Here is a 120,077-nt window from a genome sequence, read left to right as displayed (position 1 = left end):
ATACCCCACAATGACACAATACCCCACAATGACTCAATACCCCAATACCCCATAATGACACAAAACCCCAATACACCATAATGACTCAATACCCCATAATGACACAATACCCCACAATGACACAATACCCCACAATGACACAACACCCCATAATGACACAACACCCCATAATGACACAACACCCCATAATGACACAACACCCCATAATGACTCAACACCCCATAATGACTCAATACCCCACAATGACTCAATACCCCACAATGACTCAATACCCCACAATGACTCAATACCCCACAATGACTCAATACCCCATAATGACTCAATACCCTATAATGACAATGACTCAATACCCCATAATGACACAATACCCCATAATGACACAATACCCCAATACCCCATAATGACTCATTGCCGCATAATGACTCATTGCCGCATACCCCATAATGACACAATACCCCATAATGACACAATACCCCACTAACATAATTACTCAATTTTTATTTTTTATTTTTATTTTTTTACATTTATTTTACTAGGCAAGTCAGTTAAGAACAAATTCTTATATTCAATGACTGCCTAGGAACAGTGGGTTAATTGCCTGTTCAGGGGCAGAACGACAGATTTGTACCTTGTCAGCTCGGGGATTCGAACTTGCAACCTTTCGGTTACTAGTCCAACACTCTAACCACTAGGTTACCCTGCCGCCCCAATACCCCATAATGACACAATACCCTATAATGACACAGTACCCCATAATGACACAGAGTCTTCTTGTGTTTGACACTACAAGCTTGTCTCTGCAGATCCTCTCAAGCCCTGTCAGGTTGGATGGGGGGCTTCTCTGCACAGCTAATTTCAGGTCTCTCCAGAGGTGTTCGATCGGATTCAAGTCTGGGCTCTGGCTGGGCTGCTCAAGGACATTCAGAGACTTGTCCTGAAGCCAATCCTACGTTTGTCTTGGCTTTGTGCTTAAGGTTGTTGAGCTGTTGGAAGGTGAACCTACGCCCCAATCAGAGAACCTGCTCCAGAGCGCTCAGGACTTTCATCAAGGATCTCTCTGTACTTTGCTCTGTTCATCTTTCCCTTGATCCTGACTAGTCTCCCCATCCCTGTTGCTGAAAAACATCCCCACAGCATGATGCTGCCACCAGTCCCTGGGATTGGTTCTCCAGATGTGATCATTCAGGCCAAAGAGTTCAATCTTGGTTTCAGACCAGAGAACTGTTTCTGGTCTGAGCTCTGTCATGTATATTACTGAGGAGTGTCTTCCGTCTGGCCACCACCATAAAGACCTGGTAGGTGGAGTGCTGCATAGATGGTCCTTCTGTTACTCCTATCTCTACAGAGGAACTCTGGAGCTCTGTTAGGCCATCTTCTCACCTCCCCGATTTCTCAGTTTGGCCAGGTGGCTATTCATTTCTAGCCAGATGTAAAACATTCCTCTTTTGACTAATTTCATATAGTGGGTTAGGTCTGCTCTATACCAAATTAGCATACCCCCTGAGTCGCTTCCCTGTTTCCACACCACACAACTACCACACCTGTTAGTTTGGTGGATGGGACTACCAGCTCTCTGTAACCTACAGGGCAACCAGTGGGTCCGTCTCCTCTATACCAGGTTTCTTGTAGGATGACAATGTCTGTATTTTTGATTTCTTTGAAGTCCAGGTTCCTGCTCTTTAGGCCAAAGGCAGATGACCTCAGGCCTTGTATATTCCAGGATGCGAGAGTATGTTTTTTTTGTGTTCCATAGTGTCTAGTGCTTTCGTGTGGTGTAGTCTTGGACCATTTCAGTAGATGTGAGCAGAGCATGTTCAGCATCAGATACATACCTCTTAGGTTGCAAGATGGTGCTTGGATGGGTGTATTAGTGGCGGTTGGGACTGTCTCAGGGTGGGGCATGGACGGGTGTAATAGTGGGGGTTGGGACTGTCTCAGGATGGGGCTTGGACGGGTGTAATAGTGGGGATTGGGACTGTTGCTCTGCTCACAGCCTGGGCATATGTGCGGGCTTCATTTTCAAATCAAATTGTATTTTTCACATGCGCCTAATACAACAACCTTACCGTAAAATGCTTATTTACAAGGTCCTTGCTGCTCGCTCTCTCTCTCTCTGTCTGTCTGTCCCTCTCTCTGTCTGTGTGTGTCTCTCTCTCTGGCTAACGCTGGCTAATTCCAGACACAAATGAGAGAACAGCTCACTTCTACTATTTTACTCACCCTAGCAGAGATGTTTAGGCTGTTTTTATGTTATCCAGAATAGAGGTCGACCGATTATGATTTTTTTCAACGCCGATACCGATACCGATTTATTGGAGGGCCAAAAAAGCCGACACCGATTTACTGGAGGATCAAAAAGGCCGATACCGATTAATCGGCCGTTTCTTATTTTTATTTTTATTTTTTATTTTTTATATATTTTTTCAAATATTTTTTTATTTGTAATAATGAAAATTACAACAATACTGAATGAACACTTATTTTAACTTAATATAATACATCAATAAAATCAATTTAGCCTCAAATAAATAATGAAACATGTTCAATTTGGTTTAAATAATGCAAAAACAAAGTGTTGGAGAAGAAAGTAAAAGTGCAATATGTGCCATGTAAGAAAGCTAACATTTCAGTTCCTTGCTCAGAACATGAGAACATATGAAGGCTGGTGGTTCCTTTAACATGAGTCTTCAATATTCCCAGGTATGAAGTTTTAGGTTGTAGTTATAGGAATTATAGGACCTTTTCTCTCAAAACCATTTGTATTTCATTAACCTTTGACTATTGGATGTTCTTATAGGCACTTTAGTATTGCCAGTGTAACAGTATAGCTTCCGTCCCTCTCCTCGCTCCTCCCTGGGCTCGAGCCAGCAACACAATGACAACAGCCACCATCAGCGTTACCCATGCAGAGCAAGGGAAACAACTACAAGAAGGCTCAGAGCGAGTGACGTTTGAAACGCTATTAGCGCGCGCTAACTAGCTAGCCATTTCACTTCGGTTACACCAGCCTCATCTCGGGAGTTGATAGGCTTGAAGTCATAAACAGCGCAATCGTTGACGCACAATAAAGAGCTGCTGGCAAAATGCACGAAAGTGCTGTTTGAATGAATGTTTACCCGCCTGCTTCTGCCTACCAGTCAGATACTTAGATACTTGTATGCTCAGTCAGATTATATGCAACGCAGGACACGCTAGATAATATCTAGTAATATCATCAACCAGGTGTAGTTAACTAGTGATTATGATAGATTTTTACAAGAAGTTTAATGCTAGCTAGCAACTTAACTTGGTTTACTGCATTCGCATAACAGGCAGTCTCCTTGTGGAGTACAATGAGAGAGAGGCAGGTCGTTAATGCCGTTGGACTAGTTAACTGTAAAAGTTGCAAGATTGGATCCCCCGAGCTGACAAGGTGAAAATCTGTCGTTCTGCCCCTGAACGAGGCAGTTAACCCACCGTTCCTAGGCCGTCATTGAAAATAAGAATGTTTTCTTAACTGACTTGCCGAGTTAAATAAATATTACATAAAGGTGTAAAAAACGTTTATTTTTATTTTTTTATAATCGACAAAATTGGTGTCCAAAAATACAGATTACCGATTGTTATGAAAACTTGAAATCGGGCCCAATTAATCGGCCATTGAGATTAATCGGTTGACCTCTAATCCAGAACATTGGTGACTGCAGCTGCTGGCAACGATTTAATTACGCCTTTTTGCCAACCAGTTATTCTGTGCTCTGGTACACTCAGACGAGAGTGCTCTGAAATCAGAGTAGAGTAGATAGCTGGTTCGATTCCAGGCTGTATGACAACCGGTCGTGATTGGGAGTCTTATAGGCCGACGCACAATAGGCCCAGCGTTGTCCGGGTTTGGCCTGGGTAGGCCGTCATTGTAAATAAGAATTTGTTCTTAACTGACTTGCCTAGTTAAATAAATAAACAATTATATTTTGAGTGCCAAATAGCAGTTTAGTTTATTCTGTGATTCTGTTTAATTTTCCCAATTTGTCAAATAGGAGGTTTTCATTTATGTAACAATTCTCTCCTTCTTCTCTCTCTTCTCCCTTCTCTCCAGATGTCTGTGAGTTAGCCAGCTGAATAGAGGTTCTCTCTGTAGCCGTTGGTGCTCCCGCTATGAACAATACTTTGTGTGTCTGTGTCTTGTTTCACTAAGATTTTGTGACCAAGATTGAAGGATGGATGGATGGAGGAATAAATGAGATGGAGGGAGATGGAGAGATGAAGAAAGTCAATACAGAGTGCTCTGTTGAGTCAGCGCTTTCTGTCTTGGCTCGCTCGCTCTCTCTCTTCATTCAACTCTCTCTCTCTCTCTCTTCATTCAACTCTCTCTCTCTCCCTTCATTCAACTCTCTCTCTCTTAATTCAGCTCTCTCTCTCCCTTCATTCAACTCTCTCTCTCTCTCTTAATTCAGCTCTCTCTCTCCCTTCATTCAGCTCTCTCTCTCTTCATTCAGCTCTCTCTGTGTCTCAATTCAATTTGCTTTATTGGCATGATGTAACAATGCACATATTGCTAAAGCTTATCTTGGAGATTTACAATATTAACGTAATTAAATTTATAATCAAAATTGTCAAGGAGACAACAGTAAGAACAATAACCAAGGGTCAAAATAACCATACCTTGGACAAAAACAATAAGCATACAGTAGAGGACATGTGCAGGTTGATTGGTCTGTCAGAAACTGTCCCTCATCTTATGGCAGGCAGCAATGCTGTACGCTGCCAAACCACAGCTCTCTGCGTCCTCCCTCAACAGGACGGGTACCCTGTCCTCATCAGAGAGGTCTCTCTGTGTCCTCCCTCAACAGGACGGGTACCCTGTCCTCATCAGAGAGGTCTTCAATGCTGTACGCTGCCAAACCACAGCTCTCTGCGTCCTCCCCCAACAGGACGGGTAGCCTGTCCTCATCAGAGAGGTCTCTCTGCGTCCTTCCCAACAGGACGGGTAGCCTGTCCTCATCAGAGAGGTCTCTCTGCGTCCTCCCCCAACAGGACGGGTAGCCTGTCCCTCCCCCAACAGGACGGGTAGCCTGTCCTCATCAGAGAGGTCTCTGTGTCCTCCCTCAACAGGACGGGTAGCCTGCCCTCATCAGAGAGGTCTCTCTGTGTCCTCCCCCAACAGGACGGGTAGCCTGTCCTCATCAGAGAGGTCTCTCTGCGTCCTCCCCCAACAGGACGGGTAGCCTGTCCTCATCAGAGAGGTCTCTCTGCGTCCTCCCCAACAGGACAGGTAGCCTATCCTCATCAGAGAGGTCTCTCTGCGTCCTCTCCCAACAGGACGGGTAGCCTGTCCCTCCCCCAACAGGACGGGTAGCCTGTCCCTCCCCCAACAGGACGAGTAGCCTGTCCCTCCCCCAACAGGACGGGTTGCCTGTCCCTCCCCCAACAGGACGGGTAGCCTGTCCCTCCCCCAACAGGATGGGTAGCCTGTCCCTCCCCCAACAGGATGGGTAGCCTATCCTCATCAGAGAGGTCTCTCTGCATCCTCCCCCAACAGGACGGGTAGCCTGTCCTCATCAGAGAGGTCTCTCTGCATCCTCCTCAACAGGACGGGTACCCTACTCTCATAAGAGAGGTCTCTCTGCGTCCTCCCCCAACAGGATGGGTAGACTTTCCTCATCAGAGAGGTCTCTCTGCGTCCTCCCCATCAGGACGGGTAGCCTGTCCTCATCAGAGAGGTCTCTCTGCGTCCTCCCCCAACAGGACGGGAGCCTGTCCCTCCCCCAACAGGACGGGTAGCCTGTCTCTCCCCCAACAGGACGGGTAGCCTGTCTCTCCCCAACAGGACGGGTAGCCTGTCTCTCCCCCAACAGGACGGGTAGCCTGTCTCTCCCTCAACAGGACGGGTAGCCTGTCCTCATCAGAGAGGTCTCTCTGCGTCCTCCCTCAACAGGACGGGTAGCCTGTCCCTCCCTCAACAGGACGGGTAGCCTGTCCCTCCCCCAACAGGACGGGTAGCCTGTCCCTCCCCCAACAGGACGGGTAGCCTGTCCCTCTCCCAACAGGACGGGTACAGGACGGGTAGCCTGTCCCCCTCCCCCCCTCAACAGGACGGGTAGCCTGTCCCTCCCTCAACAGGACGGGTAGCCTGTCCCTCCCTCAACAGGACGGGTAGCCTGCCCTCCTCAACAGGACGGGTAGCCTGTCCTCATCAGAGAGGTCTCTCAACAGGACGGGTAGCCTGTCCTCATCCTCTCAACAGGACAGGTAGCCTGTCCCTCCCTCAACAGGACGGGTAGCCTGCCCTCATCAGAGAGGTCTCTCTGTGTCCTCCCCCAACAGGACGGGTAGCCTGTCCTCATCAGAGGGTAGCCTGTCCCTCCCCCAACAGGATGGGTCCTCCCCCCCCAACAGGACGGGTAGCCTGTCCTCATCAGAGAGGTCTCTCTGCATCCTCCCCCAACAGGACAGGTAGCCTATCCTCATCAGAGAGGTCTCTCTGCGTCCTCTCCCAACAGGACAGGTACCCTACTCTCATAAGAGAGGTCTCTCTGCGTCCTCCCCCAACAGGATGGGTAGACTTTCCTCATCAGAGAGGTCTCTCTGCGTCCTCCCCCATCAGGACGGGTAGCCTGTCCTCATCAGAGAGGTCTCTCTGCGTCCTCCCCAACAGGACGGGAGCCTGTCCCTCCCCCAACAGGACGGGTAGCCTGTCTCTCCCCCAACAGGACGGGTAGCCTGTCTCTCCCCCAACAGGACGGGTAGCCTGTCTCTCCCCCAACAGGACGGGTAGCCTGTCTCTCCCTCAACAGGACGGGTAGCCTGTCCTCATCAGAGAGGTCTCTCTGCGTCCTCCCTCAACAGGACGGGTAGCCTGTCCCTCCCTCAACAGGACGGGTAGCCTGTCCCTCCCTCAACAGGACGGGTAGCCTGTCCCTCCCCCAACAGGACGGGTAGCCTGTCCCTCCCCCAACAGGACGGGTAGCCTGTCCCTCCCCCAACAGGACGGGTAGCCTGTCCCTCCCTCAACAGGACGGGTAGCCTGTCCCTCCCTCAACAGGACGGGTAGCCTGTCCCTCCCTCAACAGGACGGGTAGCCTGTCCCTCCCTCAACAGGACGGGTAGCCTGTCCCTCCCTCAACAGGACGGGTAGCCTGTCCCTCCCTCAACAGGACGGGTAGCCTGTCCCTCCCTCAACAGGACGGGTAGCCTGTCCCTCCCTCAACAGGACGGGTAGCCTGTCCCTCCCCCAACAGGACGGGTAGCCTGTCCCTCCCCCAACAGGACGGGTAGCCTGTCCCTCCCCCAACAGGACGGGTAGCCTGTCCCTCCCCCAACAGGACGGGTAGCCTGTCCCTCCCCCAACAGGACGGGTAGCCTGTCCCTCCCCCAACAGGACGGGTAGCCTGTCCCTCCCCCAACAGGACGGGTAGCCTGTCCCTCCCCCAACAGGACGGGTAGCCTGTCCCTCCCCCAACAGGACGGGTAGCCTGTCCCTCCCCCAACAGGACGGGTAGCCTGTCCCTCCCCGTGTTTTATCTGCTGTGATGCAGCCCTTTTCCCTATAGGTTTTCCTGTTGTGCAGTGGTGTAGTGGTTGCACAGCCTTTCCTCTACAGGGAGCCAGGTTTTCCTGTTGTGAAGTGGTGTAGTGGTTGCACAGCCTTTCCTCTACAGGGAGCCAGGTTTTCATGTTGTGCAGTGGTGCAGTGGTTGCACAGCATTTCCTCTACAGGGAGCCAGGTTTTCCTGTTGTGAAGTGGTGTAGTGGTTGCACAGCCTTTCCTCTACAGGGAGCCAGGTTTTCATGTTGTGAAGTGGTGCAGTGGTTCCACAGCCTTTCCTCTACAGGGAGCCAGGTTTTCCTGTTGTGCAGTGGTGCAGTGGTTGCACAGCCTTTCCTCTACATGGAGCCAGGTTTTCCTGTTGCCCAGTGGTTACACAGCCTTTCATCTACAGGGAGCCAGGTTTTCCTGTTGTGAAGTGGTGTAGTGGTTGCACAGCCTTTCCTCTACAGGGAGCCAGGTTTTCCTGTTGTGAAGTGGTTGCACAGCCTTTCCTCTACAGGGAGCCAGGTTTTCCTGTTGCCCAGTGGTTACACAGCCTTTCATCTACAGGGAGCCAGGTTTTCCTGTTGTGAAGTGGTGTAGTGGTTGCACAGCCTTTCCTCTACAGGGAGCCAGGTTTTCCTGTTGTGAAGTGGTTGCACAGCCTTTCCTCTACAGGGAGCCAGGTTTTCCTGTTGTGCAGTGGTTGCACAGCCTTTCCTCTACAGGGAGCCAGGTTTTCCTGTGGTGCAGTGGTTGCACAGCCTTTCCTCTACAGGGAGCCAGGTTTTCCTGTTGTGCCGTGGTGCAGTGGTTGCACAGCCTTTCCTCTACAGGGAGCCAGGTTTTCCAGTTGTGAAGTGGTGTAGTGGTTGCACAGCCTTTCCTCTACAGGGAGCCAGGTTTTCCTGTGGTGCAGTGGTTGCACAGCCTTTCCTCTACAGGGAGCCAGGTTTTCCTGTTGTGCCGTGGTGCAGTGGTTGCACAGCCTTTCCTCTACAGGGAGCCAGGTTTTCCTGTTGTGAAGTGGTGTAGTGGTTGCACAGCCTTTCCTCTACAGGGAGCCAGGTTTTCCTGTGGTGCAGTGGTTGCACAGCCTTTCCTCTACAGGGAGCCAGGTTTTCCTGTTGTGCCGTGGTGCAGTGGTTGCACAGCCTTTCCTCTACAGGGAGCCAGGTTTTCCTGTTGTGAAGTGGTGTAGTGGTTGCACAGCCTTTCCTCTACAGGGAGCCAGGTTTTCCTGTTGTGCAGTGGTTGCACAGCCTTTCCTCTACAGGGAGCCAGGTTTTCCTGTGTCTACCCTTCTCAATAGCAAGGCTGTTCTCACTGAGCCTGTACATTGTCAAGGTTTTTCTAAGGTTTTGATCAGTAACCAGGTCAAATAGTTTGCCACGGTGTTCTGTCGATTTAGGGCCAGATGGCACTGCATTTTGCTTTGTGCTTGTGTTTGTGTTTCCCAATAAGCAATATGGTTTTGTTTTTGTAATTTGTTTTATTCTGATTGATTGGATATTCTGGTCCTGAGACTTCAGTGTGTTAGTAGAACAGGTTAGTGAACTCAGCCCCAGGACCAGCTGGATGAGTGTGTTCAGTGTGTTAGTAGAACAGGTTAGTGAACTCAGGACCAGCTAGATGAGGGGACTGAGGCTTCAGTGTGCTAGTAGAACAGGTTTGTGAACTCAGCCCCAGGACCAGCTGGATGAGGGGACTGAGGCTTCAGTGTGTTAGCAGAACATGTTTGTGAACTGAGTCCCAGGACCAGTTGGATGAGGGGACTCTTTTCTTTGCTCAGCTCTTGGCATTGCAGGTCTTGGTAATGATATGAGAGGGGGTTACTGTATTTTAGATATTTCCAAAACTTAATTGCTCTTTTTGAGTTTTTATTATTAGTGGATATTGGGCTAATTCTGCCCTGCATGCATTGTTTGTAGTTTTCCTCTGGACATGTAGGATAATCTTACAGAACTCTGCATGCAGGGTTTCAATGGGGTGTGTTTCCTATTTGGTGAAATCTTGTTTTGGAAGTGGACTCCACACCTCGCTGCCATAAAGTACAATTGGTTCAATGACACATTGAATTAGTTTTAGCCAAATTTGCATTTTAATTTGAATTGGTTTTTTTAATGGCATAGAATGCCCTGTGTGCTTTCTCTCTCAGTTTGCCTTGATGACAGCTTTGCACACTCTTGGCATTCTCTCAACCAGCTTCATGAGGTAGTCATCTGGAATGCATTTCAGTTAACAGGTGTGCTTTCCTAAAACCTTTATGGCGCAGGGGTCCCGCTAGCGACCCACCTCGACAACATCCGGTGAAAATGCAGAGCACCAAATTCAAAATATAGAAAACATAATATTAAACCTTCATGATAATACAGGTGTCATACATGAATCTTTAGCTTAGAATCTTGGCAATCGAACCGCATCGTCGGATTTCAAAAAGTCTTTACGGCGAAAGCACAGCGTTCGATCATCTGAGGTCAGTGCCCACAACAGCATATTATCCAAACAAGCACAGGCGTCACAAAATCCCAAATAGCAATAAAATAAGTCACTTACCTTTTGAAGATCTTCCTCTGATCACAAGAGTCCCAGGAACACAATGAATGGTCGTTTTGTTAGATAAATTCCTTTCTTTATATCCCAAATAGTGCGTTTAGTAGGCGTCATTGAGTTCAGTAATCCACCCGTTCAGAATACAGACATAGGAGTTACAAAAGTTACCAGTAAAGTTTATCCAAACAAATCAAGCAATGTTTCTAATTTATTATTCTAATATCTAAATAATCGATAATATTTCATACGGAGCAAACTATTTTCAATAGGAAAGGAAAAGAACGCAGCGCAATGGGACTTCCTGAGGATAAACAACTCTTCCTCGTTAGTTTTTCTGAATACAAGCCTGAAAACATGTATAAAGACTGTTGACATCTAGTGGAAGCCATAGGAACTGCAATTTGGGAGGTGGAAGTCTTTGGTTTCAATAGCTTAAGCTTGGAATTGGCTGGCAGGTCAACAGAAATGTGTCCTCAGGTTTTCGCCTGCCAAATCAGTTCTGTTATACTCACATAATTTTAATAGTTTTAGAAACTTTAGAGTGTTTTCTATCCAATACTGCAACGCATATGCATATCCTAGCTTCTGGGCCTGAGTAACAGGCAGTTTACTTTGGACACCTCAGTCATCCAAAATTCTGAATATTGCCCCCTATCCCTAACAAGTTCATTTGTGGAATTTATTTTCTTCTTAATGCGTTTGACACTAAGTTTTGTTGTGACAAGGTAGGGGTGGTATACAGAAGATAGCCCTATTTGGTAAAAGACCAAGTCCATATTATTACAAGAACAACTCAAATAAGCAAAGAGAAACGACAGTCCATCATTACTTTAAGACATGAAGGTCAGTCAATAGGGAAAATGTCAAGAACTTTGAACGTTTCTTGAAGTGCAGTCGCAAAAACCATCAAGCGCTATGATGAAACTGGCTTTCATGTGGACCACCACAGGAAAGGAAGACCCAGAGTTACCTCTGCTGCAGAGGATAAGTTCATTAGAGTTACCAGCCTCAGAAATTTCATCCCAAATAAATGCTTCACAGAGTTCAAGTAACAGACACATCTCAACATCAACTGTTCAGAAGAGACTGTGTGAATCAGGTCTTCAATGGTTGAATTGCTGCAAAGAAACCACTACTAAAGAATACCAATAATAAGAAGAGACTTGCTTTGGCCAAGAAACACAAGCAATGGACAATCCCCGTTGGAAATTTGTCCTTAGGTCTGTAGTCCAAATTGGAGAGGAGGAGGTGTGGGGGTGCTTTGCTGGTGACACTGTTTTTCAACAGCACAATCACCCAAAACACACCTCCAGACTGTGTAAGGGCTATTTGACCAAGAAGGAGAGTGATGGAGTGCTGCATCGGATGACCTAGCCTCCACAATCACCCGACCTCAACCCAAATTGATATGGTTTGTGATGAATCAGACCACAGAGTGAAGGAAAAGCAACCAAACAAGTCCCATAGGGAGATGAATGATTGGGAATCCCGCAGGGAGCTGAGTGATTTGGAATCCTGCAGGGAGCTGAGTGATTGGGAATCCTGCAGGGAGTTGAGTGATTGGGAGTCCCACAGGTAGCTGAGTGATTGGGAGTCCCGCAGGGAGCTGAGTGATTGGGAGTCCCGCAGGGAGCTGAGTGATTGGGAGTCCCGCAGGGAGCTGAGTGATTGGGAGTCCCGCAGGGAGCTGAGTGATTGGGAGTCCCGCAGGGAGCTGTGTGATTGGGAGTCCCGCAGGGAGCTGTGTGATTGGGAGTCCCGCAGGGAGCTGTGTGATTGGGAGTCCCGCAGGGAGCTGAGTGATTGGGAGTCCCGCAGGGAGATGAGTGATGGGGCCCATTGGTGCCCAGCCCTGATGTCAAATCAAATCAAATCAAATCAAATTTTATTTGTCACATACACATGGTTAGCAGATGTTAATGCGAGTGCAACGAAATGCTTGTGCTTCTAGTTCCGACAATGCAGTAATAACGAGCAAGTAATCTAACAATTCCAAAAAATAAATAAATAAATAAATAAATAAATAAAATAAAATACTGTCTTATACACAGTGTAAGGGGATAAAGAATATGTACATAAGGATATATGAATGAGTGATGGTACAGAGCATCATAGGCAAGATACGGTAGATGATATCGAGTACAGTATATACATATGAGATGAGTATGTAAACCAAGTGGCATAGTTAAAGTGGCTAGTGATACATGTATTACATAAGGATGCAGTCGGTGATATAGAGTACAGTATCTACGTATGCATATGAGATGAATAATGTAGGGTAAGTAACATTATATAAGGTAGCATTGTTTAAAGTGGCTAGTGATATATTTACATTTCCCATCAATTCCCATTATTAAAGTGGCTGGAGTAGAGTCAGTGTCATTGACAGTGTGTTGGCAGTAGCCACTCAATGTTAGTGGTGGCTGTTTAACAGTCTGATGGCCTTGAGATAGAAGCTGTTTTTCAGTCTCTCGGTCCCAGCTTTGATGCACCTGTACTGACCTCGCCTTCTGGATGACAGCGGGGTGAACAGGCAGTGGCTCGGGTGGTTGATGTCCTTGATGATCTTTATGGCCTTCCTGTAGCATCGGGTGGTGTAGGTGTCCTGGAGGGCAGGTAGTTTGCCCCCGGTGATGCGTTGTGCAGACCTCACTACCCTCTGGAGAGCCTTACGGTTGAGGGCGGTGCAGTTGCCATACCAGGCGGTGATACAGCCCGCCAGGATGCTCTCGATTGTGCATCTGTAGAAGTTTGTGAGTGCTTTTGGTGACAAGCCGAATTTCTTCAGCCTCCTGAGGTTGAAGAGGCGCTGCTGCGCCTTCCTCACGATGCTGTCTGTGTGAGTGGACCAATTCAGTTTGTCTGTGATGTGTATGCCGAGGAACTTAAAACTTGCTACCCTCTCCACTACTGTTCCATCGATGTGGATGGGGGTGTTCCCTCTGCTGTTTCCTGAAGTCCACAATCATCTCCTTAGTTTTGTTGACGTTGAGCGTGAGGTTATTTTCCTGACACCACACTCCGAGGGCCCTCACCTCCTCCCTGTAGGCCGTCTCGTCGTTGTTGGTAATCAAGCCTACCACTGTTGTGTCGTCCGCAAACTTGATGATTGAGTTGGAGGCGTGCATGGCCACGCAGTCGTGGGTGAACAGGGAGTACAGGAGAGGGCTCAGAACGCACCCTTGTGGGGCCCCAGTGTTGAGGATCAGCGGGGAGGAGATGTTGTTGCCTACCCTCACCACCTGGGGCGGCCCGTCAGGAAGTCCAGAACCCAGTTGCACAGGGCGGGGTCGAGACCCAGGGTCTCGAGCTTGATGACGAGCTTGGAGGGTACTATGGTGTTGAATGCCGAGCTGTAGTCGATGAACAGCATTCTCACATAGGTATTCCTCTTGTCCAGATGGGTTAGGGCAGTGTGCAGTGTGGTTGAGATTGCATCGTCTGTGGACCTATTTGGGCGGTAAGCAAATTGGAGTGGGTCTAGGGTGTCAGGTAGGGTGGAGGTGATATGGTCCTTGACTAGTCTCTCAAAGCACTTCATGATGACGGATGTGAGTGCTACGGGCGGTAGTCGTTTAGCTCAGTTACCTTAGCTTTCTTGGGAACAGGAACAATGGTGGCCCTCTTGAAGCATGTGGGAACAGCAGACTGGTATAGGGATTGATTGAATATGTCCGTAAACACACCGGCCAGCTGGTCTGCGCATGCTCTGAGGGCGCGGCTGGGGACGCCGTCTGGGCCTGCAGCCTTGCGAGGGTTAACACGTTTAAATGTCTTACTCACTTCGGCTGCAGTGAAGGAGAGACCGCATGTTTTCGTTGCAGGCCGTGTCAGTGGCACTGTATTGTCCTCAAAGCGGGCAAAAAGTTATTTAGTCTGCCTGGGAGCAAGACATCCTGGTCCGTGACTGGGCTGGGTTTCTTCCTGTAGTCCGTGATTGACTGTAGACCCTGCCACATGCCTCTTGTGTCTGAGCCGTTGAATTGAGATTCTACTTTGTCTCTGTACTGGCGCTTAGCTTGTTTGATAGCCTTGCGGAGGGAATAGCTGCACTGTTTGTATTCAGCCATGTTACCAGACACCTTGCCCTGATTAAAAGCAGTGGTTCGTGCCTTCAGTTTCACACGAATGCTGCCATCAATCCACGGTTTCTGGTTAGGGAATGTTTTAATCGTTGCTATGGGAACGACATCTTCAACGCACGTTCTAATGAACTCGCACACCGAATCAGCGTATTCGTCAATGTTGTTGTCTGACGCAATACGAAACATCTCCCAGTCCACGTGATGGAAGCAGTCTTGGAGTGTGGAGTCAGCTTGGTCGGACCAGCGTTGGACAGACCTCAGCGTGGGAGCTTCTTGTTTTAGTTTCTGTCTGTAGGCAGGGATCAACAAAATGGAGTCGTGGTCAGCTTTTCCGAAAGGGGGGCGGGGCAGGGCCTTATATGCGTCGCGGAAGTTAGAGTAACAATGATCCAAGGTCTTTCCACCCCTGGTTGTGCAATCGATATGCTGATAAAATTTAGGGAGTCTTGTTTTCAGATTAGCCTTGTTAAAATTGGGAGTCCCGCAGGGAGCTGTGTGATTGGGAGTCCCGCAGGGAGCTGTGTGATTGGGAGTCCCGCAGGGAGCTGAGTGATTGGGAGTCCCGCAGGGAGATGAGTGATGGGGCCCATTGGTGCCCAGCCCTGATGTCTCCACTGCACCGCGTGCGTTACAACCCACCAGCGGCCGTGTCCTCAAAAATGCAGTTCTGCAAATGCAAAGAGCAAACCAGTCACCTTTCGGCAAAATTCGCCATTTTGAATCTAAAATAGGTGACCTAAGTGATTGTGTAGATCCGATTACAAAAGTTTGGAGGGGTGGGTGGATCACTGCTGGTTCAGCCAGTCATTTGCATAACAGCAGAATGCAGCATGTGACTGAAGAAAGAAGAGATTTACCAGTTTACTAGTTACAGCATCACTGCGCACTCTGGTAAGGCAGCTTGTCAGTTACAGCAGCGCGTCCCCTGAACGATAACATAGAGGTAACAGGTGAGAAGCCTGACCACGGAGACGGGGTGAGAAGGTGATGAAGCGTACTTATTGAGCTATAACCGAAAAACTGGCATTTGGAAAGTTTGAGGTGAGGGAGACAGTGTGGTGGAGCAATTATTAGCCCTGTTAAGTATCTTGCTAGCTGGATCGAATTCTCTGTTAGCTAGCCAGAGAAATGTTGAGCAACATTAGCAAACTCATCTGATCAAATAATTGAGTTTATTAACAAGCTAATTTTCACACCATAAAGTCAGACAGCTAACGTTAGCTAGCTAACGTTCCTTGCCGGTGTTGTGCTGAAAAGCTTCCCCCTGCCTGAATCCCCCCCCCCTTTCGCGTGAATGCACACGCACTCAATTCTTCATTGCTGCGACTTGCTTGCTAGTTGGGATTTCTGATCACGTTAGGCTGCGTTTCATTTTTTTTTTATGTCGGTTTGATCGCGGGGAGGCACTAGTAATGTCTGCAGTTTTTGGGTTGGCCATTTGTTTCAAGTGAATTAGTCTATAAATAAACCTCTGACAAAATTCTTCATCTCTCCCATGTCTTATTCAACTAGTAGTAGTTCTGAAATGTTTATTGCTTGCCTACATTTTACTCCCTCCTCTATGTTTAATATAACACACATACATCAATTATTCATTTTGGTTGCCTATCCTGACGTGACGTCTGTTCTATAGAAAATATTTGACTCTAGTCACAAAATTAAGGAAATTAGGTTTGGGGAGGATTTTGGCGAAACCCTTGTATCTTGGGACTGCAAGGCCTGGCATACTTCTGAATTGTTTTGGTAGATCATGTTAACATTTTACTGCTTATACAAATTCATACTCGTAAAAATGTGCCTTTTAGAAGTGAACAAGCAATTACCCAGTTAGTGTCTTGCTCATTATTGTCCACCTCACCACAGAAATGGCACAGTTGGCTCAGGTCATCTAGCAAAACATCATGTCAAGTAGTCTATACATCGTTACATGTATTTTTCAGAGCGAACAGGGAACAAGGGAAAAGTATAGGTTTCTTGTAGCAGAATTATTTCAATACATGTGTTTTAGTGGCCATCTAGTCAGAAGTTGGATCAAAGATAACCTTGAAAGATCCATAAAAAATATTGTTTTTATCCACAAATATATAAATTTAGAAATTGAACATACCAATGTTTTGGAGGAGAGTGACTGCTATTTCTTCTCTCATGATGTTAACATCTTTGTCCGTATTTGGAAAGACAATCGACTCCCCAGCAAACTGGGGAAAAAGATTTGATGGGCATTTCAGTTTTCCCCAACAGAATGTTACCCTTAAGATTCTAATTCACAAGGACACAACGACACAGCTATAATGTAATTTGACAGTTCTGTTTTGCCTTTCAGTCAGTATACTTTCAGTAGGTTAATTGTACATGACTTATACTCTCATACTTACTTTCAAGGCAAAGACCCCTCAAGAAGTAACATCTTGTCCACATGGGTGAGGAAGGGTACCACACGCCCATCTGGAGATATTGCACCCCTTCTCTCTCAGGAATGATCTGAACATCTATGTTAATATAAGTACAGAATTTGGAATTACTTTATTGATTACAATATAGAGATTAATAACAGTATAGCATTTCAAAGACTTTATTGATTCCATTGTATTTAAAAATAAATGAAAAGCAGTTTACCTTGTTTACCCTGGCATCTTTTTACCTTTCTGGAACTTTTCCCCGTTGGGTTGAGGAACAGAGCCTTACTGCCTCATTGGGTCGAGGGACAGAGCCTTTACTGCCCCATTGGGTCGAGGAACAGAGCCTTACTCCCCCATTGGGTCGAGGAACAAAGCCTTACTCCCCCATTGGGTCGAGGAGCAGAGCCTTACTCCCCCATTGGGTCGAGGAGCAGAGTCTTACTGACCCATTGGGTCGAGGAACAGGGCCTTACTGCCCCATTGGGTCGAGGAACAGAGCCTTACTGCCCATTGGGTTGAGGAACAGGGCCTTACTGCCCCATTGGGTCAAGGAACAGGGCCTTACTGCCACTTTGGGTTGAGGAACAGGGCCTTACTGCCCCTTCGGGTTGAGGAACAGGGCCTTACTGCCCCTTTGGGTTGAGGAACAGGGCCTTACTGCCCCATTGGGTCAAGGAACAGAGCCTTACTGCCTCATTGGGTCGAGGACAGAGCCTTTACTGCCCCATTGGGTCGAGGAACAGAGCCTTACTCCCCCATTGGGTCGAGGAACAAAGCCTTACTCCCCCATTGGGTCGAGGAGCAGAGCCTTACTCCCCCATTGGGTCGAGGAGCAGAGTCTTACTGACCCATTGGGTCGAGGAACAGGGCCTTACTGCCCCATTGGGTCGAGGAACAGAGCCTTACTGCCCATTGGGTTGAGGAACAGGGCCTTACTGCCCCATTGGGTCGAGGAACAAATCAAATCAAATCAAATTTATTTATATAGCCCTTCGTACATCAGCTGATATCTCAAAGTGCTGTACAGAAACCCAGCCTAAAACCCCAAACAGCAAGCAATGCAGGTGTAGAAGCACGGTGGCTTGGAAAAACTCCCTAGAAAGGCCAAAACCTAGGAAGAAACCTAGAGAGGAACCAGGCTATGTGGGGTGGCCAGTCCTCTTCTGGCTGTGCCGGGTGGAGATTATAACAGAACATGGCCAAGATGTTCAAATGTTCATAAATGACCAGCATGGTCGAATAATAATAAGGCAGAACAGTCAGGTGGAAGTTGAAACTGGAGCAGCAGCATGGCCAGGTGGACTGGGGACAGCAAGGAGTCATCATGTCAGGTAGTCCTGGGGCATGGTCCTAGGGCTCAGGTCAGTTGAAACTGGAACAGCAGCATGGCCAGGTGGACTGGGGACAGCAAGGAGTCATCATGTCAGGTAGACCTGGAGCTCAGGTCCTAGGGCTCAGGTCCTCCGAGAGAGAGAAAGAAAGAGAGAAGGAGAGAATTAGAGAACGCACACTTAGATTCACACAGGACACCGAATAGGACAGGAGAAGTACTCCAGATATAACAAACTGACCCCAGCCCCCGACACATAAACTACTGCAGCATAAATACTGGAGGCTGAGACAGGAGGGGTCAGGAGACACTGTGGCCCCATCCGAGGTCACCCCGGACAGGGCCAAACAGGAAGGATATAACCCCACCCACTTTGCCAAAGCACAGCCCCCACACCACTAGAGGGATATCTTCAACCACCAACTTACCATCCTGAGACAAGGCTGAGTATAGCCCACAAAGATCTCCGCCACGGCACAACCCAAGGGGGGCGCCAACCCAGACAGGATGACCACAACAGTGAATCAACCCACTCAGGTGACGCACCCCCTCCAGGGACGGCATGAGAGAGCCCCAGTAAGCCAGTGACCCAGCCCCTGTAATAGGGTTAGAGGCAGAGAATCCCAGTGGAAAGAGGGGAACCGGCCAGGCAGAGACAGCAAGGGCGGTTCGTTGCTCCAGAGCCTTTCCGTTCACCTTCCCACTCCTGGGCCAGACTACACTCAATCATATGACCCACTGAAGAGATGAGTCTTCAGTAAAGACTTAAAGGTTGAGACCGAGTTTGCGTCTCTGACATGGGTAGGCAGACCGTTCCATAAAAATGGAGCTCTATAGGAGAAAGCCCTGCCTCCAGCTGTTTGCTTAGAAATTCTAGGGACAATTAGGAGGCCTGCGTCTTGTGACCGTAGCGTACGTGTAGGTATGTACGGCAGGACCAAATCAGAGAGATAGGTAGGAGCAAGCCCATGTAATGCTTTGTAGGTTAGCAGTAAAACCTTGAAATCAGCCCTTGCTTTGACAGTGTAGAGAGGCTAGCACTGGAGTAATATGATCAAATTTTTTGGTTCTAGTCAGGATTCTAGCAGCCGTATTTAGCACTAACTGAAGTTTATTTAGTGCTTTATCCGGGTAGCCGGAAAATAGAGCATTGCAGTAGTCTAACCTAGAAGTGACAAAAGCATGGATTAATTTTTCTGCATCATTTTTGGACAGAAAGTTTCTGATTTTTGCAATGTTACGTAGATGGAAAAAAGATGTCCTTGAAATGGTCTTGATATGTTCTTCAAAAGAGAGATCAGGGTCCAGAGTAACGCCGAGGTCCTTCACAGTTTTATTTGAGACGACTGTACAACCATTAAGATTAATTGTCAGATTCAACAGAATATCTCTTTGTTTCTTGGGACCTAGAACAAGCATCTCTGTTTTGTCCGAGTTTAATAGTAGAAAGTTTGCAGCCATCCACTTCCTTATGTCTGAAACACATGCTTCTAGCGAGGGCAATTTTGGGGCTTCACCATGTTTCATTGAAATGTACAGCTGTGTGTCATCCGCATAGCAGTGAAAGTTTACATTATGTTTTCGAATAACATCCCCAAGAGGTAAAATATATAGTGAGAACAATAGTGGTCCTAAAACGGAACCTTGAGGAACACCGAAATTTACAGTTGATTTGTCAGAGGACAAACCATTCACAGAGACAAACTGATATCTTTCCGACAGATAAGATCTAAACCAGGCCAGAACTTGTCCGTGTAGACCAATTTGGGTTTCCAATCTCTCCAAAAGAATGTGGTGATCGATGGTATCAAAAGCGGCACTAAGGTCTAGGAGCACGAGGACAGATGCAGAGCCTCGGTCCGATGCCATTAAAATGTCATTTACCACCTTCACAAGTGCCGTCTCAGTGCTATGATGGGGTCTAAAACCAGACTGAAGCATTTCGTATACATTGTTTGTCTTCAGGAAGGCAGTGAGTTGCTGAGCAACAGCCTTCTCTAAAATCTTTGAGAGGAATGGAAGATTCGATATAGGCCGATAGTTTTTTATATTTTCTGGGTCAAGGTTTGGCTTTTTCAAGAGAGGCTTTATTACTGCCACTTTTAGTGAGTTTGGTACACATCCAGTGGATAGAGAGCCGTTTATTATGTTCAACATAGGAGGGCCAAGCACAGGAAGCAGCTCTTTCAGTAGTTTAGTTGGAATAGGGTCCAGTATGCAGCTTGAAGGTTTAGAGGCCATGATTATTTTCATCATTGTGTCAAGAGATATAGTACTAAAACACTTGAGCGTCTCTCTTGATCCTAGGTCCTGGCAGAGTTGTGCAGACTCAGGACAACTGAGGTTTGGAGGAATACGCAGGTTTAAAGAAGAGTCCGTAATTTGCTTTCTAATAATCATAATCTTTTCCTCAAAGAAGTTCATGAATTTATCACTGCTAAAGTGAAAGTCATCCTCTCTTGGGGAATGCTGCTTTTTAGTTAGCTTTGCGACAGTATCAAAAAGGAATTTCGGATTGATTGGAACAGAGCCTTACTGCCCCATTGGGTCGAGGAACAGGGCCTTACTCCCCCATTGGGTCGAGGAACAGAGCCTTACTCCCTCATTGGGTCAAGGAGCAGAGCCTTACTGCCCCATTGGGTCAAGGAGCAGAGCCTTACTGCCCCATTGGGTCGAGGAACAGAGCCTTACTGCCCCATTGGGTCGAGGAACAGAGCCTTACTGCCCCGATTGGGTCGAGGAACAGAGCCTTACTGCCCATTGGGTTGAGGAACAGGGCCTTACTGCCCCATTGGGTCGAGGAACAGAGCCTTACTGCCCATTGGGTTGAGGAACAGGGCCTTACTGCCCCATTGGGTCGAAGAACAGAGCCTTGCTGGCCCGTTGGGTCCAGGAACAGGGCCTTACTGCCACATTACATACAACAAAAACATGGAGGACCACACATTCTCCCGTCAAGTTCGCTTTTTATGAATCCAAAAGTTTGCTTAGAAAGTGGTCTTCTTTGTATAAATGTTTATAAATGAGGCCCCTGGTCAGTAATTGGGGAGTCCAGTGGATTTGATGGTCCTTTATAGCTTTTTCTAATCCATTAAACGTCTCGTGAATTTGGCGTTGTTCTACATTTGTGTCAATTTGAACGGTGTTGTAGAGTATTTTAAAATGGGTTGTCCATATGTCACCATTTTGTATCGCTAATTCCTCGTTTAGATTTGAGTTTTTTCTCCCAATTTTGCCAAAGTTGTTTGTGTTTATGGACTCCTCAATTAGTGTCAGCTGCTTACTGTATTACTGTGCTTTTCTTGGTTCTCAGTGTTTATAGAGTTTTTTAAAGTTTTCACAATAATTAGTCTCTCTCTCTCAGCTCTTTCTGTCTCTGTCTCAGCTCTCTCTCGCTCTCTCTCAGCTCTCTCTCCCTCTCTCTCTTAGCTCTTTCTCACTCTCTCTGAGCTCTCTCCCGCTTTCTCTCAGCTCTCTTTTCTCTCTCGCTCTCTCTCGGTTTCAGCTCTCTCTCTCTCTGCCTCTGTCTCCGAGTAGAGTAAAGGAGACTGGAGATGCCATAATGTCTCTGTTCCCCTCTTCTCTCTCACAGCTATGGCCTTTTTTTCATGGCCTGTCTTCTTCGTCATACATCTCATTTATCCAAAGCCTTCCTTTAGGTCTCATAAGAGCTTCTCATTGGATGGTTCTGTGATGTATGAGGAGGAGAACAGAACAGAGAGCTTTCAGGCAGTTAAGAGGCTTTTTCTCTACAGATTCAGGCTTAGTTGGTTAGTTATCCGTGATTGGTTAAACATGCTGAAAAAGAGTTGTCCATAGGGTTTCCACAGTTTCTGTGAACACATCAATCCCAGTCATGTTGAAAGATTATTTCAATTTATACTAAGAGCTATGAGACTCGAAACTGAGACATCCTGTTTCCATTGATAATATGTTTCTACAAGTTGATTAGAGTCAACCTGTGGTAAATTCAATTGAAGTTTGCAGACGACACAACAGTAGTAGGCCTGATTACCATTAATGACGAGACAGCCTACGGGGAGGAGGTGAGGGCCCTTGTAGTGTAGTGCCAGGAAAATAACCTCTCACCCAACGTCAACAAAACAAAGGAGGCTGTGGACTTCGGGAAAAACCCCTATTCACATCAATGGGACCGATTCGATGGATAAGATTCAAGTTCCTTGGCGTTTCTGACAAACTGAAATGTTCCACCCACACAGACAGTGTGGTGAATAAGGCGCAACATTGCATCTTCAACCTCAGGAGGTTGAAAGAAATTGGCTTGGCACCTAAAACCCTCACACACTTTTACAGATTCACAACTCAGAGCAACCTGTCGGGCTGTATCACCTACTGGTACGGCAACTGCACTGCCCGCAACCACCGGGCTCACCAGAGGGTGATACGGTCTGCCCAACGCATCATCAGGGGCAAAATACCTTCCCTCCAGGACACCTACAGCACCTGATGTCACAGGAAGATCAAGATATATATCTCTGATATATGCTTCACTGATTTCTGCTCTCGTAAAAGCCTGGGTTTTCTGCACGTTATTAACACTAGAAGCTTATTACCTAAAATGGATCAATTGAACGTTTGGGTTCCCAGCTCCAATCCAGATGTGTTGGTCATTACTGAGATGTGGTTAAGGAAGAGTGTTTTGAATACTGATGTTAACCTTTCTGGTTATAACCTTTTTCAGCAAAACAGATCCTCCAAAGGTGGCCCCTTACACCTGAATTTGTCTTGCTCAGTGACCTAAACTGGGACATGCTTAAACCACCTGACCAAGTCCTAAAGAAATGGGACTCTCTAAATATTTCTCAGATTATTACCAATCCCACAAGGTATGACTCCAAACACCCAGAAAAGGCTGCTCTCCTCAATGTTATTCTCACAAAATAATCCTGATAGGTGTCAGTCTGGTGTTTTCTGTAATGACCTTATTATTAACCTGTTTGACCTGTTTTACAGCCTGTGATTGGCTACTAAGTGAAACGACCTGTCCTGATTTGTCATAGCTAAAAAACTTTAATGAGCAAACAAGCCTTCATGACCTCTGTAAAATGGTATCAGCGTCATCCCCTCTGTCGAAGACGCTTGGACCTTCTTTTTTGATATTGTCAGTGGTATTGTTAACAAACACGCCCCCACAAAGAAAATGAGAAAAGAAAATGAGAATTAAATTCAGGTTCAGTCCCTGGTTCGACCGTAATCTTGCAGAGTTTCTCCACCTCAATAATTACATTTGGCAAAATGCTCGGCACACGCATACTCCGGCTGACTGGCTCTCGTTCAGGCAGCCAAAGTTAATTACTTTAAGGAGCAGTTCTCTCTCTGTTGGTCTAACCCCAAGAAGTTCTGGAAAACAATTAAAGACCTGTAGAAATAAACCTTCCTCCTCACAGCTGCCCATTTCCTTTAATGTTGAGGATGTGGTTGTTACTGACAAGAAGCACATGGCTGAGCTCTTTAATCACCACTTCATTAAGTCGGGATTTGTATTTGACTCAGCCACGCCTCCTTGCCCGTCCAACATTTCCTCATCTCCCACCCCTTCTAATGTGAGTAGCCCAAATGCTCCTCCCTCTTTTTCTCCTGCTCCGCTACAACGTTTCTTCCTGCAGAAAGTCACTGAGTCCGAGCTGAAGGAGACCCTTTTCTTCTTTAAAACCTCTTGAAACTAGGGGGCACTTTTTCATTTTTGGAAAAATAACGTTCCCAAAGTAAGTGGGCTATTTTGTCAGGACAAGATGATAGAATATGCATATAATTGACAGATTAGGATAGAATACACTCTAAAGTTTCCAAAACTGTAAAAATATTGTCTGTGAGTATAACAGAACTGATATTGCAGGTGAAAGCCTGAGAAAAATCCAATCAGGAAGTGACTCATGTTTTGAAAGATTTGCGTTCCGATGCGTCCCTATTGAGCAGTGAATGGGCTATCAACCAGATTCATTTTTCTACGTATTCCCCAACGTGTCTACGGCATTTTGACGTAGTTTCACGCCTTTATGTTGAAGAATGAGCGTAAACGACTACATTGCGTAAGTGTCTGGCTGAGGGCTCTGAGTAATTCTTGCGTAATAGACAGAGGTAGCTATTTTTTTTCTTACTGAAAATACAGCTGTCTCAGTTGATATATTATCGAATAGATATTTGAAAAACACCTTGAGGAGTGTCACGCCTTGGTCTTAGTATTTTGTGTTTTCTTTAATTACTGATTGGGAACCATATTTAGGCAGCCATATTCTGTGAGTGTTTTCGTGGGTGATTGTTCCTGTCTTAGTGTTTTGTATTTCACCAGATAGGCTGTTTCGGTTTTCATTATTTCATTTCGTTAGTTTTGTAGTTTCTGTATGTACAGGTTTTCCTTCATTAAAATATATCATTAAAATATATCATGAATCAACATCACGCTGCATTTTGGTCCGATCCTTGTTCTACCTCTTCGTCAGAGGAGGAGATAGAAGAGAGCCGTTACAGAATCACTCACCACACCCGGACCAAGTGGCGTGGTAACAGGCAACAGCAGCAGCAGGAGCAGCAGCAGCTGCAGTGGGAGAGGTTGCACCACCTGGAGAAATGGACATGGGAGGAGGAACTGGATGGTAAAGGACCCTGGGCTCAGCCTGGAGAATATCGCCGCCCCAAGGAAGAACTGGAGGCGGCGAAAGCGGAGAGGCACTGGTATGAGGAGGCAGCAAGGCGACGCGGATGGAAGCCTGAGAGTCGGCCCCAAAAATTTCTGGCTATGCCAGGTAGGAGACCTGCGCAAACTCCCTGTGCTTACCGGGGGGCTAGAGAGACCGGGCAGGCACCGTGTTATGCTATGGAGCGCACAGTGTTTCCAGTGCGGGTGCATAGCCCGGTGCGGTCCATACCAGCTCTTCGTATTGGCCGGGCTAGAGTGGGCATCGAGCCAGGTAAGGTTGGGCAGGCTTGGTGCTCAAGAGCTCCAGTGCGCCTGCACGGTCCGGTCTATCCAGAGCCACCTCTACACACCAGTCCTCCGGTGGCAGCTCCCCGCACCAGGCTTCCTGTGCGTGTTCTCTATCCAGTTCCACCAGTGCCAGCACCACGCATCAGGCCTACAGTGCGCCTCGCCTCTCCAGCGCTGCCGGAGTCTCCCGCCTGTTTAGCGCAGCCAGAGCCTTCCTTCTCTCCAGCGCTGCCGGAGTCTCCTGCCTGTTCAGCGCAGCCTGAGCTGCCAGTCTGCATGGAGCAGCCAGAGCTGCCAGTCTGCATGGAGCAGCCTGAGCTGTCAGTCTGCATAGAGCAGCCAGAGCTGCCAGTCTGCATGGAGCAGCCAGAGCTGCCAGTCTGCATGGAGCAGCCAGAGCAGCTAGATCTGCCAGTCAGCCAGACTCTTCCAGATCTGCCAGTCAGCCAGACTCTTCCAGATCTGCCAGTCATCCAGACTCTTCCAGATCTGCCAGTCAACCAGACTCTTCCAGATCTGCCAGTCAACCAGACTCTTCCAGATCTGCCAGTCAACCAGACTCTTCCAGATCTGCCAGTCAACCAGACTCTTCCAGATCTGCCAGTCAGCCAGACTCTTCCAGATCTGCCAGTCAACCAGACTCTTCCAGATCTGCCAGTCAACCAGACTCTTCCAGATCCGCCAGCCAGCCAGGATCTGCCAAAGCCAACTACCTGCCTGAGCTTCCTCTCAGTGCTGAGCTTCCTCTCAGTGCTGAGCTTCCTCTCAGTGCTGGGCTTCCCCTCAGTGCTGGGCTTCCCCTCAGTGCTGGGCTTCCCCTCAGTGCTGGGCTTCCCCTCAGTGCTGGGCTTCCCCTCAGTGCTGGGCTTCCCCTCAGTGCTGGGCTTCCCCTCAGTCCCGAGTTACCCCTCAGTCCCGAGCTACCCCTCAGTCCCGAGCTGCCTCAGTCCCGAGCTGCCCCTCAGTCCCGAGCTGCCCCTCAGTCACGAGCTGCCCCTCAGTCCAGTGGGGTTCTGGGTGAGGACTATTAGGCCATGGTCGGCGGCGAGGGTAGATTATCCCAGGAAGCGAGGGGAGGAACTATGACATTTATGGAGTGGGGTCCACGTCCCTAGCCGGAGCCGCCACCATGGACAGACGCCCACCCGGACCCTCCCTATGGTTTTGAGGTGCGTCCGGGAGTCCGCACCTTAGGGGGGTTCTGTCACGCCTTGGTCTTAGTATTTTGTGTTTTCTTTAATTATTTGGTCAGGCCAGGGTGTGACATGGGTTATTGTGGTGTGTTTTTGTCTTAGGGGTTTTGTGGGGTGTCTACGTAGTCTATGGCTGCCTGAGGCGGTTCTCAATCAGAGTCAGGTGATTATCGTTGTCTCTGATTGGGAACCATATTTAGGCAGCCATATTCTGTGAGTGTTTTCGTGGGTGATTGTTCCTGTCTTAGTGTTTTGTATTTCACCAGATAGGCTGTTTCGGTTTTCATTATTTCATTTCGTTAGTTTTGTAGTTTCTGTATGTATAGGTTTTCCTTCATTAAAATATATCATGAATCAACATCACGCTGCATTTTGGTCCGATCCTTGTTCTACCTCTTCGTCAGAGGAGGAGATAGAAGAGAGCCGTTACAAGGATTGATTATAAACAACGTTTGCCATGTTTCTGTCGATATTATGGAGCTAATTTTGAATATTTTTCGGCGTTGTCGTTACCGCAATTTCCGGTCGAGTTCTCAGCCATGCGTGAAGAACTAACGGAGTTAATTTGGCAACAAAAATAATATTTTGGGAAAAAAGGAACATTTGCTATCTAACTGGGAGTCTCGTGAGTGAAAACATCCGAAGCTCATCAAAGGTAAACGATTTAATTTGATTGCTTTTCTGATTTCTGATTTTCGTGACAAGGTTGTCTGCTGCTAGCTAGGCATAATGCTATGCTAGGCTATCGATAAATTTACACAAATGCTTGTCTTGCTTCGGCTGTAAAGCATCATTTCAAAATCTGAGATGATTAACAAAAGGCTAAGCTGTGTTTCAATATATTTCACTTGTGATTTCATGAATATGAATATTTTCTAGTAATATTTTTGGTCCGTTGCGTTATGCTAATTAGTGTCAGTTGATGACAATTCTCCAGGATCATCATCTCAGATTTTAACATCAGCTAGAGACATGTACAGTTGAAGTCGGAAGTTTACATACACTTAGGCTGGAGTCATTAAAACTCATTTTTCAACCACTCCACAAATTTCTTGTTAACAATCTATAGTTTTGGCAAATCAGTTAGGACACCACTTTGTACATGACACAAGTCATTTTTCCAACAATTGTTTCCAGACAGATTATTTCACTTATAATTCACTGTATCACAATTCCAGTGGGTCAGAAGTTTACATAAATTAAGTTGACTGTGCCTTTAAATAGCTTGGAAAATTCCAGAAAATTATGTCATGGCTTTAGAAGCGCCTGATAGGCTAATTGACATAATGTGAGCCAATTAGAGGTGTACCTGTGGATGTATTTCAAGGCCTACCTTCAAACTCAGTGCCTCTTTGACATCATGGGAAAATCAAAAGAAATCAGCCAAGATCTCAGAAAAAATGACCTCTGGTCTGGTTCAAAATCAAATGCCTGAAGGTACCGTTCATCTTTACCAGGACCACGCAGCCATCATACCGCTCAGGAAGGAGACACTTTCTGTCTCCTAGAGATGAACATACTTTGGTGCTAAAAGTGCAAATCAATCACAGAACAACAGCAAAAGACCTTGTGAAGATGCTGGAGGAAACGGGTACAAAAGTATCTATATCCACAGTAAAATTAGTCCTATATCGACATAACCTGAAAGGCCACTCAGCAAGGAAGAAGCAACTGCTCCAAACCGCCATAAAAGCCAGACTACCGTTTGCAACTGCACATGGGGACAAAGATCGGACTTTTTGGAGAAATGTCCTCTGGTCTGATGAAACAAAAATCGAACTGTTTGGCCATAATGACCATCGTTATGTTTGGAGGAAAAAGGGAGAAACTCCAAGCCGGAGAACACCATCCCAACCGTGAAGCACGGGGGTGGCAGCATAATGTTGTGGGGGTGCTTTGCTGCAGGAGGGACTGGTGCACTTCACAAAATAGATGGCTTCATGAGGAAAGAAAATATGGAAATATTGAAGCAACATCAAGACATTAGTCAGGAAGTTAAAGCTTGGTTGGAAATGGGTCTTCCAAATGGACAAATACCCCAAGCATACTTCCAAAGTTGTGGCAAAATGGCTTAAGTACAACAAAGTCAAGGTATTGAAGTGGCCATCGCAAAGCCATGACCTCAATCCTATAGAAAATGTGTGGGCAGAACTGAAAAGCGTGTGCGAGCAAGGAGGCCTACAAACCTGACTCAGTTACACCAGCTCTGTCAGGAGGAATGGGCCAGAATTCACCCAATTTATTATGGGACGCTTGTGGAAGGCTACCCAAAACGTTTGACTCAAGTTAAACAATTTAAAGGCAATGCTACCAAATACTAATTGAGTGTATGTAAACTTCTTACCCACTGGGAATGTGATGAAAGAAATTAAAGCTGAAATAAATCAATCTCTCTACTATTATTCTGACATTTCACATTCTTAAAATAAAGTGGTGATCCTAACTGACCTGAGACAGGGACTTTTTACTAGGATATTAAATGTCAGGAATGGTCAAATACTGAGTTTAAATATATTTGGCTAAGGTCTATGTAAACTTCCGACTTCAACTATATATGACAAATACAATTTGATTTTGATGGAATGGGGGAAGCTTATGGAATTCACCTTTGAACTAAAAGCACTGGGTCTGCAGATCACAGAGGCCTTCTCTTTAGAGCTAACAAAAGCAGATCTAAGATTGGAGTTCAAACGAATGTGTACAAGATGACAACTGACAAACCTTTGGCAGTATAGACAACCGAGAGGAGGGGAGGTATTACCTGAGAGGGTCGGTTCCTAGATGGTTCTTGTCCATTATCCCTGTAGATCATCTTTTGTTTCCAAAAAGTGTGAATGAAAGTTAACCCCAACAGAGCGGCAGTAGTATTTAAGCCAGATATGAAGTGCTAAGAGGCTGCTGTACATTTTGTAGCCGCGATCCAGCGGCGGCACGGGGCCAGAGATAATTGGCTGCTTCTCAGATCCGGTCAGGGTGTTGATTAGCTCTAGAAAATCCTGTTTCATCATCTCTGACCCTTTTTTGATGGCATTTGATCCCACATGCACTACGACAGCAGCAGCCCTTGGCTGATGATGTAGGACGGACGGAAGAAATCCTGTGATATCCTTCATCGAAGTCCACCCCCCACCCCCCGGGAAGCACAGGGTAGAGGATGAAGGAGCAGGAACCTCTGGAAGCAGGTGGGTGAAATTGTTGGTCAACAGGATGGGATCACCCAAAGTAATTTCAGACCCATTCACCAAAGACCACTGCCTTGTGCTGGGCTTACGGTGTGTGTCATACCTCCACTGGGAGGCAGGTTCAGTACCTCCACTGGGTGGTAGGATCAGTAGCTGCTCTTAAAGCGTCCTTGCTCCTTTTTTTTCTTCAAGAGGGGGGTAGGATAGGTGCAGCTCCCACATGGGATGAAACGGTCATAGTCTCTGGAGGTGGTTGCTGCCAGTTTCCCCAGAATGGCAGAAAGTGGTAGATGCCATTTTGGAAAAACTCCATGCATATGTTGGTGAGGAATCAGCTAAAAGTCAATCAATCCACACAGTGTGATAGTTAGTTAGTTAGATTGAATCACACAGTTGTAGGCAGTAGGCCAGAACCCAACCACAGACTACACTCCAGCCAGCACTAGGACCCACAATAAACACAATGAAATTCACAAAACTGGCCAGCATAACAACAGCACGGAGAGAGCGGTGACTTACTCAATGTGATTAAATGGTGGGGCCCATCAAAACAGCAATGCAACAGAGGCGGAGTTACCAGTATGATAGCCAGGAGAGAAGCACCTTGGGGGAGAGGTAGTTTCCAGTACAGGCCGGTGGAAAGGAGAGAAGCACCTTGGAGGGTGTAGTTTCCAGTACAGTCCGGTGGAAAGGAGAGAAGCACCTTGGCAATGAGGGGCTGGGCGGAACACCCTGCCAACGAGGGGCTGGGCGGAACACCCTGCCAACGAGGGGCTGGGCAGAGAAGCACCTTGGAGGGGAGGTAGTTTTCAGTACAGGCCGGTGGAAAGCAGAGATGGTGGTAAGCGCTACACCAGGCAGCGGGAGAGTCCAAAAGACTCCGGTCAAGTGGAGTTCAAGTTTGGCAGTTGTCCAATAACAACCAAGGCACAATGTCAAGTGGATGGACGAAAACAGCAGTAGGCAGGTGTCTGCTCAGATAATGCCCCAGTGCCAACAGCATGCTTTGTTTAATGCCAGTGACAAGTCTTTGGTAAAGAATAGAAAAGAGTAGACGGCTACCCTGGAGCATTAACAGTTCTAACAGTCAGTTCCTTAACGGGTGAATGTTTATCAATAATTGGAAGAAGCAATTTCATAAATTCATCAAGTGCAGCGTCTGGATGCTCCTCATTAATCACATCAGACAACAAATATATACGCAAAAATATACAAGAGTAAGGGCAAAATAATTTTAATGATCTCTTATACACTATTATAGGCCCAGTTGATGGAACTTTGTCTTTCCTGTATAAAGCCACTATATTGTGATCACTGCATCCAATGGGTTCAGATACAGCTTTAGAACAAAGTTCTACAATATTAGTAAAATGTGATCGATACATGTGGATGATCTTAGTGTTTGTAAATACATTGGTAGGTTGATTAATAACCTGAACACATCACAAAGCCAAGGGGAAGGGAAAATGTCCCTACAGCCCCCCCGTACTTCACAACAGTCCACAGCCTCCCCGTACTTCACAACAGTCCACAGCCTCCCAGTACTTCAAAAGTCCACAGCTTTCCCATACTTTAACCGTCCACAGCCTCCCCATACTTCACAACAGTCCACAGCCTCCCCATCAACAGTCCACAGCCTCCCCATACATCACAACAGTCCACAGCCTCCCCATACTTCACAACAGCCTCCCCATACTTCAACAGTCCACAGCCTCCCCATACTTCACAACAGTCCACAGCCTCCCCATACTTCAACAGTCCACAGCCTCCCCATACTTCAACAGTCCACAGCCTCTCCATAATTCAACAGTCCACAGCCTCCCCATACTTCACAAAAGTCCACAGCCTCACCATACTTCACAACAGTCCACAGCCTCACCATACTTCAACAGTCCACAGCCTCCCCATACTTCACAACAGTCCACAGCCTCCCCATACTTCACAACAGTCCACAGCCTCCCCATACTTCACAACAGTCCACAGCATCCCCATACTTCAACAGTCCACAGCCTCCCCATACTTCAACAGTCCACAGCCTCCCCATACTTCAACAAACAGCCTCCCATACTTCAACACTCCACAGCCTCCCCACTTCAACAGTCCACAGCCTTCCATACTTCACAACAGTCCACAGCCTCCCCATACTTCAACAGTCCACAGCCTCTCCATACTTCACAACAGTCCACAGCCTCCCCATATTTCAACAGTCCACAGCCTCCCCATACTTCACAACAGTCCACAGCCTCCCCATACTTCACAACAGTCCACAGCATCCCCATACTTCAACAGTCCACAGCCTCCCCATACTTCACAACAGTCCACAGCCTCCCCATACTTCAACACTCCACAGCCTCTCCATACTTCAACACTCCACAGCCTCCCCATACTTCAACAGTCCACAGCCTCTCCATACTTCACAACAGTCCACAGCCTCCCCATACTTCAACAGTCCACAGCCTCACCATACTTCACAACAGTCCACAGCCTCCCCATACTTCAACAGTCCACAGCCTCCCCACTTCAACACTTCACAGCCTCCCCATACTTCAACAGTCCACAGCCTCTCCATACTTCAACACTCCACAGCCTCCCCATACTTCAGTTCACAGCTTCCCCATACTTCACAAAAGTCCACAGTCTCACCATACTTCACAACAGTCCACAGCCTCACCATACTTCACAACAGTCCACAGCCTCACCATACTTCACAACAGTCCACAGCCTCACCATACTCCCAGCCTCCCCATACTTCAACACTCCACAGCTTCCCCATACTTCACAAAAGTCCACAGCCTCCCCATACTTCAACAGTCCACAGCCTCCCCATACTTCAACAGTCCACAGCCTCCCCATACTTCACAACAGTCCACAGCCCCCATCCTCCCATATTTCAACAGTCCACAGCCTCCCCATACTTCACAACAGTCCACAGCCTCCCCATACTTCACAACAGTCCACAGCCTCACCATACTTCACAACAGTCCACAGCCTCCCATACTTCACAAAGTCCACAGCCTCACCATACTTCACAACAGTCCACAGCCTCCCCATACTTCACAACAGTCCACAGCCTCCCCATACTTCAACAGTCCACAGCCTCACCATACTTCAACAGTCCACAGCCTCCCCATACTTCAACAGTCCACAGCCTCCCCATACTTCACAACAGTCCACAGCCTCCCCATACTTCAACAGTCCACAGCCTCACCATACTTCACAACAGTCCACAGCCTCACCATACTTCAACAGTCCACAGCCTCCCCATACTTCAACACTCCACAGCCTCCCCATACTTCACAAAGTCCACAGCCTCCCATACTTCAACAGTCCACAGTCCCCGTACAGTCCTCCCACATAACTTCATACAACAGTCCACAGCCTCCCCATACTTCAACAGTCCACAGCCTCCCCATACTTCAACAGTCCACAGCCTCCCCATACTTCACAACAGTCCACAGCCTCCCCATACTTCAACAGTCCACAGCCTCCCCATACTTCACAACAGTCCACAGCCTCCCCATACTTCACAACAGTCCACAGCCTCCCCATACTTCAACAGTCCACAGCCTCCCCATACTTCACAACAGTCCACAGCCTCCCCATACTTCAACAGTCCACAGCCTCCCCATACTTCAACACTCCACAGCCTCCCCATACTTCAACAGTCCACAGCCTCCCCATACTTCAACAGTCCACAGCCTCTCCCATACTTCACAACAGTCCACAGCCTCCCCATACTTCACAACAGTCCACAGCCTCACCATACTTCAACAGTCCACAGCCTCCCCATACTTCACAACAGTCCACAGCCTCCCCATACTTCAACAGTCCACAGCCTCCCCATACTTCACAACAGTCCACAGCCTCCCCATACTTCAACACTCCACAGCCTCTCCATACTTCAACACTCCACAGCCTCCCCATATTTCAACAGTCCACAGCCTCCCCATACTTCAACACTCCACAGCCTCTCCATACCAACACTCCACAGCCTCCCCATACTTCACAACAGTCCACAGCCTCACCATACTTCACAAAAGTCCACAGCCTCACCATACTTCACAACAGTCCACAGCCTCCCCATACTTCAACAACAGCTTCCATACAGCCTCCCCATACTTCACAACAGTCCACAGCCTCACCATACTTCACAACAGTCCACAGCCTCACCATACTCCAACAGTCCACAGCCTCCCCATACTTCAACACTCCACAGCTTCCCCATACTTCAGTCCACAGCCTCCCCATACTTCAACAGTCCACAGCCTCCCCATACTTCAACAGTCCACAGCCTCCCCATACTTCACAACAGTCCACAGCCTCCCCATACTTCAACAGTCCACAGCCTCCCCATATTTCAACAGTCCACAGCCTCCCCATACTTCACAACAGTCCACAGCCTCCCCATACTTCAAACAGTCCACAGCCTCCCATACTTCAACAGTCCACAGCCTCCCCATACTTACACAACAGTCCACAGCCTCCCATACTTCACAACAGTCCACAGCCTCACCATACTTCACAACACTCCACAGCCTCACCATACTTCACAACAGTCCACAGCCTCACCATACTTCACAAAGTCCACAGCCTCACCATACTTCACAACAGTCCACAGCCTCACCATACTTCACAACAGTCCACAGCCTCACCATACTTCAACAGTCCACAGCCTCCCCATACTTCAACACTCTCCCCATACTTCAACACTCAGTCCACAGCCTCACCATACTTCACAACAGTCCACAGCCTCACCATACTTCAACAGTCCACAGCCTCACCATACTTCACAACAGTCCACAGCCTCACCATACTTCAACAGTCCACAGCCTCCCCATACTTCAACAGTCCACAGCCTCCCATACTTCACAACAGTCCACAGCCTCCCCATACTTCAACAGTCCACAGCCTCACCATACTTCAACAGTCCAAAGCCTCCCATACTTCAACAGTCCACAGCCTCTCCATACTTCAACAGTCCACAGCCTCCCATACTTCAACAGTCCACAGCCTCCCCATACTTCAACAGTCCACAGCCTCCCCGTACTTCACAACAGTCCACAGCCTCCCCGTACTTCACAACAGTCCACAGCCTCCCCATACTTCAACAGTCCACAGCCTCTCCATATTTCAACAGTCCACAGCCTCCCCATACTTCAACAGTCCACAGCCTCCCCATACTTCAACAGTCCACAGCCTCCCCATACTTCAACAGTCCACAGCCTCCCCATACTTCAACAGTCCACAGCCTCCCCATACTTCAACAGTCCACAGCCTCCCCATACTTCAACAGTCCACAGCCTCCCCATACTTCAACAGTCCACAGCCTCCCCATACTTCAACAGTCCACAGCCTCCAACAGCCTCCCCATACTTCAACAGTCCACAGCCTCCCCATACTTCAACAGTCCACAGCCTCCCCATACTTCAACAGTCCACAGCCTCCCATACTTCAACAGTCCACAGCCTCCCCATACTTCAACAGTCCACAGCCTCCCCATACTTCAACAGTCCACAGCCTCCCCATACTTCAACAGTCCACAGCCTCCCCATACTTCAACAGTCCACAGCCTCTCCATACTTCACAACAGTCCACAGCCTCCCCATACTTCAACAGTCCACAGCCTCCCCATACTTCAACAGTCCACAGCTTCCCCATCCACAGATAAGGAGCAGTAGTAGGTTACAGCAGCACAAACAGCTGGGACCAGGCACTGGAGTAGACAACCCAATATACACAACTCATAGGGGGAGCAGAAGTCTCCAACAGAGTCAAAGATATATTTCCCATCCACTCGGTTTTCTACAGTAAAGTCTGGAAATAAACCTCATCATGCATTTTTTGCTATCTGGATCAATTAGTGATGCCTGATCCTGGCTGCCTCCCAAATGGCCCCCTATGCTCTATGTACATGTAACGCAATACTTTGGTCCAAGACCCTATTCACTATATAGTGCACTACTTTGGTCTAAGCCTATAAGGAGTAGGGTGCACTACTTTGGTCTAAGCCTATAGGGATTAGGGTGCACTACTTTGGTCTAAGCCTATAAGGAGTAGGGTGCACTACTTTGGTCTAAGCCTATAGGGATTAGGGTGCACTACTTTGGTCTAAGCCTATAAGGAGTAGGGTGCACTACTTTGGTCTAAGCCTATAGAGAATAGGGTGCCATTTGGGACTCTTTGGGAGGACACACAGCCCTGACTCCCATCTGATTCTCTCAACAATAATGTAAAACTCACTTTACCTAATAATTCAAAAATAAATACACAAATTGGCTTCATATGAACCAGTACTAATTGATTATATAGTATGAAATATTCTAATATATTCATTTTCCTTTCCTCTCTCTCCCCGTTCCTCTCTATCCCTGTCCCTCTCTCTCTCCCCATTCCTCTCTCTCCCCCATCCTCCCCTCTCTCCCCGTTCCTCTCTCTCCCCGTCCTCCCCTCTCCCGTTCCTCTCTCTCCCCGTCCTCCCCTCTCTCCCCCTCTCTCTCCCCGTCCTCCCCTCTCTCCCCGTCTCTCCCCCATCCTCCCCTCTCCCCGTTCCTCTCTCTCCCGTCCCTCTCTCTCCCCCCGTCCTCCCCTCTCTCCCCGTTCCTCTCTCTCCCCGTCCTCCCTCTCTCCCCGTTCCTCTCTCTCCCCATCCTCCCCTCTCTCCCCGTTCCTCTCTCTCCCCGTCCCTCTCTCTCTCCCGTCCTCCCTCTCTCCCCCGTTCCTCTCTCTCCCCGTCCTCCCCTCTCTCCCCGTTCTTCTCTCTCCCCGTCCTCTCTCTCTCCCCGTTCCTCTCTCCCCGTCCTCCCTCTCTCCCCGTTCCTCTCTCTCCCTGTCCTCCCTCTCTCCCCGTTCTTCTCTCTCCCGTCCCCCTCTCTCCCCGTCCCTCTCTTTCCCTGTCCCTGTCCCTCTCCTCTCCCTGTCCCTCTCTCTCTCCCCGTTCCTCTCTCCCCTCCCCCTCTCTCCCTCTCTCTCTCCCCTCCTCCTCCCTCTCCCCCGTCCCTCTCTCTCCCCGTCCTCCCTCTCTCCCCGTTCTTCTCTCTCCCCGTCCCTCTCTCTCCCCGTCCCTCTCTCTCCCCGTCCCTCTCTCTCCCCATCCCTCTCTCTCTCTCCCCCTGTCTCTCTCTCTCTCCCCTCTCTCTCTCCCGTCCCTCTCTCCCCGTCCCTCTCTCTCCCCGTCCCTCTCTCTCCCGTTCTTCTCCTCCCCGTCCCCTCTCTCCCCTGTCCCCTCTCTCCCCGTCCCTCTCTCTCCCCGTCCCTCTCTCCCTGTCTCTCTCTCTCCCTGTCTCTCTCTCTCCCCCGTCCCTCTCTCCGTCCCTCTCTCCCCCGTCCCTCTCTCTCCCCGTCCCTCTCTCCCCCTGTCCCTCTCTCTCCCCTGTCTCTCTCTCTCTCTCCCTGTCCCTCTCTCTCCCCGTCCTCTCTCTCTCCCCCGTCCCTCTCTCTCTCCCTGTCCCTCTCTCTCCCCGTCCCTCTCTCTCCCCCCCTCCCTCCCCGTCCCTCTCTCCCCTGTCCCTCTCTCTCTCCCCGTGCCTCTCTCTCTCCCCGTCCCTCTCTCTCTCCCCGTTCTCTCTCTCCCCTTCCCTCTCTCTCTCTCCTCCCTCTCTCTCCCCGTCTCTCTCTCTCCCTGTCCCTCTCTCTCTCCCCCGTGCCTCTCTCTCTCTCCCCGTCCCCCTCTCTCCCCGTCCCTCTCTCTCCCCGTCCCTCTCTCTCTCCCTGTCCCTCTCTCTCCCCGTGCCTCTCTCTCTCCCCCGTTCCTCTCTCTCACCTTCCTCCTCTCTCTCCCCGTCCCTCTCTCTCCCTGTCCCTCTCTCTCTCCTGTCCTCTCTCTCTCCACGTCCCTCTCTCTCCGTCCTCCCCTCTCCCGTCCCTCTCCTCCCCGTCCTCCTCTCTCCCCTTCCCTCTCCCCCGTCCTCCCCTCTCTCCCCGTCCTCCCTCTCTCCTCCGTCCCTCCCCTCTCTCCCTGTCCCTCTCTCTCCCTGTCCTCTCTCTCCCCGTCCCTCTCTCTCCCCGTCCCTCTCTCTCCCCGTCCTTCTCTCTCCCCGTCCCTCTCTCTCCCCGTCCTCTCCCTCTCTCTTCCCCACTCCTCCCTCTCTCTCCGTCCTCCCCTCTCTCCACCTCCCCTCTCTCTCCCTGTCCCTCTCTCCCCGTCCCTCTCTCTCTCTCCCCGTCCCTCTCTCTCTCTCCCCCGTCCCTCTCTCTCTCTCCCCGTCCCTCTCTCTCTCTCCCCGTCCCTCTCTCTCTCCCCGTTCTCTCTCTCTCTCTCTCCCCGTTCCTCTCTCTCTCTCTCCCTGTCCCCTCTCTCCCTCCTGTCCCTCTCTCTCTCTCTCTCCCCCTCCCTCTCTCTCCCCGTCCTCTCCTCTCTCTCTCTTCCCCACTCCTCCCCTCTCTCCGTCCTCCCCTCTCTCCACATCCCTCTCTCTCCTGTCCCTCTCTCTCCCCCCGTCCCTCTCTCTCTCTCCCCGTTTCCTCTCTCTCTCCCCGTCTCTCTCTCTCTCCTCCCCTCTCTCTCTCTCTCTCCCTGTCCCTCTCTCTCTCTCTCTCCTGTCCCTCTCTCTCTCTCTCTCTCTCTCTCCCTGTCCCTCTCTCTCCCCGTCCCTCTCTCTCTCTCTTCCCCATTCCTCCCTCTCTCTCCGTCCTCCCCTCTCTCCACATCCCTCTCTCTCCCTGTCCCTCTCTCTCCCCCGTTCTTCTCTCTCCCCGTCCCCCTCTCCCCCGTCCCTCTCTTTCCCTGTCCCTGTCCCTCTCTCTCTCCCCGTGCCTCTCTCTCTCTCCCCCCGTTCCTCTCTCTCCCCTTCCTCCTCTCTCTCCCTGTCCCTCTCTCTCCCCGTCCTCCCCTCTCCCGTTCCTCTCTCTCCCCGTCCTCCCCTCTCTCCCCGTTCTTCTCTCTCCCCGTCCCCCTCTCTCCCCGTCCCTCTCTCTCCCCATCCCTCTCTCTCCCCGTCCCTCTCTCTCCCCGTCCCTCTCTCTCCCCATCCCTCTCTCTCCCCGTCCCTCTCTCTCCCTGTCTCTCTCTCTCCCCCTGTCCCTCTCTCTCCCCCGTCTCTCTCTCTCCCCGTCCCTCTCTCTCCCCGTCCCTCTCTCTCCCGTTCTTCTCTCTCCCCGTCCCTCTCTCCCCGTCCCTCTCTCTCCCGTCCCTCTCTCTCCCCCTGTCTCTCTCTCTCTCCCTGTCTCTCTCTCTCTCCCCGTCCCTCTCTCTCCCTGTCTCTCTCTCTCTCCCCGTCCCTCTCTCCCTGTCTCTCTCTCTCCCTGTCTCTCTCTCTCCCTGTCTCTCTCTCTCCCCCGTCCCTCTCTCTCCCCGTCCCTCTCTCTCCCCGTCCCTCTCTCTCCCCCGTCCCTCTCTCTCCCCGTCCCTCTCTCTCCCCGTCTCTCTCTCTCTCCCTGTCCCTCTCTCTCTCCCTGTCCCTCTCTCTCTCCCCGTGCCTCTCCTCTCCCCCGTCCCTCTCTCTCCCCGTCCCTCTCTCTCCCCCGTCCCTCTCTCCCCGTCCCTCTCTCTCCCCGTCCCTCTCTCTCCCCGTCCCTCTCTCTCCCCGACCCTCTCTCTCCCTGTCCCTCTCTCTCTCCCTGTCCCTCTCTCCCCTGTCCCTCTCTCTCTCCCCGTCCCTCTCTCTCTCCCCCGTGCCTCTCTCTCTCCCCGTTCCTCTCTCTCACCTTCCTCCTCTCTCTCCCCGTCCCTCTCTCTCCCTGTCTCTCTCTCTCTCCCTGTCCCTCTCTCTCCCCGTGCCTCTCTCTCTCTCCCCGTCCCCCTCTCTCCCGTCCCTCTCTCTCCCCGTCCCTCTCTCTCCCCGTCCCTCTCTCTCTCCCCGTGCCTCTCTCTCCCCGTTCCTCTCTCTCACCTTCCTCCTCTCTCCCCGTCCCTCTCTCTCCCTGTCTCTCTCTCCCCGTGCCTCTCTCTCTCCCCGTTCCTCTCTCTCACCTTCCTCCTCTCTCTCTCCCCCGTCCCTCTCTCTCCCTGTCCCTCTCTCTCCCTGTCCCTCTCTCTCTCCACGTCCCTCTCTCTCCCCGTCCTCCCCTCTCCCCGTCCCTCTCTCTCCCCGTCCCCTCTCTCCCCTTCCCTCTCTCTCTCCCCGTCCTCCTCTCTCCCCGTCCTCCCCTCTCTCCCCGTCCTCCCCTCTCTCTCCGTCCTCCCCTCTCTCCCTGTCCCTCTCTCCCTGTCCCTCTCTCTCCCCCCCTCTCTCTCCCCCCGTCCCTCTCTCTCCCCCGTCCCTCTCTCTCCCCGTCCCTCTCTCTCCCCGTCCCTCTCTCTCCCCGTCCTTCCCTCTCTCCCCGTCCCTCTCTCTTCCCCACTCCTCCCTCTCTCTCCGTCCTCCCCTCTCCACATCCTCTCTCTCCCTGTCCCTCTCTCTCTCCCCGTCCCTTTCTCTCTTTCCCGTGCCTCTCTCTCTCCCCGTCCCTCTCTCTCTCTCCCCGTGCCTCTCTCTCTCTCCCCGTGCCTCTCTCTCTCCCCGTCCCCTCTCCCCGTCCCTCTCTCTCCCCGTCCCTCTCTCTCCCCGTCCCTCTCTCTCTCCCGTGCCTCTCTCTCTCCCCGTTCCTCTCTCTCACCTTCCTCCTCTCTCTCCCCGTCCCTCTCTCTCCCTGTCTCTCTCTCCCGTGCCTCTCTCTCTCCCCCGTTCCTCTCTCTCACCTTCCTCCTCTCTCTCCCCCGTCCCTCTCTCTCCTGTCCCTCTCTCTCTCCCTGTCCCTCTCTCTCCACGTCCCTCTCTCTCCCCGTCCTCCCCTCTCCCCGTCCCTCTCTCTCCCCCGTCCTCCTCTCTCCCCTTCCCTCTCTCTCCCCGTCCTCCCCTCTCTCCCCGTCCTCCCCTCTCTCTCCGTCCTCCCCTCTCTCCCTGTCCCTCTCTCTCCCTGTCCCTCTCTCTCCCCCGTCCCTCTCTCTCCCCGTCCCTCTCTCTCTCCCCGTCCCTCTCTCTCCCCGTCCCTCTCTCTCCCCGTCCTTCCCTCTCTCCCCGTCCCTCTCTCTCCCCCGTCCTCTCCTCTCTCTCTCTTCCCACTCCTCCCTCTCTCTCCGTCCTCCCCTCTCTCCACATCCCTCTCTCTCCTGTCCCTCTCTCTCTCTCCCCGTCCCTCTCTCTCTCTCCCCCGTGCCTCTCTCTCTCCCCGTCCCTCTTCTCTCTCTCCCCGTTTCTCTCTCTCTCCCCGTGCCTCTCTCTCTCCCCGTCCCTCTCTCTCTCTCCCCCGTGCCTCTCTCTCTCCCAGACCTCTCTCTCTCTCCCCCCTCTCTCTCTCTCCCGTCCCTCTCTCTCTCTCCCCGTCCCTCTCTCTCTCTCCCCGTCCCTCTCTCTCTCCCCATCCCTCTCTCTCTCTCCCCGTCCCTCTCTCTCTCTCTCTCCCCGTCCCTCTCTCTCTCTCTCTCCCCGTCCCTCTCTCTCTCCCCGTCCCTCTCTCTCTCTCCCCGTCCCTCTCTCTCTCTCCCCGTCCCTCTCTCTCTCTCCCCGTCCCTCTCTCTCTCTCCCCCGTCCCTCTCTCTCTCCCCGTCCCTCTCTCTCTCTCCCCGTCCCTCTCTCTCTCCTCCCCGTCCTCTCTCTCCCCGTCCCTCTCTCTCTCTCTCTCCCTGTCCCTCTCTCTCTCCCCGTCCTCTCTCTCTCTCCCCGTCCCTCTCTCTCTCTCCCCGTCCTCTCTCTCTCCCCGTCCCTCTCTCTCTCTCCCCGTCCCTCTCTCTCTCTCCCCGTCCCTCTCTCTCTCCCCCTCCCTCTCTCTCTCTCCCCGTCCCTCTCTCTCTCTCCCCGTCCCTCTCTCTCTCTCCCCCGTCCCTCTCTCTCTCTCCCCGTCCCTCTCTCCCCGTCCTCTCTCTCTCTCCCCGTTCCTCTCTCTCTCTCTCTCTCCCCGTTCCTCTCTCTCTCTCCCTGTCCCTCTCTCTCTCTCTCTCCCTGTCCCTCTCTCTCTCTCTCTCCCGTCCCTCTCTCTCCCCATCCTCTCCTCTCTCTCTCTTCCCCACTCCTCCCCTCTCTCTCCGTCCTCCCCTCTCTCACATCCCTCTCTCTCCCCGTCCCTCTCTCTCTCTCCCGTTCCTCTCTCTCTCCCGTTCCTCTCTCTCTCTCTCTCCCCGTTCCTCTCTCTCTCTCCCTGTCCTTCTCTCTCTCTCTCTCTCCCCGTCCTCTCCCCGTCCTCACCTCTCTCTCTGTCCTCCCCTCTCTCCCCGTCCCTTTCTGCCCGTCCTCCCCTCTCTCCCCGTCCCTCTCTCTCCCCGTCCCTCTCTCTCCCGTCCCTCTCTCTCCCCGTCCCCCTCTCTCCCCGTCCCTCTCTCTCCCCGTCCCTCTCTCTCCCCGTCCCCCTCTCCCCGTCCCTCTCTCTCCCCGTCCCCCTCTCTCCCCGTCCCTCTCTCTCTCTCTCTCTCTCCCCCCGTCCCTCTCTCTCCCCCGTCCTCTCCTCTCTCTCTCTTCCCCACTCCTCCCTCTCTCTCCGTCCTCCCCTCTCTCCACATCCCTCTCTCCCTGTCCCTCTCTCTCTCCCCGTCCCTCTCTCTCTCTCCCCGTTCCTCTCTCTCTCCCCGTTCCTCTCTCTCTCTCTCTCTCCCCGTTCCTCTCTCTCTCTCTCCCTGTCCTTCTCTCTCTCTCTCTCCCCGTCCTCTCCCGTCCTCACCTCTCTCTCTGTCCTCCTCTCTCCCCGTCCCTTTCTGCCCGTCCTCCCCTCTCTCCCCGTCCCTCTCTCTCCCCGTCCCCCTCTCTCCCCATCCCTCTCTCTCCCCGTCCCTCTCTCTCCCCGTCCCCCTCTCTCCCCGTCCCTCTCTCTCCCCGTCCCCCTCTCTCCCCGTCCCTCTCTCTCCCCGTCCCTCTCTCTCCCCGTCCCTCTCTCTCCCGTCCCTCTCTCTCCCCGTCCCTCTCTCCCCCCGTCCCTCTCTCCCCCGTCCCTCTCTCTCCCGGTCCTCTCTCTCCCGGTCCTCTCTCTCCCCGTCCTCTCTCTCCCCGTCCCTCTCTCTCCCGTCCCTCCCTCTCCCCGTCCCTCCCTCTCCCCGTTCCTCTCTCTCCCTGTCCCTCTCTCTCTCTCCCCGTGCCTCTCTCTCCCGTGCCTCTCTCTCTCTCCCCGTCCCTCTCTCTCTCTCCCCGTTCCTCTCTCTCTCCCCTGTTCCTCTCTCTCTCTCTCTCTCCCCGTTCCTCTCTCTCTCTCTCCCTGTCCTTCTCTCTCTCTCTCTCTCCCCCGTCCTCCCCGTCCTCACCTCTCTCTCTGTCCTCCCCTCTCTCCCCGTCCCTTTCTGCCCGTCCTCCCTCTCTCCCCGTCCCTCTCTCTCCCCGTCCCCCTCTCTCCCCGTCCCTCTCTCTCCCCGTCCCCTCTCTCCCCATCCCTCTCTCCCCGTCCCTCTCTCTCCCCGTCCCTCTCTCCCCGTCCCCCTCTCTCCCCGTCCCTCTCTCTCCCGTCCCCCTCTCTCCCCGTCCCTCTCTCTCCCCGTCCCTCTCTCTCCCCGTCCCTCTCTCCCCCGTCCTCTCTCTCCCCGTCCCTCTCTCCCCCCGTCCCTCTCTCCCCCCCCCGTCCCTCTCTCCCCCGTCCCTCTCTCCCCCCGTCCCTCTCTCTCCCGGTCCTCTCTCTCCCCGTCCCTCTCTCTCCCCGTCCCTCCCTCTCCCCGTCCCTCCCTCTCCCCGTCCCTCTCTCTCTCTCTCCCCGTGCCTCTCTCTCCCCGTGCCTCTCTCTCTCTCCCCGTCCCTCCCTCTCCCCCGTTCCTCTCTCTCCCTGTCCCTCTCTCTCTCCCCGTGCCTCTCTCTCTCTCCGTCCCTCTCTCTCCCTGTCCCTCTCTCTCTCCCCGTCCTCCCCTCTCCCCCGTCCCTCTCTCTCTCCCCGTCCTTCCCTCTCTCCCCGTCCCTCTCTCTCCCCGTCCTCCCCTCTCTCCCCGTCCCTCTCTCTCCCCGTCCCTCTCTCTCCCTGTCCCTCTCTCCTGTTCCTCTCTCCCTCCCGTCCCTCTCTCTCCCTGTCCCTCTCTCTCTCCCCGTCCCTCTCTCTCTCCCCGTCCTCCCTTCTCTCCCCGTCCCTCTCTCTCCCTGTCCCTCTCTCCTGTTCCTCTCTCCCTCCCGTCCCTCTCTCTCCCTGTCCCTCTCTCTCTCCCCGTCCCTCTCTCTCTCCCCGTCCTCTCCTCTCTCTCCCTGTCCTCTCTTCTCTCTCCCCGTCCTCTCCTCTCTCTCCCTTCCCCACTCCTCCCCTCTCTCCCCGTCCCTCTCTCTCCCCGTCCTCCTCTCTCTCCCCGTCCTCCTCTCTCTCCCCCGTCCTCCCCTCTCTCCCCGTCCCTCTCTCTCCCCGTCCTCTCCTCACTTTCCCTTCCCCACTCCTCCTCTCTCTCCCCCTTCCCCACTCATCCCCTCTCTCCCCGTCCCTCTCTCTCCCTCCCTCCTGTCTCTATAGATGCAGTCAGCATGTGGAACATCAGTCCAGAGGAGAGGTTGAAACATGATAAACAGTTTAACTCTCTGACACCTATCCTGGGATACATATCGGGTGAGTCTCCAAATCACCCTGACTGGACCGTGTATCTAACAGGTCCAGGTGTGTGTATCTAACAGGTGTGTGTGTGTGTATAACAGGTGTGTGTGTATAACAGGTGTGTATCTAACAGGTGTGTGTGTGTGTGTGTATAACAGGTGTGTATCTAACAGGTGTGTGTGTATCTAACAGATGTGTGTGTGTGTGTGTGTGTGTATAACAGGTGTGTATCTAACAGGTGTATCTAACAGGTGTGTGTGTGTGTATCAAATCAAATCCAATCAAATGTTATTGGTCACATACACATGGTGAGCAGATGTTAGTGCGAGTGTAGCGAAATGCTTGTGCTTCTAGTTCCGACAATGCAGTAATAACCAACAAGTCATCAAGCTAACAATTCCAAAACTACTACCTTATAGACACACGTGTAAGGGGATAAAGAATACGTACATAAAGATATATGAATGAGTGATGGTACAGAGCAGCATAGGCAAGATACAGTAGATGGTATTGAGTACAGTATATACATATGAAATGAGTATGTAAACAAAGTGGCATAGTTAAAGTGGCTAGTGATACATGTATTACATAAGGATGCAGTAGATGATATAGAGTACAGTATATACGTATACATATGAGATGAATAATGTAGGGTAAGTAACATTATATAAGGTAGCATTGTTTAAAGTGGCTCGTGATATATTTTACATCATTTCCCATCAATTCCCATGATTAAAGTGGCTGGAGTTGAGTCAGTGTGTTGGCAGCAGCCACTCAACATCTAACAGGTGTGTGTGTGTGTGTATCTAACAGGTGTGTGTGTGTGTGTGTATCTAACAGGTGCATGTGTGTGTGTGTGTGTGTGTGTGTGTGTGTGTGTGTGTGTGTGTGTATCTAACAGGTGTGTGTGTGTATCTAACAGGTGTGTGTGTGTGAGTGTATCTAACAGGCGTGTGTGTGTGTATCTAACAGGCGTGTGTATCTAACAGGCGTGTGTGTGTGTATCTAACAGGCGTGTATCTAACAGGCGTGTGTGTGTGTATCTAACAGGCGTGTGTGTGTGTGTATCTAACAGGCGTGTGTGTGTGTATCTAACAGGCGTGTGTGTGTGTGTATCTAACAGGCGTGTGTGTGTGTGTATCTAACAGGTGTGTGTGTGTGTGTGTGTGTATCTAACAGGTGTGTGTGTGTGTGTGTGTATCTAACAGGCGTGTGTGTGTGTATCTAACAGGCGTGTGTGTGTGTATCTAACAGGCGTGTGTGTGTGTGTATCTAACAGGTGTGTGTGTGTGTATCTAACAGGCGTGTGTGTGTGTATCTAACAGGCGTGTGTGTGTGTGTATCTAACAGGTGTGTGTGTGTGTGTGTGTGTGTGTGTATCTAACAGGTGTGTGTGTATCTAACAGGCGTGTGTGTGTGTGTGTATCTAACAGGCGTGTGTGTGTGTATCTAACAGGTGCGTGTGTGTGTGTATCTAACAGGTGTGTGTGTGTGTGTATCTAACAGGCATGTGTGTGTATCTAACAGGCGTGTGTGTGTGTATCTAACAGGCGTGTGTGTGTGTGTGTGTGTATCTAACAGGTGTGTGTGTGTGTGTGTGTGTGTGTATCTAACAGGTGTGTGTGTGTGTATCTAACAGGCGTGTGTGTGTGTATCTAACAGGCGTGTATCTAACAGGCGTGTGTGTGTGTATCTAACAGGCGTGTATCTAACAGGCGCGTGTGTGTGTATCTAACAGGCGTGTATCTAACAGGCGTGTGTGTGTGTATCTAACAGGCGTGTATCTAACAGGCGTGTGTGTGTGTATCTAACAGGCGTGTGTGTGTGTATCTAACAGGTGTGTGTGTGTGTGTGTGTGTATCTAACAGGCATGTGTGTGTATCTAACAGGCGTGTGTGTGTGTATCTAACAGGCGTGTGTGTGTGTGTGTGTATCTAACAGGTGTGTGTGTGTGTGTGTGTGTGTGTGTGTGTGTATCTAACAGGTGTGTGTGTGTGTATCTAACAGGCGTGTATCTAACAGGCGTGTATCTAACAGGCGTGTGTGTGTGTATCTAACAGGCGTGTGTGTGTGTATCTAACAGGTGTGTGTGTATCTAACAGGTGTGTGTGTGTGTGTATCTAACAGACGTGTGTGTGTGTATCTAACAGGTGTGTGTGTATCTAACAGGTGTGTGTGTGTGTATCTAACAGGTGTGCGTGTGTGTATCTAACAGGTGTGCGTGTGTGTATCTAACAGGTGTGTGTGTGTGTGTGTGTATCTAACAGGTGTGCGTGTGTGTATCTAACAGGTGTGCGTGTGTGTATCTAACAGGCGTGTGTGTGTGTGTGTATCTAACAGGCGTGTGTGTGTGTGTGTGTGTATCTAACAGGTGTGCGTGTGTGTATCTAACAGGTGTGCGTGTGTGTATCTAACAGGTGTGTGCGTGTGTGTATCTAACAGGTGTGTGTGTGTGTGTATCTAACAGGCGTGTGTGTGTGTGTATCTAACAGGTGTGTGTGTATCTAACAGGTGTGTGTGTGTATCTAACAGGTGTGTGTGTGTGTATCTAACAGGCGTGTGTGTGTGTATCTAACAGGCGTGTGTGTATCTAACAGGCGTGTGTGTGTGTATCTAACAGGTGTGTGTGTGTGTGTATCTAACAGGTGTGTGTGTGTGTGTGTATCTAACAGGTGTGCGTGTGTGTATCTAACAGGTGTGTGTGTGTGTGTGTGTATCTAACAGGTGTGCGTGTGTGTATCTAACAGGCGTGTGTGTGTGTATCTAACAGGTGTACGTGTGTGTATCTAACAGGCGTGTGTGTGTGTATCTAACAGGTGTGCGTGTGTGTATCTAACAGGTGTGTGTGTGTGTGTATCTAACAGGCGTGTGTGTGTGTGTATCTAACAGGTGTGCGTGTATCTAACAGGTGTGCGTGTGTGTGTATCTAACAGGCGTGTGTGTGTGTATCTAACAAGTGTGTGTGTGTGTGTGTATCTAACAGGCGTGTGTGTGTGTATCTAACAGGTGTGTGTGTATCTAACAGGCGTGTGTGTATCTAACAGGCGTGTGTGTGTGTATCTAACAGGCGTGTGTGTGTGTATCTAACAGGCGTGTGTGTGTGTGTATCTAACAGGTGTGTGTATCTAACAGGTGTGTGTATCTAACAGGTGTGTGTGTGTGTATCTAACAGGTGTGTGTGTATCTAACAGGCTTGTGTGTGTGTATCTAACAGGTGTGTGTGTGTGTATCTAACAGGCGTGTGTGTGTGTGTATCTAACAGGTGTGTGTGTGTGTGTATCTAACAGGCGTGTGTGTGTGTATCTAACAGGTGTGTGTGTGTGTGTATCTAACAGGCGTGTGTGTGTGTATCTAACAGGTGTGTGTGTGTGTATCTAACAGGTGTGTGTGTGTATCTAACAGGTGTGTGTGTGTGTGTGTGTATCTAACAGGCGTGTGTGTGTGTATCTAACAGGTGTGTGTGTGTGTGTATCTAACAGGCGTGTGTGTGTGTATCTAACAGGCGTGTGTGTGTGTGTATCTAACAGGTGTGTGTGTGTGTGTATCTAACAGGCGTGTGTGTGTGTGTATCTAACAGGCGTGTGTGTGTGTATCTAACAGGCGTGTGTGTGTGTGTATCTAACAGGTGTGTGTGTGTGTATCTAACAGGTGTGTGTATCTAACAGGTGTGTGTATCTAACAGGTGTGTGTGTGTGTATCTAACAGGTGTGTGTGTATCTAACAGGCTTGTGTGTGTGTATCTAACAGGTGTTTGTGTGTGTATCTAACAGGTGTGTGTGTATCTAACAGGCGTGTGTGTGTGTATCTAACAGGCGTGTGTGTGTGTGTGTGTATCTAACAGGTGTGTGTGTGTGTATCTAACAGGTGTGTGTGTGTATCTAACAGGTGTGTGTGTGTGTCTATCTAACAGGTGTGTGTGTGTGTGTATCTAACAGGTGTGTGTGTATCTAACAGGCGTGTGTGTGTGTATCTAACAGGTGTGTGTGTGTGTGTGTATCTAACAGGTGTGTGTTGTGTTGTGTAGGTGAACAGGCGTGTGTGTGTATCTAACAGGCGTGTGTGTGTGTATCTAACAGGCGTGTGTGTGTGTATCTAACAGGTGTGTGTGTGTGTGTGTGTATCTAACAGGCGTGTGTGTGTATCTAACAGGTGTGTGTGTGTGTGTGTGTATCTAACAGGTGTGTGTGTGTGTGTGTGTATCTAACAGGTGTATCTAACAGGTGTGTGTGTGTGTATCTAACAGGCGTGTGTGTGTATCTAACAGGCGTGTGTGTGTGTATCTAACAGGCGTGTGTGTGTGTGTGTGTATCTAACAGGCGTGTGTGTGTGTGTGTGTGTGTGTGTATCTAACAGGCGTGTGTGTGTGTATCTAACAAGCGTGTATCTAACAGGTGTGTGTGTGTGTATCTAACAGGCGTGTGTGTGTGTGTGTATCTAACAGGCGTGTGTGTGTGTATCTAACAGGCGTGTGTGTGTGTATCTAACAGGTGTGTGTGTGTGTATCTAACAGGCGTGTGTGTGTGTATCTAACAGGCGTGTGTGTGTGTATCTAACAGGTGTGTGTGTGTGTATCTAACAGGCGTGTGTGTGTGTATCTAACAGGCGTGTGTGTGTGTATCTAACAGGTGTGTGTGTATCTAACAGGTGTGTGTTGTGTTGTGTAGGTGAACAGGCGTGTGTGTGTGTGTATCTAACAGGTGTGTGTGTGTGTGTGTATCTAACAGGCGTGTGTGTGTGTATCTAACAGGCGTGTGTGTATCTAACAGGTGTGTGTGTGTGTGTGTATCTAACAGGTGTGTGTGTGTGTGTATCTAACAGGTGTGTGTGTATCTAACAGGTGTGTGTGTATCTAACAGGTGTGTGTGTGTGTATCTAACAGGTGTGTGTGTGTGTATCTAACAGGTGTGTGTGTGTGTGTATCTAACAGGTGTGTGTGTGTGTGTGTGTATGTGTATCTAACAGGTGTGTGTTGTGTTGTGTAGGTGAACAGGCGTGTGTGTGTATCTAACAGGTGTGTGTGTGTGTGTATCTAACAGGTGTGTGTGTATCTAACAGGTGTGTGTGTATCTAACAGGTGTGTGTGTGTGTATCTAACAGGTGTGTGTGTGTGTATCTAACAGGTGTGTGTGTGTGTGTATCTAACAGGTGTGTGTGTGTGTGTGTGTATGTGTATCTAACAGGTGTGTGTTGTGTTGTGTAGGTGAACAGGCGTGTGTGTGTATCTAACAGGTGTGTGTGTGTGTGTATCTAACAGGCGTGTGTGTGTATCTAACAGGTGTGTGTGTGTGTATCTAACAGGTGTGTGTGTGTGTGTATCTAACAGGTGTGTGTGTGTATCTAACAGGTGTGTGTGTGTGTATCTAACAGGTGTGTGTGTATCTAACAGGTGTGTGTGTGTGTATCTAACAGGTGTGTGTGTGTGTGTATCTAACAGGCGTGTGTGTGTGTATCTAACAGGTGTGTGTGTATCTAACAGGTGTGTGTTGTGTTGTGTAGGTGAACAGGCGTGTGTGTGTGTGTATCTAACAGGTGTGTGTGTGTGTGTGTATCTAACAGGCGTGTGTGTGTGTGTATCTAACAGGCGTGTGTGTGTGTATCTAACAGGCGTGTGTGTGTGTGTATCTAACAGGTGTGTGTGTGTGTGTGTATCTAACAGGCGTGTGTGTGTGTGTATCTAACAGGCGTGTGTGTGTGTATCTAACAGGCGTGTGTGTGTGTGTATCTAACAGGTGTGTGTGTGTGTGTGTATCTAACAGGCGTGTGTGTGTGTATCTAACAGGCGTGTGTGTGTGTATCTAACAGGTGTGTGTGTGTGTGTATCTAACAGGTGTGTGTGTGTGTGTGTATCTAACAGGCGTGTGTGTGTGTATCTAACAGGCGTGTGTGTGTGTATCTAACAGGTGTGTGTGTGTGTATCTAACAGGTGTGTGTGTGTGTGTGTATCTAACAGGTGTGTGTGTGTGTGTATCTAACAGTTGTGTGTGTGTGTGTGTATCTAACAGGTGTGCGTCTGTGTATCTAACAGGTGTGTGTGTGTGTGTGTATCTAACAGGTGTGCGTGTGTGTATCTAACAGGTGTGTGTGTGTGTGTATCTAACAGGTGTGCGTGTGTGTGTATCTAACAGGCGTGTGTGTGTGTGTATCTAACAAGTGTGTGTGTGTGTGTATCTAACAGGTGTGTGTGTGTATCTAACAGGTGTGTGTATCTAACAGGTGTGTGTGTGTGTATCTAACAGGTGTGTGTGTATCTAACAGGTGTGTGTGTGTATCTAACAGGTGTGTGTGTGTGTATCTAACAGGCGTGTATCTAACAGGTGTGTGTGTGTGTGTATCTAACAGGTGTGTGTTGTGTTGTGTAGGTGAACAGGCGTGTGTGTGTGTGTATCTAACAGGTGTGTGTGTGTGTGTATCTAACAGGCGTGTGTGTGTGTATCTAACAAGTGTGTGTGTGTGTGTATGGTGTGTGTATCTAACAGGTGTGTGTGTGTGTATCTAACAGGCGTGTGTGTGTATCTAACAGGTGTGTGTGTGTGTGTGTGTGTATCTAACAGGCGTGTGTGTGTGTATCTAACAGGCGTGTGTGTGTGTGTATCTAACAGGTGTGTGTGTGTGTATCTAACAGGTGTGTGTGTGTGTGTGTGTATCTAACAGGTGTGTGTGTGTGTATCTAACAGGTGTGTGTGTGTGTGTGTGTATCTAACAGGCGTGTGTGTGTGTATCTAACAGGTGTGTGTGTGTGTGTGGTGTGTATCTAACAGGTGTGTGTGTGTATCTAACAGTGTGTGTGTCTAACAGGTGTGTGTGTGTGTGTGTATCTAACAGGTGTGTGTGTGTGTGTGTATCTAACAGGCGTGTGTGTGTGTGTATCTAACAGGTGTGTGTGTGTCTAACAGGTGTATCTAACAGGTGTGTGTGTGTGTGTATCTAACAGGCGTGTGTGTGTGTATCTAACAGGTGTGTGTGTGTGTGTATCTAACAGGTGTGTGTGTGTGTATCTAACAGGTGTGTGTGTGTATCTAACAGGTGTGTGTGTATCTAACAGGTGTGTGTGTGTGTGTATCTAACAGGCGTGTGTGTGTGTGTATCTAACAGGTGTGTGTGTGTATCTAACAGGTGTGTGTGTGTGTGTATCTATCCACAGGCGTGTGTGTGTGTATCTAACAGGTGTGTGTGTGTATCTAACAGGTGTGTGTGTGTGTATCTAACAGGCGTGTGTGTGTATCTAACAGGTGTGTGTGTGTGTGTGTATCTAACAGGTGTGTGTGTGTGTGTGTATCTAACAGGTGTGTGTGCGTGTGTGTATCTAACAGGTGTGTGTGTGTGTGTATCTAACAGGCGTGTGTGTGTGTATCTAACAGGTGTGTGTGTATCTAACAGGTGTGTGTGTGTGTATCTAACAGGTGTGTGTGTGTGTGTGTGTATCTAACAGGTGTGTGTGTGTGTATCTAACAGGCGTGTGTGTGTGTATCTAACAGGTGTGTGTGTGTGTATCTAACAGGCGTGTGTGTGTGTGTATCTAACAGGTGTGTGTGTGTGTGTATCTAACAGGCGTGTGTGTGTGTATCTAACAGGCGTGTGTGTGTGTATCTAACAGGTGTGTGTGTGTGTGTGTGTATCTAACAGGCGTGTGTGTGTGTATCTAACAGGTGTGTGTGTGTGTATCTAACAGGCGTGTGTGTGTGTATCTAACAGGCGTGTGTGTGTGTGGTGTGTGTGTGTGTGTATCTAACAGGCGTGTGTGTGTGTATCTAACAGGTGTGTGTGTGTGTATCTAACAGGTGTGTGTGTGTATCTAACAGGTGTGTGTGTGTGTGTGTGTATCTAACAGGCGTGTGTGTGTGTGTATCTAACAGGTGTGTGTGTGTGTGTATCTAACAGGCGTGTGTGTGTGTGTGTGTGTGTGTGTGTATCTAACAGGTGTGTGTGTGTGTGTATCTAACAGGCGTGGTGTGTGTGGTGTGTGTGTGTGTGTGTATCTAACAGGCGTGTGTGTGTGTATCTAACAGGCGTGTGTGTGTGTATCTAACAGGCGTGTGTGTGTGTATCTAACAGGCGTGTGTGTGTGTGTATCTAACAGGTGTGTGTGTGTGTATCTAACAGGTGTGTGTATCTAACAGGTGTGTGTGTGTGTATCTAACAGGTGTGTGTGTATCTAACAGGCTTGTGTGTGTGTATCTAACAGGTGTGTGTGTGTGTATCTAACAGGTGTGTGTGTATCTAACAGGCTTGTGTGTGTGTGTGTATCTAACAGGTGTGTGTGTGTGTGTATCTAACAGGCGTGTGTGTGTGTATCTAACAGGCGTGTGTGTGTGTATCTAACAGGCGTGTGTGTGTGTATCTAACAGGTGTGTGTGTGTGTGTATCTAACAGGTGTGTGTGTGTGTATCTAACAGGTGTGTGTGTGTGTCTATCTAACAGGTGTGTGTGTGTGTGTATCTAACAGGTGTGTGTGTGTGTATCTAACAGGTGTGTGTGTGTGTGTTGTGTAGGTGAACAGGCGTGTGTGTGTATCTAGCAGGCGTGTGTGTGTGTATCTAACAGGTGTGTGTGTGTGTGTGTGTATCTAACAGGCGTGTGTGTGTATCTAACAGGTGTGTGTGTGTGTGTGTGTATCTAACAGGTGTGTGTGTGTGTATCTAACAGGTGTATCTAACAGGTGCGTGTGTGTGTATCTAACAGGCGTGTGTGTGTGTATCTAACAGGCGTGTGTGTGTGTATCTAACAAGCGTGTATCTAACAGGTGTGTGTGTGTGTATCTAACAGGCGTGTGTGTGTGTGTGTATCTAACAGGCGTGTGTGTGTGTGTATCTAACAGGCGTGTGTGTGTGTATCTAACAGGTGTGTGTGTGTGTATCTAACAGGTGTGTGTGTGTATCTAACAGGCGTGTGTGTGTGTATCTAACAGGCGTGTGTGTGTGTATCTAACAGGTGTGTGTGTGTGTATCTAACAGGTGTGTGTGTGTGTGTGTGTGTGTGTATCTAACAGGCGTGTGTGTGTGTATCTAACAGGTGTGTGTGTGTATCTAACAGGCGTGTGTGTGTGTATCTAACAGGTGTGTGTGTGTATCTAACAGGCGTGTGTGTGTGTATCTAACAGGTGTGTGTGTGTGTGTATCTAACAGGTGTGCGTGTGTGTATCTAACAGGTGTGTGTGTGTGTGTGTATCTAACAGGCGTGTGTGTGTGTGTATCTAACAGGTGTGTGTGTGTGTATCTAACAGGTGTGCGTGTGTGTATCTAACAGGTGTGTGTGTGTGTGTATCTAACAGGCGTGTGTGTGTGTGTATCTAACAGGTGTGCGTGTATCTAACAGGTGTGTGTGTGTGTATCTAACAGGCGTGTGTGTGTGTATCTAACAGGTGTGTGTGTGTGTGTATCTAACAGGTGTGTATGTGTGTATCTAACAGGCGTGTGTGTGTATCTAACAGGTGTGTGTGTGTGTGTGTATCTAACAGGTGTGTGTGTGTATCTAACAGGTGTGCGTGTGTGTATCTAACAGGTGTGCGTGTGTGTATCTAACAGGTGTGTGTGTGTGTGTATCTAACAGGCGTGTGTGTGTGTGTATCTAACAGGTGTGCGTGTATCTATCAGGTGTGCGTGTGTGTGTATCTAACAGGCGTGTGTGTGTGTATCTAACAGGTGTGTGTGTGTGTGTGTGTGTATCTAACAGGTGTGTGTGTGTGTATCTAACAGGCGCGTGTGTGTGTATCTAACAGGTGTGTGTGTGTGTATCTAACAGGTGTGTGTGTGTGTGTATCTAACAGGCGTGTGTGTGTGTATCTAACAGGCGTGTGTGTGTGTATCTAACAGGCGTGTGTGTGTGTATCTAACAGGCGTGTGTGTGTGTATCTAACAGGCGTGTGTGTGTGTATCTAACAGGTGTGTGTGTGTGTATCTAACAGGTGTGTGTGTGTGTATCTAACAGGTGTGTGTGTGTGTGTATCTAACAGGTGTGTGTGTGTGTATCTAACAGGTGTGTGTGTGTATCTAACAGGCGTGTGTGTGTGTATCTAACAGGTGTGTGTGTGTGTATCTAACAGGTGTGTGTGTGTGTGTATCTAACAGGTGTGTGTGTGTGTGTATCTAACAGGTGTGTGTGTGTGTGTATCTAACAGGTGTGTGTGTGTGTATCTAACAGGCGTGTGTGTGTGTATCTAACAGGTGTGTGTGTATCTAACAGGTGTGTGTTGTGTTGTGTAGGTGAACAGGCGAGTCAGTTCTTCCTCCAGTCTGGTCTTCCTCCTTCAGTCCTGGCTGAGATCTGGTGAGAAAACACACCCTGTCCCCCCCTCTAGGTGGAAACACCCCCTCTGGGTGGAAACACACCCGGCCCCCACCCCCACCCCTAGGTGGAAACACACCCGGCCCCCACCCCCCACCCCTAGGTGGAAACACACCCCCCCTCCCTAGGTGGAAACGCACCCCGCCCCCCTCTGGGTGGAAACACACCCCTCCCCCCTCTGGGTGGGAACACCCCCGCCCCCGTCGTTAGAGCGGTGCTGTGAGTCCTGTTGTTAGAGCGGTGCTGTGTGTCCTGTCGTTAGTGGTGCTGTGTGTCCTGTCGTTAGAGTGGTGCTGTGTGTCCTGTTGTTAGAGCGGTGCTGTGTGTCCTGTCGTTAGAGTGGTGCTGTGAGTCCTGTTGTTAGAGCGGTGCTGTGTGTCCTGTCGTTAGTGGTGCTGTGTGTCCTGTCGTTAGAGTGGTGCTGTGTGTCCTGTCGTTAGTGGTGCTGTGTGTCCTGTCGTTAGAGTGGTGCTGTGTGTCCTGTCGTTAGTGGTGCTGTGTGTCCTGTCGTTAGAGCGGTGCTGTGTGTCCTGTCGTTAGAGTGGTGCTGTGTGTCCTGTCATTAGTGGTGCTGTGTGTCCTGTCGTTAGAGTGGTGCTGTGTGTCCTGTCGTTATAGTGGTGCTGTGTTTCCTGTCATTAGAGTGGTGCTGTGTGTCCTGTTGTTAGAGCGGTGCTGTGTGTCCTGTCGTTAGAGTGGTGCTGTGTGTCCTGTCGTTAGAGTGGTGCTGTGTGTCCTGTTGTTAGAGCGGTGCTGTGTGTCCTGTCGTTAGAGTGGTGCTGTGTGTCCTGTCGTTAGAGTGGTGCTGTGTGTCCTGTTGTTAGAGCGGTGCTGTGTGTCCTGTCGTTAGAGTGGTGCTGTGTGTCCTGTCGTTAGAGCGGTGCTGTGTGTCCTGTCGTTAGAGCGGTGCTGTGTGTCCTGTCGTTAGAGCTGTGCTGTCGTTAGAGTGGTGCTGTTTGTCCTGTCGTTAGAGCGGTGCTGTGTGTCCTGTCGTTAGAGTGGTGCTGTGTGTCCTGTCATTAGAGCGGTGCTGTGTGTCCTGTCGTTAGTGGTGCTGTGTGTCCTGTCGTTAGAGTGGTGCTGTGTGTCCTGTCGTTATAGTGGTGCTGTGTGTCCTGTCGTTAGAGTGGTGCTGTGTGTCCTGTCGTTAGAGTGGTGCTGTGTGTCCTGTTTTTAGAGTGGTGCCGTGTGTCCTGTCGTTAGAGCTGTGCTGTCATTAGAGCGGTGCTGTGTGTCCTGTCGTTAGAGCTGTGCTGTCGTTAGAGTGGTGCTGTGTGTCCTGTCGTTAGAGCGGTGCTGTGTGTCCTGTCGTTAGAGTGGTGCTGTGTGTCCTGTCATTAGAGCGGTGCTGTGTGTCCTGTCGTTAGTGGTGCTGTGTGTCCTGTCGTTAGAGTGGTGCTGTGTGTCCTGTCGTTATAGTGGTGCTGTGTGTCCTGTCGTTAGAGTGGTGCTGTGTGTCCTGTCGTTAGAGTGGTGCTGTGTGTCCTGTTTTTAGAGTGGTGCCGTGTGTCCTGTCGTTAGAGCTGTGCTGTCATTAGAGCGGTGCTGTGTGTCCTGTCATTAGAGCGGTGCTGTGTGTCCTGTTGTTAGAGTGGTGCTGTGTGTCCTGGCGTTAGTGGTGCTGTGTGTCCTGTCGTTAGAGTGGTGCTGTGTGTCCTGTCGTTATAGTGGTGCCGTGTGTCCTGTCATGAGAGCGGTGCTGTGTGTCCTGTCGTTAGAGTGGTGCTGTGTGTCCTGTCGTTAGAGCGGTGCTGTGTGTCCAGTCGTTAGAGTGGTGCTGTGTGTCCTGTCGTTAGAGCGGTGCTGTGTGTCCAGTCGTTAGAGTGGTGCTGTGTGTCCTGTCGTTAGAGCTGTGCTGTCGTTAGAGTGGTGCTGTGTGTCCTGTCATTAGAGTGGTGCTGTGTGTCCTGTCGTTAGAGCTGTGCTGTCGTTAGAGCGGTGCTGTGTGTCCTGTCGTTAGTGGTGCTGTGTGTCCTGTCGTTAGAGTGGTGCTGTGTGTCCTGTCGTTAGAGTGGTGCTGTGTGTCCTGTCGTTAGAGTGGTGCTGTGTGTCCTGTCGTTAGAGCGGTGCTGTGTGTCCTGTCGTTAGAGCGGTGCTGTGTGTCCTGTCGTTAGAGCGGTGCTGTCATTAGAGTGGTGCTGTGTGTCCTGTCATTAGAGTGGTGCTGTGTGTCCTGTCGTTAGAGTGGATCTATACTAAATCAGTATTTATCTAGGCTTTATAACGTCCCCCTCTTGCCCTCTATCTCTCCCCCTACTCTCTCTCACCTCCTCTCTCTCTCTTCTTTCTCTCCTCCCCTCCTCTCCCCCCAGGTCCCTAGCTGATATGGGTAGTGATGGGAGGATGGACCAACTAGAGTTCTCTATTGCCATGAAGCTGATTAAACTGAGGCTGCAGGGGCGGGGCCTTCCCCCCTCTCTACCAATCAGCATGAAGCAGCCACCCACTGCCACGCCCACCTCCATTATGAAGTCTTCAGCATGCTTCGGTAGGGCCAGACGGATGGTGACCTCAGTGGTCAGGGCCCGTATTCATAAAGAGTCTCAGAGAAGTACTGTTGATCTAGGATCAGGTCATAGTCTCAGTAGGAGTGTTTGTCTAGGATCAGGTCATAGTCTCAGTAGGAGTGGTGATCTAGGATCAGGTCATAGTCTCAGTAGGAGTGGTGATCTAGGATCAGGTCATAGTCTCAGTGGGAGTGGTGATCTAGGATCAGGTCATAGTCTCAGGAGTGCTGATCTAGGATCAGGTCATAGTCTCAGGAGTGCTGATCTAGGATCAGGTCATAGTCTCAGGAGTGCTGATCTAGGATCAGGACATCTCTCTTATTCATTAAGATGTAAAACTGATCCTAGATCACCACTCCCACTCTGAGATGTTTTGAGAATATGTGGGACAGTGGGATAATATCATTCTCTCTACCTCCACAGGTATGGGCTCGATGCCAAATCTGTTCGTCGGCATGCCCGTCCTGACCCCGATGCCCCTTAACCCCACCCTGACCTCTGTGCCCTCCCTGGTTCCCATGACGATGCCGCTGGCCAATGGCAACTCCAGCCTCCTCAACCCATCTCCATTTAGCACCACTCCAGGTAAACATAGTGCAAAATAATACTTACCTACACGGGTTTGAAATGCACACTTTAAAAAGGGGAAGGGGATAAGGGTCGGTTTGGCATTTGGCAAAGGACATAGTAGGAAACATATCGTTTTCTAGATCTAGGACTCGGCCACAAGTTATTCATTGTATCATACAGAGAAATATGAAGGGGTTATGTATGGTGTTATATAGTCCAGTATAGTAGAGAGGGGTTATGTATGGTGTTATACAGTCCAGTATAGTAGAGAGGGGTTATGTATGGTGTTATACAGTCCAGTATAGTAGAGAGGGGTTATGTATGGTGTTATACAGTCCAGTATAGTAGAGAGGGGTTATGTATGGTGTTATACAGTCCAGTATAGTAGAGAGGGGTTATGTATGGTGTTATATAGTCCAGTATAGTAGAGAGGGGTTATGTATGGTGTTATACAGTCCAGTATAGTAGAGAGGGGTTATGTATGGTGTTATACAGTCCAGTATAGTAGAGAGGGGTTATGTATGGTGTTATACAGTCCAGTATAGTAGAGAGGGTTATGTATGGTCCAGTATAGTAGAGAGGGGTTATGTATGGTGTTATACAGTCCAGTATAGTAGAGAGGGGTTATGTATGGTGTTATACAGTCCAGTATAGTAGAGAGGGGTTATGTATGGTGTTATACAGTCAGTATAGTAGAGAGGGGTTATGTATGGTGTTATACAGTCCAGTATAGTAGAGAGGGGTTATGTATGGTCCAGTATAGTAGAGAGGGGTTATGTATGGTGTTATACAGTCCAGTATAGTAGAGAGGGGTTATGTATGGTGTTATACAGTCCAGTATAGTAGAGAGGGGTTATGTATGGTCCAGTATAGTAGAGAGGGGTTATGTATGGTCCAGTATAGTAGAGAGGGGTTATGTATGGTCCAGTATAGTAGAGAGGGGTTATGTATGGTGTTATACAGTCCAGTATAGTAGAGAGGGGTTATGTATGGTGTTATACAGTCCAGTATAGTAGAGAGGGGTTATGTATGGTGTTATACAGTCCAGTATAGTAGAGAGGGGTTATGTATGGTCCAGTATAATAGAGAGGGGTTATGTATGGTCCAGTATAGTAGAGAGGGGTTATGTATGGTGTTATACAGTCCAGTATAGTAGAGAGGGGTTATGTATGGTCCAGTATAGTAGAGAGGGGTTATGTATGGTCCAGTATAGTAGAGAGGGGTTATGTATGGTGTTATACAGTCCAGTATAGTAGAGAGGGGTTATGTATGGTCCAGTATAATAGAGAGGGGTTATGTATGGTGTTATACAGTCCAGTATAGTAGAGAGGGGTTATGTATGGTGTTATACAGTCCAGTATAGTAGAGAGGGGTTATGTATGGTCCAGTATAGTAGAGAGGGGTTATGTATGGTCCAGTATAGTAGAGAGGGGTTATGTATGGTCCAGTATAGTAGAGAGGGGTTATGTATGGTGTTATACAGTCCAGTATAGTAGAGAGGGGTTATGTATGGTGTTATACAGTCCAGTATAGTAGAGAGGGGTTATGTATGGTGTTATACAGTCAGTATAGTAGAGAGGGGTTATGTATGGTGTTATACAGTCCAGTATAGTAGAGAGGGGTTATGTATGGTGTTATACAGTCCAGTATAGTAGAGAGGGGTTATGTATGGTCCAGTATAATAGAGAGGGGTTATGTATGGTCCAGTATAGTAGAGAGGGGTTATGTATGGTGTTATACAGTCCAGTATAGTAGAGAGGGGTTATGTATGGTCCAGTATAGTAGAGAGGGGTTATGTATGGTCCAGTATAGTAGAGAGGGGTTATGTATGGTGTTATACAGTCCAGTATAGTAGAGAGGGGTTATGTATGGTGTTATATAGTCCAGTACAGTAGAGAGGGGTTATGTATGGTGTTATACAGTCCAGTATAGTAGAGAGGGGTTATGTATGGTGTTATACAGTCCAGTATAGTAGAGAGGGGTTATGTATGGTGTTATACAGTCCAGTATAGTAGAGAGGGGTTATGTATGGTGTTATATAGTCCAGTATAATAGAGAGGGGTTATGTATGGTGTTATACAGTCCAGTATAGTAGAGAGGGGTTATGTATGGTGTTATACAGTCCAGTATAGTAGAGAGGGGTTATGTATGGTGTTATACAGTCCAGTATAGTAGAGAGGGGTTATGTATGGTGTTATACAGTCCAGTATAGTAGAGAGGGGTTATGTATGGTCCAGTATAGTAGAGAGGGGTTATGTATGGTCCAGTATAGTAGAGAGGGGTTATGTATGGTGTTATACAGTCCAGTATAATAGAGAGGGGTTATGTATGGTCCAGTATAGTAGAGAGGGGTTATGTATGGTCCAGTATAGTAGACAGGGGTTATGTATGGTGTTATACAGTCCAGTATAGTAGAGAGGGGTTATGTATGGTGTTATACAGTCCAGTATAGTAGAGAGGGGTTATGTATGGTGTTATACAGTCCAGTATAGTAGAGAGGGGTTATGTATGGTGTTATACAGTCAGTATAGTAGAGAGGGGTTATGTATGGTCCAGTATAGTAGAGAGGGGTTATGTATGGTGTTATACAGTCCAGTATAGTAGAGAGGGGTTATGTATGGTGTTATACAGTCCAGTATAGTAGAGAGGGGTTATGTATGGTGTTATACAGTCCAGTATAGTAGAGAGGTTATGTATGGTGTTATATAGTCCAGTATAGTAGAGAGGGGTTATGTATGGTGTTATACAGTCCAGTATAGTAGAGAGGGGTTATGTATGGTGTTATACAGTCCAGTATAGTAGAGAGGGGTTATGTATGGTGTTATACAGTCCAGTATAGTAGAGAGGGGTTATGTATGGTCCAGTATAGTAGAGAGGGGTTATGTATGGTGTTATACAGTCAGTATAGTAGAGAGGGGTTATGTATGGTGTTATATAGTCCAGTATAGTAGAGAGGGGTTATGTATGGTCCAGTATAGTAGAGAGGGGTTATGTATGGTGTTATATAGTCCAGTATAGTAGAGAGGGGTTATGTATGGTCCAGTATAGTAGAGAGGGGTTATGTATGGTGTTATACAGTCCAGTATAGTAGAGAGGGGTTATGTATGGTGTTATACAGTCCAGTATAGTAGAGAGGGGTTATGTATGGTGTTATACAGTCCAGTATAGTAGAGAGGGGTTATGTATGGTGTTATACAGTCCAGTATAGTAGAGAGGGGTTATGTATGGTCCAGTATAGTAGAGAGGGGTTATGTATGGTCCAGTATAGTAGAGAGGGGTTATGTATGGTCCAGTATAGTAGAGAGGGGTTATGTATGGTGTTATACAGTCCAGTATAGTAGAGAGGGGTTATGTATGGTCCAGTATAGTAGAGAGGGGTTATGTATGGTCCAGTATAGTAGAGAGGGGTTATGTATGGTGTTATACAGTCCAGTATAGTAGAGAGGGGTTATGTATGGTGTTATATAGTCAGTATAGTAGAGAGGGGTTATGTATGGTCCAGTATAGTAGAGAGGGGTTATGTATGGTCCAGTATAGTAGAGAGGGTTATGTATGGTGTTATATAGTCCAGTATAGTAGAGAGGGGTTATGTATGGTCCAGTATAGTAGCGAGGGGTTATGTATGGTCCAGTATAGTAGAGAGGGGTTATGTATGGTGTTATACCGTCCAGTATAGTAGAGAGGGGTTATGTATGGTGTTATACCGTCCAGTATAGTAGAGAGGGGTTATGTATGGTCCAGTATAGTAGAGAGGGGTTATGTATGGTGTTATATAGTCCAGTATAGTAGAGAGGGGTTATGTATGGTCCAGTATAGTAGAGGGGGTTATGTATGGTGTTATACCGTCCAGTATAGTAGAGAGGGGTTATGTATGGTCCAGTATAGTAGAGAGGGGGTTATGTATGGTCCAGTATAGTAGAGAGGGTTATGTATGGTCCAGTATAGTAGAGAGGGGTTATGTATGGTGTTATACCGTCCAGTATAGTAGAGAGGGGTTATGTATGGTCCAGTATAGTAGAGAGGGGTTATGTATGGTCCAGTATAGTAGAGAGGGGTTATGTATGGTGTTATACCGTCCAGTATAGTAGAGAGGGGTTATGTATGGTCCAGTATAGTAGAGAGGGGTTATGTATGGTCCAGTATAGTAGAGAGGGGTTATGTATGGTCCAGTATAGTAGCGAGGGGTTATGTATGGTCCAGTATAGTAGAGAGGGGTTATGTATGGTCCAGTATAGTAGAGAGGGGTTATGTATGGTGTTATAGTTCAGTATAGTAGAGAGGGGTTATGTATGGTGTTATACAGTCCAGTATAGTAGAGAGGGGTTGTGTATGGTCCAGTATAGTAGAGAGGGGTTATGTATGGTGTTATACCAGTATAGTAGAGAGGGGTTATGTATGGTGTTATACAGTCCAGTATAGTAGAGAGGGGTTATGTATGGTGTTATACAGTCCAGTATAGTAGAGAGGGTTATGTATGGTCCAGTATAGTAGAGAGGGGTTATGTATGGTCCAGTATAGTAGAGAGGGGTTATGTATGGTCCAGTATAGTAGAGAGGGGTTATGTATGGTGTTATACAGTCCAGTATAGTAGAGAGGGGTTATGTATGGTCCAGTATAGTAGAGAGGGGTTATGTATGGTCCAGTATAGTAGAGAGGGGTTATGTATGGTGTTATACAGTCCAGTATAGTAGAGAGGGGTTATGTATGGTGTTATACCGTCCAGTATAATAGAGAGGGGTTATGTATGGTCCAGTATAGTAGAGAGGGGTTATGTATGGTCCAGTATAGTAGAGAGGGGTTATGTATGGTGTTATATAGTCCAGTATAGTAGAGAGGGGTTATGTATGGTCCAGTATAGTAGAGAGGGGTTATGCATGGTCCAGTATAGTAGAGAGGGGTTATGTATGGTGTTATACAGTCCAGTATAGTAGAGAGGGGTTATGTATGGTGTTATACAGTCAGTATAGTAGAGAGGGGTTATGTATGGTCCAGTATAGTAGAGAGGGTTATGTATGGTGTTATATAGTCCAGTATAATAGAGAGGGGTTATGTATGGTCCAGTATAGTAGAGGGGTTATGTATGGTGTTATACCGTCCAGTATAGTAGAGAGGGGTTATGTATGGTCCAGTATAGTAGAGAGGGGTTATGTATGGTCCAGTATAGTAGAGAGGGGTTATGTATGGTCCAGTATAGTAGAGAGGGGTTATGTATGGTGTTATACCGTCCAGTATAGTAGAGAGGGTTATGTATGGTCCAGTATAGTAGAGAGGGGGTTATGTATGGTCCAGTATAGTAGAGAGGGGTTATGTATGGTGTTATACCGTCCAGTATAGTAGAGGGGTTATGTATGGTCCAGTATAGTAGAGAGGGGTTATGTATGGTCCAGTATAGTAGAGAGGGGTTATGTATGGTCCAGTATAGTAGAGAGGGGTTATGTATGGTCCAGTATAGTAGAGAGGGGTTATGTATGGTCCAGTTCAGTATAGTAGAGAGGGGTTATGTATGGTGTTATACAGTCCAGTATAGTAGAGAGGGGTTATGTATGGTGTTATACAGTCCAGTATAGTAGAGAGGGGTTATGTATGGTCCAGTATAGTAGAGAGGGGTTATGTATGGTGTTATACAGTCCAGTATAGTAGAGAGGGGTTATGTATGGTCCAGTATAGTAGAGAGGGGTTATGTATGGTGTTATATAGTCCAGTATAATAGAGAGGGGTTATGTATGGTCCAGTATAGTAGAGGGGTTATGTATGGTGTTATACCGTCCAGTATAGTAGAGAGGGGTTATGTATGGTCCAGTATAGTAGAGAGGGTTATGTATGGTCCAGTATAGTAGAGAGGGGTTATGTATGGTCCAGTATAGTAGAGAGGGGTTATGTATGGTGTTATACCGTCCAGTATAGTAGAGAGGGGTTATGTATGGTCCAGTATAGTAGAGAGGGGTTATGTATGGTCCAGTATAGTAGAGAGGGGTTATGTATGGTGTTATACCAGTATAGTAGAGAGGGGTTATGTATGGTCCAGTATAGTAGAGAGGGGTTATGTATGGTCCAGTATAGTAGAGAGGGGTTATGTATGGTCCAGTATAGTAGAGAGGGTTATGTATGGTCCAGTATAGTAGAGAGGGGTTATGTATGGTCCAGTATAGTAGAGAGGGGTTATGTATGGTGTTATACAGTCCAGTATAGTAGAGAGGGGTTATGTATGGTCCAGTATAGTAGAGAGGGGTTATGTATGGTCCAGTATAGTAGAGAGGGGTTATGTATGGTCCAGTATAGTAGAGAGGGGTTATGTATGGTCCAGTATAGTAGAGAGGGGTTATGTATGGTCCAGTATAGTAGAGAGGGGTTATGTATGGTGTTATAGTTCAGTATAGTAGAGAGGGGTTATGTATGGTGTTATACAGTCCAGTATAGTAGAGAGGGGTTATGTATGGTCAGTATAGTAGAGAGGGGTTATGTATGGTCCAGTATAGTAGAGAGGGGTTATGTATGGTCCAGTATAGTAGAGAGGGGTTATGTATGGTCCAGTATAGTAGAGAGGGGTTATGTATGGTGATATACAGTCCAGTATAGTAGAGAGGGGTTATGTATGGTCCAGTATAGTAGAGAGGGGTTATGTATGGTGTTATACAGTCCAGTATAGTAGAGAGGGGTTATGTATGGTCCAGTATAGTAGAGAGGGGTTATGTATGGTGTTATACAGTCCAGTATAGTAGAGCGGGGTTATGTATGGTCCAGTATAGTAGAGAGGGGTTATGTATGGTGTTATACAGTCCAGTATAGTAGAGAGGGTTTATGTATGGTCCAGTATAGCGGAGAGGGGTTATGTATGGTCCAGTATAGTAGAGAGGGTTTATGTATGGTGATATACCGTCCAGTATAGTAGAGAGGGGTTATGTATGGTCCAGTATAGTAGAGAGGGGTTATGTATGGTCCAGTATAGTAGAGAGGGGTTATGTATGGTCCAGTATAGTAGAGAGGGGTTATGTATGGTCCAGTATAGTAGAGAGGGGTTATGTATGGTCCAGTATAGTAGAGAGGGGTTATGTATGGTCCAGTATAGTAGAGAGGGGTTATGTATGGTCCAGTATAGTAGAGAGGGGTTATGTATGGTGTTATACCGTCCAGTATAGTAGAGAGGGGTTATGTATGGTCCAGTATAGTAGAGAGGGGTTATGTATGGTCCAGTATAGTAGAGGGGGTTATGTATGGTCCAGTATAGTAGAGGGGTTATGTATGGTCCAGTATAGTAGAGAGGGGTTATGTATGGTCCAGTATAATAGAGAGGGGTTATGTATGGTCCAGTATAGTAGAGAGGGGTTATGTATGGTGTTATATAGTCCAATATAGTAGAGAGGGGTTATGTATGGTCCAGTATAGTAGAGAGGGGTTATGTATGGTGTTATACCGTCCAGTATAGTAGAGAGGGGTTATGTATGGTGTTATACCGTCCAATATAGTAGAGAGGGGTTATGTATGGTCCAGTATAGTAGAGAGGGGTTATGTATGGTGTTATACCGTCCAGTATAATAGAGAGGGGTTATGTATGGTCCAGTATAGTAGAGAGGGGTTATGTATGGTCCAGTATAGTAGAGAGGGGTTATGTATGGTCCAGTATAGTAGAGAGGGGTTATGTATGGTGATATACCGTCCAGTATAGTAGAGAGGGGTTATGTATGGTCCAGTATAGTAGAGAGGGGTTATGTATGGTCCAGTATAGTAGAGGGTTATGTATGGTGAGTATAGTAGAGAGGGGTTATGTATGGTCCAGTATAATAGAGAGGGGTTATGTATGGTCCAGTATAGTAGAGAGGGGTTATGTATGGTGTTATACCGTCCAATATAGTAGAGAGGGGTTATGTATGGTCCAGTATAGTAGAGAGGGGTTATGTATGGTGTTATACCGTCCAGTATAATAGAGAGGGGTTATGTATGGTCCAGTATAGTAGAGAGGTGTTATGTATGGTGTTATATAGTCCAGTATAGTAGAGAGGGGTTATGTATTGTCCAGTATAGTAGAGAGGGGTTATGTATGGTCCAGTATAGTAGAGAGGGGTTATGTATGGTCCAGTATAGTAGAGAGGGGTTATGTATGGTGTTATATAGTCCAGTATAGTAGAGAGGGGTTATATATGGTGTTATACCGTCCAGTATAGTAGAGAAGGGTTATGTATGGTCCAGTATAGTAGAGAGGGGTTATGTATGGTCCAGTATAGTAGAGAGGGGTTATGTATGGTCCAGTATAGTAGAGAGGGGTTATGTATGGTGTTATACCGTCCAGTATAATAGAGAGGGGTTATGTATGGTCCAGTATAGTAGAGAGGGGTTATGTATGGTGTTATATAGTCCAGTATAGTAGAGAGGGGTTATGTATTGTCCAGTATAGTAGAGAGGGGTTATGTATGGTCCAGTATAGTAGAGAGGGGTTATGTATGGTGTTATACAGTCCAGTATAGTAGAGAGGGGTTATGTATGGTCCAGTATTGTAGAGAGGGGTTATGTATGGTCCAGTACAGTAGAGAGGGGTTATGTATGGTGTTATATAGTCCAGTATAGTAGAGAGGGGTTATGTATGGTCCAGTATAGTAGAGAGGGGTTATGTATGGTGTTATATAGTCCAGTATAGTAGAGAGGGGTTATGTATGGTGTTATACCGTCCAGTATAGTAGAGAAGGGTTATGTATGGTCCAGTATAGTAGAGAGGGGTTATGTATGGTCCAGTATAGTAGAGAGGGGTTATGTATGGTCCAGTATAGTAGAGAGGGGTTATGTATGGTGTTATACCGTCCAGTATAATAGAGAGGGGTTATGTATGGTCCAGTATAGTAGAGAGGGGTTATGTATGGTGTTATATAGTCCAGTATAGTAGAGAGGGGTTATGTATTGTCCAGTATAGTAGAGAGGTGTTATGTATGGTCCAGTATAGTAGAGAGGGGTTATGTATGGTGTTATACAGTCCAGTATAGTAGAGAGGGGTTATGTATGGTCCAGTATTGTAGAGAGGGGTTATGTATGGTCCAGTACAGTAGAGAGGGGTTATGTATGGTGTTATATAGTCCAGTATAGTAGAGAGGGGTTATGTATGGTCCAGTATAGTGAGGAGGGGTTATGTATGGTCCAGTATAGTAGAGAGGGGTTATGTATGGTGTTATATAGTCCAGTATAGTAGAGAGGGGTTATGTATGGTCCAGTATAGTAGAGAGGGGTTATGTATGGTCCAGTACAGTAGAGAGGGTTATGTATGGTCCAGTATAGGAGAGAGGGGTTATGTATGGTCCAGCATAGTAGAGAGGGGTTATGTATGGTGTTATACCGTCCAGTATAGTAGAGAGGGGTTATGTATGGTGTTATATAGTCCAGTATAGTAGAGAGGGGTTATGTATGGTCCAGTATAGTAGAGAGGGGTTATGCATGGTCCAGTATAGTAGAGAGGGGTTATGTATGGTGTTATACCGTCCAGTATAGTAGAGAGGGGTTATGTATGGTCCAGTGTAGTAGAGAGGGGTTATGTATGGTGTTATATAGTCCAGTATAGTAGAGAGGGGTTATGTATGGTCCAGTGTAGTAGAGAGGGGTTATGTATGGTGTTATATAGTCCAGTATAGTAGAGAGGGGTTATGTATGGTATAGTAGAGAGGGGTTATGTATGGTCCAATACAGTAGAGAGGGGTTATGTATGGTGTTATATAGTCCAGTATAGTAGAGAGGGGTTATGTATGGTCCAGTATAGTGAGGAGGGGTTATGTATGGTCCAGTATAGTAGAGATGGGTTATGTATGGTCCAGTATAGTAGAGAGGGGTTATGTATGGTCCAGTATAGTAGAGAGGGGTTATGTATGGTCCAGTATAGTAGAGAGGGGTTATGTATGGTGTTATATAGTCCAGTATAGTAGAGAGGGGTTATGTATGGTCCAGTATAGTAGCGAGGGGTTATGTATGGTCCAGTATAGTAGCGAGGGGTTATGTATGGTCCAGTATAGTAGAGAGGGGTTATGTATGTTCCAGTATAGTAGAGAGGGGTTATGTATGGTCCAGTATAGTAGAGATGGGTTATGTATGGTGTTATACCGTCCAGTATAATAGAGAGGGGTTATGTATGGTCCAGTATAGTAGAGAGGGGTTATGTATGGTCCAGTACAGTAGAGAGGGGTTATGTATGGTCCAGTATAGGAGAGAGGGGTTATGTATGGTCCAGCATAGTAGAGAGGGGTTATGTATGGTGTTATACCGTCCAGTATAGTAGAGAGGGGTTATGTATGGTGTTATATAGTCCAGTATAGTAGAGAGGGGTTATGTATGGTCCAGTATAGTAGAGAGGGGTTATGCATGGTCCAGTATAGTAGAGAGGGGTTATGTATGGTGTTATACAGTCCAGTATAGTAGAGAGGGGTTATGTATGGTCCAGTATAGTAGAGAGGGGTTATGTATGGTCCAGTATAGTAGAGAGGGGTTATGTATGGTCCAGTACAGTAGAGAGGGGTTATGTATGGTGTTATATAGTCCAGTATAGTAGAGAGGGGTTATGTATGGTCAAGTATAGTAGGAGGGGTTATGTATGGTCCAGTATAGTAGAGATGGGTTATGTATGGTCCAGTATAGTAGAGAGGGGTTATGTATGGTCCAGTATAGTAGAGAGGGGTTATGTATGGTGTTATATAGTCCAGTATAGTAGAGAGGGGTTATGTATGGTCCAGTATAGTGAGGAGGGTTATGTATGGTCCAGTATAGTAGAGAGGGGTTATGTATGGTGTTATATAGTCCAGTATAGTAGAGAGGGGTTATGTATGGTCCAGTATAGTAGAGAGGGGTTATGTATGGTCCAGTATAGTAGAGAGGGGTTATGTATGGTCCAGTATAGTAGAGAGGGGTTATGTATGGTCCAGCATAGTAGAGAGGGGTTATGTATGGTGTTATACCGTCCAGTATAGTAGAGAGGGGTTATGTATGGTGTTATATAGTCCAGTATAGTAGAGAGGGGTTATGTATGGTCCAGTATAGTAGAGAGGGGTTATGCATGGTCCAGTATAGTAGAGAGGGTTATGTATGGTGTTATACAGTCCAGTATAGTAGAGAGGGGTTATGTATGGTCCAGTATAGTAGAGAGGGGTTATGTATGGTCCAGTATAGTAGAGAGGGGTTATGTATGGTCCAGTACAGTAGAGAGGGGTTATGTATGGTGTTATATAGTCCAGTATAGTAGAGAGGGGTTATGTATGGTCAAGTATAGTGAGGAGGGGTTATGTATGGTCCAGTATAGTAGAGATGGGTTATGTATGGTCCAGTATAGTAGAGAGGGGTTATGTATGGTGTTATATAGTCCAGTATAGTAGAGAAGGGTTATGTATGGTCCAGTATAGTAGAGAGGGGTTATGTATGGTCCAGTATAGTAGAGAGGGGTTATGTATGGTGTTATACCGTCCAGTATAGTAGAGAGGGGTTATGTATGGTCCAGTATAGTAGAGAGGGGTTATGTATGGTGTTATATAGTCCAGTATAGTAGAGAGGGGTTATGTATGGTCCAGTATAGTAGAGAGGGGTTATGTATGGTGTTATATAGTCCAGTATAGTAGAGAGGGGTTATGTATGGTATAGTAGAGAGGGGTTATGTATGGTCCAGTATAGTAGAGAGGGGTTATGTATGGTCCAATACAGTAGAGAGGGGTTATGTATGGTGTTATATAGTCCAGTATAGTAGAGAGGGGTTATGTATGGTCCAGTATAGTGAGGAGGGGTTATGGGTCCAGTATAGTAGAGATGGGTTATGTATGGTCCAGTATATAGAGAGGGGTTATGTATGGTCCAGTATAGTAGAGAGGGGTTATGTATGGTCCAGTATAGTAGAGAGGGGTTATGTATGGTGTTATATAGTCCAGTATAGTAGAGAGGGGTTATGTATGGTCCAGTATAGTAGCGAGGGGTTATGTATGGTCCAGTATAGTAGCGAGGGGTTATGTATGGTCCAGTATAGTAGAGAGGGGTTATGTATGTTCCAGTATAGTAGAGAGGGGTTATGTATGGTCCAGAATAGTAGAGATGGGTTATGTATGGTGTTATACCGTCCAGTATAATAGAGAGGGGTTATGTATGGTCCAGTATAGTAGAGAGGGGTTATGTATGGTCCAGTACAGTAGAGAGGGGTTATGTATGGTCCAGTATAGGAGAGAGGGGTTATGTATGGTCCAGCATAGTAGAGAGGGGTTATGTATGGTGTTATACCGTCCAGTATAGTAGAGAGGGGTTATGTATGGTGTTATATAGTCCAGTATAGTAGAGAGGGGTTATGTATGGTCCAGTATAGTAGAGAGGGGTTATGCATGGTCCAGTATAGTAGAGAGGGGTTATGTATGGTGTTATACAGTCAGTATAGTAGAGAGGGGTTATGTATGGTCCAGTATAGTAGAGAGGGGTTATGTATGGTCCAGTATAGTAGAGAGGGGTTATGTATGGTCCAGTACAGTAGAGAGGGGTTATGTATGGTGTTATATAGTCCAGTATAGTAGAGAGGGGTTATGTATGGTCAGTATAGTGAGGGGGGTTATGTATGGTCCAGTATAGTAGAGATGGGTTATGTATGGTCCAGTATAGTAGAGAGGGGTTATGTATGGTCCAGTACAGTAGAGAGGGGTTATGTATGGTGTTATATAGTCCAGTATAGTAGAGAGGGGTTATGTATGGTCCAGTATAGTGAGGAGGGGTTATGTATGGTCCAGTATAGTAGAGAGGGGTTATGTATGGTGTTATATAGTCAGTATAGTAGAGGGGTTATGTATGGTCCAGTATAGTAGAGAGGGGTTATGTATGGTCCAGTACAGTATATGTAGGTCCAGTATAGGAGAGAGGGGTTATGTATGGTCCAGCATAGTAGAGAGGGGTTATGTATGGTGTTATACCGTCCAGTATAGTAGAGAGGGGTTATGTATGGTGTTATATAGTCCAGTATAGTAGAGAGGGGTTATGTATGGTCCAGTATAGTAGAGAGGGGTTATGCATGGTCCAGTATAGTAGAGAGGGGTTATGTATGGTGTTATACAGTCCAGTATAGTAGAGAGGGGTTATGTATGGTCCAGTATAGTAGAGAGGGGTTATGTATGGTCCAGTATAGTAGAGAGGGGTTATGTATGGTCCAGTACAGTAGAGAGGGGTTATGTATGGTGTTATATAGTCCAGTATAGTAGAGAGGGGTTATGTATGGTCAAGTATAGTGAGGAGGGGTTATGTATGGTCCAGTATAGTAGAGATGGGTTATGTATGGTCCAGTATAGTAGAGAGGGGTTATGTATGGTCCAGTACAGTAGAGAGGGGTTATGTATGGTGTTATATAGTCCAGTATAGTAGAGAAGGGTTATGTATGGTCCAGTATAGTAGAGAGGGGTTATGTATGGTCCAGTATAGTAGAGAGGGGTTATGTATGGTGTTATACCGTCCAGTATAGTAGAGAGGGGTTATGTATGGTCCAGTGTAGTAGAGAGGGGTTATGTATGGTGTTATATAGTCCAGTATAGTAGAGAGGGGTTATGTATGGTCCAGTGTAGTAGAGAGGGGTTATGTATGGTGTTATATAGTCCAGTATAGTAGAGAGGGGTTATGTATGGTATAGTAGAGAGGGGTTATGTATGGTCCAGTATAGTAGAGAGGGGTTATGTATGGTCCAATACAGTAGAGAGGGGTTATGTATGGTGTTATATAGTCCAGTATAGTAGAGAGGGGTTATGTATGGTCCAGTATAGTGAGGAGGGGTTATGTATGGTCCAGTATAGTAGAGATGGGTTATGTATGGTCCAGTATTGTAGAGAGGGGTTATGTATGGTCCAGTACAGTAGAGAGGGGTTATGTATGGTGTTATATAGTCCAGTATAGTAGAGAGAGGTTATGTATGGTCCAGTATAGTAGAGAGGGGTTATGTATGGTCCAGTATAGTAGAGAGGGGTTATGTATGGTCCAGTATAGTAGAGAGGGGTTATGTATGGTGTTATATAGTCCAGTATAGTAGAGAGGGGTTATGTATGGTCCAGTATAGTAGCGAGGGGTTATGTATGGTCCAGTATAGTAGCGAGGGGTTATGTATGGTCCAGTATAGTAGAGAGGGGTTATGTATGTTCCAGTATAGTACAGAGGGGTTATGTATGGTCCAGAATAGTAGAGATGGGTTATGTATGGTGTTATACCGTCCAGTATAATAGAGAGGGGTTATGTATGGTCCAGTATAGTAGAGAGGGGTTATGTATGGTCCAGTATAGTAGAGAGGGGTTATGTATGTTCCAGTATAGTAGAGAGGGGTTATGTATGGTCCAGAATAGTAGAGATGGGTTATGTATGGTGTTATACCGTCCAGTATAATAGAGAGGGGTTATGTATGGTCAGTATAGTAGAGAGGGGTTATGTATGGTCCAGTATAGAGAGGGGGTTATGTATGGTGTTATACCGTCCAGTATAGTAGAGAGGGGTTATGTATGGTCCAGTATAGTAGAGAGGGGTTATGTATGGTCAAGTATAGTAGAGGGGTTATGTATGGTCCAGTATAGTAGAGAGGGGTTATGTATGGTGTTATACCGTCCAGTATAGTAGAGAGGGGTTATGTATGGTGTTATATAGTCCAGTATAGTAGAGAGGGGTTATGTATGGTCCAGTATAGTAGAGAGGGGTTATGTATGGTGTTATACCGTCCAGTATAGTAGAGAGGGGTTATGTATGGTGTTATATAGTCCAGTATAGTAGAGAGGGATTATGTATGGTATAGTAGAGAGGGGTTATGTATGGTCCAGTATAGTAGAGAGGGGTTATGTATGGTGTTATACAGTCCAGTATAGTAGAGAGGGTTTATGTATGGTCCAGAATAGTAGAGAGGGGTTATGTATAGTCCAGTATAGTAGAGAGGGGTTATGTATGGTGTTATATAGTCCAGTATAGTAGAGAGGGGTTATGTATGGTCCAGTATAGTAGCGAGGGGTTATGTATGGTCCAGTATAGTAGCGAGGGGTTATGTATGGTCCAGTATAGTAGAGAGGGGTTATGTATGGTGTTATACAGTCCAGTATAGTAGAGAGGGTTTATGTATGGTCCAGAATAGTAGAGAGGGGTTATGTATAGTCCAGTATAGTAGAGAGGGGTTATGTATGGTGTTATATAGTCCAGTATAGTAGAGAGGGGTTATGTATGGTCCAGTATAGTAGAGAGGGGTTATGTATGGTCCAGTATAGTAGAGAGGGGTTATGTATGGTCCAGTATCGTAGAGAGGGGTTATGTATGGTCCAGTATAGTAGAGAGGGGTTATGTATGGTGTTATATATTCCAGTATAGTAGAGAGGGGTTATGTATGGTGTTATACCGTCCATGATAGTTATGTATGGTCCAGTATAGTAGAGAGGGGTTATGTATGGTCCAGTATAGTAGAGAGGGGTTATGTATGGTCGTTATAGTAGAGAGGGGTTAAGTATGGTGTTATACCGTCCAGTATAATAGAGAGGGGTTATGTATGGTCCAGTATAGTAGAGAGGGGTTATGTATGGTGTTATATAGTCCAGTATAGTAGAGAGGGGTTATGTATTGTCCAGTATAGTAGAGAGGGGTTATAGTAGAGAGGGGTTATGTATGGTGTTATACCGTCCAGTATAGTAGAGAAGGGTTATGTATGGTCCAGTATAGTAGAGAGGGGTTATGTATGGTCCAGTATAGTAGAGAGGGGTTATGTATGGTCCAGTATAGTAGAGAGGGGTTAAGTATGGTGTTATACCGTCCAGTATAATAGAGAGGGGTTATGTATGGTCCAGTATAGTAGAGAGGGGTTATGTATGGTGTTATATAGTCCAGTATAGTAGAGAGGGGTTATGTATTGTCCAGTATAGTAGAGAGGGGTTATAGTAGAGAGGGGTTATGTATGGTGTTATACAGTCCAGTATAGTAGAGAGGGGTTATGTATGGTGTTATACAGTCCAGTATAGTAGAGAGGGGTTATGTATGGTCCAGTATTGTAGAGAGGGGTTATGTATGGTCCAGTACAGTAGAGAGGGGTTATGTATGGTGTTATATAGTCCAGTATAGTAGAGAGGGGTTATGTATGGTCCAGTATAGTAGAGAGGGGTTATGTATGGTGTTATATAGTCCAGTATAGTAGAGAGGGGTTATGTATGGTGTTATACCAGTATAGTAGAGAGGGGTTATGTATGGTCCAGTATAGTAGAGAGGGGTTATGTATGGTCCAGTATAGTATAGAGGGGTTATGTATGGTCCAGTATAGTAGAGAGGGGTTATGTATGGTGTTATACCGTCCAGTATAGTAGAGAGGGGTTATGTATGGTCCAGTATAGTAGAGAGGGGTTATGTATGGTATATAGTCCAGTATAGTAGAGAGGGGTTATGTATTGTCCAGTATAGTAGAGAGGGGTTATGTATGGTCCAGTATAGTAGAGAGGGGTTATGTATGGTGTTATACAGTCAGTATAGTAGAGAGGGGTTATGTATGGTCCAGTATTGTAGAGAGGGGTTATGTATGGTCCAGTATAGTAGAGGGGGTTATGTATGGTGTTATATAGTCCAGTATAGTAGAGAGGGGTTATGTATGGTCCAGTATAGTAGGAGGGGTTATGTATGGTCCAGTATAGTAGAGAGGGGTTATGTATGGTGTTATATAGTCCAGTATAGTAGAGAGGGGTTATGTATGGTCCAGTATAGTAGAGAGGGGTTATGTATGGTCCAGTACAGTATGTATGGTCCAGTATAGGAGAGAGGGGTTATGTATGGTCCAGCATAGTAGAGAGGGGTTATGTATGGTGTTATACCGTCCAGTATAGTAGAGAGGGGTTATGTATGGTGTTATATAGTCCAGTATAGTAGAGAGGGGTTATGTATGGTCCAGTATAGTAGAGAGGGGTTATGCATGGTCCAGTATAGTAGAGAGGGGTTATGTATGGTGTTATACAGTCCAGTATAGTAGAGCGGGGTTATGTATGGTCCAGTATAGTAGAGAGGGGTTATGTATGGTCCAGTATAGTAGAGAGGGGTTATGTATGGTCCAGTACAGTAGAGAGGGGTTATGTATGGTCAAGTATAGTGAGGAGGGGTTATGTATGGTCCAGTATAGTAGAGATGGGTTATGTATGGTCCAGTATAGTAGAGAGGGGTTATGTATGGTCCAGTACAGTAGAGAGGGGTTATGTATGGTGTTATATAGTCCAGTATAGTAGAGAGGGGTTATGTATGGTCCAGTATAGTGAGGAGGGGTTATGTATGGTCCAGTATAGTAGAGAGGGGTTATGTATGGTGTTATATAGTCCAGTATAGTAGAGAGGGGTTATGTATGGTCCAGTATAGTAGAGAGGGGTTATGTATGGTCCAGTACAGTAGAGAGGGGTTATGTATGGTCCAGTATAGGAGAGAGGGGTTATGTATGGTCCAGCATAGTAGAGAGGGGTTATGTATGGTGTTATACCGTCCAGTATAGTAGAGAGGGGTTATGTATGGTGTTATATAGTCCAGTATAGTAGAGAGGGGTTATGTATGGTCCAGTATAGTAGAGAGGGGTTATGCATGGTCCAGTATAGTAGAGAGGGGTTATGTATGGTGTTATACAGTCCAGTATAGTAGAGAGGGGTTATGTATGGTCCAGTATAGTAGAGAGGGGTTATGTATGGTCCAGTATAGTAGAGAGGGGTTATGTATGGTCCAGTACAGTAGAGAGGGGTTATGTATGGTGTTATATAGTCCAGTATAGTAGAGAGGGGTTATGTATGGTCAAGTATAGTGAGGAGGGGTTATGTATGGTCCAGTATAGTAGAGATGGGTTATGTATGGTCCAGTATAGTAGAGAGGGGTTATGTATGGTCCAGTACAGTAGAGAGGGGTTATGTATGGTGTTATATAGTCCAGTATAGTAGAGAGGGGTTATGTATGGTCAAGTATAGTGTTATGTATGGTCCAGTATAGTAGAGAGGGTTATGTATGGTCCAGTATAGTAGAGAGGGGTTATGTATGGTCCAGTATAGTAGAGAGGGGTTATGTATGGTGTTATATAGTCCAGTATAGTAGAGAGGGGTTATGTATGGTCCAGTATAGTAGAGAGGGGTTATGTATGGTCCAGTATAGTAGAGAGGGGTTATGTATGGTGTTATACCAGTATAGTAGAGAGGGGTTATGTATGGTCCAGTATAGTAGAGAGGGGTTATGTATGGTGTTATATAGTCCAGTATAGTAGAGAGGGGTTATGTATGGTCCAGTGTAGTAGAGAGGGGTTATGTATGGTGTTATATAGTCCAGTATAGTAGAGAGGGGTTATGTATGGTATAGTAGAGAGGGTTATGTATGGTCCAGTATAGTAGAGAGGGGTTATGTATGGTCCAGTATAGTAGAGAGGGGTTATGTATGGTGTTATATAGTCCAGTATAGTAGAGAGGGGTTATGTATGGTCCAGTATAGTGAGGAGGGGTTATGTATGGTCCAGTATAGTAGAGATGGGTTATGTATGGTCCAGTATTGTAGAGAGGGGTTATGTATGGTCCAGTACAGTAGAGAGGGGTTATGTATGGTGTTATATAGTCCAGTATAGTAGAGAGAGGTTATGTATGGTCCAGTATAGTAGAGAGGGGTTATGTATGGTGTTATATAGTCCAGTATAGTAGAGAGAGGTTATGTATGGTCCAGTATAGTAGAGAGGGGTTATGTATGGTCCAGTATAGTAGAGAGGGGTTATGTATGGTCCAGTATAGTAGCGAGGGGTTATGTATGGTCCAGTATAGTAGAGAGGGGGTTATGTATGGTCCAGTATAGTAGAGAGGGGTTATGTATGTTCCAGTATAGTAGAGAGGGGTTATGTATGGTCCAGTATAGTAGAGATGGGTTATGTATGGTGTTATACCGTCCAGTATAGTAGAGAGGGGTTATGTATGGTCCAGTATAGTAGAGAGGGGTTATGTATGGTCCAGTATAGTAGAGAGGGGTTATGTATGGTGTTATACCGTCCAGTATAGTAGAGAGGGGTTATGTATGGTCCAGTATAGTAGAGAGGGGTTATGTATGGTCAAGTATAGTAGAGGGGTTATGTATGGTCCAGTATAGTAGAGAGGGGTTATGTATGGTGTTATACCGTCCAGTATAGTAGAGAGGGGTTATGTATGGTGTTATATAGTCCAGTATAGTAGAGAGGGGTTATGTATGGTCCAGTATAGTAGAGAGGGGTTATGTATGGTCCAGTATAGTAGAGAGGGGTTATGTATGGTGTTATATAGTCCAGTATAGTAGAGAGGGTTTATGTATGGTATAGTAGAGAGGGGTTATGTATGGTCCAGTATAGTAGAGAGGGGTTATGTATGGTGTTATACAGTCCAGTATAGTAGAGAGGGTTATGTATGGTCCAGAATAGTAGAGAGGGGTTATGTATGGTCCAGTATAGTAGAGAGGGGTTATGTATGGTGTTATATAGTCCAGTATAGTAGAGAGGGGTTATGTATGGTCCAGTATAGTAGCGAGGGGTTATGTATGGTCCAGTATAGTAGCGAGGGGTTATGTATGGTCCAGTATAGTAGAGAGGGGTTATGTATGGTGTTATACAGTCCAGTATAGTAGAGAGGGGTTATGTATGGTCCAGTATAGTAGAGAGGGGTTATGTATGGTCCAGTATAGTAGAGAGGGGTTATGTATGGTCCAGTATAGTAGAGAGGGGTTATGTATGGTCCAGTATAGTAGAGAGGGGTTATGTATGGTGTTATATAGTCCAGTATAGTAGAGAGGGGTTATGTATGGTCCAGTATAGTAGAGAGGGGTTATGTATGGTCCAGTATAGTAGAGAGGGGTTATGTATGGTCCAGTATAGTAGAGAGGGGTTATGTATGGTGTTATATATCCAGTATAGTAGAGAGGGGTTATGTATGGTCCAGTATAGTAGAGGGGGTTATGTATGGTCCAGTATAGTAGAGAGGGGTTATGTATGGTGTTATATATTCCAGTATAGTAGAGAGGGGTTATGTATGGTGTTATACCGTCCATGATAGTAGAGAGGGGTTATGTATGGTCCAGTATAGTAGAGAGGGGTTATGTATGGTCCAGTATAGTAGAGAGGGGTTATGTATGGTCCAGCATAGTAGAGAGGGGTTATGTATACCGTCCAGTATAATAGAGAGGGGTTATGTATGGTCCAGTATAGTAGAGAGGGGTTATGTATGGTGTTATATAGTCCAGTATAGTAGAGAGGGGTTATGTATGGTCCAGTATAGTAGAGAGGGGTTATGTATGGTCCAGTATAGTAGAGAGGGGTTATGTATGGTGTTATACAGTCCAGTATAGTAGAGAGGGGTTATGTATGGTCCAGTATAGTAGAGAGGGGTTATGTATGGTCCAGTATAGTAGAGAGGGGTTATGTATGGTGTTATATAGTCCAGTATAGTAGAGAGGGGTTATGTATGGTCCAGTATAGTAGAGGGGGTTATGTATGGTCCAGTATAGTAGAGAGGGGTTATGTATGGTGTTATATAGTCCAGTATAGTAGAGAGGGGTTATGTATGGTCCAGTATAGTAGAGAGGGGTTATGTATGGTCCAGTATAGTAGAGAGGGGTTATGTATGGTCCAGTATAGGAGAGAGGGTTATGTATGGTCCAGTATAGTAGAGAGGGGTTATGTATGGTCCAGTATAGTAGAGAGGGGTTATGTATGGTCCAGTATAGTAGAGAGGGGTTATGTATGGTCCAGTATAGTAGAGAGGGGTTATGCATGGTCCAGTATAGTAGAGAGGGGTTATGTATGGTGTTATATAGTCCAGTATAGTAGAGAGGGGTTATGTATGGTCCAGTATATGAGGTATAGGGGGGGTTATGTATGGTCCAGTATAGTAGAGGGGTTATGTATGGTCCAGTATAGTAGAGGGGGTTATGTATGGTCCAGTATAGTAGAGAGGGGTTATGTATGGTGTTATACAGTCCAGTATAGTAGAGAGGGGTTATGTATGGTCCAGTATAGTGAGAGAGGGGTTATGTATGGTCCAGTATAGTAGAGAGGGGTTATGTATGGTCCAGTATAGTAGAGAGGGGTTATGTATGGTCCAGTACAGTAGAGAGGGGTTATGTATGGTGTTATATAGTCCAGTATAGTAGAGAAGGGTTATGTATGGTCCAGTATAGTAGAGAGGGGTTATGTATGGTCCAGTATAGTAGAGAGGGGTTATGTATGGTCCAGTACAGTAGAGAGGGGTTATGTATGGTGTTATACCGTCCAGTATAGTAGAGAGGGGTTATGTATGGTCCAGTATAGTAGAGAGGGGTTATGTATGGTGTTATGTCCAGTATAGTAGAGAGGGGTTATGTATGGTCCAGTGTAGTAGAGAGGGGTTATGTATGGTGTTATATAGTCCAGTATAGTAGAGAGGGGTTATGTATGGTCCATAGTAGAGAGGGGTTATGTATGGTCCAGTATAGTAGAGAGGGGTTATGTATGGTGTTATATAGTCCAGTATAGTAGAGAGGGGTTATGTATGGTCCAGTATAGTGAGGAGGGGTTATGTATGGTCCAGTATAGTAGAGATGGGTTATATGGTCCAGTATAGTAGAGAGGGGTTATGTATGGTCCAGTATAGTAGAGAGGGGTTATGTATGGTGTTATATAGTCCAGTATAGTAGAGAGGGGTTATGTATGGTCCAGTATAGTAGAGAGGGGTTAGGGTTATATGGTCCAGTATAGTAGAGAGGGGTTATGTATGGTCCAGTATAGTAGAGAGGGGTTATGTATGGTGTTATATAGTCCAGTATAGTAGAGAGGGGTTATGTATGGTCCAGTATAGTAGAGGGGTTATGTATGGTCCAGTATAGTAGAGAGGGGTTATGTATGGTCCAGTATAGTAGAGAGGGGTTATGTATGTTCCAGTATAGTAGAGAGGGGTTATGTATGGTCCAGTATAGTAGAGAGGGTTATGTATGGTGTTATACCGTCCAGTATAGTAGAGAGGGGTTATGTATGGTCCAGTATAGTAGAGAGGGGTTATGTATGGTCCAGTATAGTAGAGAGGGGTTATGTATGGTGTTATACCGTCCAGTATAGTAGAGAGGGGTTATGTATGGTCCAGTATAGTAGAGAGGGGTTATGTATGGTCAAGTATAGTAGAGGGGTTATGTATGGTCCAGTATAGTAGAGAGGGGTTATGTATGGTCCAGTATAGTAGAGAGGGGTTATGTATGGTGTTATATAGTCCAGTATAGTAGAGAGGGGTTATGTATGGTCCAGTATAGTAGAGAGGGGTTATGTATGGTCCAGTATAGTAGAGAGGGGTTATGTATGGTCCAGTATAGTAGAGAGGGGTTATGTATGTTCCAGTATAGTAGAGAGGGGTTATGTATGGTCCAGTATAGTAGAGATGGGTTATGTATGGTGTTATACCGTCCAGTATAGTAGAGGGGGTTATGTATGGTCCAGTATAGTAGAGAGGGGTTATGTATGGTCCAGTATAGTAGAGAGGGGTTATGTATGGTGTTATACCGTCCAGTATAGTAGAGAGGGGTTATGTATGGTGTTATATAGTCCAGTATAGTAGAGAGGGGTTATGTATGGTCCAGTATAGTAGAGAGGGGTTATGTATGGTGTTATACCAGTAGTATAGTAGAGAGGGGTTATGTATGGTGTTATATAGTCCAGTATAGTAGAGAGGGGTTATGTATGGTATAGTAGAGAGGGGTTATGTATGGTCCAGTATAGTAGAGAGGGGTTATGTATGGTGTTATACAGTCCAGTATAGTAGAGAGGGTTTATGTATGGTCCAGAATAGTAGAGAGGGGTTATGTATAGTCCAGTATAGTAGAGAGGGGTTATGTATGGTGTTATACCGTCCAGTATAGTAGAGAGGGGTTATGTATGGTCCAGTATAGTAGAGAGGGGTTATGTATGGTCCAGTATAGTAGAGAGGGGTTATGTATGGTGTTATATAGTCCAGTATAGTAGAGAGGGGTTATGTATGGTGTTATATAGTCCAGTATAGTAGAGAGGGGTTATGTATGGTCCAGTATAGTAGAGAGGGGTTATGTATGGTCCAGTATAGTAGAGAGGGGTTATGTATGGTCCAGTATAGTAGAGAGGGGTTATGTATGGTGTTATATAGTCCAGTATAGTAGAGAGGGGTTATGTATGGTCCAGTATAGTAGAGAGGGGTTATGTATGGTCCAGTATAGTAGAGAGGGGTTATGTATGGTCCAGTATAGTAGAGAGGGGTTATGTATGATGTTATACCAGTATAGTAGAGAGGGGTTATGTATGGTGTTATATAGTCCAGTATAGTAGAGAGGGTTATGTATGGTCCAGTATAGTAGAGAGGGGTTATGTATGGTCAGTATAGTAGAGAGGGGTTATGTATGGTCCAGTATAGTAGAGAGGGGTTATGTATGGTCCAGTATAGTAGAGAGGGGTTATGTATGGTGTTATATATTCCAGTATAGTAGAGAGGGGTTATGTATGGTGTTATACCGTCCAGTATAGTAGAGAGGGGTTATGTATGGTCCAGTATAGTAGAGAGGGTTATGTATGGTCCAGTATAGTAGAGAGGGGTTATGTATGGTCCAGTATAGTAGAGAGGGGTTATGTATGGTGTTATACCAGTATAGTAGAGAGGGGTTATGTATGGTGTTATATAGTCCAGTATAGTAGAGAGGGGTTATGTATGGTCCAGTATAGTAGAGAGGGGTTATGTATGGTGTTATACAGTCCAGTATAGTAGAGAGGGGTTATGTATGGTCCCAGTATAGTAGAGAGGGGTTATGTATGGTCCAGTATAGTAGAGAGGGGTTATGTATGGTGTTATACAGTCAGTGTAGTAGAGATGGGTTATGTATGGTCCAGTATAGTAGAGAGGGGTTATGTATGGTCCAGTATAGTAGAGAGGGTTATGTATGGTCCAGAATAGTAGAGGGGGGTTATGTATGGTCCAGTATAGTAGAGGGGGTTATGTATGGTCCAGTATAGTAGAGAGGGATTATGGTGTTATGGTCCAGTATAGTAGAGAGGGGTTATGTATGGTCCAGTATAGTAGAGAGGGGTTATGTATGGTGTTATATAGTCCAGTATAGTAGAGAGGGGTTATGTATGGTCCATTATAGTAGAGAGGGGTTATGTATGGTGTTATACCGTCCAGTATAGTAGAGAGGGGTTATGTATGGTCCAGTATAGTTGAGAGGGGTTATGTATGGTGTTATACAGTCCATTATAGTAGAGAGGGGTTATGTATGGTGTTATATAGTCTAGTATAGTAGAGAGGGGTTATGTATGGTCCAGTATAGTAGAGAGGGGTTATGTATGGTCCAGTATAGTAGAGAGGGGTTATGTATGGTGTTATATATTCCAGTATAGTAGAGAGGGGTTATGTATGGTGTTATACCGTCCATTATAGTAGAGAGGGGTTATGTATGGTCCAGTATAGTAGAGAGGGGTTATGTATGGTCCAGTATAGTAGAGAGGGGTTATGTATGGTCCAGCATAGTAGAGAGGGGTTAAGTATGGTGTTATACCGTCCAGTATAGTAGAGAGGGGTTATGTATGGTGTTATATAGTCCAGTATAGTAGAGAGGGGTTATGTATGGTCCAGTATAGTAGAGGGGGGTTATGTATGGTGTTATATAGTCCAGTATAGTAGAGAGGGGTTATGTATGGTCCCGTATAGTAGAGAGGGGTTATGTATGGTCCAGTATTGTAGAGAGGGGTTATGTATGGTGTTATACAGTCCAGTGTAGTAGAGATGGGTTATGTATGGTCCAGTATTGTAGAGAGGGGTTATGTATGGTCCAGTATAGTAGAGAGGGGTTATGTATGGTCCAGAATAGTAGAGGGGTTATGTATGGTCCAGTATAGTAGAGAGGGGTTATGTATGGTCCAGTATAGTAGAGAGGGATTATGTATGGTCCAGTATAGTAGAGAGGGGTTATGTATGGTCCAGTATAGTAGAGAGGGGTTATGTATGGTGTTATATAGTCCAGTATAGTAGAGAGGGGTTATGTATGGTCCATTATAGTAGAGAGGGGTTATGTATGGTGTTATACCGTCCAGTATAGTAGAGAGGGGTTATGTATGGTCCAGTATAGTTGAGAGGGGTTATGTATGGTGTTATACAGTCCATTATACTAGAGAGGGGTTATGTATGGTGTTATATAGTCTAGTATAGTAGAGAGGGGTTATGTATGGTCCAGTATAGCGGAGAGGGGTTATGTATGGTGTTATACCGTCCAGTATAGTAGAGAGGGGTTATGTATGGTCTAGTATAGTGGAGAGGGGTTATGCATGGTGATATATAGTCCAGTATAGTAGAGAGGGGTTATGTATAGTCCAGTATAGTAGAGAGGGGTTATGTATGGTGTTATACCGTCCAGTATAGTAGAGGGGTTATGTATGGTCCAGTATAGTAGAGAGGGGTTATGTATGGTGTTATACCGTCCAGTATAGTAGAGAGGGGTTATGTATGGTCCAGTATAGTAGAGAGGGGTTATGTATGGTCCAGTATAGTAGAGAGGGGTTATGTATGGTGTTATACCGTCCAGTATAGTAGAGAGGGGTTATGTATGGTGTTATACCGTCCAGTATAGTAGAGAGGGGTTATGTATGGTCCAGTATAGTAGAGAGGGGTTATGTATTGTCCAGTATAGTAGAGAGGGGTTATGTATGGTCCAGTATAGTAGCGAGGGGTTATGTATGGTCCAGTATAGTAGCGAGGGTTATGTATGGTCCAGTATAGTAGAGAGGGGTTATGTATGGTCCAGTATAGTAGAGAGGGGTTATGTATGGTGTTATACCGTCCAGTATAGTAGAGAGGGGTTATGTATGGTCCAGTATAGTAGAGAGTGGTTATGTATGGTGTTATACTGTCCAGTATAGTAGAGGGGTTATGGGTCCAGTATAGTAGAGGGGGTTATGTATGGTCCAGTATAGTAGAGAGGGGTTATGTATCCAGTATAGTAGAGAGGGGTTATGTATGGTCCAGTATAGTAGAGAGGGGTTATGTATGGTGTTATAGTTCAGTATAGTAGAGAGGGGTTATGTATGGTCAGTATAGTAGAGAGGGGTTATGTATGGTCCAGTATAGTAGAGAGGGGTTATGTATGGTCCAGTATAGTAGAGAGGGGTTATGTATGGTCCAGTATAGTATAGAGGGGTTATGTATGGTGTTATACCATCCAGTATAGCAGGAGAGGGGTTATGTATGGTCCAGTATAGTAGAAGGGGTTATGTATGGTCAGTATAGTAGAGAGGGGTTATGTATGGTCCAGTATAGTAGAGAGGGGTTATGTATGGTCCAGTATAGTAGAGAGGGGTTATGTATGGTCCAGTATAGTAGAGAGGGGTTATGTATGGTGTTATACAGTCCAGTATAGTAGAGAGTTATGTATGGTCCAGTATAGTAGAGAGGGAGTTATGTATGGTCCAGTATAGTAGAGAGGGGTTATGTATGGTGTTATATAGTCAGTATAGTAGAGAGGGGTTATGTATGGTGTTATATAGTCCAGTTAGTATGTAATCAGACCTGATATATATAACTTATATATCAGTATAAATATATATATGTGTATATATATATACATATATAGTTATATGGTGTTATAATATATCCATATATAGATATAAATATATGAATATATACCTATGTATATATATATATATATATATGTATGTAAGACATATGTATATATGTATATATTATATGTATATAGCTGGTATATGTACCATATATGTATATATATGCCATATATATATAGGAATACATGATATGGGGCCATATATATGTATAATCCTATATATGAGATGTGTCCCCCTATATTATATATAGTATATTGATAGATATACGTATGGCTGTATATACCGTATATATAGCATTATATGTATGATCCATATAGAAGATTGGGCAACGAATGGTATATATATTTCAGAGAAATACCTGGATATATACATATACAGTCTAGTAGATACATATATATGTCTCAGGATATATAGAATGTATCTTTATATATCCAGTATATATATATATATATATATGTATATATATATATATATGTGTATATACATATATATATAGTATATATAAACATCATAGTATATATAGGATATATGTATATGTTATATAGTCCAATAGGGATATATATATATCCAGTGTAAAGAATAACCTGGGGCCATGTATATAGTTTTAGTAGAAAATGTCTATGATATCAGAGAGGGGTATATATATATATAGATAAGGGTATATATGGCCAGTATTGAGATACATATTATTGTTATATGACCACTATATATATATATATATTTGTTATATATGTATATATATATATATATATATATATATATATGGTATATGTATATATTATATATCTCCAGATAGTATATATATATATATGTATATATATATATATATGTTTATATATATATATCCATATTGTCTGTATAGTATGTATATGTATATATAGTATAGTATATATATATATGATAAATACAGTCCATATATAGTCTACAGTTATATGGGAAACCTGTAATGTATATGTATAGATAAATATATTATGATATATCCATATATATATATGTATATATATATATATATATATATATATATATATATATATGTATATATATGGTATATATATATATATATGTATATGTATATGTATATATATATATATATGTATATATATATATGTATATGTATATGTATATATATATATATATATATATATATATATATATATATATATATATATGTATATGTGCTGGCTGTTAGGATGTAATCCGACCTGATATATACAGTGGGGCAAAAAGTATTTAGTCAGTCACCACTTGTGCAAGTTCTCCCACTTAAAAAGATGAGAGAGGCCTGTAATTTTCATCATAGGTACACTTCAACTATGACAGGCAAAATGAGGAAAAAAATCCAGAAAATCACATTGTAGGATTTTTATGAATTTATTTGCAAATTATGGTGGAAAATAATTATTTGGTTACTTACAAACAAGCAAGATTTCTGGCTCACAGACCTGTAACTTCTTCTTTAAGAGGCTCCTCTGTCCTCCACTCATTACCTGTATTAATGGCACCTGTTTGAACTTGTTATCAGTATAAAATACACCTGTCCACAACCTCAAACAGCCACTATGGCCAAGACCAAAGAGCTGTCAAAGGACGCCAGAAGAAAATTGTAGACCTGCACCAGGTTGGGAAGACTGAATCTGAATGACCTGCAGATAGCTGGGACCAAAGTAACAAAGCCTACCATCAGTAACACACTATGCCGCCAGGGACTCAAATCCTGCAGTGCCAGATGTGTCCCCCTACTTAAGCCAGTACATGTCCAGGCACGTCTGAAGTTTGCTAGAGAGCATTTGGATGATCCAGAAGAAGATTGGGAGAATTTCATATGGTCAGATGAAACCAAAATATAACTTTTGGTAAAAACTCAACTCGTCGTGTTTGGAGGACAAAGAATGCTGAGTTGCATCCAAAGAACACCATACCTACTGTTAAGCATGGGGGTGGAAACATCATGCTTTGGGGCTGTTTTTCTGCAAAGGGACCAGGACGACTGATCCGTGTAAAGGAAAGAATGAATGGGGCCATGTATCGTGAGATTTTGAGTGAAAACCTCCTTCCATCAGCAAGGGCATTGAAGATGAAACGTGGCTGGGTCTTTCAGCATGACAATGATCCCAAACACACTGCCCGGGCAACGAAGGAGTGGCTTTGTTAGAAGCATTTCAAGGTCCTGGAGTGGCCTAGCCAGTCTCCAGATCTCAACCCCATAGAACATCTTTGGAGGGAGTTGAAAGTCCGTGTTGCCCAGCAACAGCCCAAAAACATCGCTGCTCTAGAGGAGATCTGCATGGAGGAATGTCCAAAATACCAGCAACAGTGTGTGAAAACCTTGTGAAGTTTTACAGAAAATGTTTGACCTCTGTCATTGCCAACAAAGGGTATATAAACCTAAATTGAGATACACTTTGTTATTGACCAAATACTTATTTTCCACCATAATTTGCAAATAAATTCATTAAAAAATCCTACAATGTAATTTTCTAGATTTTTTTTCTCATTTTGTCTGTCATAGTTGATGTGTACCTATGGTGAAAATTACAGGCCTCTCTCATCTTTTTAAGTGGGAGAACTTGCACAATAGGTGGCTGACTAAATACTTTTTGCCCCACTGTGTGTATATATTTCTATAATATACTGGCTGTTAGGATGTAATCAGACCTGATATATATATACTGTATATATACTGGCTGTCAGGATGTAATCAGACCTGATATATATATATACTGTATATATACTGGCTGTTAGGATGTAATCAGACCTGATATACAGTGTTCAGACCACTTCGCTTTTTCCACATTTTGTTACATTACAGCCATATTCTGAAATGTTTTAAATACACATGTTTCCTCATCGATCTACACACAATAATGACAAAGTATAAACAGGTTTTTAGAAACTTTTGCAAATGTATGAAAAACAGAAAATACCTTTCTTATGTAAATATTTGGTCCCTTTGCTATGCGACTGTAAATTGAGCTCAGGTGCATCCTGTTTCCATTGATCATCCTTGAGATGTTTCTACAACTTGATTGGAGTCCACCTGTGGTAAATTAAATTGATTGTGGTAAATAAAAAGGACAATATATATTGGTCATATCGGTCATGGCTCCCGAGTGGCGCACAATGGGATTGCCTTGCAGTTCTCCAGCTGTATCCACTGAAAGCGCACGAGGTTCAAGGCACAAGGGCAGGGGGCACGGGATGGGCCGCAGAGCCGCGCACAGAAGACAGACCTAGCCCATGGGGAAGGGTGGAGGGAAGGGGAGGTGGTGGATCCCCACCACACTGGGTAGCACAGAGCAACGCAATGATAATAATGTCTAGGAAAACGTTCCCGCTGTTCTGTTCTTAGTGCCAATCTGTAAATTCAAACTAAAACAATGATGGCATCTTTATGCTTTCGTAAATAAAATAATGATAAAAATGCCGATGTTTATTTAGTTATGGATCAATAACAAATTACTTTTGTGAATAAATATCACTGAATTACAGAAATCTCCTCCAATCCTCTATATGTAATTATTGGCGGAGAGTCACGTCATATTTTTCGATATACTCTGTAGGCGACATGAGTCTCACTAGTGTTGAGTAATGTGCTGTTAAAAGTGGTGTAGTTTTATTTATTGAAATTTGAATTGAAGTATCAGAATTCTTTAAATAGCCAGTACTGTACTTCCGACCGTCACGATGTACAGCGCCATATTTTCCGTTCAATCCTAACGGAAACCACAGAGGCTCTTTTTTTTTTTTTTTTTTTTGAATAGAAACACCATAATATTAATCAAATTAATTAAGTACCAATCAAAAAGTTTGGACACACCTACACATTACAGGGTTTTTGGTTTTATTTTTACTATACTACTACATTGTAGAATAATAGCGAGGATATCACAACTATGAAACAACACACCTGGAATCAGTTCAGAACAAATTCTTATTTACAAGGACAGCCTACACCTTCCTCCCCGTCGAGGAACTGAACCTCGGTCTCACACGTGCCTGCATTCTCTAGTACAGCCACTTTTGAAGGCTATCAAATTCTTCTCAAAAATGCCCTCTGGTGGTCAAACTAGCACTAATGGAACCAGTAGTTCACACTTACAGTAAATATGTGCCATATATAACGTAGGTACATGACGTAATGACTCCATACCTATATAACGTAGGTACAGGACGTAATGACTCCCTATATAACGATGTACAGGACGTAATGACTCCATACGCTATGTGCAACACAGCATTCCTAACCTGGCCCACAATGTCTGCTGTGTGGATCGAGCAGTCAACAAGTCCAGCAGTCATTTGAAAGAGTAACAACATTTCAGCGAGACAACTCAAAGGTGAAATCCATTAAATCCAAGATAATGGAATTCATTGCCCTTGATAATCAACCGTTCTCTGTCGTGAATGATGTTGGCTTTCGCCGACTGGTCGAGCACCGGTACACACTACCAAGTGTGATGTTTTTCAGATGTTGCCCTACCAGAGTTACACATTAATAGCGTCACTGCTATTAGCTTCATGACATACTATGGAATGGTGTTTGCGTGTCAAAAAAGATACACGTCAAATAACACTATTTGTGTGTGTGTAACCTTTATTTAACAAGTCAGTTAAGAACACATTTTTACAATGACGGCTTGCACCGGACGACACTGGGGCAATTGTGGGCTGCCCTATGGGACTCCCAATCACGGTCAGATGTGATTCAGATGCCTTAGACTGCTCGGGAGCCCTAATATTTTTCCCCCAACACCACTTTCAATCAATTTGTTTAGCAGAACCTCATGCCAAATTGAGTCACACATTTCTTTTAAATCAACAAACATGAGGAGACTTTGCCTTTGTTTTGGTTTGTTTGTGTGTTTGTTTGTCAATTAGGGTGTGCAGGGTGAATACGTGGTCTGTCGTAAGGTAATCTGGTTGGTACATTGTTTTCACTGAGAAAATGAACTAGTCTGCTGTTAATGACAATGCAGAGGATTTTCCAAAAGTTTCTTTTGACACATATCCCACGGTAGTTATTGGGTTCAAATTTGTCTCCACATTTGTGGATTCGGGTTGTCCTTGGTTTCATGAGAAGATGAGAGCTGAGGATGATAAAGAGTATAGCCAATTAGAATTAGTGGTCTTTATATTTTTTTATTTCATCATCAACACATGCTTTAAAAAATCAAAATCCAATCAAATTTTTATTTGTTTTGTTTGTACTTTGCTATAGAGCCAAAAAGAAGTGGTTTACCCACACATCTCTGTTTCGATGGATAACTCTCTCTCTCCCTCCCTCCAGCACTCCCTCTGTCCTGCTTCTCCTCTCCAATGGCATTCTCTCCATCTGCTGGGATTTCCAAGGCTAACTCCCTATTGGATCTGTCCTCTAGCAGGTAACAACAAGCTACGTCCCTATTGGATCTGTCCTCTAGCAGGTAACATCAAGCGAAGTCCCTATTGGATCTGTCCTCTAGCAGGTAACAACAAGCTAAGTCCCTATTGGATCTGTCCTCTAGCAGGTAACAACAAGCTAAGTCCCTATTGGTTCTGTCCTCTAGCAGGTAACAACAAGCTAAGTCCCTATTGGTTCTGTCCTCTAGCAGGTAACAACAAGCTAACCCCAGATTGGATCTGTCCTCTAGCAGGTAACAACAAGCTAAGTCCCTATTGGATCTGTCCTCTAGCAGGTAACATCAAGCTAGGTGTGTGTGTGTGTGTGTGTACAAATATCTGTCCTCAGCAGGTAACATCAAGCGCCCTATTGCTGTCCTCTAGGGTTAAGTCACTGGCGGTAAAAAAGTCCCTATTGAAAAGCGCAAAAAAACATTTGTCCACACACACCAGCACACCCTCACCACACACCACCACACCACTCACCACACACCACACCACACCACTGGCGGTCACAAAACCACCACACCACCACACCCACACCACACACACCACACCACCACACCACTCACACCACACCACTCACCACACCACACCACCTCACCACACCACACACCACTCACCACACCACACCACTCACCACACCTCACCACACCACTCACCACACCACACCACACACCACACCACACCACTCACCACACCACTCACCACACCACACCACACCACTCACCACAACACACCACACCACACCACACCACACCACTCACCACAACACACCACACCACACCACTCCACACCACTCACCACTCACCACACCACACCACTCACCACACCACACACCACTCACCTCACCACACCACACACCACACCACACCACCACACACACCACACCACTCACCCACTCACCACACCACACACCACTCACCTCACCTCACCACACCACACACCACTCACCTCCCTCACCACACCACTCACCACACCACTCACCCTCACCATACCACTCACCACACCACTCACCACACACCACCACTCACCACACCACACACCACACCACCACACCACCACACCACACCACCACACCACCACACACCACACCTCACACCACACCACCACCTCACCACACCACACCACTCACCTCACCACCCACTCACCACACCACACCACTCACACACACACACCACCACCACACACACCACTCACCACCACCCACACCACACACACTCACCACACCACTCACCACACCACACCACACACACACCACACCACACCACCACTCACCACAACACAACACCACCACACCACACCACACAACACCACACCACAAAACACACACACCACACCAAAACAACACACACCACACCACACCACACCACACACACCACCACACACAACAACACACCACACCACAACACACACCACAAGACACACACACAACAGACACACACACAACACACACACACACACACACACACAACACAGACACACACAACAGACACACACACACCACAATGTTTTTTAATTTATGGATAGCCAGGGGCACTCCAACACAACAGACATAATTTACAAAAGATGCCTTTGTGTTTAGTGAGTCCGACAGATCAGAGGCAGTAGGGATGACCAGAGATGTTTTCTTGATTAGTGTGTGAATTGGACCATTTTCCTGTCAAAATGTAATGAGTACTGTTGGGTGTCAGGGACAATGTATGGAGTAAAAAGTACATTATTTGTTTATTGAGGAATGTAGTGAGGTAAAAGTATAAATAGTAAAGTAAAGATAACCCCAAAAAACGACTTAAGTACTTTACACCACTGCATGTTATGAACCCGGCATGAGGCTGTGTGTCTGTTTGGCAGTTTCCTCATTCCTCTTCTGAAACTAATGAAGGGAAATCAGGTTAGTGGGGCTCTCTGTGCAGCAGGTTAGTGGGGCTCTCTGTGCAGCAGTGAGTTGGACCAGCAGACACTGCAGCCCCAGAGCTCTGAGATGACCGAGGGAGGGGGCAATATGCAGTGGTGGAAATAGTACCCAATTGTCATACTTGATTAAAAGGAAAGATGCCTTAGTAGAAAATGACTCAAGTTAAAGTGAAAGTCACCCAGTAAAATACTACTTGAGTAAAAGTATTTTGTTTAAAAAAATACAAACTTTATTTAACTGGACAAGTCAGTTAAGAACAAATTCTTATTTACAATGCCGGCCTACCCCGGCCAAACCCGGACGAAGCTGGGCCAATTGTGCCACTTATGCTTAAGTATCAAAGGTAACAGTAGAATGTATATAATTACTTCTATTAGGCAATCCAAACAGTAGGGATAACCAGGGATGTTTTCTGTTTAGTGAGTCCTCCAGATCAGAGGGATGACCAGGGATGTTCTCTGTTTAGTGAGTCCTCCAGATCAGAGGCAGTAGGGATGACCAGGGATGTTCTCTGTTTAGTGAGTCCTCCAGATCAGAGGCAGTAGGGATGACCAGGGATGTTCTCTGTTAAGTGAGTCCTCCAGATCAGAGGCAGTAGGGATGACCAGGGATGTTCTCTGTTTAGTGAGTCCTCCAGATCAGAGGCAGTAGGGATGACCAGGGATGTTCTCTGTTTAGTGAGTCCTCCAGATCAGAGGCAGTAGGGATGACCAGGGATGTTCTCTGTTTAGTGAGTCCTCCAGATCAGAGGCAGTAGGGACCAGGGATGTTCTCTGTTTAGTGAGTCCTCCAGATCAGAGGCAGTATGACCAGGGATGTTCTCTGTTTAGTGAGTCCTCCAGATCAGAGGCAGTAGGGATGACCAGGGATGTTCTCTTGATAGGAGAATTGGACCATTTTCCTGTCCTGTTAAGCATTCCAAATGTAGTGAGTGAGTAAGTGAGTGTAATGAGTACTGAGGCAAAGTACAGATACCCCCCCAAATGACCTAAGTAGTGCTTTAAAGTATTTTAACTTTACACCAACTGGTTGAAATTGCTAAGTTTCTCACAGAAACAATAAAGGTAATATGAAATCATAATGCACTGTAATATTCCTCTCTGCCTCTCTCTGCCTCTCTTCTGCCTCTCTCTGCCTCTCTCTGCCTCTCTTCTGCCTCTCTTCTGCCTCTTCTGCCCTCTCTTCTGCCTCTCTCTCTGCCTCTCTTCTGCCTCTCTTCTGCCTCTCTTTGCCTCTCTCTGCCTCTCTCTGCCTCTCTCTGCCTCTCTTCTGCCTCTCTTCTGCCTCTCTTCTGCCTCTCTTCTGCCTCTCTTCTGCCTCTCTGCCTCTCTTCTGCCTCTCTTCTGCCTCTCTCTGCCTCTCTCTGCCTCTCTTCTGCTCTCCTCTCTCTGCCTTTCTCTTCTTCTGCCTCTCTCTGCTCTCTCTGCCTCTCTTCTGCCTCTCTTCTTTCTCTCTTCTGCCTCTCTTCTGTCTCTCTCTCTGCCTCTCTTCTGCCTCTCTTCTGCTCTCTCTGCCTCTTCTGCTCTCCTCTGCCTCTCTTCTGCCTCTCTTCTGTCTCTCTTCTGCTGCCTCTCTTCTGTCTCTCTTCTGCCTCTCTTCTGCCTCTCTTCTGTCTCTCTTCTGCCTCTCTTCTGCTCTCTTCTGTCTCTCTTCTGCCTCTCTTCTGTCTCTCTCTTCTGTCTCTCTCTGCCTCTCTTCTGCCTCTCTTCTGTCTCTCTTCTGCCTCTCTCTGCCTCTCTTCTGTCTCTCTCTGCCTCTCTCTGCCTCTCTTCTGCCTCTCTTCTGTCTCTCTTCTGTCTCTCTCTGCCTCTCTTCTGTCTCTCTCTGCCTCTCTTCTGTCTCTCTTCTGTCTCTCTTCTGTCTCTCTTCTGCCTCTCTTCTGCCTCTCTCTGTCTCTCTCTGCCTCTCTTCTGCCTCTCTTCTGTCTCTCTTCTGTCTCTCTCTGCCTCTCTTCTGTCTCTCTCTGCCTCTCTTCTGTCTCTCTTCTGTCTCTCTTCTGTCTCTCTTCTGTCTCTCTCTGCCTCTCTTCTGTCTCTCTTCTGTCTCTCTTCTGTCTCTCTTCTGTCTCTCTTCTGCCTCTCTTCTGCCTCTCTCTGCCTCTCTCTGCCTCTCTTCTGCCTCTCTTCTGTCTCTCTTCTGTCTCTCTTCTGCCTCTCTTCTTTCTCTCTTCTGCCAGACTGGGCTCTGCTTTTTTCTGAAATCAATGTGAAATCAAATCTATCGCTCTTTTTCTCTCTCTCTCTCTCCCTCTCTTGCGCTCTTTCTCCTACTCCCCTCTCCAGTTCTAACTCCTCCTCCACCACCTCCCTGGCCAGTAACTCTCCCAAGACGTGCTCTTGTGATTGGTCCGTTCCCCAGTCCACCAGGCTGAAGTACAGACAACAGTTTAACAGTCTGGACAAGCTGATGAGTGGATACCTCTCTGGTGAGTTACAACTACCTGTCTCGTCTCTCTTCTATCTCGCTCTTCTCTCTCGCTCTTCTCTCTCGCTCTTCTCTCTCGCTCTTCTCTCGCTCTTCTCTCTTCCTTTCTCTCTTCGCTCTTCTCTCGCTCTTCTCTCTCTTCTCTCTCGCTCTTCTCTCTCGCTCTCGCTCTTCTCTCTCGCCTTTTCTTCTCTCGCTCTTCTCATTTCGCAATCTTAGATTTTTAATCTTCGTTATATCCTTTCTTGAATTCTTTTTCCTTCCCTTCTCTTTTAGCTCTCTTTTTCTTCAGAAACTTTCTTCTCCCCGCTTCTTTAATTCGCTCTTCTATCGCTTTCTTCGCTTACGCTCTTCCTCGCTCTTTCTCAAATCGCTATTTCTCGCATTTTTCTCGCTTCATTTTTCTCCGCTTTCTCTCTCTTCTCTCTCGCTCTTCTCCCTCGCTCTTCTCCTCGCTCTTCTTCTATCTCGCTCTATCTCGCTCTTTCTCCCTCGCCTCTTATATTCGCTATCTCTCTCTCTCGCTCTTCCCTCGCTCTTCTCCCCGCTCTTCTCCTCGCTCTTTCTCGCCCTCTCCTCAGCTCTTCTCCTCGCTCTTCTCCTCGCTCTTCTCTCCCTAATCTTCTCCTCCGCTCTTCTCCTTCTCTCTCGCTCTTCTCCCTCGCTATGGAGATCTTCCTTCCTTTTCTCGCTCTTCTCTCTCGCTCTTCTCCTATTCTTCTCCCTCTTTCTCTCTCGCTCTTCTCTCTCGCTCTTCTCTCCTATTTTTTTCTTGCTCTCTTTTTCTCTCTACTCTTTCTACTCTCGTTTCTCTCTTTCTCTTCTTTGTCTTCTCTCTCGTTTCTCTCTCTTTCTCTTCTTTCTCTTCTCTCTTCTCTCTCGCTCTTCTCTCTCGCTCTTCTCTCTCGCTCTTCTCCCTCGCTCTTCTCTTCTTCTCTCGCTCTTCTCCTCGCTCTTCTCCTCGCTTCTCCTCGCTCTCTCTTCTCTTTATCCGCTCTTCTCTCGCTCTTCTCCCTCGCTCTTCTCCTCCCGCTCTTCTCTCGCTCTCTCTCGCTCTCCCTCGCTCTTCTCTCTCGCTCTTCTCCTCGCTCTTCTCCTCTCGCTCTTCTCTCGCTCTTTCTCTCTCGCTCTTCTCTCCCTCCTCGCTCTTCTCTCTCGCTCTTCTCTCTACGCTCTTCTCCCTCGCTCTTCTCCTCGCTCTTCTTCTCCTCGCTCTTCTCTTCTCTCTCGCTCTTCGCTCGCTTCCGCTCTTCTCTCGCTCTTCTCCTCGCTCTTCTCTCTCGCTCTTCTCTCGCTCTTCTCTCTCGCTCTTCTCTCTCGCTCTCTCTCTTCTCTCTCTCTTCTCTCGCTCTTCTTCTCGCTCTCTCTCTCGCTCTTCTCCCCGCTTTCTCCTCTCTTCTCTTCTCGCTCTTCTCTCTAAGCTCTTTCTCTCTCGCTCTTCTCCCCTAGCTCTTCTCCTCGCTTTTTCTCCCTCGCTCTTCTCTCTCGCTCTTCTCCCTCGCTCTTCTCTCTCGCTCTTCTCCTTCGCTCTTCTCTCGCTCTTCTCCTCGCTCTCTCTCTTCTCTTCTATCTCGCTCTTTCTCTCGCTCTTCTCTCTCGCCCTTCTCTCTCGCTCTTCTCTCTCGCCCTTCTCTCTCTCTCTCGCGGTTCTCTCGCTTTCTTCTCTCGCTCTTCTCCCTCGCTCTTCTCTCTCGCTCTTCTCCCTCTCTCTTCTCTCGCTCTCTCCCTCGCTCTTCTCTCCTCGCTCTTCTATCTGGCTCTTCTCTCTCGCTCTTCTCCTCGCTCTTCTCTCTCGCTCTTCTCTCGCTCTTCTCTCGCTCTTCTCCTCGCTTCTTCTCTCTCGCTCTTCTCCGCTCTTCTTCTCGCTTCTCTTCTCTCTCGCTCTTCTCCTTCTCTTCTCTCGCTCTTCTCCTCGCTCTTCTCCTCGCTCTTCTCCTCGCTCTTCTCTTCTCTCGCTCTTCTCCTCGCTCTTCTTCTCTCTTCTCCCTCGCTCTTCTCTCTCGCTCTTCTCCCTCGCTCTTCTCTCTCGCTCTTCTCCTTCGCTCTTCTCTCGCTCTTCTCCTCGCTCTTCTCCTCGCTCTTCTCCCTCGCTCTTCTCCTCGCTCTTCTCCTCGCTCTTCTCGCTCTCCTCCTCGCTCTTCTCTTATCGCTTCTTCTCCCTCGCTCTTCTCTCTCCTCGCTTTCTCGCTCTTCTCTCCTCGCTCTTCTTCTCTTCTCTCTCGCTCTTCTCTCGCTCTTCTCCTCATGTCTTCTCTCTAGCTTTTTCTCGTTTTCTTCTCTCTCGCCCTTCTCTCAAACCGCTTCTCTCGCTCTTCTCTCTCTTCTTCTCCTCGCTCTTCTCTCTCGCTCTTCTCTCTCGCTCTTCTCTCTCGCCCTTCTCTATGTTTCTTTCGCTCTTCTCTCTGTTTCTCTTCTCTGCTTCTTCTCTTTCTCGCTCTTCTCTCTCGCTCTTCTTCTCGCTCTTCTCGCTCTTCTCTTCTTCTCTCTCGCTATTTTTTTCTTGCTCTCTTTTTCTCTCTACTCTTTCTACTCTCGTTTCTCTCTTCTCTTCTTTGTCTTCTCTCTCGTTTCTCTCTTTTCTCTTCTTTCTCTTCTCTCTTCTCTCTCTCTCTCTCTCTCTTATTTCTTCACTCTGCTCTCTCGTTTCTCTCTCCTCTCTCTTCTCTTGTTCTTCTCTCCTCTCTCTCCTCTCTCTCCTCTCTTTCTCTTCTCCCGTTCTTCTCTCCCTCTCTCTCGTCTCTTTCTCTTCTCTCTCAAGCTGATGAGTGGTTACAACTAATGTTCCTGACCCCTCGACCACTAACCGTACCTGATGTAACTTGTTTATTAACTTGTCTTCTAAGAGATGCTGAATCTCTAGTTGATGGTTGGAGAACGAGCTTCCTTCTCTTTGCACTTACAGAACCCGACCATTCTTGGCCCTGTCGGTTATACACTGAACGTCTGCTTGAAAGAGCCGCTAACCTAGCTAAGCCTCTACCGTTAGCCGTCAAGCTAACGCAGATAGTCCCAGATGAGTTTCCCGATGGAGGCCTCTTTGTCTGGAGAAGTGAATGAATGGTTCCAGAGCTGTATGAGCTGTAGGAGCTGTAGGAGCTGTAGGAGCTGTAGGAGCTGTATGAGCTGTATCTACTACGCTTTGATTCAGATCAAAACTGGATCCCTCAGAGATCCAATGCGGCTGATGATTATAGTCTTGACGTCTATTCATGCAACAAACAGTACTGATCTTACAAAAATAAAATTATATATATTGAATCATTAAAATGTAAGAACATTTCAGGAAACTGCCTACGTATTATATTTGCACATAGCTAGTTCAATATAGTACCAGGCTACAGTATATTAGTAAAACCTATCAAAGCACATCACACTGTAGCACTTTCTTTATTTTGATCACGCAGATCTTCCATGTTGTATCTATACTTTTCAAGTTACAGTATTTCCTTTATAACACTTTTTAATGACATCACAAAATAACAACCCAAATGACATTAGTGTTCATCACTGACCATTCCACACGTTCCTAGAAATATTATTCCAGTATTCGCTTTAGAATGTGTTAAGTGTATTGTTGTGGTCGGTAGTTGTGGTCAGAAGCTATAATCTGTAGTTGTGTTGTTGTGGTCAGTACTTTTGGTCAGTGACCTTGTTTCTCGTTCAGATGAGGTCTGTGACCTTGTTTCTCGTTCAGATCAGGTCTGTGGCCTTGTTTCTGGTTCAGGTCAGGTCTATAGTTAGTATCTTAGTTTGTAATACGTTGTTGTGTTGTGTTTCTCAGGCCCTCAGGTGAGGAATGCCCTCACTGCCTCCAACCTGACCCAGACACAGCTAGCTACCATCTGGTGAGTTTGTGAGAGGCTGTCTGTCTCTGTGTGTGTTCGTCTTTCTGAATGTGTGTATTTTATTGGTGTGGGTGCAGGACCCTGGCTGACGTGGATAAGGACGGTCAGCTGAGAGCTGAGGAGTTTATTCTGGCCATGCACCTGGTAGACATGGTTACGACAGGATGTCCGCTACCCCTCACCCTGCCCTCAGACCTGGTACCCCCTGTCTTAGGTAACACACACACAGACACACACGTGCTCACACTATCTCTCTGATTGGTGTTTTGAATGAAGTCTTTCAGCGTTGTTTCAGGTTTAATTATTTTTTCTCTGTCTTCTGTAGAGATAGCAGGCCAGTAGAGATGTTGAATGGAACTGGGCCCTATCACTCCACTGGCCTGATAGACGGGACAGCAGAGCTTGAACCTGCACACAAGAACAAGAACAATGGTACATAACCTTATCCATAACCCTAACATAACCCTAACATAACCATGACCCTAACATAACCTTATCCATAACCCTAACATAACCATGACCCTAACATAACCATAACATAACCCTAACATAACCCTAACATAACCATGACCCTAACATAACATAACCATAACCCTAACATAACCATGACCCTAACATAACCATAACCATAACCCTAACATAACCCTAACATAACCATAACCCTAACATAACCATAACCATAACCCTAACATAACCTAACATAACCATAACCTAACATAACCATAACCCTAACATAACCATAACCCTAACATAACATAACCCTAACATAACTATAACATAACCCTAACATAACATAACCCTAACATAACCATGACCCTAACATAACATAACCATAACCTAACATAACCGTAACATAACCATAACCCTAACATAACCATAACCCTAACCTAACCTAACATAACCCTAACATAACATAACCTAACATAACCATAACCCTAACCCTAACATAACTAACCCAAACATAACATAACCATAAACCATAACCCTAACATAACCATAACCCTAACATAACCATAACCCTAACATAACATAACCATAACCCTAACATAACCATAACATAACCCTAACATAATCCTAACATAACCCTAACATACCATAACATAACCCTAACATAACTATAACATAACCATAACCCTAACATAACCCTAACATACCATAACCATAACCCTATCATAACCATAACCCTAACATAACCATAACATAATCCTAACATAACCCTACCATAACATAACCCTACCATAACATAACCCTAACATAACCATAACATAACCCTAACATAACCATAACCCTAACATAACCATAACCCTAACATAACCATGACCCAAACATAACATAACCCTACCGTAACCCTAACATAACCATAACCCTAACATAACCATAACCTAACATAACCATAACATAACCCTAACATAACATAACCCTAAGATAACATAACCCTAACATACCATAACCCTAACATAACCATAACCCTAACATAATCCTAACATAACCCTAACATAACCATACCATAACCCTAACATAACCATAACCCTAACATAACCATAACATAATCCTAACATAACCATAACCCTAATCCTAACATAACCCTGACATAACCATAACCCTAACATAACCCTGATCCTAACATAACCATAGCATAACCATAGCATAACCATAACATAACCCTAACATAACCCTAACATAACCATAACCCTAACATAACCCTGACATAAACCATAACCCTAACATAACCCTAACCCTAACATACCCTAACATAACCCTAACTTAACATAACCCTAACCATAACCCTAACATAACCGTAACATAACCTATAACATAACCCTAACCCTAACCCTTTAACCAACCATAACCTAACATAACCATAACCTAACATAACCCTAATCCTAACATAAACCCTAACATAACCCTAACCATAACCCTAACATAACCTAATATAACCCCTAACATAACCATAACATAATCCTAATATAACCATAGCATAACCCTAACATAACCCTAACATAACCATAACATAACCATAACCCTAATCCTAACATAACCCTAACATAACTATAACCCGAATATAACATAACCTTTAACTAATATAACCCTAACCCTAACATAACCATAACCCTAACATAACCCTAATCCTAACATAACCCTAACATAACTATAACCCTAACATAACCATAACATATCCATAACCCTAACATAACCTGACATAACCATAACCCTAACATAACCATAACATACCCATAACATATCCATAACCCTAACATAACCATGACCATAACATAACCGTAACATAACCCTAACATAACCATAACCCTAACATAACCATAACCCTAATCCTAACATAACCATAGCATAACCCTAACATAACTATAACCCTAACATAACTATAACCCTAACATAACCCTAACATAACTATAACCCTAACATAACCCTAACCTAAACCTAACCTAACCCTAACCTAACCATAACATAACCCTAACATAACCTGTCACGCCCTGGTCTTAGTATTTTGTGTTTATATATTTATTTGGTCAGGCCAGGGTGTGACATGGGGTTATTTTGTGTTGTGTTTTGGTATTGGGGTTTTAGTAGGTATTGGGATTGTGGCTGAGTAGGGGTGTCTAGCATAGTCTATGGCTGCCTGAGGCGGTTCTCAATCAGAGTCAGGTGATTATCGTTGTCTCTGATTGGGAGCCATATTTAGGCAGCCATATTCTGTGAGTGTTTTCGTGGGTGATTGTTCCTGTCTTAGTGTTTTGTATTTTCACCAGATAGGGGCTGTTTCGGTTTTCATTATTTCATTTCGTTAGTTTTGTAGTTTCTGTATGTATAGGTTTTCCTTCATTAAAATATATCATGAATCAACATCACGCTGCATTTTGGTCCGATCCTTGTTCTACCTCTTCGTCAGAGGAGGAGATAGAAGAGAGCCGTTACATAACCCTAACCCTAACATAACCACAACCCTAACATAACCAGAACCCTAACATAACCAGAACCCTAACATAACCAGAACCCTAACCTAACCCTAACCTAACCCTAACATAACATAACCCTAACCTAACCATAACCCTGGCATAACCATAACCCTAACTATATTATGAGGGGTTATAGGTCGTTACAAGAGGAGACTGTCTCTCTTACCCCTTCAATGAGGCTGACTTTATGTACTCTCTCCTTCTGTCTCCCCCCTGATCTCCTCTCCCCCTTCTCTCCTCTCCTCTCCTCTCCTATCCCTCCTCCTCTCCCGTCCCTCCTCCTCCTCCCCTCCTCCTCACCTCCTTCTTCTCCCTTCCTCCTCCTCCTCTCCCCTCCTCCCCCTCTCCTCTCCCTTCCCTCCTCCTCTCCCTCTCCCTCCCTCCTCCTCCTCCCTTCCCTTCCCTCTCCTCTCCCCCTCCTCTCCCATCCCCCCTCTCCTCTCCCTCCCTCCTTACTCTCCTCTCCCATCCCCCTCCTCTCCCCTCCCCTCCCATCCCTCCTACTCTCCCTCTCTTACCCTCCTCTCCTCCTCCCCCTCCTCCCTTCCCTCCCTCCCTCCTCCCACCCCTCTCACCTTCCTTCCTCCTACTCACCTCTCCCATCCCCCTCCCTCTCCCCTCTCCCTCCCATCCCCCTCTCCCCCTCCTACTCTCCTCTCCCTCCCTCACCCACTCCCTCCTCCTCTCCCCTCCCTCCTCCTCCCCCTCCCCTCCTCTGCCCTCCCTCCTCCTCCCTCCCCTCTGCTCTCCCCTCCCCCTCCTCCCCTCTCCTCTCCCCTGCCTCCTCCTCCCTCTCTCCTCTCCCCTCCCTCCCTCCTCCCTCCTCCTCCCCTCTCCCTCCTCCTCTCCTCTCCCTCCCTCCTTCTCTCCTCTCACCTCCCTCCTACTCTCCTCTCCCCTCCCTCCTCCTCCTGTAGTATCGTATGAGGACCGTCTGAAGGAAAACTTTGCGCGAGGCAGCGCTGAGCTGGAGAAGCGTCGTCTGGCTCTAGAAGATAAACAGAGGAGGGAGGTGGAGATGAGAGAGAGGAGGCCAGTGAGGCGCAGGGGATGAGAGAGGTGTGGGAGCAGGAGCAGGAGAACAAGAGACAACAAGAAGAGGAGAGACAGAGAGAGAGAAAGGAGGTGGGACCAGTGTTCATTTTGTCAACAAAAATAGACTCACATATTTGCGAAACACATTTCACCTTTCAATGATCTCTGACTAAAATCTGCCCACTAGGTGGACTGGACAAGAGTGGAGTGGAGAGAATGCACGTTTTTCCATTGATAAACACAATTAATATTAGCATCACAGAAACACTAGAACTAAACCAACATAATGTTTCATTTCAGTTGACAAGACTATAACTGACTGAATAGACCCAGAAAAACACTAGAACTAAACCAACATAATGTTTCATTTCAGTTGACTGAAACGAGACGAAATGATCTCTGACTAAAATCTGCCCACTAAGTGGACTGGACAAGAGTGGAGTGGAGAGAATGCATGTTTTTCCATTGATAAACACAATTAATATTAGCATCACAGATGCACAGTTCGGTTCAGCAGTCACAAGACACAGCTGACACGCACAGCCTTCATCAGCTGGTGAGCTACGGGGGAGTTAGCGATGAGCGTGGACAGAACGGCTTCTAATTATACTCTCTTGCTTCCCCGTAGCTAACCAGTCAACACCAAGCTTTCTAAGTTATCTACCTGGTTAAGAAACACAAGTTGCTTTATGAAATTTAAAAACAATAGCAGCATTGAGAAAAACAACAGTCCAGGTATGTGTTTTTTTGTTTTTTATTTTAGCTCAGCATATGTGGGAACTCCTTCAAGAATTTTGGAAAAACATTCCAGGTGATGCTGGTTGAGAGAATGCCAAGAGTGTGCAAAGCTGTCATCAAGGCAAAGGGTGGCTACTTTGAAGAATCTCACTTGTTGGCTGCTTTTCCTTCACTCTGCGGTCTAACTCATCCCTAACCATCACAATTGGGTTGAGGTCGGAGGATTGTGGAGGCCAGGTCATCTAATGCCGTACTCCATCACTTTCCTTCTTGGTCAATTAGTCCTTACACAGTCTGGAGGTGTGTTGGGTCATTGTCCTGTTGAAAAGCAAATGACAGTCCCACGAAGCCCAAACCAGATGGGATAGCGTATCGCTGCAGAATGCTGTGGTAGTCATGCTGGTCAAGTGTGCCTTGAATTCTAAATAAGTCACTGACAGTGTCCCCACCACCTCCATGCTTCACGGTGAGAACCACACATGCAGAGATCCTTCATTCACCTACTCATTCCTCCTTTCTATTGTTTTCGCTCTGTCTCGCTCTCTTTCTCTCTTTCTCTCTTTCTCTCTTTCTCTCTGTCTCTCTCGCTCTCTTTCTCTCTGTCTCTCTGTCTCTCTGTCTCTCTGTCTCTCTGTCTCTCTGTCTCTCTCTCTCTCTCTCTCTCTCTGTCTCTCTCTCTCTCTGTCTGTCTCTCTCTCTGTCTCTCTCTGTCTCTCTGTCTCTCTGTCTCTCTGTCTCTCTCTCTCTCTGTCTCTCTCTCTCTGTCTCTGTCTCTCTCTCTCTCTGTCTCTCTCTCTCTCTGTCTCTCTGTCTCTCTCTCTCTGTCTCTCTGTCTCTCTGTCTCTCTGTCTCTCTGTCTCTCTGTCTCGCTCTCTTTCTCTCTTTTTCTCTGTCTCTCTGTCTCTCTCGTCTCTCTCGTTTAATCTCTGTCTCGCTCTCTTTCTCTCTTTTTCTCTGTCTCTCTCTCTCTCTGTCTCTCTGTCTCTCTCGTTTAATCTCTGTCTCGCTCTCTTTCTCTCTTTTTCTCTGTCTCTCTCTCTCTCTGTCTCTCTGTCTCTCTCGTTTAATCTCTGTCTCGCTCTCTTTCTCTCTTTCTCTCTTTTTCTCTTTCTCTCTCTCTCTCTGTCTCTCTGTCTCTCTCGTTTAATCTCTGTCTCGCTCTCTGTCTCTCTTTTTCTCTCTCTCTCTCTGTCTCTCTGTCTCTCTCGTTTCATCTCTGTCTCGCTCTCTGTCTCTCTTTTTCTCTTTCTCTCTCTCTCTCTGTCTCTCTGTCTCTCTCGTTTAATCTCTGTCTCACTCTCTTTCTCTCTTTTTCTCTTTCTCTCTCTCTGTCTCTCTCGTTTAATCTCTGTCTCGCTCTCTCTCTTTTTCATGCTCTTTTCTCTCTCGGGCTCTCACAGGCAGCGCAACAGGAGCAGGAGCGCCAGCGGAGGGAGGAGTGGGAGCGAGTGAGGAAGGAAGAGTTGTGGAGGAAGAGAGAAAGAGAGCAGGAGGAGATCACTGTGCTCCGAGCCAAGAAGAAGAGTTTGGAGATGGAGCTGGAGGCTGTGGTGAGACAGATGGCCTAGCCATTAGAGCGTTATTATTACCCACACACCACACACACACACACACACACACACACACACACACACACACACACACACACACACACACACACACCACACACACACACATCACTCACACACACACCACCCACACACACACACACACACCACCCACACACACACCACACACACACACATACACCACCCACACCACACACACACCACACACCACCCACACACACACACCACTCACTCACACACACACCACCCACACACACACACACACCACACACACACACACACACACACACACACACACACACACACACACACACACACACCACCCACACAGACACCACACACCACCCCACACACACCACCCACACTTACACCACAACAAACACACACATACACCACCCACACCACACACACACACACACCACCCACACACATCTCACACACACCACCCACACACCACACACCACTCACTCACACACACACTCTGTTGACACAATGGTGACCACCCACACACACATCACTCACACACACACCACCCACACATACACCACACACACACACACCACACACACACACACACAACACCACACACGTGCGGCAGATGTCAGTGGGTCAGTGACCCTGAAAGGTTGGTATCCTAGAGCCGACAAAGTGAAAAATCTGTCGACGTGCCCTTGAGCAAGGCATTTAACCTTAATTCCTCCATGGTTGCTGGTGATAATGGTGACCCTGGCCATGACACCACTCTGTTGATAATGGTGACCCTGGCCATGACCCCACTCTATATTGATAATGGTGACCCTGGCCTTAACCCCACTCTATGTTGATAATGGTGACCCTGGCCGTGACCCAGGGTCAGCACGCACACACACAATTACATTAACCCCTGATTGGTGGTTGGTCTCCAGGGCAGCAGACACAAGCAGTTATCAGATGGTCTCCGTGACGCCCAGAGTAAGAGGCGGATCCAAAGAGCGGAGATCGATCTCATCAATCAGCGGAGAGATGGGCGTGCCTCCAAGATCAACACCCTGCAGACACAGTTTGAGGTCAGAGCCAATCCCTCCATCTGTCATCATTCCATCGTTCTAGCCCTCCATCACCACCCCTCCTCCCCTCAATACATCCATCCCTCCATCACCACCCCTCCTCCCCTCAATACATCCATCCCTCCATCACCACCCCTCCTCCCCTCAATACATCCATCCCTCCATCACCACCCCTCCTCCCCTCAATACGTCCATCCCTCCATCACCACCCCCCTCCCCTCAATACATCCATCCCTCCATCACCACCTCCTCCCCTCAATACGTCCATCCCTCCATCACCACCCTCCTCCCCTCAATACGTCCATCCCTCCATCACCACCCCTCCTCCCCTCAATACGTCCATCCCTCCATCACCACCCCTCCTCCCCTCAATACATCCATCCCTCCATCTCCACCCCTCCTCCTCAATACATCCATCCCTCCATCTCCACCCCTCCTCCCCTCAATATGCCCATCCTCCATCTCTCATCCCTCCTCCCTCAATACATCCATCCCTCCATCTCCACCCCTCCTCCCCCCTCAATATGCCCATCCCTCCATCTCTCATCCCTCCTCCCCTCAATACATCCATCCCTCCATCACCACCCCTCCTCCCCCTCAATACGTCCATCCCTCCATCTCCATCCCTCCTCCCCTCAATATGCCCATCCCTCCATCTCTCATCCCTCTATCCTTTCATCCCTCCTTCCATCTCTCTCTCCATCCATCTTTCCATTCCCAGCTTCCAATAATCTTACTCTTCTCTCCCTTCCTCGGCGAAAATGCTTGGTCAAATAAGGTTTACAGCAATAGTGGTACTGTACAATAAACAGGTGTCTCTTCTGTCCTCCAACACCATAGGATAGTGGGCTCCGGGGAGCCAGCCAGCTATAGGTTACTATAAATACATGTGTGTCTGTGTACCATAGGACTACCAGAGGAAACTGTGTCAGTTGGTTCCACAGCAACAGAGACTGACAGAGAGACTCAAGAACATGGGCTGCAACAACATCCCTGGTAAGCACACACACAGACACACACACACTGCTCTCAACATTCTCTCAACCTTGAACTCTGTGCTGATCTCCATGACCTCTGATCTGTGTTGGTAGCTGTGGCAATGACCTCTGTAGGTGGCAGTGTTGCGGAGAAGGGCGTGGTCTGTCGGAGGCTGAAGGACCAATTAGACACTCTGGAGAGAGAGACAACCCACAAGCTGGCCATGATGGACCACTACCAGCAAGACCTCAAGGTACCACTACAGACCACTACAGACTAGTACATACCACTACAGACCACTACAGACTAGTACATACCACTACAGACCACTACAGACTAGTACATACTGCTACAGACCACTACAGACCACTACAGACTAGTACATACCAGTACAGACCAGTACAGACCACTACAGACCCCTACAGACCACTACCAGCAAGACATCAAAGTACAGACCACTAGAGACCAGCTAAAACCTGGACAGACCACTAGAGACCAGCTAAAACCTGGACAGACCACTAGAGACCAGCTAAAACCTGAACAGACCACTAGAGATAAGCTAAAACCTGGACAGACCACTAGAGACCAGCTAAAACCAGGACAATGAACCTAGCTAGGTAAACAATGACCCTAGCTAGGTAAACAATGACCCTAGCTAGGTAAACAATGACCCTAGCTAGGTAAACCGTGTGTAAGATCACACACGTCATGTTAGCTAACGAGCCACTACACTGCATGAATCTGCTGGGAGCTAGCTAACATTAGGCTCTACCTAGCAAAGCAAACGGTTCTGGGATATGAATAATAACGTCATACACGTAACGTTAGCTAGGGAGCCAGCCAGCTAACGTTAGCTAGCTAGCTAACAGTATATTTTAGCTTGAAAGGAAACCACTTTCTGTCAAAATTGGAAATGTGTAATATCTGAAAATGTAGCTAGCTAACACTAGACTATCTTACCCAAATACATCATCATGCATGATGTACACATCTCCCTGTCATGAATGCCATGCCACTGTTGCCCTTAGTTTGAAGATGTAATCCAGAGACAGGTGTTTTCTCCATCTCTTTAGCTCTCATGCTCTAATTCCACTGATTTCATAACTTGATCCTCCAGAAAGTGGAGAGCAACACTTTTGCAGCTCCACTACACGATACAGAAGCCCTCTATATGGCAGACCAATCCGAACTCATCTCTCTGCATATCCGGCCCACTCATTATCTCAGCCAGTCATGGCTTGTGGGAAGGTTGCTGACTTTTTATGTGGCTAAACCAACAAGGCTCATAATTATTATTATTATTTTTCATATTAACAGATGGCAAGTCTGTTATTAAGGCACATGAAATGTCACATGTTCCAGAAGGCATTTCTGCCCCCCAAAACAACTTTATTTATCCATTTTATTTAACCTTTATTTAACTAGTTAAATTAGTCAGTTAAGAACACAGTCTTATTTACAATGACGGCCTACTAGGGAACAGTGGGTTAACTGCCTTGTTCAGGGGCAGAACGACAGATTTTACCTTGTCAGCTCGGGGATTTGATTCAGCAACCTTTCGGTTACTGGCCCAAAGTTCTAAGCACTAGGCTACCTGCCGCCTAGTTTCCTGAAACGGGTCACAAATGGGGCATGATCTGATCTTTGATCATGATTATTAAGTTATGCCTGGATCAACAATTACCATCAGGGTCATGTTATAGTTCAACCTGTCTAGATCAACAATACCAACAGGGTCATGTTATAGTCAGCCTGTCTAGATCAACAATACCAACAGGGTCATGTTATAGTAGACCTGTCTAGATCAACAATAACAACAGGGTAATGTTATAGTCAACCTGTCTAGATCAACAATACCAACAGGGTGTCATGACTCTCTCCTGGGTGAGGATCAAATGTGCCAGACCAGCTTGGAACATGGCTGACAGATAACCAGACCAGCTTGGAACATGGCTGACAAATAGCCAGACCAGCTTGGAACATGACTGACAGATAGCCAGACCAGCTTGGAACATGGCTGACAGATAGCCAGACCAGCTTGGAACATGGCTGACAGATAGACAGACCAGCTTGGAACATGGCTGACAGATAGACAGACCAGCTTGGAACATGGCTGACAGATAGACAGACCAGCTTGGAACATGGCTGACAGATAGACAGACCAACTTGGAACATGGCTGACAGATAGACAGACCAGCTTGGAACATGGCTGACAGATAGACAGACCAGCTTGGAACATGGCTGACAGATAGACAGACCAGCTTGGAACATGGCTGACAGATAGACAGACCAGCTTGGAACATGGCTGACAGATAGCCAGACCTACAGGAGGAGGAGAGTGGGGAGTTGTGCCGGTTTTGACACCTTAAGACCCGGTCATAAATTGTGTTCCCCAAAATGGTCTTTCTTTCCCTGCAGTATTGGGGAAAGAATGTGCTGTGTGTAGAGAGATACTCTTGCCGCCAAAACCTTTTTCTGAAGACAGTGAATATGAGGACAATATTTAATAGATAAGGTAAGGGTTACGTTAAGAATGGACCGTGTGGATCTAAAGAATAATCCTGTCATATTGCTTTTCATTTTGTGATGTCATTTAAAACTGTGTAACAAAAATACTGTAACTTAGGAAGGAAACACATTCTAGCTGTCAAGTTTCCATCCAATCTCAGACAATCACTGGTGAATCTGAGTATCTGAACACCTCCACTACCAGGAAGCTCTACAACTAAAAAGGACATTGTGACCTCTGGTGGACAAGCCCAGTTTGACAAAGAAGCCGAGCCTTACACCGAAGCCGAGCCTGACACCGAAGGGTGAACTACAACTACCCGTCCCCATAGAAGGGTTGATTGGTTCAATAGAGAGACGACAAACAAAGACATTACAAGTAAATAGCAGGTGGGAGGCTGAGTAGCTAAATATAGCTAGGATACCAGTAGACCGTGTACCTCGCCCCCCCCTCCTCTCGGGCACTGCAGATAGAGGAATGCCCACATGCAGAAATGCCCCAAATTGCAATCACACACTATTGTCCCTGGAGTACACCCACCCTGACAGACATCCAGAACCGCTACTCTGCACAGATGGGCCCGGCGGGCTCCAGAGCACGATGACTAGTCTGAAGGACCAGCTCTCCCAGCTCCATGGCAGCATCGCCCAAGCAGGTCTATGACAGGCTGCTAGACCTTAAGAACCGCCTGGAGACTGAGATCTCAGAGTACAGGAGACTGTTGGATGGAGAGGACCACAGCACTACCCAACTGGTTACCAAGACAATCACCAAGATGACCGCCGTGATCCGTCAGATCATTGATGGAACCTACCAAGATGTTTGCCGTCAACACACGAGAACACGAAGATGAAAAAAACATCTCCCTTGTAGGAGATGTCCCTCAGAATATGATCCTAATAATAACTAGTGAAAAACATGCTTCTTCCTTCCTGCCTTCCTTTATTTCGCTGCCTGTGGATTCCTTTAACTGTTATCTTTCTCCCTCTTCTTTCTTTCCACCCATCCTTTCCGTCCCTCCCTCCATTCCTCTCTCCTCTCCCTCCCTACCCTCCCTCTGTCTCCCCTCCCTCTCTCCCATCCCTCCATTCCCCTCTCCTCTCCCTCTCTACCTCCATTCCCTCTCCTCTCCCTCTCTACCATTCCTCTCTCCCCTCCCTCCATTCCCCTCTCCTCTCCCTCTCTACCTCCATTCCCTCTCCTCTCCCTCTCTACCATTCCTCTCTCCTCTCCCTCTTTACCATCCCTCTCTCCTCTCCCTCTCTACCTCCCCTCTGTCTCTCCTCCCTCTCTACCCCCTCCGTCTCTCCTCCCTCTCTACCCCCTCCGTCTCCCCTCCCTCTCTACCCCCCCCTCCGTCTCCCCTCCCTCTCTACCCCCTCCGTCTCCCCTCCCTCTCTACCCCCTCCGTCTCCCCTCCCTCTCTACCCCCTCCGTCTCCCCTCCCTCTCCCCTCCGTCTCCCCCCTCTCTCTCCCCTCCCCCTCCCTCCATCTCCCTTCCCTCTCCCCTCCGTCTCCCCTCCCTCTCTACCCCCCTCCGACTCCCTCCCTGTCTCCCCTTTCTCCCTCATCCCCCTCCCTCCTTCGTCTCCCTTCTCTCCCCTCTCCCTCGTCTCCCTCTCTCCATCTCCTTCTCTCTCCCCTCCCTCGTCTCCCCTCACTCTCTCTCCCCTCCATCTCTCTCTCACCTCCCCTCCGTCTTCTCTCCCCCTCCCCCTGTCTCCCTCTCCCTCTGTCTCCCCTCTCTCTCTCTCTCTCTCCCCTCCGTCTCCCTCTCTCTCTCTCTCCTCCCCCTCCGTCTCCCCCCCTCCCTCCCTCCCTCCGTCTCTCTCTCCCCTCCGTCTCTCTCTCCCCTCCGTCTCCCCTCTCCGTCTCCCCCTCACTCCCTCCATCTCTCTCTCCCCTCCGTCTCTCTCTCCCTCCGTCTCCCTCCCTCCCTCCCCTCCCTCCATCTCTCTCTCCCTCTCTCCCTCCCTCTCCCCTCTCTCCCTCCCTCTCCCCTCTCTCCCCTCCCTCCCTCTCCCCTCTCTCCCTCCCTCTCCCCTCCCTCCCTCCTCCCTAGTCAGTCGATATGGATGACTGTGTTCTACAGTCTCTTCTCTCGCTGCTGGGCTGTCTCAGTCAACTCTTCCTCCTTATCAAGGTTATTCTTCTCTCCGTCTGTCCCTGCATCTGCATATTTCTGTTTATCATTAGTTTATTAACTCCCCTTCTTTTTCCTTGCTTTTCCTCATTATTATATCAGTCCCTCATAGTGATAGTATTACTGATGAATACTTTGCTTAGTTTTTGTTTACATTTCGTTTCCATGTTGAGTTATAATACACACTGGTGGTTGTGTTGTGGTTGTATGATGGTTGTGTTGTGTTTGTATGATGGTTGTGTTGTGGTTGTGTTTTGTATGATGGTTGTGTTGTGGTTGTGTTTTGTATGATGGTCGTGTTGTGGTTGTGTTTTGTATGATGGTCGTGTTGTGGTTGTGTTTGTATGATGGTTGTGTTGTGTTTGTATGATGGTTGTGTTTGTATGATGGTTGTGTTTGTATGATGGTTGTGTTGTGGTTGTGTTGTGTTTGTATGATGGTTGTGTTGTGGTTCGGGTGTGGATATGTTTGTATGATGGTTGGGTTGTGGATGTGTTGTGTTTGTATGGTGGTTGTGTTGTGGTTGTGTTGTGTTTGTATGATGGTTGTGTTGTGGTTGTTTTGTGGTTGTGGTTGGGGTGTGGATGTATTTGTATGGTGGTTGTGTTGTGTTGTGGTTGTGTTGTGTTTGGGTTGTGGTTGGGTGGTGGTTGGGTTGTGGTTGTGTTATGGTTGGGTTGTGGTTGTGTTATGGTTGTGTTGTGTTATGGTTGTGGTTGTGTTGTGGTTGTGTTGTCCCCCGTGTAGCTTAGCAACACCAGGGTAGTGGGCTCGATTCCCCCGTAATCACTACTGTAAATCGCTCTCAATGAGAGCGTCTGCTAAATGACTAAAATGTAAATGTTGTGTGATGGTTATAGTTGTATGATGGTTATGTGATGTTGTGGTTATGTGATGGTTATAGTTGTATGATGGTTATGTGATGTTGTGGTTATGTGATGTTGTGGTTGTGTGATGGTTATAGTTGTATGATGGTTATGTGATGTTGTGGTTATGTGATGGTTATAGTTGTATGATGGTTGTGTGTGATGTTGTGGTTATGTGATGTTGTAGTTATGTGATGGTTATAGTTGTATGATGGTTATGTGATGTCGTGGTTATGTGATGTTGTGGTTATGTGATGTTGTGGTTGTGTGATGTTGTGGTTGTGTGATGGTTATAGTTGTATGATGGTTATAGTTGTATGATGGTTATGTGATGTTGTGGTTATGTGATGTTGTGGTTATGTGATGGTTATAGTTGCATGATGGTTATAGTTGTATGATGGTTGTGTGATGGTTATAGTTGTGTGATGGTTATGTGATGGTTGTAGTTGTGTGATGGTTATGTGATGTGGTTGTGTGATGGTTATGTGATGTTGTGGTTGTGTGATGGTTATGTGATGTTGTGGTTCTGTGATGGTTATGTGATGTTGTGGTTGTGTGATGGTTATGTGATGTTATGGTTGTGTGATGTTTATAGTTGTGTGATGGTTATGTGATGGTTATAGTTGTGTGATGGTTATAGTTGTATGATGGTTATGTGATGTTGTGGTTATGTGATGGTTATAGTTGTGGTTATGTGATGGTTATAGTTGTGTGATGGTTATAGTTGTGTTATGGTTATAGTTGTATGATGGTTATGTGATGTTGTGGTTATGTGATGGTTATAGTTGTATGATGGTTATGTGATGGTTATAGTTGTATGATGGTTATGTGATGTTGTGGTTGTATGATGGTTATAGTTGTATGATGGTTGTGTGATGGTTATAGTTGTATGATGGCTGTGTGATGGTTATAGTTGTGTGATGGTTGTGTGATGGTTATAGTTGTGTGATGGTTATGTGATGTTGTGGTTATGTGATGTTATGTGATGGTTATAGTTGTGTGATGGTTATGTGATGTTATGGTTGTGTGATGGTTATAGTTGTGTGATGGTTATGTGATGTTATGGTTGTGTGATGGTTATAGTTGTGTGATGGTTATGTGATGTTGTGGTTGTGTGATGGTTTAGTTGTGTGATGGTTATGTGATGGTTATAGTTGTGTGATGGTTATGTGATGATTATGGTTATAGTTGTGTGATGGTTATGTGATGTTATAGTTGTGTGATGGTTGTGTGATGTTGTGGTTAGGACCTGAGGGAGCGGCAGGGGAAGCAGCAGGCTGTTCTGGAGGACCTCTGCCGGGTCAAGGAGCTGAAACTGAGAGAGATGGAGAGAGGGAGAGAGGAGGAAAGAGAGAGAAAGAGGAGGGGGGATGAAGAGGCTGCCAGGTGAGTCAAAAACACACTAAACGTCCAATATACTGACCGTTGTATAGTTCTACATTCGGTCGTTATTTTTTATTTAACCTTTATTTAACTAGGCATGTCAGTTAAGAACAAATTATTATTTTCAATGACTGCCTAGGATCAGTGGGTTAACTGTCTTGTTCAGGGGCAGAATGACAGATTTTTACCTTGTCAGCTCAGGGATTTGATCTTGCAACCTTTCGGTTACTAGTGCAACGCTCTAACCACTAGGCTACCTGCCACCCCATCAGTAAACACAGCACTGATCTGTATTTGGTCTACAAAATATTTTCTCCGGGATTTAGATAGATGTGTTTTTGAGAAGTTCAATCAAAGCTTTCTAGTGTCCTTCAGCAGTGGGGTCTTCCTATGTTTACCAAATGAAGCATTCAAGGAAAAGAACACCCTCCCTACAATCAATAATGGTGGAGGATCGATAGTGCTGTGTTGTTGCTCTTCTGCCTCTGGTACTGGGACCATGAAATCAGCAGATTATCGAGGTGTTTTGGAGTGCAATGTTCAACTCAGTGTCCGAAAAATGTTCTCTCTGTTGAAGCTTGTGGACTTCAATGCACAACACATCAGCTGTATGTGACCAGGCAACAAAAAAAAATTCAATCTGAACCTTCATACCATAACCGCTACACACAGCCTACATCATTGTCACCGTATTACCTAATGTCATAGTCAATGTCAAGTAAAATTTTATTGGTCACATACACATGGTTAGCAGATGTTATTGCAAGTTTAGCGAATAGCTAATACAGTGCATTCAGAAAGTATTCAGACCCCTTGACTTTTCCACATTTTGTTACGTTACAGCCTTCTTCTAAAATGGATTAAATACAAAAATAAATCCTCATCAATCTACACACAATATAATGACAAAGCGAAAACAGGTTTTAAAATTGCTTTTGCTAATGTATTAAACATAAAAGCAAAAATCCCTTATTTACATAAGTATTCAGACCCTTTGCTATGGGACTCGAATTGAGCTCAGGTGCATCCTGTTTCCATTGATCATCCTTGAGATGTTTCTACAACTTGATTTGGAGTTCACCTGTGGTAAATTTAATTGATTGGACATGATTTGGAAAGGCACAAACCTAGCTAGCTAATTAAGGTCACACAGTTGACAGTGCATGTCAGAGCAAAAACCAAGCCACGAGGTCAAAGGAATTGTTCGTAGAGCTCTGAGACAGGATTGTGTTGAGTCACAGATCTGAGGAAGGGTACCAAAACATTTCTGGCACGTTGAAGGTCCCCAAGAACTCAATTTAAGAAGTTTTGTACCACCAAGACTTTTCCTGGAGCTGGCCTCCTGGCCAAACTGAGCAATCGCTGGAGAATGGCCTTAGTCAGGGAGGTGACCAAGAACCCGATGGTCACTCTGACAGAGCTCCAATGTTCCTCTGTGGAATGGGAGAACCTTCCAGAAGGACAACCATCTCTGCAGCACTCCACCAATCAGGCCTTTATGGTAGAGTGGCCAGACGGAAGATACTCCTCAGTAAAAGGAGCATGACAGCCTGCTTGGAGTTTGCCAAAAGGCACCTAAAGACTCTGTCTGATGAAATCAAGATTAAACTCTTTGACCTGAATGGGTCTGGAGGAAACCTGGCGCCAGTGCGATCCCTACGGTGAAGCATGGTGGTGGCAGCATTTACCAGGATCGAGGCAAAGATAAACGGAACAAAGTACAGAGAGATCATTGATGAAAATCTGCTCCAGAGCGCTCAGGACCTCAGACTGGGGCAAAGGTTCACCTTCCAACAGAACAATGACCCTAAGCACACAGCCAATACAATGCAGGAGTGGTTGCAGGACAAGTGTCTGAATGTCCTTGAGTGGCCCAGCCAGAGCCCAGACTTGAACCCGATCCAACATCTCTGGAGAGACCTGAAAATAGCTGTGTGGCAATACTCCCCATCCAACCTGACAGAGCTTGAGAGGATCTGCAGAGAAGAATGGGAGAAACTCCCCAAATACAGGTGTGCCAAGCTTGTAACGTCATACCCAAGAAGACTCGAGGGTGTAATCGCTGCCAAAGGTGCTTCAACAAAGTACTGAGTAAAGGGTCTGAATACTTATTTAAATGTGATATTTCATTTGTTTATTTTTGTGTACATTTGCAAAAATGTATAAAAAACCTGTTTTTGTTTTGTTTATGAGTTAATGAAGAAAAAAATAAATGGAATCCATTTCAGAATAAGGCTGTACCTTAAAACAAGTTGTAAAAAGTCAAGGGGTCTGAATACTTTCTGAATGCACAGTAAAGGGTCTGAATATTTATCTAAATATGGTATTTCAGTTTTTTTTATATATTTGCAAACATTTCTTCAAATCTGTTAGGGGGTATTGTGTGTAGATTGATGGGGAAAATTTTATTTAATATATTTTAGAATAAGGCTGTAACGTAAATACCTTCCGAATGCACTATAGCACTAACACATTAGTAAATCATTCAAGCACTTTAGCAGTTACACCGAAAGGACCCTTTGACTATAAATTAATAAAACCAAAAGCTTACCTTGGAAGAATTCCAGTGCTGCCATAGTCAGCTAGCTAAGTAAAAGTGAAAAACAATACTACAAAATATAGCTAGCTCTCTTTCGTCCCCTCTCTCTTGCTTACCCTTCATTTTTGAGGAAATGCATTTTTTCAAAATTGTTCAACTATTGTCCTTCTCCCTCTTTGAGTCAACTACTTGTCACATTTTACTCACTGCAGCGCTAGCTAGCTGTAGCTTATGCCTTCAGTACTAGATTCATTCTCTGATCCTTTGATTGGGTGGACAAATGTCAGTTCATGTTGCAAGAGCTCTGATAGGTTGAAGGACGTCCTCCAGAAGTTGTCATAATTACTGTTAGTCTATGGAAGTGTGTGAGAACCATGAGCCTCCTCGGTTTTGTATTAAAGTCAATGTACCCAGAGGAGGACAGAAGCTAGCTGTCATCCGGCTACACCATGGTGCTACTCTACATAGTGCTGTTGAGGCTACTGTAGACCATTGCAAAACAGTTTTAATCAATTATTTGGTGACATGAACATATTTAGTATATACAGTACAGTTGTAGAATAATAGTGAAGACATCAAAACTATAAAATAATACATATGGAATCATGTAGTAACATGTAGAATCATGTAGTAACATGTAGAATCATGTAGTAACATGTAGAATCATGTAGTAACATGTAGAATCATGTAGTAACATGTAGAATCATGTAGTAACATGTAGAATCATGTAGTAACATGTAGAATCATGTAGTAACATGTAGAATCATGTAGTAACATGTAGAATCATGTAGTAACATGTAGAATCATGTAGTAACATGTAGAATCATGTAGTAACCAAAACAGTGTTAAACAAATCAAAATATATTTTATATTTTAGATTCTTCAAAGTAGTTACCCTTTGCCTTGATGACAGCTTTGCACACTCTTGGCATTCTCTCAACCAGCGTCATGAGGTAGTCACCATTTAAATGAACAGGTGTGCCTTGTTAAAAGTACGTTTGTGGAATTTCTTTCCTTCTTAATGCGTTTCAGCCGCTCAGCTATGTTGTGATGAGTTAGGGTTGGTATACACAAGATAGCCCGATATCCACATTGTGTTATTTCATAGTATTGACGTCTTCACTATTATTCTACAATGTAGTAAATAGTACAATAAAGAAAAACCCTGGAATGAGTAGATGTGTCCAAACTTTTGACTGAATATTTATTTGATTTTTTACTGCCTATTTGTCCCCTATTTTCTGATTAATTCCGATCTCGTCCCTGCAACTCCTCAACAGGCCTCTGGAGAGGCGAAGGTCGAGTCATGTGTCCTCCCAAACATGACCCGCCGCGCTTCTTAACACCCGCCTGATGAACCCGGAAGCTAGCTGCACCATTTCTCATGTTTTCGCTGAGGAATCCTCCCCTTCCCCTTCTGAGGAGCTTCCACTGATGCTCAGTGTACACGGTGTCTGTGTGTGTCCTCTCATCAGACAAGCCAAGCTGGAGGGAGAGAGGAGAGAGGAGGAGGAGAGGAGGAGGCGAATTGAGCCGCAGGAGAGAGGAGGACGCCAGCATCCAGTGCTGAATGCAGAGAGTTTATTAACCCTGACCTCCTGCAGAGCCCTGTACCCCTTCAGCGCACGCAACGCTGACGAGCTCAGCCTGGACGCTGACTGTTTCATAGTGGTACACACACACACACACACACACACACACACACGCACACACACACACACACACACACACACACACACACACACACACACACGAACACGCACACGCACACGCACGCACACACGCACACACACACACACACACACACACACACACACACACACACACACACACACACACACACACACACACACACACACACACACACACACACACACACACACACACACACACACACACACACACACGAACACACACGTGTTAAAGTGGACTCCCACTGACACCACTTCAACTCTGTTTCCCATGATGCAGGTAGATGATGAGATGGTGGGGGAGCCTGGTTGGCTGTGTGGTAGTTACCGTGGGAACAGGGGCTGGTTCCCCCAGAGCTATGCTGAGAGATGCACCACCCCCCTTGCCTCTGACCTACTGCCCCCTTCCTGTCCAACACTACCACCCAGCCCGGGGTAAGAGAATGGAACCATCACAACATTCTGTTAGTCCCAAATGGCAGCCTATTGCCTATTTAGTGCACTACTCTTGACCAGGGCCCATTGGGTTCCACATTAGGGAGTCATCCGGGACTCAGCCTGTCTCATGTATTCTCTAGGTCTCATCTCCTATAGAGATAGATACAAGTCTGTATCATATTGGCAACATTGAGGCTAACTCCATTTGTTCATTTTCTTCTTCTTCGGTGTTGGAAGCGTTAAGCTAATACAGGTGATTAACCTCCACCTGGGGTCCTGAACCAAATCCTGTGTCATTCATGTGTTGTGGTCACGAGATGGTGGCAGTGATACATCTTAAAGCTGTTTACAAAACCAGCTAACCCAATTTGAAGAAGCAGCCAATGCTCTGATAATTGGCTGATAGTGCCCATCCCATAGGAATTCCCACCCAGTTGACTACTTTAAAATGGTGGAAGCCTTCAATGGGCATGTCCTAAAACGGGTTCTATTCATCTAGAGTCCTCTATCTCTATGCATGTCTCATGTGTCTTAATCTGTCCTAACTTCCTGTTACTCAGACTTCCTGACGGAGAGATTGCAGGGGCAGGACGGATCCCCGCCCCCAGCGTCACCCCCATCAAAGACTCCTCCCAGGAAAACAACACACACACAGAGTAATGATAAACACACACACAGAGTAATGATAAACACACACACACAGAGTAATGATAAACACACACACACACAGAGTAATGATAAACACACACACACACAGAGTAATGATAAACACACACACACACACACAGAGTAATGATAAACACACACACTGATATAGGCACAAATTACAAACATGCACAAGAAAGCATACATATAGTTTGCATGTACACTAAGAGTGTTATCTATATACTACACTGGGAGTGTTATCTATATACTACACTGAGAGTGTTATCTATATACTACACTGGGAGTGTGTGTGTGTGTGATGTCTACATCTATATACTACATTGAGAGTGTTGTCTATATACTACACTGAGAGTGTTATCTATATACTACACTGAGAGTGTTATCTATAGACTACATTGAGAGTGTTATCTATAGACTACACTGAGAGTGTATGTGATGTCTACATCTATATACTACACTGAGACTGTTATCTATAGACTACACTGAGAGTGTTATCTATAGACTACACTGAGAGTGTTATCTATATACTACACTGAGAGTGTTATCTATATACTACACTGAGAGTGTTATCTATAGACTACACTGAGAGTGTATGTGTTGTCTACATCTATAGACTACACTGAGAGTGTTATCTATATACTACACTGAGAGTGTATGTGTTGTCTACATCTATAGACTACACTGAGAGTGTTATCTATATACTACACTGAGAGTGTTATCTATAGACTACACTGAGAGTGTATGTGTTGTCTACATCTATAGACTACACTGAGAGTGTTATCTATATACTACACTGAGAGTGTTATCTATATACTACACTGAGAGTGTTATCTATAGACTACACTGAGAGTGTTATCTATATACTACACTGAGAGTGTTGTCTATATACTACACTGAGAGTGTTGTCTATATACTACACTGAGAGTGTTATCTATATACTACACTGAGAGTGTTATCTATATACTACACTGAGAGTGTTGTCTATATACTACACTGAGAGTGTTGTCTATATACTACACTGAGAGTGTTATCTATAGACTACACTGAGAGTGTTGTCTATATACTACACTGAGAGTGTTATCTATAGACTACACTGAGAGTGTTATCTATATACTACACTGAGATTGTTATCTATATACTACACTGAGAGTGTTATCTATAGACTACACTGAGAGTGTATGTGTTGTCTACATCTATATACTACACTGAGAGTGTTATCTATAGACTACACTGAGAGTGTTGTCTATATACTACACTGAGAGTGTTATCTATAGACTACACTGAGAGTGTTATCTATAGACTACACTGAGTGTGTTATCTATAGACTACACTGAGTGTGTATGTGTTTTCTACAGACCTCTATACACCGCTGTTGATGAGTTGGAGAGCCCAGATCCCAGCCAGCTAGAAGGTCAGTGTATCTCTTTATCCCTCATTCAGTTTCAGCCAGAGTGTGTTCCAAATGCTCTGGTCAAAAGTAGTGCACTATATAGGGAATAGTGTTTCATTTGGAACGCACTCCGGTAAAAGGTTGCTGTTTGATTATTAGAAGATCTGTTGTTTCTCACCAAGCTGTGTTTTGTCCAATCAGAGTTCGTGGCCCTGTTCACCTATGAGAGCCCGGAGGCAGGCGACCTGACGTTCTCTGAGGGGGATGTAGTCATGGTAACAGAGCAGGAGGGGAGTGGTGGAGGGGCTGCATTGGAAACCGGACCGGAGTGTTCCCTTCCAACTACGTCAAACCCATGGAACCAGAGGTTAGTATCCCCGACCCTTGATCCTTGACCCTGACACCTGGCCAGTTTTTGGGGTAAGTTACTATTGACAGTAACTCGTCAGGTTTCAGCTGCCATTAAAAGTAACTTGTTACATTACATTGTTGCTGTGGAAAGTAACTTGTGACATTACAGTGTTACTGTGGAAAGTAACTTGTGACATTACAGTGTTACTGTGGAAAGTAACTTGTGACATTACATTGTTGCTGTGGAAAGTAACTTGTTACATTACATTGTTGCTGTGGAAAGTAATTTGTTACATTACATTGTTGCTGTGGAAAGTAACTTGTTACATTACATTGTTACTGTGGAAAGTAACTTGTGACATTACAGTGTTACTGTGGAAAGTAACTTGTGACATTACAGTGTTACTGTGGAAAGTAACTTGTTACATTACAGTGTTACTGTGGAAAGTTTTGTGTTACATTACAGTGTTACTGTGGAAGAAACTTGTGACATTACAGTGTTACTGTGGAAAGTAACTTGTGACATTACAGTGTTACTGTGGAAAGTAACTTGTTACATTACAGTGTTACTGTGGAAAGTTTTGTGTTACATTACAGTGTTACTGTGGAAAGTAACTCGACAGTCGTTACATTACTTTTGCGTTACCAAAAAAACAGAAAACCCTCTGAAATGCCATGGTCGTTGTCATGCCCAGCGTACCGCCTTAGGAAGGCTTGCCTACTTAGAAC

The 120,077-nt window shown here is 46.3% G+C and overlaps 2 protein-coding genes across 2 annotated transcripts; both read left to right on the top strand.

Annotated features, from left to right (window-relative positions):
• The first annotated feature begins 29,143 nt into the window (after window positions 1–29,143).
• LOC112242025 (intersectin-2-like) lies at window positions 29,144–97,292 on the top strand. The gene is made up of 9 exons (XM_042314447.1): window positions 29,144–29,195; window positions 43,509–43,601; window positions 53,786–53,849; window positions 56,180–56,355; window positions 56,798–56,959; window positions 88,756–88,849; window positions 93,048–93,190; window positions 96,971–97,034; window positions 97,112–97,292. Exons 1-9 carry the CDS (start codon window positions 29,168–29,170, stop codon window positions 97,290–97,292), a joined length of 1,005 nt encoding a protein of 334 aa, XP_042170381.1. The 5' UTR covers window positions 29,144–29,167.
• Window positions 97,293–103,124: 5,832 nt separating this feature from the next.
• On the top strand, window positions 103,125–119,364 carry LOC112236141 (intersectin-2-like; the record flags this gene model as incomplete). The annotated part of the gene is made up of 11 exons (XM_042314446.1): window positions 103,125–103,329; window positions 104,253–104,393; window positions 105,302–105,389; window positions 105,485–105,624; window positions 109,944–110,024; window positions 112,137–112,276; window positions 116,288–116,483; window positions 116,784–116,938; window positions 117,502–117,597; window positions 118,963–119,018; window positions 119,199–119,364. Coding segments are annotated over exons 1-11 (1,277 nt in total), but the record flags the coding sequence as incomplete, so codon positions are not given.
• Window positions 119,365–120,077: the final 713 nt, after the last annotated feature.

This window comes from Oncorhynchus tshawytscha, unplaced genomic scaffold (genome assembly GCF_018296145.1).
Source record: "Oncorhynchus tshawytscha isolate Ot180627B unplaced genomic scaffold, Otsh_v2.0 Un_contig_4797_pilon_pilon, whole genome shotgun sequence".
Lineage (NCBI taxonomy): Eukaryota > Metazoa > Chordata > Actinopteri > Salmoniformes > Salmonidae > Oncorhynchus > Oncorhynchus tshawytscha.
Note: the sequence above shows the minus strand (reverse complement) of the source record. Positions and strands in the feature narration are given on the sequence as shown.

Excerpts from the sequence above, each read along its gene's own strand:
- LOC112242025 (XM_042314447.1), top strand. The coding sequence starts at position 29,168 with ATGAAGGAGCAGGAACCTCTGGAAGCAG. Across the intron at positions 29,196-43,508 it reads GCAGGAACCTCTGGAAGCAG|ATGCAGTCAGCATGTGGAAC; the intron begins GTGGGTGAAATT and ends CTGTCTCTATAG. Across the intron at positions 93,191-96,970 it reads GATGAGTGGATACCTCTCTG|GCCCTCAGGTGAGGAATGCC; the intron begins GTGAGTTACAAC and ends TGTGTTTCTCAG.